This window comes from Brachypodium distachyon, chromosome 1, assembly GCF_000005505.3.
Source record: "Brachypodium distachyon strain Bd21 chromosome 1, Brachypodium_distachyon_v3.0, whole genome shotgun sequence".
Lineage (NCBI taxonomy): Eukaryota > Viridiplantae > Streptophyta > Magnoliopsida > Poales > Poaceae > Brachypodium > Brachypodium distachyon.
Genome location: NC_016131.3, coordinates 9,139,444 through 9,277,759, shown reverse-complemented (window position 1 = coordinate 9,277,759; position 138,316 = coordinate 9,139,444). Strand labels below are relative to the sequence as shown.

The 138,316-nt window shown below is 43.4% G+C and overlaps 15 protein-coding genes, 2 non-coding genes and 2 pseudogenes across 29 annotated transcripts; 10 read left to right on the top strand and 9 right to left on the bottom strand.

Annotated features, from left to right (window-relative positions):
• Positions 1–2,350, top strand: part of LOC100826595 — a 3,235-nt pseudogene extending 885 nt beyond the window's left edge.
• A 6,159-nt stretch (positions 2,351–8,509) lies between these two features.
• Positions 8,510–10,444, top strand: LOC100835290 (agmatine hydroxycinnamoyltransferase 1). Its single transcript, XM_014903399.2, has one exon. The coding sequence runs from the start codon at positions 8,728–8,730 to the stop codon at positions 10,117–10,119; it is 1,392 nt and encodes a 463-aa protein (XP_014758885.1). The 5' UTR covers positions 8,510–8,727; the 3' UTR covers positions 10,120–10,444.
• Positions 10,445–12,888: 2,444 nt separating this feature from the next.
• Positions 12,889–13,781, bottom strand: LOC100845654 (pathogenesis-related protein 1). The gene has a single exon (XM_003561201.4). The coding sequence runs from the start codon at positions 13,657–13,659 to the stop codon at positions 13,144–13,146; it is 516 nt and encodes a 171-aa protein (XP_003561249.1). The 5' UTR covers positions 13,660–13,781; the 3' UTR covers positions 12,889–13,143.
• Positions 13,782–19,452: 5,671 nt separating this feature from the next.
• LOC100830073 (GDSL esterase/lipase At5g03810) lies at positions 19,453–22,772 on the top strand. The gene is made up of 5 exons (XM_003561164.4): positions 19,453–19,989; positions 20,091–20,227; positions 20,326–20,559; positions 21,889–22,147; positions 22,277–22,772. Exons 1-5 carry the CDS (start codon positions 19,728–19,730, stop codon positions 22,468–22,470), a joined length of 1,086 nt encoding a protein of 361 aa, XP_003561212.2. The 5' UTR covers positions 19,453–19,727; the 3' UTR covers positions 22,471–22,772.
• Positions 22,773–22,994: 222 nt separating this feature from the next.
• Positions 22,995–34,430, bottom strand: LOC100826283 (E3 ubiquitin-protein ligase UPL7). Of its 2 annotated transcripts, XM_010233209.3 has the most exons (14): positions 34,240–34,428; positions 34,050–34,172; positions 32,905–33,148; positions 31,410–31,993; positions 29,799–30,779; positions 29,378–29,709; positions 28,092–28,370; positions 27,743–27,995; positions 26,296–26,466; positions 26,123–26,215; positions 24,549–24,656; positions 23,647–23,763; positions 23,451–23,540; positions 22,995–23,310 (listed from the first exon to the last, which is right to left on the bottom strand). In XM_010233209.3, exons 1-14 carry the CDS (start codon positions 34,267–34,269, stop codon positions 23,227–23,229), a joined length of 3,489 nt encoding a protein of 1,162 aa, XP_010231511.1. In that variant the 5' UTR covers positions 34,270–34,428; the 3' UTR covers positions 22,995–23,226. The 2 variants fall into 2 exon arrangements, 1 of the variants encoding a protein (XP_010231511.1); XR_002962483.1 differs by lacking the exon at positions 22,995–23,310 and having other exon boundaries at positions 24,549–24,646; positions 34,240–34,430.
• Positions 34,431–36,335: 1,905 nt separating this feature from the next.
• On the bottom strand, positions 36,336–41,207 carry LOC100825657 (GATA transcription factor 18). 3 transcript variants are annotated; one of them, XM_010233206.3, is made up of 8 exons: positions 40,836–41,201; positions 39,746–39,832; positions 39,527–39,663; positions 37,928–38,047; positions 37,729–37,834; positions 36,989–37,048; positions 36,791–36,885; positions 36,336–36,717 (listed from the first exon to the last, which is right to left on the bottom strand). In XM_010233206.3, the coding sequence occupies exons 1-8, from the start codon at positions 41,079–41,081 to the stop codon at positions 36,651–36,653; spliced, it is 918 nt and encodes a 305-aa protein (XP_010231508.1). In that variant the 5' UTR covers positions 41,082–41,201; the 3' UTR covers positions 36,336–36,650. The 3 variants fall into 3 exon arrangements, with proteins under 3 accessions (XP_010231508.1, XP_003559571.1, XP_024313633.1); XM_003559523.4 differs by having other exon boundaries at positions 36,791–36,858; positions 40,836–41,194; XM_024457865.1 differs by lacking the exon at positions 37,928–38,047 and having other exon boundaries at positions 40,836–41,207.
• A 3,667-nt stretch (positions 41,208–44,874) lies between these two features.
• Positions 44,875–51,768, top strand: LOC100825350. Its single transcript, XM_003559522.3, has 11 exons — positions 44,875–45,332; positions 45,870–45,964; positions 46,073–46,304; positions 47,197–47,262; positions 47,353–47,492; positions 48,417–48,543; positions 49,332–49,477; positions 50,372–50,507; positions 50,602–50,686; positions 50,800–51,062; positions 51,222–51,768. The coding sequence occupies exons 1-11, from the start codon at positions 44,979–44,981 to the stop codon at positions 51,357–51,359; spliced, it is 1,782 nt and encodes a 593-aa protein (XP_003559570.1). The 5' UTR covers positions 44,875–44,978; the 3' UTR covers positions 51,360–51,768.
• A 6,522-nt stretch (positions 51,769–58,290) lies between these two features.
• LOC100821367 lies at positions 58,291–60,986 on the top strand. Its single transcript, XM_003561207.4, has 4 exons — positions 58,291–58,519; positions 58,614–58,734; positions 59,251–59,318; positions 60,508–60,986. Exons 1-4 carry the CDS (start codon positions 58,361–58,363, stop codon positions 60,616–60,618), a joined length of 459 nt encoding a protein of 152 aa, XP_003561255.1. The 5' UTR covers positions 58,291–58,360; the 3' UTR covers positions 60,619–60,986.
• Positions 60,987–66,887: 5,901 nt separating this feature from the next.
• On the bottom strand, positions 66,888–68,438 carry LOC100825046 (annotated as a pseudogene).
• Positions 68,439–69,368: 930 nt separating this feature from the next.
• Positions 69,369–76,380, top strand: LOC100829156 (magnesium transporter MRS2-A, chloroplastic). Of its 2 annotated transcripts, XM_003561162.4 has the most exons (13): positions 69,375–69,849; positions 70,387–70,459; positions 70,716–70,786; positions 71,556–71,641; positions 71,741–71,831; positions 72,420–72,488; positions 73,366–73,446; positions 73,527–73,692; positions 74,068–74,113; positions 74,198–74,278; positions 75,525–75,607; positions 75,871–75,914; positions 76,006–76,371. In XM_003561162.4, the coding sequence occupies exons 1-13, from the start codon at positions 69,499–69,501 to the stop codon at positions 76,099–76,101; spliced, it is 1,338 nt and encodes a 445-aa protein (XP_003561210.1). In that variant the 5' UTR covers positions 69,375–69,498; the 3' UTR covers positions 76,102–76,371. The 2 variants fall into 2 exon arrangements, with proteins under 2 accessions (XP_024313632.1, XP_003561210.1); XM_024457864.1 differs by lacking the exon at positions 75,525–75,607 and having other exon boundaries at positions 69,369–69,849; positions 76,006–76,380.
• A 1,793-nt stretch (positions 76,381–78,173) lies between these two features.
• On the top strand, positions 78,174–81,399 carry LOC100824741 (glycosyltransferase family protein 64 protein C5). Of its 2 annotated transcripts, none has more exons than XM_024457863.1 (4): positions 78,174–78,591; positions 78,676–78,798; positions 79,214–79,429; positions 79,522–81,399. In XM_024457863.1, the coding sequence occupies exons 1-4, from the start codon at positions 78,349–78,351 to the stop codon at positions 81,193–81,195; spliced, it is 2,256 nt and encodes a 751-aa protein (XP_024313631.1). In that variant the 5' UTR covers positions 78,174–78,348; the 3' UTR covers positions 81,196–81,399. The 2 variants fall into 2 exon arrangements, with proteins under 2 accessions (XP_024313631.1, XP_010231494.1); XM_010233192.3 differs by having other exon boundaries at positions 78,176–78,591; positions 79,262–79,429.
• A 152-nt stretch (positions 81,400–81,551) lies between these two features.
• LOC104582693 lies at positions 81,552–83,815 on the bottom strand. Its single transcript, XM_010233184.3, has 5 exons — positions 83,411–83,815; positions 83,014–83,147; positions 82,233–82,380; positions 81,978–82,084; positions 81,552–81,886 (listed from the first exon to the last, which is right to left on the bottom strand). Exons 1-5 carry the CDS (start codon positions 83,712–83,714, stop codon positions 81,845–81,847), a joined length of 735 nt encoding a protein of 244 aa, XP_010231486.1. The 5' UTR covers positions 83,715–83,815; the 3' UTR covers positions 81,552–81,844.
• Positions 83,816–86,448: 2,633 nt separating this feature from the next.
• Positions 86,449–88,896, bottom strand: LOC100824438 (protein ALP1-like). The gene is made up of 2 exons (XM_003559519.4): positions 88,485–88,896; positions 86,449–87,956 (listed from the first exon to the last, which is right to left on the bottom strand). The coding sequence occupies exon 2, from the start codon at positions 87,947–87,949 to the stop codon at positions 86,669–86,671; it is 1,281 nt and encodes a 426-aa protein (XP_003559567.1). The 5' UTR covers positions 87,950–87,956; positions 88,485–88,896; the 3' UTR covers positions 86,449–86,668.
• Positions 88,897–89,642: 746 nt separating this feature from the next.
• LOC100843226 (ferredoxin, chloroplastic) lies at positions 89,643–94,170 on the top strand. The gene is made up of 8 exons (XM_003561195.4): positions 89,643–91,897; positions 92,000–92,255; positions 92,347–92,410; positions 92,596–92,684; positions 93,233–93,301; positions 93,430–93,474; positions 93,654–93,712; positions 93,814–94,170. Exons 1-7 carry the CDS (start codon positions 91,872–91,874, stop codon positions 93,696–93,698), a joined length of 594 nt encoding a protein of 197 aa, XP_003561243.1. The 5' UTR covers positions 89,643–91,871; the 3' UTR covers positions 93,699–93,712; positions 93,814–94,170.
• A 672-nt stretch (positions 94,171–94,842) lies between these two features.
• LOC100826405 (uncharacterized tRNA/rRNA methyltransferase YsgA) lies at positions 94,843–102,459 on the top strand. 8 transcript variants are annotated; one of them, XM_024457856.1, is made up of 5 exons: positions 94,843–95,196; positions 95,310–95,589; positions 95,776–95,826; positions 96,272–96,593; positions 98,493–99,054. In XM_024457856.1, the coding sequence occupies exons 1-5, from the start codon at positions 94,913–94,915 to the stop codon at positions 98,666–98,668; spliced, it is 1,113 nt and encodes a 370-aa protein (XP_024313624.1). In that variant the 5' UTR covers positions 94,843–94,912; the 3' UTR covers positions 98,669–99,054. The 8 variants fall into 8 exon arrangements, with proteins under 8 accessions (XP_024313624.1, XP_024313625.1, XP_024313628.1 ...); XM_024457857.1 differs by lacking the exon at positions 98,493–99,054 and adding an exon at positions 101,392–101,510 and having other exon boundaries at positions 94,845–95,196; XM_024457860.1 differs by lacking the exon at positions 98,493–99,054 and adding an exon at positions 102,416–102,459 and having other exon boundaries at positions 94,846–95,196.
• A 14,382-nt stretch (positions 102,460–116,841) lies between these two features.
• On the top strand, positions 116,842–120,414 carry LOC100824869 (gamma-glutamyl peptidase 3). Its single transcript, XM_003561150.4, has 4 exons — positions 116,842–117,359; positions 119,557–119,712; positions 119,800–119,967; positions 120,099–120,414. The coding sequence occupies exons 1-4, from the start codon at positions 116,970–116,972 to the stop codon at positions 120,231–120,233; spliced, it is 849 nt and encodes a 282-aa protein (XP_003561198.1). The 5' UTR covers positions 116,842–116,969; the 3' UTR covers positions 120,234–120,414.
• An 8,027-nt stretch (positions 120,415–128,441) lies between these two features.
• Positions 128,442–132,169, bottom strand: LOC100823022 (uncharacterized protein C6C3.02c). Its single transcript, XM_003561144.4, has 5 exons — positions 132,013–132,169; positions 129,957–130,016; positions 129,630–129,710; positions 129,374–129,546; positions 128,442–128,798 (listed from the first exon to the last, which is right to left on the bottom strand). Exons 1-5 carry the CDS (start codon positions 132,029–132,031, stop codon positions 128,703–128,705), a joined length of 429 nt encoding a protein of 142 aa, XP_003561192.1. The 5' UTR covers positions 132,032–132,169; the 3' UTR covers positions 128,442–128,702.
• Positions 130,788–130,901, bottom strand: LOC112270301. The gene has a single exon (XR_002962696.1). It is a non-coding gene; the product is annotated as a small nucleolar RNA U19 (small nucleolar RNA).
• Positions 131,312–131,453, bottom strand: LOC112270328. The gene has a single exon (XR_002962720.1). It is a non-coding gene; the product is annotated as a small nucleolar RNA snoR138 (small nucleolar RNA).
• Positions 132,170–138,316: the final 6,147 nt, after the last annotated feature.

The following is a 138,316-nucleotide window of genomic DNA, read 5'->3' as shown; positions in this document are numbered from 1 at the left end:
CCGCTTTCTACAACGTCCGGGCCGCTGAGGCGGCGATGGCGCCGCTGCCGCCTGCTGGCACCGGTAACACTAGCGATAACTCCGGCCCAGCAAGCACCGGTGAGTCATGGTCTTCGTTCTGGGTCAACTTTGTTTTGTTTATCACGTTAACAATTGACATGTCTCGACTCCAGTCCCCATCCTGAACAGTTTTTCTTCATTATTCTTTTTGACCTCTTCATTCAATCTACTCTCTTAAAGCATCGTTGTTGAAAGTTCAGGCAACAACTGAAGAGGAACAGGAAACTATTCTTAATGAGACTATTCTTACTTTCTGAGAAATAACGAACGTTTACCGTCCGTCCGTGCAGGAAGAGGTGGCACAGTCAAAACAGCTCTCGCCGTCTCAATTCCTGTTGCTGCTGTGCTGTTGGTGCTGCTGGTCATTGCGTTCTGCGTCCTCTCTAAGAGGAACAGGAAACCCCACAGGCATGTGCAGATTGCAAGCGCAGGTAAATTCATGTTTTTATTGTTGCTTCATGAGAGCAACTCCTGCATCTTTCGTAACATCGACCGGCCTCGCCGCATCATTTTGGATGTCATTCGCTTAGGGGTGGCCAGGTGGAAAGACGTGGGCTTTCTGCGAGATTAGTGTGTCTGTTGTAAGCGTGTTGTGGATTTGATTGTATTTTGTTGACGGTTTCTTCGGTTCTCCTCTTAATGAAAATAGGCGTGCAATCTCGCACGATTCCTAAAAAAATGTGTCCGACAAAAAGCGGTTAGGATATACATTAACTTCCATCTCTGAATTTTATTGTGAATAGATAATGGAAATGGAGACGAAATGATGAGTTCAGAATCTCTCCTGTATGATTTGAGTACTCTACAAGCTGCCACGGACAATTTCTCGGAAGACAATAAGCTTGGAGAAGGCGGATTTGGACCGGTGTACAAAGTAACTGAAAATTATTTTGAGAACTCTGCATTCTGAAAGAAAATTACTCGACGAAATTGCATGGCTAACCATCCGTGTATCAATTCGTTTGTTCTTCAGGGCATACTGCACGATGGGCAGGAGATTGCGGTGAAGAGGTTGTCGACAACCTCACAGCAAGGACATCTGGAGATGAAGAACGAGGTTGTCTTTCTCGCAAAGCTTCAGCACAAGAATCTAGTGCGCTTGTTAGGTTGCTGCATCGACGGGGATGAGAAGCTCCTTGTTTATGAGTTCCTCAGCAACAAAAGCCTAGACAAGATTCTATTCGGTACGTATAATGTAGCTAACTACTCAATTCATAAAATGGTAGCGGTACGTAGTATCGAACCACCATCATTCAATCTCATGTCATCACTTATATATCTTGCAGACCCTGGAAGGCAGCAAGAGCTCAGCTGGGGTAACAGACACAAAATCATCCAAGGGATCTGTCGTGGTCTTCTTTATCTTCATGAAGACTCGAGGTTGACCATCATTCATCGGGACCTCAAGGCGAGCAACATCTTGTTAGACCCCGACATGAACCCCAAGATCTCCGATTTCGGCCTCGCGAAGCTTTTTACAGTGGATGCAAGTGTCGGAAACACAAGCCGCATCGCCGGAACGTAGTGAGTTTTGCCGTCTCCGACCCCGAGTTCCGCCAGCAACATTAATTAGTGTCCACTTGAACTTTAATTTCTCATATATATCTCTGAATCCAGTGGATACATGGCGCCGGAATACGCACTACACGGCATCTTCTCGGCCAAGTCAGACGTGTTCAGCTACGGCGTCCTGGTTCTAGAGGTCGTGACAGGCCGCCGAAATGCTTACGGCCAAGATTACGAAGACCTTGTATCCTCTGTAAGCTCACAATTATTTCCATACCACTTCAATTCAGAAGCTTACGAATGACTCATCCTTGTCATGAAGGACAAGCAATTCAGTAACTCTGCACACGCATGGAATGGACAGGTGTGGAGGCACTGGAGCCGTGGGAACGTGTCGCGGTTGCTGGAGAGCTGCTCCGCCGATGGGCTTCGTCCGCAGGAGATGCTGCGGTGCATCCACGTAGCGCTGCTCTGCGTGCAGGAGGACGCGCACCTTCGGCCTGGCATGGCGGCCGTCGTCGTCATGCTGAACAGCCGTTCGATAACGCTACCGGCGCCGACAGCGCCTGCCTTCATTGTGCCGAGCCGTGTGGCGGCTAGAACCAAAGTTGTTCGTGCGCCATCAATAAATGATGCTTCTGTTTCTGATTTGGAGCCCCGGTGATGGCTTAGAATTGCAGCACTTCCCTACTCTTGCTCTACTGTGTTTGCTGATACGAATAGGATAACGGCTGTACGCAGATGCTGAATTATCCTCCGTTCCGAAAGGAAAAAATTCTCATGATGGCTGCCATTTGTTCATTTCCATCGCACCTGGCAAGTTGTAGTTGGCAATACTCCACTTCTCTCTGCGTTAGGATTCGTCTTTTTAAAGAATTGGACATACAGTTGTCTATTTTTTAAAACTTCAAGCAAGCAAGCTAGCATGCTCTATTTTATTGTAACTTCGGATAATCTATATGTAATTATCTTTTGTGTGTTACTATTTTTATGTACTCCGTATAACATTTTTCCTTGTGGGAATAAGAAATAAGAAGAAGAAAAATGTGCGTGTGCTATATTTTCATTGTGCCGAACCGTGAGGTTGGTGCGAGTGTGACTGCGGTGGCGAGGAGCACGACACACGAGGCTCCAACCGGAGTTGTTCGTGTGCCGTCGATCAATGATGCTTCCGTTTCTGATTTTGAGCCACGGTGATGGATTATCGATCACAGTAGTACTTCGTTACTCTGATGTGCGGGGGTTGCTGACTATTTACTGGTTGTCCATACATACAGTAGCAACTTAGCCCTACAATTAACGTTATTGTTTTTTTAGATCACATTATTGTGATTTATACTACTCACTCCGTTCTAGAATAAGTGACATAAAATTATATAGATTCTTATACAAATCCACGTCACTTATTTTGGGACGGAGGAAGTAGTTAAGTGCCTTGCGTTCCAATGGAGAGATAAACATGCTTTGTTTAACAAAAAGAATAATGAAAGGGTAACTTGTAGTCGCTATGGAAAAACAAAATTGACATTTACAAAATCTAATCTACTTCTTATCGCATCATGGAAATTGCGGAGTGATTTTCGTTCATTTTCTCCATTTTGGCAGCCATTATGTTCATTGCACCGTGCGCGGCCCAACGTGAACACCTCTAGGATCACAACCAATGCAACTTGCAGCCGACGGGTTGCTTAAATGACATACGGCTGATGGACTTAGTTGAAGAGATCATATATAGCTTCATTCATTTTTGTTTATTGCCAAGCCAGCTTTTGTCTAGGCTGGAGCTGAACACGAGTTAGCTGGAGTTGGAAGGCTAGAGGTGCAACCTGATTTGGTGTATGTTTAGGAAATAGTGAAATTGTGGATGCAACTAGAATGTGTGAACGGGAAAAGGCAGCGAAGGCGGGGAACGAGGGCGGAGGTGGGTCTCGGGATGGTGGTTGTGCCGTTGCGGTGATGGATCTCGGCAGTGGTCTCGACGGTGGAGTCGAGCAACGGGAAGAGACGCACATTCATGGTTCGAGTTCGAGCCGGCCTGTCCGGGCCGATGCGGTGCCAAACTCTATCTCCTCGCGTGGTTGGAGTTTTTGTCACGCAAGATATTTTTAGAATCTGTTTTGGACGCGTGCCAAATTTTGTGGAGTCGCCCCCATCCCTTGAAACGTACCAGAAAAAATCGAGCTACTGTTTTGTCTGCATCTCGATTTTGTGATGACATCGCCGTCTACTCCACCTCAAGCGCCCGCGTGCACCAGCGAACTGGAGAGCAGGTCACCGGAACCTTTCGTCTTTGCGATTATGTATGAGAGAGGGCGAATAAGGTTTCAAGAAGCGCTCTGTGTGACTGCTCGCTTCCCTATCACCACGGGTCATCTACCTCCTTGAGTGGGCAGCCGTGTGACTCGCCATCATCTTCAACATCAGCAGCTTCGTCAACATCAAGCAAACGTAGCGGCCACGACTTCTTCTTCGAAACAACAATACATCAACTTTGATCTAATGTGCTGTTTAATCATGATCTGCGGGTTCGTGTTGTTGTTTGTCATGTTAATTGTTAAGAGGCCTAATTCAATACGCCCCCCACCCCTTCCCAAACTTAGAAGGGTAGGATGACTTTTCAGTCGCCTGCTCTTTTCTTCATCCTGCCTCCTTTCTCTCTTGCAAGGTACCCACTGTCTCAAAAATTGTTTCGACGATCCCTTCGGTGAGATTGTTCAGAATTGTGTCTTCTATGATGGTGTGAAATTTCATCACGATACAACAGTGAAATCTCCGGCCAACACCAAAATACCGAGTGTTGTTCGGATTTCTTGCGGCCGTGCGTGATAGCACGATGTTCACATGTTTCCCGCAGATTCGAGCAATGTTTCAACGATCCCATTGGTGGAATTGTGCGGAAGTTTGTTTACTACCACAATGTAAAATTTCATTGCGATCCAACGGTCAAATCTCCGGAAAACTTCAAAAGATCGAGTGTTCTTTGATTTCTCGCGACCATGCGGGACAGCACGAACGACCGATTTGTTCGCTTTTTTCCCAATGCCTCAAGAAAGGTTTTGCTGATCCCTTCGGTGGGATTGTGCGGAATTGTGTCTATTAATAAAATGTAAAATTTAATCACGGTCCAACGGTGAAATCTCCGGAAAACTTGAAAATACAAGTGTTGCGTGTCCGTGTGGGGCAGCACGAACATTCGACTTGTTCGCCTATTTTCCGCCGTATCGAGAAATTTTTCATTGATCCCTTCGGTTGGATTGTGTAGAATTGTGAGTACTACTATATCGTGAAATTTAGTGATAATCCAACTGTGTAATCTTCAGCAAAATCAAAACACCGAGTGCTGTCCGGAGCCATGCGGGAAGGAGAAAAACTGTTTAATGCCCATTGTGCCCTTTTTTATGAAGAGATACAGAGTGATCTGAACCGTCCTTGTGTTTTTCGTAAGAGAAGGAGGGTGTATTGAATCAGAAGTCAATTGTTAAATACTTCTGATATATCTAAAATGCATATGTTAGTTGTTATTGTAAAATTTATATTGTCCAAATTGCTTAATATTCCAATAGTTTAATTTCCATCCTTCAGTATATCGACCTATCGACCATGCCAGCTGCTTCAATGTTCGACGTCTTGCTCTGTATTGACTGCATAAATGACTACTGTGACCGGTTACGGCTGTTCTCTGCTTTTACGGATTCCATGCTCTAGCTAAATTTCTGCGGCTTTTTGGAACATCATATCGGCATTCCAAGGGATCGACTTCATCGGTGGCTGGCAATTGTCATGCATGCGTTATCGCTGCTGACTTTTGCCTACCCATCAACTCTCTGTTTCGAGGAATTGCACTCTACGTGGCCAGACTAGAATGGACTGTTGCTGACTTTTGCCTAGCTAGCCTTCACTTCTCTGTTCGACGAATTGCACTCGGAAACAATGGTGGACCCAACTTTGTAATATTCGGTGGGATAAATACTCTATTTTTAATATTGGGTGGTGCTAATACACCGCAGCTCTATTTTTTTTATTTTCTCGAAGCGGCCCCCACCGCTGGGTCCACCCCTGCTCGGAAGTGTGCAAATCACAACTAGAATGGATTACTCCCTCCGTTCCTTAAAGAATGACATATTAGTTTTCATTAAGACAAGACTTTGATCACAAATTACTATGTTAAAAAGTGGTTTATATGACATGAAATCACAAGTATCATGAAGTATTTTTATAACGAATTTAGCGATACTAATTTCATGTCATATAAACCACACCTTGTCTTAATGAAAACTAATATGCCATTTTTTAAAGAACAGAGGGAGTATTTTATACTGACATAATTTGCTAGGGTTGCGGTGCAAACTAGGATAGCACGGTTCAGAACTCAGAAATCAATCAGTTGACTCTAAAAGTGGTTTTGTGTTAGCCAAATATCAAACTCTTTTCTATTGACAAACTTAATTAGTAGGCTTTATTTTTGCTCTAGTACCATTTTCAGGTTTATAGCAAGTTCTGGGGTCACTGCATGCCAAACATGCACCGTTGGATTTCAGAACTGACGAAAAAAAAGTAGGGATGTGTGCAATTAAAACATTTTTTTAATACACCCAAGGCTATACAGGAGCAATTTCAATGAACAAGTGTGCCGAGTTTTTCGATCAAAACCAACGAATGGATTATAAGAGTTTGGTCAGCTCATGGGGCAGTGTAGCATTGACTAGAACACTACGGCCTCATCGTTCCAGAACGTGTGAAATTAATAAGCATAAAAAAGTACTTACCCGTGGTTAGGAAGATCCTCCCGCACGCCTGATTTTGCATGACGCAAATCTCAACGAGATAAATGACGGGAAGAGGAAGTAGAGGGTAGAGCCGCCTCAGGGCCATAGTCTTCTCGTCTGTCCTCGATGCAATTCAAACTCCGAAGACTGCCACCGCTCGTTTTTCCGCTGCTCGTTTTTTCTTTAAGAAACGCAGTACAAATCAAACGCTCACAAACACGCGTGAATACTCACCTCTATAAATGCACACACGTACATACTATTCCTATGACCATCTTCAAGAGACTGAGTTGGCTTAGCGGGTCTTAAAAAATTGACGAAATCACCACAAACCAGTGCCTCGTTGTTAACGGTTACGTCACCTACCATTGAAAGCAAAGCGCCAGTTAATGGTGTATTTGGTTTGTGCCCCATTTAGCCCTACCAAATGAGTGCAAGAGTTGGCTTACCAATTATTTGGCCAATGATTCTTCGACTCTTATTTCGCCAAGTATTTAGCAAAAAATGTGTGAGATAGATGGTATAGTTCATGTTGGCAAACAAAATTTTGGCAACAAAACAAACAAGGACCAAAGAAATTTTGGTTGCCAATTATTTGGCTTGGCTTGCCTTGGCTCCCAACCAAATAGCCCCTAAATCCTAGATAAAATCTTGGTAATATGAGTATCCATGCCAAGTCTAGGACTTGAATCTGGGTGGATTGGTTCAACCATAAGGAACCAAAACACCTAAGCTAAGCTCGGTTCACACTGCTCGTTTAGTTCTGCGGTGCGGTCCAAGCTTAATTGGGGTAGCCATGGTGTGTTCTACCGCCGCTCCCAACAACCGATCGCGGATTGTACGGTCTGGATTGCTATGTACTCCCTCAGTTCTTAAATATAAGATGCCATAGATTTGTCATGAGTCAAAGTCATGAAAGTTGGACCAAGTTTATGGACAAATGTACTAACATTCACAATATCAAATAATTTTGCTATGAAAATATATATCATCACGGATTTAAGAAAACTAATTTAGACTCGTAGATGTTGGTAAATTTTTGTATAAATTTGACCTTTTTAAAAAGATTTATGATAAATAGAACATCTTATATTTAAGAATGAATGTACAATATAGTTTATGTGCAGAGAGAAACACACAAATTTATAGCCTGAAAAATAAAACTCGTAACGGAGTATGTACAAGATACATGGTACTTTCTCATTTTTTTTATGTATACGAATTGGGTGTTCTAAATATTGAATTGGACGTGCTAGCCATCTCAACCAAAAAGCCCAAACTAATGAAAAAAGACTAGGCAAAGTCCGAACTAATGGAAAGAGGCTCGGGAAAGTCCGAACTAATGAAATGAGGCTGCCAATTTATTTCAACACTCACCTCACGCCTTTGCCCTATGACGTTCTTTGGGGAGCCGCAATTATTTTTCTAAAAACAGCGTTGGAAGGATTTGAATTCAAGATCTCCTGCTCCGACACCATATTGAATTGCATGTGATGACCATCTCAATCAAAGGCGAACTAATGAAAAAAGGATAGACAATTTATTTAAACACTAAATAGTGTTAGCTTTGACCTAATTTGTAGGGAAAAGGTCAAAAGCTAACGCACGCAACTAAACAAGCACAATATGAAAATACATCCGATAGTAGTCACACCTATACTAATTTGGTTTTGAATCTGTTGATGTCTTTTTTTTTCTACAAACCCAGACAGAGTTAATAGAGTTTGATTTAAAACAACATTTCTTGCTATTTCTAAGACAACTGAGAAATAACTATTTATATAAGTCGATGCTAACAACATTCTGATTGAATCATTTTGATTCGTGCAAGATTCATCAAACTACAAAAGAGAAGAAAATATTGATTGGATGGCTATGATTGTCGACGGAGAAGTAACCACTCTAAGTCAACCGAGAAATAGACACTCTCTTAAAACAAATTCATTTCAGATATTTCAAAATAGAGCGGGTTGAATTAATTAACTAACCAAATCGCGGAAAACATCGCGACCAGTTCAAGTCATCAAAAGGAATCTCCCTATTGGATAGTTCAGTTTCATGGTAAATTAGCCAGCTTCTTCCAGAGTCGCATGGATATTGTTGAACACTACATAAATGCAGGTGTGCAGAGGCCGGGGATGTCCTCTTTTTCGAAAAAGAAAATATAAATGCAGGTGTAGCGTGTTTGCTCCAGCATCCAGGCATCAAAGGCACGAGATACCAAATACAGTAACGTATCTGCTTCTTTCTCTCGCTTACAAGTACTCGTAGCTAGTAGCTAGCTAGTGACACTCAAAACACCTCAGAGTACGTGGAAGCACATAGAGACAGAGTCGAGATCTAGAGAGATCGACTGAGAGAGCCGATAACACAAAATAGCATATACTTACGCACTATGAAGGTTAAGATCGAGAGCTCCAAGATCGTGAAGCCGCTGTACGACGACGGCACGGCGGCGCCGCCGCCCGGCGCCGGCGGCGAGTGGTCGCCGCTTTCGGTGTTCGACAAGGTGACGTACACGGAGCACGTGGCGCTCATCTACGCGTTCAGGCCGCCAAGCCCGCCCAACAGCGACCTCGAGCTGGGCCTCGCCAAGGCGCTGGCCGTGTACCGGGAGATGGCGGGCCGGCTCGGCGACGGGCCCGACGGGCTGGGCCGGTCCGTGCACCTAAACGACGCCGGGGCCCGGTTCGTGGAGGCCTCCGTGGACGGCCCGCTGGCCGCGTCGTTGCCGCTGTTGGTGAGGCCGTCGCCGGTGCTGAAGCGGCTGCACCCGAGCAGCATCGACGACGACGACGGGCGCCCCGCGGAGGAGCTGGTGCTGGTGCAGCTCACGCGCTTCTCCTGCGGGTCGCTGGTGCTGGGCTTCGCGGGCCACCACCAGATCGCCGACGGCCAGTCCGCGGGCAACTTCCTCGTGGCCTGGGGCCTCGCCACGCGCCGGATATCGCCCGTGGCGCCGGCCCCCGTGTGCGACCGGGCGACCCGGTTCGCGCCCCGCGACCCGCCGCTCGTGGCGTTCCCGCACCGCGAGACAGAGTACAAGCTGCCGCCCCTGCAAGCCAAGAAGAAGCACGAGACGGACGAGGATGATGATGAGGAGGAGTTTGCGGAGACAGCGGCGCACGAGAAGGTGAAGGTGCACAAGATGCACCTGAGCAAGGAGTTCGTGGCGCGGCTCAAGGCGCGGGCGGCAGCGGCATCATCCTCGCGGGGGTACACGACGTTCCAGAGCGTCGTGGCGCACCTCTGGCGCGCGATCACCGCGGCGCGCGGGCTGGGCGCCGGCGTGGGCACGAAGGTCCGGATCTCCGTGAGCGGCAGGACGCGCATGCGCCCGCCCGTCCCGCGGGACGGCTACTTCGGGAACCTCGTGCTCTGGGCGTTCCCTCGCGCGGACGCGGGCGACCTCGTGGCGCGTCCTCTGGGCCACGCCGCGGAGCTCGTCCGCGCTGCCGTGGCCGCCGTGGACGACGCCTACTTCCGCTCCTTCGTGGACTTCGCGTCCTCGGGCGTCGTGGAGGCCGAGGGGCTCGTGCCCACGGCGGACAGCGACCAGACGGCGCTCTGCCCGAACCTCGAGCTGGACACGTGGCTAGGGATCAACTTCTGCGACCTGGACTTCGGCGGCGGCTGCCCGTTCTACTTCATGCCGACGTACTTCCCCATGGAGGGAAGCCTGTTCCTGGCGCCTTCCTTCCTTGGCGATGGCGGCATGGAGGCCTACGTATCGCTCTTCGACAACCACCTCGAGGAGTTCAAAAAGATATGCTACAAGATCGCTTGATTATCTTGAAAGCTAGCTGCAGGTGTGGTTATTTTTATGACAAGCTGATTAATCGATCCTCGTGTTAGTCGTACCTAGCTACATGCATGTTATCCGTGCACCAGTGCATGCATGAGAGTGTACTAATCGAGAGATCGGCAGGGTCGAGTATTTGCATAGATAGGCACACTACGTGTCCTTCGTGACATGTGGTTTGCACGTGTACCCAGTACTGTACACTTTTTTCCAAATTTTAATAAGGGTCCAAATTACATGGTCAGTCTTTGGACGCATGTGGCACCTAATTTCGCTGCAGTTATACACTAGTAAAGGTGCCAATTGAGTATGCATGCATGTCGGTCCTTCGATCTGCAAATCAGTACTACTATCATCCAAACATAACTTGCAGTGAGCGACACTCGCTGCATGCATGCGCGTACGTAGATGCACAAACATGGGCATATGCATATGCATGTCCAGTATACTTAATTGGCCGGTACCTGCATGCGCCATCAGTATGGGACGAATAATATAATGTGCCTCGGGGCGCCAAATTCTGTGCGACGGCATGGACGTGCATGCGTACGTGCACGAGGGATGTGAGCCGGCCGGCCAGCCGGGGAGCTCTTTTCCGCCACGTTACCGTGCTGCTAAGCTGCCAGGTCGCAACCACGCCACGCGGCTTCTTCGTTGGACCCCGCGTGCGCGCGCCGTATTTAACTACTCATATTTGACGCCGCTAGACGCCAGAGCGATCTCCACGCGCCGGACGGACGAGCAGTACGTGAGGTTCTGCACCTAAGGCATGTAGACCGGAGCTCCGGACTTCTTCATGCCGCCGCGCGCCGGAGCTCAAGATGATCTATCTCGCGGCGGATGACAAGGAAGGCTGCAAACGGCGAGTCCTTAAGGGCATGTTTGCTTGGCTCTGGGCCTCTGGCTCGCACCTGCAATGTAAAAGTAGGCCTGTACATGACCTAGCCAGCCTCGCGATGCCCATCAGCGATATAGGTGATGAGTTGCGGTCAGATTTTTGTTTTGACTCGGTCACGGTCTTGTGTACGTGTGACATTTTTTTTTATTTGGTGGACGTGCATTCTGCTGTGGGCTAGTCTGCAGACGGGGACGATAGAGGCTAAAAGGCCGGTAAAACAGCCCTGGGAGCGATCGACGCACCCACGTGATTTGTCATGGCCCAATCAGTTTGGGTTCTGTCTTCTCGTTCAGACCTTTGCGTTTTGCCGTCGTGAATTTATATTCATCCGTGCGTCGCTTAACCTAACCTGCACGTTTTTTCTTTTTCGAATAAAGAGAAGTGATGCGCAATGACATTTTATTGCAGCGTTCGAAAAATATCCAGATTACAACGCAAAGATCACACAACGTTGATAAAAAATCAGCCAACAGAAAAAGAGGATCATAAAAAAGATAAATATTGCTGATTCTATTAGCGTACCACCATCACGTGTCACTGTCTCCGGTCAGTTCCCCATGTTTTTTTTACGAAATTGTAGGGAAAATCTCTAAAACATATTGTGAGCACCAGTATTTGAATCTTGATGGGTAGAGTCATGCACAACAATTTCACCACCACATCCAGAGGTCTTATCCACGTAAAGCAGGTAAGACCTAAAGCGGATCTAATGCATAGCCTCGTGTGAGTAACCGGCAAGAAATAAACAATTCGGTCTCGTTAAAAAAACAAATATTTCTGCAAAATCAAATATCCCAACATCAAGCTGAAACCCTGAAACGAATTTAAGCTTTTGGTAGTGGTAAATTAGATGTGCCGTGAACGATATACCAAACCAATCGACCAAAGGGACAATACATGAATGATAGAAAAATTGTCTCTTCATGATAGAAAAAACAACATAACTTTGCCAACCCATTTTCGTATAATAAAGGTTATTTTTGGTCAGTAAACCTTCTATTAAGAAAACACAGTAAAACCTGCCCAAGGAAGTGAACCTCAAATCCACCTTCTTGTCTCCTTCAAGCTGTGATTCCACCGTGCTTTGGTGAGTTGCATATCCCACTATGATAATAGTGTAATAAGTTTTAGGTGGCTACAAAAGAACTTGGGTATTCCACTCTGATAATATATAGTGACGTTGAAGTAAAAATCTGGTGTCTATGTGTTGATGTGCTGCTGTAGTCCAAAGACCTTTCTACTGCAGTTTCGAGGATATTATACAAGACCTAAGACATGTCTAAGGTCAGGAGGTCTCGTGCGACATTGTTTTTAGGTGTAGGCAGGGGCAGATTTAGGAATTTTTTTGAGAGAGATTACAACACAACGCCAATGCACCCACCTAAACATGAGCTAAACTATCATAGACTGCACCATATAGTGGGGCAACATAACCAAAGAGCTCACACCAAAGCACGGAAACTAAGCCGGGGAAACCGAAACACCATCATCACGAGGCCGCACCAGATTTAGGATATGATGCTAACTAAGTAACAAATTGTGGTATTTTGGAAGTAAAAGTTGTAAAAATTGCTAAAATCTAAGATCAATTGCCCCTTCCAATCTCTCAATGTTTATTTTTTATTTTTTCCCCTTATAATTAATTCTGTCACCGTCCCTGTAGTTTGAGCCATCTACTCCACATATGTTGCCGAATTGTTACTCCGCGACAAGCAACGACCCATGGATTAGTGTCTGAGTGATGCTGAATTTAACTTTAATTCTGTTGCAATTGTTTGAGTTTACTGTGATATATACTCCGCTAGTTCCCAACATAAATCAGACATGAATAATGGAGAACAACGAAATAGCAACAAAAAAAAGATCAAAAGCACAAATTTTATTGCAAACACACGAAAGGAACAGCAGATTACAGACAATTGCAGAGAGGCGCGGTACATACATCCGCCCCTTGCTATAGACACTCGATCAGACTCTTACAACATTATGCGTGCCTAAATATACTAGGCAGGCATGGGCACTCAAACCTCGAGTAAACACGACGACACGTACGAGATCTTATTCGCTCCATCGCAGCTAGCACGCGAGCAGTACCGGGTAGCTAGCCGTGCTTAAGCAGAACGCGCCGCCAGCCATGGGCGCTGGCCGGGCCAGTTCCCGGGCGGGTAGTAGTTGCAGGTGATGAAGACGCCGAGGCCGTTGTCGCAGTCGACGCGTGCGCAGCCGATGAGCGTGGAGTCGTGCCACATCACCTGCGTGTAGTGGCCGCACCCGAAGGGGCCGGTGCAGGTGTTGCTGTCGTAGTCGTAGAACTCCCTCTCCGCCACCCACGTGTTGACGGCGTCCACGCCCGTCCAGTCCGACCCGGGGCCCCAGTAGAGGTTCTCGCCGTAGCCGGCTCTCTGGTAGTCCGAGTGCTGGAGCGCGCAGTCGCCGCGGCGCTGGTCCGCGTACCACCGCGCGTAGTCCTCCAGGTTCCTGTCCCACCACACCTGGCCCAGGCCCACTTCCTGGCGCGCCGCGGTGTGGGCGTCGACGAAGTCCTGCTCCGAGTTCTGGGCCATGGAGCCGGTGGCCAGGGCCAGGGCCAGCACCAGGCCTGCCAAGGCGCTGCGCGTCGTCGCCATGTCGTACGTACGTGTGCTTGCTACGTACAGCTAGCTCGATCTAGCTTTGTGTTTCCAGTCTTCCAGATCGAGACGGTGTGTCAATTGAGTGTTGGGATTGTGATCGATATATGCGTTGCTTGCGTGGTATTTATAGATGGATCGGTCGAGCTTGCGAGGTCAATTTGCTTCATCTTGTCTTTTTGTTTTTAGCTCCTTGGCGAGTGGATATACGTAACACTACACTGGTCATCAATCGGATATTCCAATCCATGCACGCATGCACGTGTGTTGGTTGGAAAGAAGATCAGATCGACTGGGTATGTAGACTAGTTAAATTAATTGGAATGTGCAATGCATCTGCCCTCTCCAAGCTAGTCTCACTCGCCAATTTGCACAAAATAGCAGGTGAGATTATTTGGGTAGACAAGATATTAGTTTCCAGATCCAGCCCCTAATGAGAGTCTTCCAACCCGTCCGTCCGGCGGCTAGTCGACCGGCGGCACCAACTGGATATAAGTTTGATAGAGACTTACTGCCTGTAAATAACTTTGATTTTCGTGACAAGTTGTCAAGTGGATCAATCATATATACGTGATAGTACACTATTAGGCGATACAAGTTGTATTAACTTATAGTTTCTGAAATGCAACCGTACGCAACGCAGTGGACCCCTATTGAGGTCAACAGAACATCCACGGGATTTGGTCTTGTAAGCATGCATGCAGGCATGCATCGATCATACGGCGGCTCCACGTGCATTTAGCTAGTAAAGAAATGGACGGTGATCACCCGAAGTTGATACAAAGCAATTAGGTGAACCAATGACCACCAACCAAAAAGTGTAAAGATATAAATATATGCGCTCATATTCCAAGATTTAAGTTTGTAATAATCTCACACATAGGTTATATGACACAAAATTTAGACTGTGGTGATAACTTGGTATCATATAACCTCATATTGTTGATTTAATTGCTGGTCAAATTTAATTACATAAGAAAAGATTGAATAATACTATTCGATGCGGAACGGGGTTATATGTAAGGTTAACGTATCTGAAACTGTAGATGATAGAGTACTCGGCAACGATACAAGCGGGTATCTTTTTTTTAATGAGAAAGAACCTTAGGTCAAAAAGCAAAACAGAGCAGCACAGATTTACCCAGGTTCGGTCCCTCGAGCCGAAGAAAGGCCTACTCCTGCTTGGATGAGATTGATCTCGATTCTTGAGAAAAAATACAGCTCAAATAATGTAAACACTCCAAATTATGTGCAACCGCATGGACGTGCATGAGGAATGTGAGCCGGGGAGCTATCCGCCGGTCGCCACGCAAGTGCATGGATAGGTCGCCCATAGCAATCACACCGCACAGCCGATAGTGTGGAGTCGTGCCGAGGATATTATCTGTTTTTAATTTACAGTCTGCCACACAACTTTTATTTTATACATTTTTTGCGGGTAAACTTTTATTTTGTACTAGTTGGACAAAATAATGTGTTTTGATTTTTTTAAACTATTCAATGGAGGTAGTGTATAAAAGAAGTACTACCAAAAATATTATTCCAAAAATTATGAATCAATGTAACAACAAGAATTAGTTTGACTTAATCACATCGATGAAACAATATTCTACATGGTCTTTATAAAAAAAAAGTGCAATCTTTCCTCTCTTTTTTCACCCCTATGAGTTATACTCCATAGATGAAACCATATTCCTGTCGGTTTCTTTTTGAAACGCACAGGAATATTGTCTTCCCTGTCAATTCGTTGCGCGATCGACAGGAATAGGATTTTGAATTTCACGCTCCAACGCAGCCCGCCTCGCACGGGCTCACTTGCTCAGGCCCCGCGCTGCAGAAACTGCATCCCGCTCCGCCCCAAAGAAATTGCGTACCTCCCCCCTCCCCTCTCCTCCGCCGCCACGTCACCGCGTGCCCCCGCCTCCCTTCTTCCCTCTCCTGCGCTGCCACGCGCCCCCGCCTCCCCACTCCTCTGCCGGCTCCACCTCCCTAGATCCGCCTCCAGCCCGCCTCCCCTCTCCGCTGACCGGCCCGCCTCCCGGACCCGCCACTCCCCACTCCTCCACCGCTCCTGCACACGGGTCGCCGCTACCCTCTCCCTACTCTTCCGCCTCTCCATCGCGTCCGCTGTCCACTCCGCCGAGCAGAAGCATGGAGCAGTGGGGCGGTGACTGCGGATCCGGCCAGATGAGCTGAAGATCGTTCTTCTGGCATCCGGCCAGCCCCAAGGAGCTCTTCTTCTTGGTTGTAAGTACTTCTCCTCCACTTTTAAAATTCGTGTTGTTTTGCCACTTCTGTTATGTATGATGTGTTGTGGTTGACAGTAGCAATTAATTGTTTGAATTAATGTTCTAAACACAGCAATTGGTGAACGACGAACCGGGCTTGGATGTATAATGGTTCCTGATAGAATGGATTGCAGAAACTGGCCTATTCTTGGATCATGCTTTCTCTTTGCCCAGTGTAGTTCAAGATGGTAAAATTAAATGCCCCTGCCGCATGTGTAGAAATTACATCAGAGGAACCAGGGACAATATAGAGAGAGACACTTGTTCAAAAATGGATTTAAGGAAAGGTATGAAAGATGGACTGAACATGGGGAGAGGTTTGTTGCTAACAGTAGTGGAGCAGTGCAAATACATGATGCATGTGCTTACATTGACCATATGGATGATGTGGTAGCTGACATAGGTAATACCCATCATCAGCCAACGGAAGAAGAGCCAAACCCCTCAGCTAAGGCATTCTATGAGACAAAAAGGAAGAGGGGACAGGTCTGTAGATCCAAAGGACAAGAAGTTGCTCAGAATCGTGAAGGTTCAATGTCATTTGGTATGGCACAACAACGTATGGTATGCCTTGTGTTGATTTCTTCTCTATCTTCTGAATGTTGGTCACAAAAATGTCTTATATTACGTGTATTGACTTGCAGGCAGATTCTTATGGTCGTGAGAATACTTCGGTGTTGGATACATATGCTGCAATGAAATCTGGATTTAAGAATCTGGATGAACATGGCAAGCCACGCGGAGAAATACCTCCTGTTGCTCAAAAGCGGATTGTATGTATACACTTGTCTAAATTTCGTCATTGAAAGACTTGTCTAAAATACATCATAGCAACACTTGTCTTGATTATTCTATCTTTGTAGGATAATTATGTTCAAACAGCTAAAGAAATCGATCCAGATCTTCCCAATGATTGGCATCCTGAAGAGATTGATGGAGAGGTGTTATATAAGTCAGGTGGTGGCATACCACATGGCCGATTGCCATTAGCAGATGGGGCTTTTGTAAGGATGAAATCATATATTCGGGAAGGCAAGCCAAAAAATCCAAAACATCGCTATGCCATCTCGACAAAGCCTTCAACTCCAACGTGTAATTGAAGAAAATGTGAAGCTAAAGGTTGCCAATGAGGCTCTAGCGCAGAAACAAGAGTTGCAAGAGCAGAAACAAGCATTGCTTGAACGACTCATCTTGGTATGTGTATCTCTATCAGAAATTTCAACTCATTAGTTCTTCTATGAATAACTATCTTGATGCAAATTTTACTTGTGTAGGAACTCTTCAAGGACATGAAAAAAGAACCATCAGCTTGGCTTGGAACCAATTTGCTTCCAACACCACAAGTAAGTTTATTATGTGCTAAAAAGAAAATAACTTTCTACTATATTGTACATGACCGTAATTGTCATACATGTTAGAACGGGAAATCGTCTTGCTGCAATGAGGATGTTGCCTCATGTTGATGTTGTCCAACATATCATGAGTAATTAGATGTCATATTGTTGGTAAGATGATGCAACCAAATTTGTTTTGTGCTCATGTAAATTATTGATTGCATCTCCTTATGTGAGGAACTCCGATCTCATCTCGTGTCGTATCCCAAGGTGACCAGAGCAACGTTGGTGGTTGCTCGGAAGGTTAGAAGTGATGGCTCACAAGGATGGCAGTGCCAACATGGATGATGAGGAAGGCAGCCACGACTTGGTGACTAAGCACACCGATGGCAACAACAGCAACAATAGATCCTGTGGGAGAACTAAAGGCTCTTAACAACCCGGTCATGAGTCTTGACAAGTGAAGGTAGTTGTCGGGCAGTTCTAACTCTTGGTCACATGGAACGTTTGCTGGACGTGTGTGTTTTGTGGTATGTGTAATTGCTATGTTCATGGTTGCGAATCCTGACACGTGGTTTTTCATGCTCCAATTCTTGTAGGACTTGTAGACACTATGTATTGTGATGCTTGGGACTTGTTTGCATATTCGGAACAATATGAACTTGTTTGTGACTTGCTTGTGGGTTATATGTACAGTTGAGATTATATTCAATTGTACTTGTGCTGTACAAATATGAATTGTATTTACGTTGATCATCTACATATTTCATGTCCGTCTTTTTCCATTTTTCCTGTCGGACCATGTCCATTTTCTTGTCAGGCCATGTCTATTTTCCTGTCGGTTGATGTCCATTTTCCTGTCGATTTTTGCACTAGTCTCTATCGTCGGTGATGCCATTCTAGGTATACTCCTGTCGGTTTATAACCCATTTTTTGTCGGGGCAACCGCACTGTACACCTGACGAAGGAAAAGGCAATTGTCATTAATTTATTTCTTGTGCGTCCACCGACAGCAGTGAGCCGACAGAAAAATTCCTTGACCTGACGAGTCTTAAGTGCATATTGATCCTCGGATAGAAATGAGGAGAAAGATACTCCCAACAGCACAAAGCAAATGGGCAGTGGAAAAAAAAGGTGATCTCTAGTCTCGATAGCACGCTGGTGACAGATGATACATTCATAAGATGGCAAGTTAAAGCTCTTCTTCCGAAGCATTTGCTTGGTGTTGAGCCTGTCAACAATTAGTAGCCACCAAAATAATTTGTGTTTGAGTTGCACATATGACTTCCAAAGCCAACCAAATGTAGCAGCAATCTCAGAGTGCTCCACAAGTGAAAGAGACAATTTTGCTCTACTGAAACCATTAGATGAGCATCTGAGTGACAGGAATATATATTGCATGGTTCAGTGTATGATGAAAACTATATTGTACTGTGGATCTTACAAGAAGATGATTCTGATGAAGATACTGAGGAATTTGAATGACAATGATGTTATTTTTGAGACCGAAGATGAGGTTGGATGTTGCTATGGGTAGAGAGAAGTTCGTTTCCCTGGATTTCATCCGTTTGAAGATATCGCCTTCTTGTGGGTATCAAAAGCAAGAGTAGTAGCTTTATCATTTGAGTCGCTCAAAATTTCAAGACTTGGGTAAATTACTCGTACAATGCATTGGACACTCTTATCTATACACACCATGTTGGAAGAGCGCGAGTTATCCGGAAACGATTAATTTTGTAGTCAACATTCCAAGTTTGTTTTAAATGTCATATGATCTGCAACTTACAAACGTGGGTATTGGAAATTCTTTTAGTAGCTGAGTCCATTCTTATTTTTATGTCCTTCTCAGTGTTTCTCTTATCTTTTTTGTTTATTCCGCGAACTTAACAGAAGTTGCACCTACGGCTGAATGAATTTTCTATGCACGCATCCGCCGCATGCACCACCTCCTTTTCTTTTTTAGATGAGGCACCATCCTCCTTGATGCAGCTGGTCCTAATTACTCGTTGTCATGGATGTGAACGGATCGACTGATATGTTGTTTTCATCGACCTAGCAGCATTCATATTAAAATTACTGTAAGGCCAGCAATGGTAATTGTGCGGCAGGTGCTCTCAAGACGGCCCTATTTATCCTCGTTCAATGTTCTGAAGAAAATGGAACCTCGCCGAGAATCTGTCTCATTGAATGTGCCCCTGCTTCCCACCATCCCTCTCAACGGCTAGCAGTAACTCCACGCCACCCTCACTCACTCTTCAAGACCACGCTAGCGTGCGTCCAGCCCGTCTGCCTCCGCCTCTTGAGATCGAACCACCCTCGCTCGCTCATCACAGTAAACAGAGAAAAGCAGAGCACTTGCCTGCCTCCAGTAATTTTCCTCCCAGAAACCAAACCACACGCACGCGAGCTAGTAGTACGTTTCTTGCTCTTCAGTTGGGGGGCAATGCAAATGCAAATGCAGGACATGGCTGCGTCGACGGTGGCTTTGGTGCTGCTGCTGGTGGTGTGGGGGGCGTGGGGGTGCGCGGCGCAGGCGATGGTGCCCGGCGTGATGATCTTCGGGGACTCGGTGGTGGACGCCGGCAACAACAACCGGCTGGCCACGCTGGTGCGCGCCGACTTCCCTCCTTACGGCCGCGACTTCCCGGCCACCCACGCGCCCACCGGACGCTTCTGCAACGGCAAGCTTGCAACCGACTACACCGGTACTAATACCTTCTGAGTTAGCCTTCCAGCCTTCCTTGGAATTCGGAATCCCTTCACTTCCATTCCGTGCTCTTCTTGACAATATGAACTATGTTTGTAGTCGAGAACCTGGGGCTGAGCTCGTACCCGCCGGCGTACCTGGGCGAGGAGGCGCAGAGCAACAACAAGAGCCTCCTCCACGGCGCCAACTTCGCCTCCGGCGCCTCAGGCTACCTCGACGCCACCGCCGCGCTCTACGTACAATGATCCCACTCACTCCTTCATTCAATTAATTCCATCGGTCGAGCATAGTACGAGTAATAAAATGTGCAAATGCACGCGTGCATGCAATGCAGGGCGCGATCTCGCTGGGGCGTCAGCTGGACTACTTCAAGGAGTACCAGTCGAAGGTGGCCGCGGTGGCCGGCGGCGCGCGCGCGGCGAAGCTGACGACCGACTCCATCTACGTCGTCAGCGCCGGGACCAGCGACTACGTCCAGAACTACTACGTCAACCCCGTGCTGGGCGCCACCTACACGCCCGGCCAGTTCGCCGACGCGCTCATGCAGCCCTTCACATCCTTCCTCGAGGTAACCAACTACGGGGTACTTCGTTGATTAATTGGAAACTAGTAAAGGTGAACCTAATTACCCTTCTCAACTGCTTCAAAATTAAGTCCAATTTTCACCACAAAATCACCAGTCTGTTAGAGTGTTGGACTGCTCCGGAAAGGGTTGTTTTTCCTAGTTGAGGGTACATTAGGGATTTCTCAACATTGTGCAAGATGTTCATCTTTGATCAATCAGTGATTAATAGTTTTTCTCTGAAAAAATAATCAGTGATTGTTAGCTACTACTCCATCCATAATTTTGCACATTAAGCGTCCTCGCCCGATTTCCTCTGCTTAAAGTGTCTTTGATTGCACTAAACTCAAGTAGTAGTACTGGCCTGCTGCTAGTTTTAAGCACTCTCGAAATCTATTCCTGCACTGGATTTCCAAAAGGGTACGTAGGATCCTGGTGGACAATGAGTCATCAAGAAACTTCAATCTTGAGCAGACAGGCGATTGAATAACTTGCAGTAGAGTGATGGATCTAAGGCCACAGTAACAGTGTCCACTTTGGGTAGGTCCGTAAGTAAATCAATGGCCTCAGTAACTGCTGCTCAGCTAACATGGGAGTAGTAGGATTTTTACCGTCCATAACATTTCTATATACAGTGTCAAAAAGAAAATCTATGCTAGGCTGATGGAAGAAATTCCCTTTGCTAGCTTAACTGATTTCTAAATACAGTGTCAAAGTAATTCCCTTGTGCTAGCTTATTCCATTGCATTTTGCATGCACATGACAAACACAGAGGCATCAATTCCTGTCCTTCATCTCCCAACACACCTCGCACCAATCCTCGTCAATGCACCATGGGAAACCAAAGAATTCCCATGCTAAGAAAAACCTGCAACATTTCCATCCAAGTCGCCTTCACTGACGAGGAAGACAGACGTTGGCTAGCAAGGCCTAAATCCGGAAACGCTCTTAAATCTCTCTTTACTCGCACTGTGTTGGTGTGGCCCTTGCCATGACTATTCTCACCGGTCAACACCATTTACTACTTCCCCAGTAGCTATAGCGTACCGTGAACCGTCACATGCATGGGGGGAACCTGTTTACCGTACGCTGACACGGTTGCCGTTGTCTTGCAAATGCCACGCAGAGTATGCAGTAAATGCGATTGATGAATTAACACTACGCACACGGCCTTTTTTGGGGGGTCATCTAACACGGTTTGAGCACTGAGATGTTGTTTAACTGAGTTCTTCCAGTAGGATTAACAAAGCATCGACTCTGTTCTTTGAATGGTGAAAATTGCAACAGCTGGTGAGTAGTGACTGATGCGCCGATGATTGGCATACACACATGCAGAGCCTGTACGGGCTGGGGGCGAGGCGGATCGGCGTGACGTCGCTGCCGCCGATGGGCTGCCTCCCGGCGTCCCTTACCCTCTTCGGTGGCGGGGCCGGCGGCGGCTGCGTAGAGCGCCTGAACAACGACTCCCTGGTCTTCAACACGAAGCTGCAGGTGGCCTCGGACGCCGTGAGGAAGCGGCACTCGGACCTCAAGCTCGTCGTCTTCGACATCTACAACCCGCTCCTCAACCTCATCCGCGATCCCACCAGCGCCGGTAAGAAAGACTGAAAGAAACACCATTTGATAACATGCAATGGCTTGAATTTGCATCGTTTGATAAGTGAAACGGGTGGCCGATCGATGATGAGTATGGATGTGGGTTAATTACATATTTACATTGCAGGGTTCTTCGAGGCTAGGAGGGCGTGCTGCGGGACGGGGACGATCGAGACGTCGGTGCTGTGCCACCAGGGGGCGCCGGGGACGTGCGCCAACGCGACAGGGTACGTCTTCTGGGACGGGTTCCACCCCACGGACGCCGCCAACAAGGTGCTCGCCGACGCGCTCCTCCTCCAGGGCCTCCAGCTCATCTCCTGATCCCCATGGATGCATGGCATCGATCGTCTCCTCTCTACCTGTGTTGCTAGCTTGTGATGCGACTTCATCTATCCCTGTTGGCTTGCTTGCTGGACATGCATGATCCTTAGGTTTGGTGTAGCTAGCTTAGCGTACGTTTTGCATTTGCTTCAGAGTGGTGTGTGTGAGTGTGCTGCTATGTAATATTGTCGGTACTGGATGCTTTTGATAATTTTTGTGTAATCCATGTAGGATGGTAATAATAAATTTTGTAAGATAGCCTAAAAATGAGCTAGCAATATCCGTACGTTGACGTTTAATCAGATTACCGTGGTTTTTCCTCTTTGCTGTGCAAGCGGCATTTAGTACTGTAGATAGCTCATCTGCTCATGATGCAAAGCTCGTGCCACCGATCAATGCGCCTGAGCGGACAGGCCCCGCTAGTCAGCAGCCTTCATGTGCCAAGCGCCCAAGCCACTGCACGGCCATCTGAGGCGCTTTCAATGCACTGCCAAGTTTTCAGGATGGAACAAACTTTCCAACAGTTCGCGAGCAGTAACTAAATTATTTATAAAAATGGGCAGATGAATTTACTTCCTTCAAACAAGCTGTCGTTCAGATAGGGCTGCAATAAGCAGCGGAGTTCAATAAGCAGATACATTTACAGCAGTGAACACTAATAGTTACAACAAGTGAATTGTTTGCCGGATCGGTTCACGTTTCTGGTCCAATTTCGCTGTACAAACATGACAGACCTGGTAGAATGTGCGTGTACCTCTATGAGAGTTCAAACCCAGTATTTGAGCTGATTGCGTATAGCAGCTTGCTCCTCAGCGTGCTCGACCGCTTGTACGTTGGAAGCTGCAACACATCCAAAGAAACAAGATAAATTATATGTCAACCAATGCTCACTGGGGAGCTATTCTTAGAATTAGGACGAACAGTTTAAACATATTATGGAATCAGCAGGGAGAGGAGACAAGGATATTATGTGTTTGCACCTTGAGCGTATTGTAGCATGTAGAAGCAGATGGAAGACGATCCACGTCTTGCCCCCCAATTGTAGCCCAAAGTGTTACATCACATGGGACCTAAGTAAACAACGTCCCATGGATAAATCAAGGAGTGAAAAAATACGGAACAGTCAATGGACGACACATGCAGAACTAGATATATCAGTCAAGCTGCTTAATCAACCTTGTGAATTGTGAAAGAAGGCTGCAAGTACTTGAATCCAAGTAATGGAGCCCGTGAACAGCTTGTCACAAACTTTAGTAGCAGGCAACGTTCTGTTGGCTTAAATCCTTTGATAACCTGCATATTCCAATACCCAGCATATATGCTATTATGAACATTTCACTTCAGTCCTCGTGAATAATTCTATGAGAATCACCGCAAGAAATTTTTTTATGCAGTTGGTCAGAGAAAACAGATTTTGTTAGATCAGTTGATTGTGTGCATACCATGCCAACGCACAGCAAAGGACTAAATGGCCATATTCAACAGATAGCATTTCGTACAAAAGAGGCAGGTGACAAAATGCAAGCAGCCTGAACAAGTAGCATGACAGCAATAAACACTAGGAGTCTAAATTGTCAGCATTATAATTCTCGCAGACATCATGGAGTAAGTCTATTCGTCCATCTACTAAAATACCAATTGCAAACAAATATCTGCTAGTCCAGTCCCTACAAATCGGCAGCAAAGCTGGCAGGTAAAAAGAAATATGCATTCACTGTGGCTATCAAGTTCTACACGACGCTGTAAGTATCAAACAGCTTTGTTTGTCTGTCTGTGAGTTTGTGGGTGGGTACAGGTTTCAACTGTGAAGTGTAAACATGCCGAGTTTTCAATTTTTGGAAAATTTGATAAATGATTAGAGCTTAGAGTGCAACATTATCAATGGTTCTCTCACTAACTAAGTCATATACTGAAAGTTATTTGTATGGGCTCCACCCTCTCAATGCCCTGAAATCTGGACCATCAACTGGTCCAAGGGGAGTTTGTATGATTGGCCATAGGCATCAACATATAACTTTATACCCAATGCTGGCCATAGGCATCAAGTTAAATCAGCAAAATAAGACAAATACACATACCTCCCAGAAGAGTTTAATAGTTCGACTTGACTCAGTATAACCACCAGTGTACTTGCTGTTGTTCCGCAGATCATCAACATCAAAATCCTGGGATCCACCTGAAAGTAACTGTTTGTGAAATTAGATATTAGCAGTGCAAACAAATGTGTGGATTATCACAATTTAATTTTTGAAACTTAACTCCAGAGGAATCAAGCACTAAACTGCAAATGCTAGAACAGATACGAAGTACTAGAAATAGGAATTTGGAAGTAGATTTTAAGAAGCCTAGGTCCCCCTTAAGGCTTGAGTACTTGTGCATATCAGATCCCCCAAAAAATTAATAGTAACATGTTAAAATATGTGTACATGCAAAACACTATGCACAAAAACGGTTGTTTGCGCTCTCCAAAAAGTAGGCTTATATTACAAAAGATGAGTACAAGCTCCCTCAATGTTGGTCCATTTGCCGGAAATGTAACAGTAACACGACTGTGTTCCAGGGGTTAACTAAGGACCTCCTTTGTAGGGTGAATGACTTTAAGGCCGAGGCAGGGAGATGGCGGCAGGCTTCCAATAACCGGTTGCATGAACTGCCATGAGAAGCTGTGTGTGTGTGTTGCCTGTTGTGTTTGTGATCTTTTGATCCGGGCACTTCCTGCCCAACTCTTGTTATCTAATTGCTTCTCTTAATGAGAATATGTACAGATGCTTGTTTTGCATGTTGTCTTAAAAACCCTCTTTTTCTTGTGCAGTTTACATATGAACATAAATTTTGCACAAAAGTTTGCATGCCATGTATACATACAGTAACTGGCTGACATGTTATAATGCTACAAATATCCGGGAACTTTTGAAGTGCAAAAGTTAGTATACTACTGAGGGATGCATATGGGCATGGGTTCACATTAAATTTTCACCTATTTATCAGCCATATAGTACTTTTGGCACTCATCATTTATCAATGCATTGATGATATGTTTCTGTCTTTGGCAGCAAAGATTAGTTTTTTTGTGATTGATGTGCCCATTTTGAATTTGAATACTACCTCCGTCCAACAATATTGGACATATTAGCTTTGTTTTGACCAACACTTTGACCAAGAATTACTTCATTAATACACAATTATATGACATAACAATGATATCATTGTATTTGTATAAAAAAGTACTACTTCCCTATAGTTATGATTTTGATTACATTAGTCACACGTAAATGAATTAATCTTTAGTCAAAGGATTGGTCAAAGGAAACCTAATATGCCCACTATAGTTGGATGGAGGTAGTATAAAATATGAAGTACTATATTGGTTCCTACTATTTAAATCAACAGCTTTTGTTTCCAAAACTGCATCGCAACAAAGAAAACACCATACTTCCTTTTTGTAACAGGTTTTGGCTAGCCAAAATGACCTGCCAAAACATCTTATAAAAAGGAACGCAGGGAGTATTGTTTTATCTGAAATAGATGTTTGCATTCAAGTAGAATCATAGAATTTGAATGTATATTATTCCTATTAAGAAATTTTAAATTCATTTTCAGTACCATCCACAAAGGGAACTTTAGTTTCATCCATAAGGGATGAGAGAGTTACCTGGTTAAATTCATTTGCATTGAACAAACTCAGCCAGGATGGTGAGATGAGATCACTGAGTCCTCTATAAAATGCATTTGAAAAAGGAATTATCTGCAGGGATTATGATTTTATTAAAAGGTTGCTCACTGATACAGAACAAAAGCTTTAGAAAAGTTAGCCAAGTAACAAACCTGACGGTTAAGCTTGTAGTCTGCTATCGCGTGAACGTAGTGCAATTTATTTTCATTTGTAACAGAGATGTTTTTACCGCCAGGTCTCAATTCATGCACAATTCTTTTCCCACCGAACTCTTCAGTCAGCGTAAAATCCAAACAAAGGTCCTCAACGTCCCCCTCATAGTGCTGTTTGATGCAAAGGCAACCAAGTATAGTTGTTGTCAGAAAGATGATAACACATCTCCATTAAAGTTTATCAGAAAGATAACATAATTCCAATAATTTTATCAGAAATATATCCAAACAAAATACTGTAGGTAGTCTATAGCTAAATCCACCTTTATCTCAGGACTTAATACAGAATTATTAATCCAAGTACCACAATACACTTTACTCAGGAATGAGGATTAAATAAAGGGTTAATTGGATCTATGCCATTATAATTTTCACCGGTTAGAGATATGCCATTACAAAAACTTGACTTGGAGAAATGCCACTCTACTTTTTTATATCTCTATTCATGCCATTTTGTCCAATACCAGCACGTATACCGTCTAAATACGTAGAGCCATAGCTCTATACGAACAATTTTTTTCCCATCCCAAGTCAAACAGTTTTATTCCTCTTATTCCCCACGCATTCCTCATATCCCGTCCCCAACGGTGGACTCATATTACTGTTTTTTTATTTTCTGTAATTATTATAGATTTCTCTGAGAAGATTGAATTTTGGGCCAAATTTGACTTTTTTTTAACCTTTATGGCGCCTGGAAGACTCGAACGTACTGCTGAACGTTGTAAATAGGGGTATTATGGTAAATACTGTTGTATACGCTGAAATACATGTATTTTATGAACACTTATTGGTCTTAAGTGGACAGAATGGCATTGATAGAGGTATACGAAAGTTAGAGTGGCATTTTTCCAAGTCAAGTTTTTGTAATGGTATATCTCCAACCAGTAGAATAGAGAGTGGCATACATCCAATTAACCTTTAAATAAATGACAAGAACTTTGTTAAAGCTATAATGAATTGTAGTGAATGCATGGTATTGACCAGGATTCAGAAAACAGATGAAAAACATATATCATAGAAGATGGTGCTCCTTGAGAATCCCAAACCTCTATGGTTTGAAAATCCTAATTTAAATTCAACTGTTTTAGTCCGGTTCGTAAATTTGAGTCCCAAATTTGTTTTCGCAGTTTTGGAGCTGTTATCACAAGTAATTATCAAGAAGCAGAACTGGCCATGGAGTTGCTTCTATTCCTAAAATAGATTTTAAATCCCTTGTATTGACTTCTACAGACTACAGGTACCAATAACCACTTATCTTGAACATAATAAATGGAAAGACACTTGAAGACTGGAATAACACAGTAAGTATTTATTTCTGAAATACAACTTCCATCAAGCCAAGATTATAAAGAATAGACATTATAAAAAAGAAACAACAAACAAATACCTTGAGCTGCATTAGACTTCTATAAAGCTCAGAATCAAGTGTTGATAATTCATCCAAAAAACTATAGCGCCCTAGAAGTTTTTGCACAAAGACTTGTGAAAAACAGTACTCCAACAGAATCCCCTCGTAGAGTGCTTTGCCCACGATTCGGCCAAGAAATTCAATCATGTCAATGCCATTGTCCAAAAGCTTAGCAGAATTACTTGGAATTAAGCTACTATCAGATGTTGATGTTTGTGAAAATAGTCCATATCTGCCAAGAGAAGATATAAGAAGATAGCATCGATGAAAAAAAAACTTTTGTATTGGAGAAAAAGATTAAGGGCTAGAAGTTTCTCAAGAGGCATACTCAGGACTGAAGGCAGCCTTAGATACATCAGTTAAGAACTCCTTTGATAGACCCCCATAGTCCAAACCAGCTTCCGGAAGGCCACATTCACTGACAAAGGACACATGAATGCAAGATTTCAACTTTGATCTAAGACAATTCAACTGCCTATATCCATCTTCAACGATGTGACCTCGACGAATAACTATCTCGATGGATCCTGGACCTGGTCCAGAGACTTCACCAGTAACTCTCCGTGACGCTTTGTCTAACTCAATAAATTCTCTAAACATTTGCACTCTGGGTAAAATCCATCAAATGATGTGAAGGGTAGTTAGTGCCAGATGAAATGCTAAAATATTAATAAATAAATGTACACTTCTTGTAAAATAAATTACATATCTAAAACATATGCACTGCTAAGATGTTACATTCAGTATTTGAGTTTCAAGCCTGTGCAGCATTACATCAAGTGCTATAGTGCAATATGAGCGTAAGACAGCCACTAAAAGGCCACACAGTGGAAAGTCTCCTGCCAATGTTTCGCCTAAATTTAAAAAACCTCAGATAAAAATGTTAGGAAACAGTAATGCAACATTGAAACCTTTTTTTTTAGTCATGGTAATGATATTGAGGTTTGGGCCTTTGGTCAAATGAAGCATTGCAAGTGGAAACAACACAGGAAGAGGAGTATGTTAAACTTCTCTCAACCAATAGATACGGCTTTGCCAGGTGAACTTCCAATAACAAAAACAAAAAGTTAATAAAAAAAGCAGTATATCAAGAAACATAAGATTTTAGATGGCAAGAAAAAAGAATCAAGGATGCAGACAATCATGGTATGCAAGTCAATCCCTGTTGGATCTACAAATAGACTATGTAGGTAACAAAATGATAGAATATGTAAATGATACTCCCTCCGTTTGGGTATATAAGGCTCCTATTGAAGTTTGTGCCACACTCTGACCAACAATTATTCAAATTATATTTAGTACATGTATATAAAAGTTATACCATTAGAAAGAGTTTTTCAATACGAATCCAACAAGATATTTTTTTGTGCCGCAATAATCTCATATTACCGATGTAATTTTTGGTCAAAGTTTGACATAAAATTCCGTGTGGGCCTTATAAACCTAAACGGAGGGAGTAGTAAGGTTCAATGTGCTGAACTATTCAAGAGCTAAATACAGTTGAATACCTCTCCTCAAATCGATATACCTATGCAAGTAACAAAATAATAGAATATGCAAATGATTATAAGGTTCAATGTGCCGAACTATTCAAGAGTTAATCCAGTTGAATACCTCTCCTCAAATGGATATACATGTGGTACCGTGGTAAGTACAGAGCTGCGGGTAGCAATGCCTGAAGTAGTTCCTGACAAAGTAGCAAAGGCTGCCTCATGGGCTCTGGCAGCAGCTGCAATCGGAATTCTACCCGTTCTGGCAGGTGCCAACCACAGAGAAATGGGACAAAACCTATGCCTGCTATCCCTTTCATAGAGTAGATTAAGGCATCTCACAGTTACATCTATAAGAGGCCTGTTGTTGCTTCCACTATTCTGGATGAAAGAATTGTATACAAAAGTATTGAGCACTGATGCAATCTTTCGTTGTTGCTCTATAGTGAAAGGAACCTGTGGAATAAGAGAAGAGAAAAGCACATCATCATTACATAGGTGGAGAGAAAAGGGAAATGTGGGGAATACGGGTGAGGCAATGATACCTGTTTCTCATAAAACTCAATATCATCTAGAACTAGTAATAGATGTGTGTATATTGCACAGAATAGATGCAACATGTGTATTAAATCCTTTCCAATACCTTCAGAACCTTGTCTCATAGCTCCAATATCCCACATGATTAATGCATCATCATTAGAATTCTCAGAATTTAAAGGAATGCCACTCAAATTGGTGTCATCGGCATCACTTGATTTTCTTGTAATCTTCTGGAGCACATTTACCCACTTGCCTGCAGTGTCCTTGGCATTCCTTCTTTGCCTTGTGGAGGATATTTGCTCTCCAGAACTACTTGTGGCAAATTGTTTATCATGCTCAGATTCCTGTGATTTGTGGATAGGTTGGCCAAAAATAGATATTTCTAACTCCCCCCACAAATCAACAAGAAATCCTGGGGTGAATGAGAGCATGTTGAGAATAGGCAATGAGGCAATAGATGGGCTCAGCAAAGAGAAAATTCTGAGCATGTAATAGTAAAAGCATATAACATCTGTCAATTTTAGGCTCCGAGAATGAATCTGCTTCAGGGTTGGGTCATGGTTGGTTTCCCTCTTGCGGGAAACATCCTCCTTTGCCAATGCCAATAGCTTTCTTAGGTGCCACTGCTGGTAAACTGGCTTTAGAAGGTCCATAAATAATATTCTCATGCAGCTGTTGTCATCCGTGTCAGTTTCTTCAGTAACTGATGTAGCAGCGTCACTATCACCAACATATTGAAGCATCCCCTTGCTTTCCTCGAAACTTTTCAGTAAGTTTTGGGAAATAAAGTTAATAGCATTAATATATAGGCAACAATCTAGCCCTTGAATGAAGCAACCCGAATTGGATACATCATCCTGCTCTGTGGCCAAATTTACAAGATTCCCAAGAGCCCAACCACAGTAGGGAATGATACTGGCACCAACACTAGAAACCTCTGACTGCTCCAGTTTAGCTATTTCTTCAAATATTTTGTCCTTGGAAGTCTGCTACCACCTGCCATGGCTTGATCAATTCGACATTTACATGCCAATCTTAATAATAAAACATCAAAGACATCGTGAATTTTTTTGTAAACAGAGTGTTGACCCTTAGAAGGATAAGCATTCCAATTGCCAAGGTCTCATAAAAATCTGTTTGAATCAACGATTTATATTGAGATGCCAAAATGATCTGTTGTCACTTCGAATTGCTAAAGCTAAGGACTTGGAGATAGGTGGTACATGATAATGGAATAATTCATGATCTTGCACAAACTCGCGACTAATTCACTTACCACTGAGCCACCCGCATACCAAATTAAGTTTTCTATAGCTAGTATTGCTGTCTTATGATGGTACGTTGTTACACCAGCATATGGACGTGTAGAGCAGTAAATTGACCACCAATAGAGCAAATACTTCTTAGAATAAAGCAATTATAACTAGAAAAATATTACTGTATCAAGTATAACGCACAGCTTTGCAAGCTGCAACTAATTATAATGTCAGCAGTACAAGAATGTATCAGTTTAAGGTCAGACTCCTTGCCTCATTGGAGAGTAAATGCTTCTATTGAAGATTAATGCAACAGTGTGCCAAATACCAAAGTGCAAATGAAAATTTTATGACTCTTACCAGTACAATGCTGAGAGACGGTTGCAGCACAGATATGTGTTTTAGAGCAGGTAACAGAAGAGGCGGCAGGCGTTTGCAAAGATAAGGAATTGTGAGTACAAGTGTGAAGTACTCCTTTGCAACACCAGCTAGATCAACGCCCATGTCTGCTCTTGCAGATTGGAAAGGTCGTAATGCAACAGTGACTGCACTAGCAGTAATCAGGAGCTGATCATCTGGTGCAGTTGCAGGATCTATCTTCCCTGAGTTAACATGAGGACCAAAACTTTTTATATATCTCCTAACACAGCTATATGTACCACTATGGCTTGCACCAATAAATTCAATCAAGGTCTCCACAGAGGCATCAGCAGCTTTAACATTCCCACTTTTCAAGTTTTTCCATGTTTTGCAATCAGTTAGTGAGATGGCCAACCGCATGGCAATAGCAGTAATTTCAACCATGTTTACATCCTTGCAATAAGAATGATCACGCATGGCAAGGATGCAAGAGCACAGCGAAATCAGCTTTTTTGCCTGATAAAGCCAAATAGACCTCTCCTCTGGCAAACCCATAGCAAAGGAACAGAAGTTTTTGCTGGCATCTACATAGAAAAGATACATGTCAGTTGAAAAGTATAGTGCATCTTCTGAAGGTTACCTGCTGAAACAATTTGGTTCTTTGAGGCAAGACTAAATCTAGTTCAGTTCCAACTCTCGGTGCTTAACCTAATTTACCATATAGCAACTCAGTATGATCTTGCTATCATCACAGTCTGGTTCTGTATAATCACATAATAATGTTATATTATCTTCAAATATGCATGCTGGCGAGCTCCTGTCAGTAGTCAGTATGAATCTGGTCTGTCATTAACAAAAGGTTACCATGTAGAAGGCATAAACCTTGGGCCCACTTCACGATTCTTATCTACCCAAGCTTGGTCTACATGTTAAATTAAAATTCAAAGTACTTCATTGGTTTCAAATAATAATCTAGAAGCTACCATCATGGATTATGAATAATGTTTATACCAATGAGGCCATCGATAAAATTGCCATACGATCTATCAATTTTGTTAAAAATACCATAAACCCCAGATATCAAGTTCACAGGCAGTGGCAATTCTAGAAAAGAAGGTGAAAATAAAAAGGTTGCAAAACATCAGTCTGACTTATGAGGCTACGACATCTACATTGCCTTAATTAGATAATTGACTAGAGAATCTCAAGTTGTTTGGGTCGAAGAAAAAACTGGCGTTCTATGCTTGTCATATTGTGTTCTTTCAACTGCCAGTAAATAAAAATATTGCAATACAATGTATGTGCTATATAATACGGAGTAGCTTATTTTGTTAAATTTACAATTGACTACATTTTAAAATAAGGTCATCCTTATACAATGTCTGTGCTCTATTAGCTTCCTATGGAAAAGAGGAATAAATTCCTAAAATGTTCAAGCTGGCCACAAACAGCAAAACTGGTACAAATAAAAAGTTTGATTAGTCACAAGGCATACCCATTGAGTTTATGCTATTCAAGATGATTTTGAAGCATGTTGAGATAGACTTAACAGTCTTGGTTTGCTTCCCCTTGTACCAGCTTGATGGTTGAGTAGTGAAGAAAATAAATGGCCTAAGCATCTTGCTTGAGATCCATTGATTTGTCGGGTTGACGTCAAGCTGGTTGTTTATTAATGCATCCCACTCTTCATGAAGTTGTTCTGAAACCTTTCTTATGACATGGTACCTTCTCCATACTCGCTGGCACAATTTCAAGAACAACAGGATATGGTCCATTAATGGGTATACAACACAAAAATCATTCAAGCAAAGCACAACAAATATCTGGCTCTTCACATTAACAGTTTGAGGCCATGTCCATTGTGCTTTGTTTATTACTCCCTCTGATCCTAAATTCTTGACTCAAATTTGTTCAAATATGGATGTATCCATTCTTAAAAAGTGTCTAGATACATGTAATATTTCGACAACGATTTAGGATCGGAGGGAGTATTAGTTTTTCTCTCAATAGTTAGCAGAAAAAATTACACAAAGGAATCACCAGGAAACATATTAGATTAGGCCTGTAGATCTACAAACTTTAGGTGCCTCGGGAGTGATTAAAAAATATGAACGAAAAAAATAATATATCAAGTTATTTGTCATATTGGGGGCACGAATGGTACTCGTCGGCAAATGGATAGTTTATCCAACATGGAGGTAAAATCGCTGTGTACTTGGAACTTGGTATTTAGGGTTTGTTCACAGTTTTCTGACTTTCCATTCTCAATTCGAGGTTAAAAAACCTGACGTCCTCATTTCATTAGGATGGTCATGCGCAAACCTGAATCCAACTCCCAAATTTGGCAACAGCAACATCTACTTGCATCCAGTGAACAAAAGTTTTAGCGAACTCCGAGAAATATCTTAGCACGGGGCCACGCGTTTCAGGTCAATCAAATCAGTGTTCCTAAAGTATTCATATCAATTGTTTGCCATAGACCAGATCTGCTAAAAAACCGACATAATTTGAGAACACAGCTCCACGGACGAGAGCAGCAATCAGATTTCAGATAGGATTAGGTAGCGTGGGTAGGCTGGTGTTGGTGGGTACGCAATAAGCAGCGCCTAACAGGCGTGGCTTAGGAGAGGCTCGTGGTACCTGGATCGTGATGGCGGCGGCGGCGGCACGACGGAGGTGGCTACGGAGCTGCCGCTCCTCGGAGACCTTCTGCAGCAGCGCGTCGCGAGTGATCTCCCTCGCACTCGACCCCCTCAGGGACACCTGCGAGAAAAAATAGTAAGACAGGGAGGAAATGAACCGAGGAGGCTGACGGGAGAGGGGGAGGAACCTGGCGATGGCCGGAGGGCGGAACCGACATCGCCGCCGGCGAGGAGGTGGAGGGGAGGGGGGCTGCTTTTGCGTCCGTGGCACGGGAGCCGAGAGAGAGTCGTCGTCCGTCGTCCGTCGTCCGACAGATGGACGCGTCCACGAGTGGGTCGTCGTCGCTCGGCCGATACTACCTCCTCCTCCTACGGTCCTTCGACAAAACTGGCCGATTGTCTCCCCCCCTTTGTTTTGTTTTTCTTGAGAAAAAAAATACAATAAAACTGATTTAGAGTAAGAAAGTTCACGTTACCGTAAATCTGTAAACTGTTAAATTGCACGCACGAATGAAATATAAGAAACGTTGTTTTTGGAAGAAAAAAAATGGAAGTTGTTGATTGGTCGTCCATCGTCCGCTCCGGCACACACTTCGAGCGGCTTGTTCCCTGCCTAAGGGCAACTTGAGCGGGGAGACCCATCTAGGCCGAATCGGTCCGTTCGGATCGAAACGTACAAAACGCACCCCCAATGCGGCGACCCATTTCTGTTGGCGTCCGGATTTCGGTCCGCCGCGACCGGACAGCACGTTTGCGCATCGCTTGTCCTCTTTTTGCTTTTTTTTCATATGAGCCGCATGTCTATGAACAATAAAGCAGACCAAATGGGTGGCCTCGTTAGGGGCACTGGTAGACCCAAACGGACAAAGTCCTTTGGTCTGTCCGGACCGCGACCCAAACGGACAAAAACACAACAAAACGGACCGAAAATGGGTCTCCGAGCTGGACTTGCCCTAAGTTCCTGTGCATCTCTGTTTCCTCCTAAGCTTTTTACCCATTTGGTCGTCTACTCCTCACTCTTTCTTTCTTCCAACCTCATTTTGTCTTGACGGCCTCTTTTTGCAGATGCTTCTACTCTTTCTTTCTTCCAACCTCATCTTTTGTATAGTTGATGGCAAAGGTCTCATGTATATGGCGTTCATCATCGCTCAAGACTTCCTAGATGCTTCTATTCTTTCTTTCTTCCAACCTCATCTTTGTATAGTTGAATCAAAAGGCAGCAGCACGAAGAACCAGTCAACTTTAAAAGAAGTTGAAATTGTACCATGGGAAGGAGAAAGAATGTAGGTCAAAATTGTCTAGAGTTGCAGAAATGAACCGTTAGCTGTTTGGGATGTCATATGTTGTACTCTTGCAAGGTACTCTCTCCGTTCCTTTTTACAAGATCTTATAGTCTTGTCCTAACTCCTAAGTTAAACTCCAAGCTTATTGAAAAATATATCAATATCTACAATATAAAACAAATATGGTATGAAGATACATATCATGACTAGTTTAACAAAACTAATTCAGGATTCTAGATGCTGGTAGAAGTTTTTATACATTTGGTTTAATTTTAATTTTATTTTTGACTTGGAACAAAGCTAAACCATCACATTGAGAAAACTATAACAGCGACGATAAAACTGAACCCTCAATCTCTAGTGCAGTGCCGTACTGAGTTATGGCGCTCAAGGTTGTCATCCATGGTTAGTTTGGGTGCAGCACACAACCGGGCAAGCTCTTCAAGACTGAGCCATTTTTAGTGTTTCTTGCGCGTAATCTCTTCAGTTAAATCTTTCGACCATCTCCGATAACACAGCTTGCAATAAAATGGAAAGGAACTGTGGAACTCCAGCTACCCGTTAGGTTGGTAGAACAGGCAACTTTCCGCTTCACATGTTAGCCACGCATGACGGTGGCCAAACATGATTAGCAATGAACACGAGCTCCTTGTGGCTTTCCTTCCGCAGGGGTTTCGTAATCTGCCAGGTACCGTCGCATCATCATTGCATGGATTTGCTTCTTTTGACGTGATGGCAACAGGATTGTCAAAGAACAAGAAAACCATCCACAATTGTTACGGAGTACTATTATTTCCTCCTGCCAATTTGACAAGCTACAATATATTGCTCTCTAGCTGGCTCGGTTGCATCGCCAAGATAGCAGATGGCTAATTTTAGAGGGACACAAACCAGGAACAGAAAAGTGTTGCTGTGATACTTTACTACCAGGGTAGTTAGTTAGAGAAGGGTACACAAAACCGCACAAGCCAAAGTTCAGAATGGGCACAGGAAGCAGAACATTCTAGGCAAGTAAACAAACCTCCCTGCAGAAGCAACTTCAAGGTTCCAATTACATGGTACAACAATAATTGCAATTATCCAGATGTACTGCTCGAAATGGCAGTGAATGCAACACCTCAAATGCCGTCTAAGGCTTTACACAACAGGCATCGAATTAGATGTTTTATGTTAACTACATGTCTAATGCTGGCAAGCAAGAGATGTACAGTTGATGAGAATCAGTAAATATATATTCTTCATTAGCGATTCTATGGTGATGTCTAGCTATAGGCAATAAATTCGGGATCTCTTGACTTTAGTAATGTTAATGTAACTTATTCTGACTGCGCCTTTGGCACTCCTTCTATCACGGCCACGTTTGCATGCGTACTGTCGCCTATGCTGGAGAAGAGGGAACAGTTTCAGTTTGTCAATTGCCTGAATTACTGGAAAGGAGGCAATAGATTGTGCTTACGCTTCGACATTGCCTGGAGCAACATTGTCATTGTTTTGTGACGTCAGTGCTTTGATGTCGATTCCAATCTGACATTGAGAAACAACAGCGTTGCTCTAAGACAGTACGGAAGAAGAAAAAACATGGCTCAGTAATGTATGAAAAACAGCCAAGCAAATTTTCGATTGGCCAACTGCTAATGGCAATGAAGAAAAGAACCTGTTCAATTGCAACCATAGGAGCTTCCCCTTTTGCCTTCAAGCAACTTCTCAGAGTACCCTGCATACACCAAATATAAAGAAATAAACAGCTGCAAGTCCAGAATGGCCAGAACCAACAAAAGCAAATTTGATGTCGAAAGTCCAATTTTGAGATCGAAGATGGTCATTGAGGATCACCACCTCCATTTCTTTATGATTCTTTCCACTCTTGAATAGAGACAATAACAGCACATGAGCAACTTATCTAACACTACTGACACAATGAAAAAGACAAGGTCCATTTACTTTTCATATAGTAGTTTATTTCCTTAGTACCTGCTTATTTATGTTTTCTGATATCTCACGTCCACATAACCCTCATTGTTTTTCTATCGAACTAAGCGTATTCGCATATCATATACCTCATAGCTACAGAACAAGGGAGGAACTGAAAATTCAATATGTGACAACTTCAACAGGCAGCACATTTGAATATAACCATGTCTTCATGACTTGGTTGAAATATGCCATGGGTGACAAAACAGAGTCGCTTCATTAACATTTGCCATGTGACAGCATCACAGCAAGCATGGTGTTGACACCATGTTGTGAGGGGATCATGTTTCAAGTTGCAACCACACAATGCAAAGAAGAATGGCCATGGGAAAGGAAATTCAGATAAAAATGGGCATCATATGTATCAGCAAAGAAGAAGAAAATAACAGTTCAGCATGATAATTGTGAAGTATGAGAGTATACTTTATTAGCCCACATCAGTCCACAAGCATTGCACAAAGTCCTTGGACCAGCTGGACCACGACGCATTGCCGGTGTCATCTTTTCACTAGTGCCACAATTCTGACACCTGTAACAAGTATGATATGGGGAAAAGGGGTCATCCCTTTCCCGTTCAATAGCAGAGAGAAAAAGTGGAGAAAGTAATCAAAGATAAGACAACTTTGATTCTCGAGAAAGGAAATCTTGTCCCGAGCCTTGGGAGGCAGGATCGCAGCCTGGAGATGGGGACTCCCCCTCCAGATTTGCTCTTCCAGCAAATTGCCCCTTACGACGCTGCATCCTGAGAAAGTGGTTAGAAGTATGAGCATTAAATTAAGGGTGTGGCTATATATAAGTTGCCTGATTTTTAAGCAAAAGGCTTAAATCTAAGTTGAACAATCAGAGCCGTTAGATTAGTATCTAGATCTCATTTACCCTCTTTTTTTCATCATATGTTTCAAATCTTAAAGCACAAATCATATCCAACGGCTGAGAAATCAACTTATATCTAACTAAAAATCAGGCAACTTAGATATAGCAAAACCGTTAAATTAATGTTCCTGCTAGTTTACAACTGTTTCTACTGGGATCCATGGTTTGATGAATTGATGTACAGTACTTTATGTGCCTAACTCTCCCACCAACATCATGCGGTATCCAGAGGATCTATATTCTCCTTTTGTAACTCATAGGAATCCCTATCCTCCCCAAACTAGTCCCTACCATGGCTAGCAGCACTTACCCTGATGACCACAGACCAGTATATTCCGCAACAAGCATGCAGAATGCTATCAAACCAACGGCAATTGCCGATGGCTACATCATCGCCAACCAAGGCCTCAGTTTTTCTTTTTGCTGAATATTTGCCGAACACAAAAATTTACCAAGCAACTACAAGTTAGGACAAATTGTTGGTCACAATATATCCCCCGATTACAAGTATAATGCATCTTAAACAACAATTTTTTTCATACGTAACTCTCAAAGTAAATGTAAAATTAACATCTATGTGTACTTCATGCATTTGATATGGCAAGATTACTATGGATAGCACGACCTCATGAAGAGAAACAATTGCGGAGAAAGGGTCGATGGCAGAGAGACAAGATCACTCCTTAGGACAAACAGAAACTCGGCCCTATTAGATCCCATCCATTAGCACATGATCCCATGTAGCTAGACAGTCCACCTATCCCAAGGGGATTTTTTTTCAACAAGAACAGTAAGGTGGACCCTATTGAATATACATATTAAAATAAAGGAGAACAAAAGAACTGTGCAAAATAAAGGTCCAGATAACCAATGGTAGCTTACTAGACACCTTCAGCAAACAAAAATGAGAGATAACACAAACCCTGGTTGCTACCTTTTCAGAAGAAAAACATGTTTATGTGACTAATTGTTTGACACGAGTCCATATCCAATAAAATCATCCATGTTTGCTACCGGGGGAGGATGATTTATTCCAATTTAAAATGCCTAATCCATATGAACCTATTAAAGAACTGGCTCATCTTAGTACCACTTGTCATGAGGCCAATTGGTTATGGATCAGTAATGATATGGATCTGATTAAGCACTAAGCAGAACAATGAAATGGGTCTCATCCATTAGTGAGGTGGTTCATTTATAGATATAGCAGAAAAGATGATGAATCGTCAAAATTTGCAAAATACCGATGCTGCAAATGTATGGTTATTCACAGATTTTCTTGAGGCAATTTTTGAACAACTATACGGTAAAATTGGCTGCCGATAAATCTGGCAGACTAGGTACAAACCTGAGGGCCACTTCTTTGCGTACAGCATAACGTATTTTCTTATCAAAATTTCTCCCCTTGCGTTTTTCGCGGAACCTAATGAGTGAAGCAACTCTTTTTGCAGGAATGTCTGTCCTCTGAAGTAAATCATCATAACCCTGCACACGAATGCAGACATCACATTATAAGGAATAACTTATTGTTTATAGCCATAAATACCACAGAACAATTTTTATGTACCCTATTTTCATGTTGACTACGTAAAACCATGCCAGCTAAATCAGGTGGAATTTCACCAGTTCCCAACAGTAACAGGACAGCTTGAACCTGGAAAACTGACTTCAGCTCAGATAAAACAGAACCTCATCAAGGGAGTTAGAAATTGAAGTCAAAAGATAAACAACAGAATTACATATACCTAGATATAGGTATATCAATTTTGGTATAGAAATAAATCATTATAATTCCCTCTAGAAGAACTAAAAGTTAGCCGTTACAAACCATCATTTTTTTTCCACACGGTCATATGACCAGGTTAACGGAACAATTACAAACCATCATATACTTCGGTTATGGATACTTGCAGCGAGGAACACTACAACTGGACATTTTTTTTGTTTTTGATGAACCTCGTCAAACAGCGGGGTGCAACTGTGCAAAACTAGGCCGAAAACCATACAAGAGTGCGACTGATTGGAGGACAACCGTGCAAAAACCTGACAATTGGAAAACACCTAGATAAACTAGGCCTGAAGCACCACCAGCAAAACCGTACTAGCATGGCCCTTCACTCCGCAACCGCAACCCAGTCAGCCTCCACTCCAAACACGGCCACTGACCCGAGAACGGGACGCTAGCTCTTCAGCGACACCTCCAGGAAGGGAAACTCACTGCCGGCATCGACCCCCACCGACTCAAGCCTTTCGCCCAGATCATCGCACACCACACCTCAAGTGATAAGATGTACTGTACCATAGCATCCATAGCCTAGTTTCCCTAGCAACATCATTACCATCGCATAACTGTATTGGCATTCAAGTCTTACGTGATCAAGATTATTACTTTCAACTCCTAACCAAAACAAATCGCATTATACTGATCGAACCCGCTTATTTTCACCGATGTAATAGTACTCCTCATTGTAAACATATAAAGTGCATAGAAACAGCTGCACTAATCCTGATTACACACCTTCCCAGAATGACAGAAAAAAGTTCCCAGCACGAGTCATATAACCAATTATCGCGCGTGACCAATCGTGTCAAATTTCTAACTCAACCGCGTGAATTTTCGAGTTACACACTTCCATGGGAGTTGAGGGGGAAGATACCTTGTCGGGAGTGACGGATTCGAACACGTAAACCTCTCCCTGAAAAAGCAGGGTTAGCTGGTTTGGGTTCGCCGGCAAGGCCGGGACCAGTGATACCGGCGGCTCCTCAGCCAGCGCCAGTTCCTCCTCCCCCTCCTTATCGCCCTCTTCTTCCTCCCCCGCGTCGTCCTCACTGGGTGCGGGTGCTGCGGCGTCGACGTCGCGCATATCGGCATCGGCCTCCTGGGCGGCGGCCGCGTCGGACATGGCCAGCGGTGGCGGGGAGCACGCAACCCTAGATGGGGAAATGGAAGGTGGTGATGTGGTGCGTGCAGCTGTGTAGTGTAAACGCCCACCCCCCTGGACAAACGTGTGGTGATGCGAAGGAATAGGCTACTGGGATTGAATTGCTCTATTGCAAATTGGGATCCATTACAAATACCTTTTCATACCTTAGTTCTCAAAAGCTTACATTTTTAGTCTCCACTGCTCATCATGATTATTATTTGCACTACCTCCGTCCAGACAGAAATAAGTTACTTGAATTTGTATAAATTGCATGAAAATGTTTTCTCAGAAAATTTTAAAATGATTTTCACAATCAAATCAAGTATTTAACAATATATATATATATATATATTGGTGGTCAAAGATACCAAAACTATGTCCAGAACATGGAAAGAGTATTCTTTAAAGCACTCCCTCCGATCCATAATAAGTGTCTCAGATTTAGTACGACTTTGTATTAAGCTAATGGTTTTAGGGTTTGTGTCGGAGACACTTATTATGAATCGGAGGAAGTACCTTTATGTTTTGTTTGGATTACGGAATTTTGCTGCTCCATCCAATCCAAATTAATTGTTCCAGCTTTGTATGCATGTACCTACGCACTGAAACTTGTTTGGATACATGCATATCTATATAAAATTGTGACAATTAATTTCAGTTATGTGGATTGTGGAAATTAAAATTAAATGACAGTAGAATTAGACATCGCGGGTAAGAAAAAAAGAAAGTCAATTCTAAATTGCTGGCAGAGGAGCAAACTACTACTACCTCTGTTTCTACATGTAAGAAGTCCGAAGTTTGTCCATTTAAATTTCTTAAATTTTGACAAAGTTTATACAAAAAATAACCGACATCTAGAATATAATATAAATAAATTTGTTATAAAATATATATATCATGCTAGACTTAATAAAACTAATTTAGAGTCGTAGATGTCGGTAATCCAAACGTGGCCAAGTGGGTGAAAAACTATTTGTGCTCGTAGTTTTGCTGACTCTTAATATTGAAGTAGTTATTGTGTGAGATAAGTCCATACTACAACCATAAACTAACCATGGAATTTAAATTACCTCGTCATCAACCTACATTTAAAATTTCAGCTCCATTGGGAAATCATCTGTAGAAAAATAACATACTCCCTCGGTCATAAAATAAGTGACTTAGATTTGTATAGATTATTATACAAATCCACGTCACTTATTTCTGGATGGAGGGAGCTTAAATTTTTAATTCAAAAAAAATTAATGTTCACCATTTTTTTTAAATCTACAGGAAATCAAAAATTTAGCACATTTTAACTAAGGATTAAGCAGAAAATATGGCAGTCAACTCAGTCAAAGCCAGCCACATATGTGAAAACCATCTTTTGGCTACGTTAGGAGGGTAATTTAAATGGTATGAGTAGTTGGAGGTTGTGTTCTAACCGGCGTTGGAGTTCAGGACGCTAATTTAAACTCCGTAGTTAGTTCAGAGTTGTAATATGGACTTATCTCTTTTTCCTGGCGTGTAAGTTTCTTTTTTCATGTCTATGATAAAAACAGAGAGTAAGAGTTTTAAATCTGCATAATCTTAATAGCATATCCCTTAACCATACTGTGCATGTTTATGCAGACCGGATAGAACACATACCCCATCCTCACAAACATCTGTTGTAGTCACGCGTTGCATTTGAGATAGACTGGTGTCAAATCCGTGTACCTTACTAATTTCGTAATGAACACACCGTGATGTGTGCAACTAGATCACTGGAATTTGAACCCGACAGATGAGTCGGTCCTACAAACTTCAGCGTCCCGAGGATTGTCGCATCGAACTAAGAGTGTAAAAAAATAACGAAATATTAAATGTTTAAGTTGATTGGATTGAAATCAATAATGATGAATCTATAAATCTGAACCAGATTTAAGTATGAATCTGGCTATTCTCAAATGCATGTACCTTCGTGGTTTCTTTTTTAGGACAGAAAGTGATGTGCATGACACGTGAGTTAATCCATGTATAAACTCGACGATAAGAAATTCCACTTGTCGTCCTCTCTTCTTTTTTTCATGTGATCTGAACTCCAATGGAAACCTCAGATCCAGTTCACCATGGATTGAGCGATGGCAGTGCTCCCGGTAGTCGGCTCTCTCCTGGTCGACGCAAGCCTTGCTCTTTTCTCTGGCATAGCTTGTTGCCAAAGTCGAGGTTGTCCTACTGCTCGCATGAGTTGTTGAGGTGAGGGCTTGTTGGTGTTCGTCGAAGTCGGAGTCGCCAACTCAGGGAATGATGCGTGATGACAGTTACATTTGCGGGTAACCTCGATGCATGTGTTTTCTTCTTGGCAACATGTGTGGAGTGCTCATTGGTAGCCAGATCCGCTAGTGATATCCTGTGTGCGATCATGCTCCATGACTACATTTTGTTAGACATGTTGTATTGCTTTTCATCCAGTTTTTCATGAATTAATTCAGCAACTCTCTCTCTCTCTCTCTCTCTCTAACTGTCTGTCTCTGTTTTCAACCAAACTGTGTGCAATCATGCTCCATGACTACATTTTGTTGGACATGTTGTATTGTCAGAGACCAATCTGGAATAAAAACTGGAAAGCTAATGTCCCGCACAAAGTTCAAATCGTTGCTTGCAAAGCAGCTCGAAATGCGATTTCAACCAAACTGAATCTCAGTCATGGAAACACCAAGACACTCCCTACCTGCCCTATTTGTGGATGCGAGGATGAAAGACTGTTACCAAGCGCTTGTTAGGTGCCCTCATGCCAAAGCACTCTGGAGTGCAATGCGCGAAGACTGGGCAATACCAGACTTGGAGAAAACCGTCCAAAATGAACCTAAATGGCTACTCAACGCCCTTGACAAGATGAACGAAATTCAGAGTATAGTCACGCTGATGACAATCTAGAGAGTCTGGCACGTCCATAACGAGATCACACACGACAAGCCTGGATCTACTAGATCTACTATAGAAGCCTCGAAGAAATCCCTTTCTAATTATGTTTCTACTTTGTTGCTTTGCGAACAACACCGAAATGTGGACTTGACAAAAGGAAAACACGTTGTTGGTCTCAATGGAAAACAACCGAAGAAGACCGGAGCTAGAGACCCACAATCACCATGGTTGCCCCTTGAACTAGGCCAAACTAAATTAAATGTCGATGGTTCCTTTGCCTTGGAAACTGGCACAGCGGATACTGGAATGCTCCTTAGAGATGAAAGAGGCAAACCCATCATAGCGGCGTGCAGAGCACTTAGACATTGCAATGACCCACTAGAGGCGAAGCTGAAAGCCTGCGTGGAGGGTCTGCAACTTGCCATGCAACATACGCAACTCCTGATTTGCCTGGAAACAGATTGCGCTGAGGCTGCGAAGCTCATTGGTGAGAGGACATCTCTGCTCGAGTTATCGGAACCTTGTTCTTGACGATAAAAGATCTGATCAATGGAGACCGGGAAGTGGCCATCTGCAAAATCTCTCACTAGAAAAATGAAGCTTGTGACTTACTCGCAAACTTTGGTAGGACGACGGGCACTACAAATTGATGGCTGGGTGATTATCCAGATGAACGTGAGGAACATTAATAAATTACTCTGTTTTCTTTTGAGCAAAAGCAATTATCTTGTTCTGGATCAATGCCTTCGGGATTCCAGTTTCGGAAAAAAAAAATGCCAGGCCAAATCATAGCCCGGCCCTCTAAGAAGCCCAAACCATCTTTGATAGCCAAAAAGGTTCTGCGGCTGGATGGGGTTTTGGTACTTAACCGGACCTTGCGCTAGGTCGGTCGGCCCCTTTCCGCGTTGCGCCCTCGGAGCCTTGAACGGCCTCCTAACCACCACCTCCCCCGCCTCGCCTCGCCACGCCACCGCCACCGAAGAAGCTGAAATGGCGGCCGGCGATACCCAGGAAGAAGACGCCCCCGCAGAATCCGGAGCGTCCCAGGACGGCGCGCCTGAGCAGCTGCTAGAATCGGAGGCGGCGGGAGAGGAAACCGCCTCCGATCACGCTCCAGTGTCCCCCGACGCTTCCCGAGAAGAAGGCTCCCGCGGGGCAGGCGAAGCGGCGCAGGACGACGCGCCCGAGTCGGAGGAGGAACAGGAGGAGGCAGAAGGAGGTCATGAAGTGGATGGCGACGCCACGGAGGAGGACGAGGAGGAGGAGAGAGGGTACGGGAATGAGGAGGACACCGACGAGGAGGAGGCCCCGTCGCACCTCCCGTTCCCACCCGCAGATGAAGGGGTACGTGCCTTCGCCTCCCTTCTCTTTCTCTGTCTTGCATTCCGCTGCAGGGCGTCGAGGGGTTTTGTGTTGCTTGTGTGGTATTATTTTCCCTCCGTCTCACGAGCATTTCGTCGAGCAGTTGATGCGTGCTTTGAGGGTGACGCCCATGCGATGTTGTTAGAGAAAACCTAAGCGTTCTGTACCTCAGGATGAACAAGGACAGCCGGAACGAACATATTGTGCTCGATGACCATACTAGATGTTGCATTGAATCGTCTTGCCATTTATGGGAATAGCAATTTGCATTTCCTCTACGCTTCTGCAAATTGGCGATGCAATTTGTGTTTACAGTTGAAAACTGCTATTGCTTACGTGCTCAAGTCTGCTGAACATGGAACTTGAATGTAAACAAAGTTTTAACAATTGGAGTTCAGTGCGTGTCTTAAGATTTCCATTTAGCTACCTTAACATAAATATATAAAGAATTGCTGAACATGATGTTATAGTAATATTGTCTCGTCTTAATGTTGAATCTTCTGGTTGTATTATCTGCAGTTACTTGATGACACAACTACAGTTGATCCAAGCTATACTATATCTCTTATAAGGCAGCTAATGCCCAAGGGTTCCAATGTGTTGAAAGAGTTCTGGTGAGTGGTACTTTTAGATATTTTTTTCCCCTTAAAGTTTGTTAAGCGACGAAGGCTGTTGTTTAAATACAACCTGGTTTCCTAATAACTTCTACCTCATGCAAAAAGTGTCAAGGAGAGTTTTCCAGAAGAAATGAGTGCCAATTCTGATGATGGGGAATCAAGACAACCTGATAACAAGGACCCATCCGGAAAAAGTGACAAACCGGGTTTTCCAGATGAACAGAGTGTCAATTCTGATGATGGGGAATCAACAAAACCTGATGAGAAGGATCAGTGGGAAGAGTGTGGGTGCATTTTGTGGGACCTTGCGGCTAGTAAACCTCAAGCAGAACTTATGGTACTTATCATCTATATCAATCTTCTGTATAAGGTTGTGTCTGCTATTTGTTCATCATAACGGTAGACAGATTATTTTGCTATATGAAACTTGTTTATTGCTCCTCAGATGTTTACTGGAGAATATTATCAAGAAGCAGGAAGTCAGAGATTTGTTGTCTTATCTATACTGGCTTTAGACAAGCAAGAAATAGATTTTCATATGATGTAGTTTGAGTTGGAGTGTTAGACTTAGATCAATTAGCTGAATTACATAAGCAAAAAGGGAAGGTGGATAACTGTGGTTATCTCAGACTTCATTTCCCTTATAGTTCTTTTGCACTTTTGACTTACTGCCTTGAAGTAAATAGATAAAGGGGCCATATCTTATCTTTCTGGCCCTGACTTTTAGTTCTGTGTCTGTCGAGTTACTCTATAAAGTTCTTGAGTATATGTTGTGAACCATATAAATTAATGCTGGTGATAACTCCTTTAAATTTGAATGCTTATGTCGTAATGACATGCTAATATCAGCAAAAAATTTAAAAAAGAATGGCTCCGCTGCAAAGGAAACATAAACAGTGTCTTGTCATGAGGGCTAGGCACCATTGATCATAGGTTGACATGTGTTATTATTTGCAGAACATGTGCCATTCTAAAAGAATCTCAATGGCTGGAAAACAAAGATCCTACCCACTAATACAGCTGACTGATTTTCAAATAGTAGTATGTGCTTATTAAGGCATAACAGAAAATTTGGAAGGTTTTTAGTTTGCATGAAGCCGCGGAGTTCCCGATTGAGTTCTAAGATTGACTGAGCTGCCATACATTTCTGTGTTGAATACGTGTATTGTAATGCCGTTAGCAATTGCACATAGTGCTGCTAACAGTGCATGTATCTTTAATTCTTGTAGATCGATAATCATGTACTGGAAGTGCTTTTGGAAAATCTTCGTGTGTCACAATCTTGCCGGGCGAAGGTAAAATGTAATGTTTGCCTACTGCTGCCTCCAAGTTTTGCTTACCATGTCTTGAAGTATCTTGTTTCTTTGAATTTTTTGTCCCTGCAGGAAATTTGTCTTGGAATCATGGGAAACTTAGCTTGCCATGAATTTCTAGTTAATGCAGTCTGCAACGAAAAGGGTTTAATTGTAACTGTTATGGAGCAATTGTTTCTAGATGACATCGGTTGCCTTTCTGAAACATTCAGGTTGGGTACCCTTAACTCCTTAAGATTAAGCCTGCTTTCTTAGTTGCTGGACTAGAACTTACTACTAGTTTCTTTATTGCTTCTATATTGGCTCCTCTGACAAGATGTCTTATATTCTAGCATTTCAAAGTATTTCATCTTATGAAATTAAACTCTTATTATACACCATATTGATTATTTTGTAATGTTGCTGAATTTGTGCATTCTATATTGGTCAGCCAACTCAACCATTCAATTTGACCTCAAACTAGACATGCATACATGCATTTGCACGTACCCAACTAATCACTACTTGCTGAATTGAGTATGAAAATGCTTGAACATACAGCTCTTTTGCATAAACATAGCCATTTTTACTGTGTTAGTAGTTTTGGAATAATAATCATTTCGGGGATAAGAGCTAAGAAAAATTATATTTCTTGAAAACTTAATTTTCTATATATGCTGGTCAAAATTTGGAGAAGCTGTTTTCTAGTTTTCATGTCAATCTAAAAAAGTGAAGAAAATAAACAGAATTGCTGACTATGGGAAGTTCTGTCTATGCTTATCTGGCTTCTGTTCTGTGCCTCCTTTGTTTATGACATCCATAAGCGATGTTATTTTTTTTCTTAAATTCGTCTGGTCGTAAAAACGTTCTTAGAATAAAAAGATAGATAGAATGAGTATCTTCACTCCCATAGGGATGTCGATCAGTCGATCAGAGGCAGTGGTCCGTCCACCATCTTCTCCATTTTTCTTACATGTGAAACCATCTCAGAATTTTGGAAAAACTTTCAAAGGCGTGGCATGCAGCACAATAACAGTGGCTATACATGTTAGGGTACTCTAATTTATAGGTAGCGACACACAGGTATTTAGCTAGTTATTGACTTGTTGTAAAAAAAAATATCAGTCTTGAATCCTCACATAGTCTCTCTTAGACAGGCTGTTGGCCGCCATTCTTCGGAGCAGTGCTTCTATATCTTGGGCCGAAGTTCTTTTACCTGATAAGATTCTTTCACGTATTCTGTCGATACTTGGAAACACAATGAGTTGTACATTACTGGAGAAGGTATTGTACTGAATTCATATACGCAATCTACTTGTGACTAATTTGTCAAATTGATCCAACAAGTTCAGTGACTTTCTGTTCTTTTTAACTTGAATTTTGACAGAGAAGGACTCAATATTTTTCTTTTTGATTTTGTGTAATTCTTTTTGTTTTGATCTTTCTTTTAGCTCATTTTCTTACACATGACGGCCAGGTATGCGTGTTTGCCTTAGTTCTTTCATTCAGTTGACCATATGATGAATAAAAAGGTCTTTATTGAGTGATTTCTATTGAATAACTCAACATCCCCAACAGCTGTCAGTTGTAATGGTCCAGGCTTATTCATTTCTAGGGTTGTCAGTATGATGAATGTATTTGCCTTTTTAATTCCTATTGAATAAATCCAGGTTATCTAAACAATGTTACGGTCTTTTGGTTAGAATGATTCACTGCATTTTTATTCACAGGAATTGCCAAGAACTTGGTTCATATGTGAAAATTCTTATTTTTGCACTCTGAAAATTATGCCGTGGAGAGTCTATAGAAACATGTGATTACGAATTCCAGTTTTTCAAATTTTAGCTGCATACCTCTTGTGGTCATTGGAATAGTATCTGTTTGCTATTTGGTATGGACTATTCGAGAAAGCCTTCATTTTGAAACAATCTTTCAGTAAATTGTTATTACCTCTTATTATAATATGTTTTGGTTGTTATAAGCCCATCTGAACTATCAGATTGTCCTTTCATCATTTCTATCTACATATGTCTATTTGTTTGGTTATTTCTTATGTATATTACTTGGTGCAGGGCATTGACTTTATATCAACTGTCATGGACGCTCAAGATGTGATTGCTATGCTTATTCAGCCTTTGCTTAGAGTGGGTTTAGCTGACCATGCTATTGGCTTGCTAACAACTGAGATTCAAAAATCACCAGATGAGAAGGTAGACAGGTATAGTGAATCGAACTAATTTGGAATTTGGCAAGATGTCTGTTCATAAAAATTATCTATTAATGTACATATTTTGAACTATTCTCACTCAAGATATCCTTAAGCTTTCGTTAGGTATTTGGTAATGTTTCTGTAGTTTAACAAATAAGAAAGGCCCAACTTTCAAATCCAATAAAGCTCATGAACCTCGACACATTTGGCTTTTAAATGTGTTTACACTAGGGCATCTTTGATTCACAGGATTCTTAAGCTGCAGGAATAGGAAAAGGTAGGATTTCAATGTCCTTCCATCTTGAATCACATAGGATTGAATACCACGTGAAGTAATTAAACCATAGCCAATGGAAAATTTTCCTATGGAATCGTGAATTGTTGCTATGGATTGCTCAAATCCTACGGATCAAACAATCCACATAAGAAAACCTCATAAGGATTTGAATACTCCATAGCTCCTTTGAAAATCCTTTTTTTCAATGAGGTTTCAAAATTCACAGACCATATATCATATTCTCTGTCTTCTAATGCACAGTTTAGGTCCTTCAGTGTCTTCTGATATGCATCCATTTGATGTTCCAATAATTTAGTTGGAGTGCTACATACTCCCTCCGATCCATATTAATTGTCGAAATATTACGTGTATCTAGACGCTTTTTAGGCATAGATACATCCATATTTGGGCAAATTTGAGACAATTAATATGGATCAGAGGGAGTAGTTCTTATATACCTGCTTCTTTGTTTCTTTTTGAGGATTCTGCTTCTTAGATTTGTTTGTATCTAATATGAATTTAGCTGCATTTCTCTGTCATTGTTGTAACCTTTCTTAGTTTTGAACATTGAATTAACAACCTGGGACAGGAATGCAGTCACCTTACCTATTCTGAACGCATTTCAGGCCGGGTTGTCTTGATTTGATCCTTCACTTCATGGAAGAATTAACAGCCATACACAGTGTTGCAGAAGTAATGTCGTCCAGTGATCAGTTGATGCAAGTGCTAGTTGGCATGATGAAGTCACCTGATAAACTTGAGGTAAGCACGGTGCTACCATTTCGTATATTTGCCATCAGTCCTTCTCATTCAACAGCAATGAATTCTTATTCACAAATCAGAAACTCTTCATCAGGTTTCAAGCTATTGCGCTTCTGTGGTGATCATAATATCAAATATTTTGACAGATGGAAAGCATCTTGTGCCTATGGTATCCCATGGTAGGCACATTTTTCTTAGCAAATGTATCATATTCGTAAGCAGCTCATTGTATGAATTGAAATCATGTTTCTGGTTGGTGCTATCAAGTGACTTGGTCGCTCAATTGCTCCAGATTTACCCTTCCTGGAGAGCCTATTTGACATTCTTCCAGTGGTCCCTGATGATGACCAAGCTCGATATGCACTTTGGTGTACCTTATCACGTGTCCTGGCACAAGTGCAAGAAACTGAGATAAACTCTTCATCCCTCGACCAGTTTGCAGCTCTCTTCTTAGGCAAGTTCACACTCATCAAAGATGACATTGAGAGCCATGAGGTTGACGAAGAGAACTTATCGGCTGAGGATTCTTATGTGATGGGATGGGCATCCAAATGTGTATCCTTTAAAACAAAACATTATTTGGTATCATAGTGTCTTTCATGGGGTTCTAGATCTTAATTTGCATTTCCAAAATTAACATGCATGAGACATATTTGGAATGGATTGTGGCGGCACCATCATATTGTTTCCTATGCTACAAAACATTTGTAACAGCTCAGAGCAATCTCCTTTGTCATGGAGAGATGGATCACGGAGAAGTCTTCTCAGAGCAAAGAAGACGCTACACCGACTGGAACCTCAATCGACAATGCCCGGGAGCTGCTGAGTTACTGCCAGAAAATGCTCCACTGACTGGAAACTCCTCTGACAAGCTTACTGCAGCTTGTGATCGATGCTGCTGACCTGTGAGATTTTGACTTTTGTGGCTGCTGGATTCTATTACAACCTACTCTCGTTGTAGATAATAGAGATGCCATAAAGATCAGGGAAAGAAAATCAACAAGGGGGATAGGGTTGAGGGAAAGGATATCAACAAGGGGGTATGTGTGGGGATACAAATTGTTTGAAATGTCCGAATGGCCAAATTTGTTAAATTGCAATGGGCTAAAGTTTTCCTTTATCCTAACTGATGCGTAAATCTAGCAGACATATGGATGCAGATATGGTTTAGATCCTTACCCGGCTATCATTGAGTTAGCTCATCATTTTTCTTGACATACTATACCTCTATTCAGCTTATTGTCATGCATGATTTTTTTTAGGGTTACTCTCATGCATGATTACTTGTATGTGCCTGGTTTGATGGTTTATTCTGTTTAATGGCTATGCCTTTGTGTCCCATAAAAATGGGATAAGATAAATGTTAAAGTCTATTTTAAACCCTAAACGTATAGGCAAAATCTAAAAGGAACCTTGACTTGCTAATCCTGAAATTGGCACCCTGACCTTATCCCGTCTGATCTCAACTTTTAGGAGTTATAACTCCTGTTTGGTGGGGTAGATAAGACTCTACATGCTAATTAAGAAGTTTTAGCTCACAACTTAAGTCAAATGGGTAGCAGGTTGTGCATTGGGGAGGAAAACTGTGGCGCGCAAAAGTCCATTGCTTCTATGGTGCAAAGCGTGAGGTCGAGCATGCGGAAGGTAAGTGTGAGCTTGTGCGGTGTGGATGTTGTAGCGTGTGGTGCCGTGGATGATTCCAAGCTTGTCACTCGTGGGTCGTGGCGCCATCTATACTGCAAATGGAAGGGCATGCGTGGTAACGAATCTATGGATATTACTCTTTGTATATTATGCACGCGTGAAGGATAACGCATGAAGGATAACATGAGTGCAACTTTGTGTGATGCATGTTGAAATTTTAAGAAAGTTGGCTTTGCATGATAAAAACTAGCACACCATAAAATGTTTGTTCAATTACATAATTACCCTTTAGTTAGATCCATACATTACTCCCGGAAGTATCATGCCCAATGTCCGTGAGTTGATCAATCGATCTCATATGTGTCTCCACTCTAACCATTCCTTATTTTTTGGTCTTGTATTGTATGTACAAAATGAAATGATTTCGTGAAAAAATGTCAACTAAATTTCATGGGTTTGGCCACAACTTAAACAACTCAGTAGACACCTTGATTTGGATCCCCGAGATCAAGATAATACGGGATTAAATAGGACAAAATATTGATTTCAGGAATTCAGAAGTTTTAGTTTCATTTCAGATTTTGTCTATAAGCTCGGAGTTTAAAATGGACTTTATTCTAAATTTTAACTACTCATCTCTCCATTTTATCCTGTGGTCTTGTCCCAACTATCCAATTTTTGTTCGGTCTCTAAAGAAAATTTCTGAAAAGATTGAGGTCATTGCAAAACATGTATCTATCATGCTCCGATCCAAATTAACAACACAGGGTGTGAAAAATAAAAAAGACAAATCCAGTACTGATAGCAATGATAGGATGAGTTCATAGCCATTTTGGATTAGCACCTATGCGCGACATGCTTTGTCTTCTTTTGTTTCTCGAGGTGTCTTCTGAATTTGGTAATTATATACTCCCTCCGTCCCGAAATATGTTATTTCGGGAGAGAGGGAGTCTCGAAATATGTTTTTTTTTGCTGGAAGGACGACCATTTCATTCATTGGGATTTGTCAAATTTACAGACTCAACGGCGACAATATTGGCAATTGCCGGCGGGACACACCCCAACCAGAAATTGTTCTTGAACATTACGCATAGCTACAGCAGGAAGCTCGTGCGCGGCTTGGTTGCTCTCTCTTCCAATTTTAACAGCCACAAAACGAAGACATCTCGCTTGAATCACATCGATTTCCTCGAAGATATGCCACAGCCTAGACATGCCCTGGTTCTTATTCTTGATTGCGGCGATCACCAAAGCATTATCAGACTCGAGGATAATTGAGGAATTTTCCGCATCATGAATACACTGAAGGCCAAGAAGGCAGGCTCTCGCTTCAGCTTCAACAGGGTCTTGACATTTAATTCCCGCCTGATTGCGTGCCCAAATCACATTCCCTTCATGCGATCGAGCGATGCAGCCGATGGAACAATCACCCAAACAGTCCACAGAAGAGGCATCAACATTTATTTCTATCCAATTCTTTGCAGGAGCAGACCAACCATCCGCCTCATCTGATCTCCGCGGGATTTCGTCAGTGTCATGGCAATAGATGTTGTGGTTGCCCATGCATAAAACAGGATCTTTACCTTTAGATTTGCTTGGGGTCTTGCAGTCAATATTGAGCTCCTTTATATAGCGTTCCAGGAAATGAACCGAGCTTTCAATAGTATTATCCCCCTTTTCATGCACCACATCATTTCTCAAATGCCAAGATCTCCAAAGAACCAACAGAACAAGGCCTCTCCTGTCTTTGCTGATGTTAGCCAGCAAAATAAGGAGCCAGTCTGGCCCTGTATATTTGAACCAGCAAAATAAGGAGCCAGTCTGGCCCTGTATATTTGAACCAGCCCTCATCCGGCAAGTCCCAGATTTTTCTCATTTCACATCTGAGAGCTCTTGCCTTTGTACAAGCAACAGTAGCATGGTAGCTATTTTCAGATTGACAGCCACACACTGGACAGGTACTGTTTGGTTCCAAAGTTCTACGAAATTTGTTCTTTTTAGTTGTCAAGTTGTCGCTAGCCGTCCTCCATCCGAAGATTCTGACTTTGCTTGGCACCGGCGCATTCCATATATTTTTCCAGAGCTTTCTTGAGTTGTCAAGTGCCCAGCTAGTACTCGGTCTGCACTGGACGTTGTTTGCAAGGTTATATGCCAACTTGTACGCGCTTCTGACTGAGAAGATGCCATTGGTTTCATAGTGCCACGCGAGAAAGTCCTTTCTTGTTGAATCTGGAGCTTTCATTTGCGAAATAACATCAGCCTCATGAGGATAGAATATCTTCTGTACCAACGGCTCATTCCATGAACCATTCTCTTTCAACACTAATTGGCTGACTCTTCTATGTCTGTCCCTTGTTCTTCCCTGTTTAGCTTTAAGAGCAAAGTCCCTTGGCAACCAATTGTCGTGCCAGATTCTGATGCTTGCCCCATCACCAATTATCCATATTATACCATGTTTAAGCAGCTCAAGACCATGTTCAATACCATGCCACACAGGGGAGGCATCTACTCTGAAAACAGTATCAATAAGATTATCTCTTGGAAAGTAGATGGCCTTCATAAGTCTTGCTGCCAAACTTTGAGGATTCTGGACTAGTCAGGCGTGCAAGGAGGGCCTGATTGAAAAGTCTCGTGTCTCTGAAGCCCATACCTCCATGTTGCTTAGGTTGGATCAAATTGTCCCACGACGACCAATGCACTTTCCTGTGGTTTTCATCCTCGCCCCACCAAAAATTCCTGATCCACTTCATGTAGTCTTCATGGAATGAAGCTGGGAGCTCGAAAATTCCCATCACATAGGTAGGCAAAGCCTGTGCCACAGATTTTATAAGAACTTCCTTTCCCCCCATAGACAGGTATTTCTCATTCCAATTTGACATGCGTTTAGAAAATCTGTCTTTTATTGGCTGAAACTGCCGAGCTTTCATTCTACCTTCAGGAGTAGGGAGCCCGAGATATTTTTCTTCAAAGGAGCTATGAGACACAGACAAAATACTTTTTATCTCCCTTTGGTCTTGATCTGGGCAAGCATTACTAAATAAAATCGAGCACTTCGATGGGCTTAGAAGCTGACCTGTGCTCTTTTCAAATTTAGCAATACATTGCTTCACCACCATAGCTTGTTGACTTGTTGCCTTGAAGAAGAGTAAACTATCATCCGCAAAAAGGAGGTGAGAAATACCCGGGGCTCCTCTATTGCACTTCAGCTCAAGAAGTTCTTGATTATGCACAGCCCTTTGCAAGATTTTTGATAGCCCTTCTGCAACAAAAAGGAAGAGATAAGGGGACAAGGGGTCACCTTGTCTCAGCCCCCTAGTTGGCTTAAAGTTCTCAGATAGCTCACCGTTGATTTTTACAGCAAAATTAACAGAGGAGACACAAGCCATAACCTGCTTCACCCAGGTTGAGTCGAAGCCGAAACTGAGAAGGATACCCTGAAGATAGACCCAGTCAACTCTGTCATATGCCTTCGCAAGATCCAATTTGTAAGCACAGTAGTTGTCATCAGCCTTTTTATTTTTTTGGATGTGATGGAAGCACTCAAATGCAATTAAGGCATTGTCTGAGATCAGCCGTCCTGGGAGAAAAGCACTCTGATTTTCAGAGATTAGATGTTGCAGCATCGGCCTTAATCTGTTGACAATGCACTTGGCGATCATCTTGTACAGCACGTTACACAGAGAGATGGGTCTGAAATCCTTTAGATCATCAGCATCCTTTGTTTTTGGAATTAAAACGATAATCGTGTTGTTAACTCCATCTGGAATGCTGCCAACTGCAAAGAAATGTTTTACAGCTTTCACGACCTCATCTTTTAAAACGCCCCAATTGCGTTGGAAGAACCTCGCTGGGAATCCGTCCGGACCAGGCGCCTTGAGCGGCCCGATCTGGAACCAGGCGTCTCCAATTTCCTCATCAGTATTATTCTTTGAGAAGTTCCTCGTTCATCTCCTGGGACACCGAGGAATCGATCAAGTTTAGGATGTCCTGAGGCTCAACACTGTCGTCTTTTTTGTACAGCCTTCTGAAAAAATCCAAAGCTGCAACTTTCATCTCGTCGTCAGCATTTTCAGTGTAGGAACCATCCCTTTTCTTCAGTCTCCTAATTTTATTTTTCTTTGCTCTTGCAGAAGCTTTCCTGTGGAAGAAATTTGTATTTCTGTCCCCCTCCCTCAGCCAGCTGATTCTTGATCTTTGAAGCCACATAAGTTCTTCTCTAAGAAGGATCTCATCCAGGCGAGCATATGTGTTTTTAATTTCAGAAGTATCTGCTGGATTATTCTGCTTGAGCAACATTTCTAATTTCCTCCTTAGCATTTTTAGTTCCTTATCAATGTCACCAAATTTTTTCCAACTCCAGCTCTGGAGCGTAGCCATAGTGGCTTCCAGTTTTTTACAAACTCCCTCTAGACCTGACGGCCCGTGGTGATTTTCCCACGTCGTCTTAATTTCTTCTGTTAAAGACTCCTCTCTTTCCCATATAATTTCATACCTTCTATTTTTCTGAGTTGGTTTGTTCTCTTTCCTGTCCAGATGAACCAGAAGGGGCAGTGATCTGATCGTGAGGATATAAGGTGTTCAACACTTGCTTCAGGGAATAACAGAGACCAAGCAGGTTGAGCAACAGCACGGTCCAGCCTCACTCTCACATTGTCTGCACCTTGTTTCTTATTGTTATAAGTCCAAGGTAAACCTCTAAAACCCAGATCATGGAGATCGCAAGCAGCTAAGATGTCTCTGAACTGTTGCATTTGTCTCTCACTTCTTCTAGACAAAGACATGTGTTCTTTTTGCCACAAAGCCTCGTTAAAATCACCGATCATAAACCAAGGCTCACTTGAGTTTGGTTTAATTCTCCTCAATAATTCCCACATGAGGTGCCTATCTTGTGTTCTCGGCTCCCCATAAACAAATGTTGCTCTCCATTTTATTCCATTCAGATCAAGGATGTTTACATCGATATGGTGGGGGGCATAATTTATCAAGTCTACTGAAACATCATTGTTCCAGTACAGAGCAAGCCCGCCCCCTTTGCCCTTGATACTAAAAGGAAGGCAATTCTGGAAACCTAATCGTCTACAAATAGATTCAACATAGCTCTTATTTTGCCTTGTTTCGGAGAGGAACACGATGTTGGGGCAGTGTGTCCGCACAAGGCGGACGAGCTCCTGAACTGTCCGCGACTGCCCCAGGCCGCGACAGTTCCAGGCAAAGACGATCATGGCTCCTGCCGGTAGCCCCATGACCAGCTGCTTCCGTTCCACCTTCTGTTCCCTTGTCAATTCCTTCCTCACAGCGATTCTTTCCTCCCGTGCCGCGGTCAGAGGTGCTCCTCTTTTTTGCATGTTCCATGTTCGCATCTTCAAGTTCCTGTGGTGAGCGAGGACGCACCGTTCCAGCACCCGGCTTGGAGGCGCTGTTCGACAATGCAGAGTTGGCGTTCTGTCCCTTTTCCTCCTCTCGGGCAAAGCGTTTCCAGCCTTTCCCCTTGTGGTCATTGGACTCGGAGGAGGCATCCTTTGGAGGAATTTCCCTCCCTTTGTCTGCAGCGGCAGTAGGATCAACAGCAGGCGTGTCTCCAGTGTCCCCCTCCTCAGTACTTGCCTGCCTCCGAGTCCAATCTCCGATGTCTACGAGATGTCGAGATTGCAGTCCAAGGAGTAGTACGCCGACCGGCCGAGGCTGCCGTCAGCCAGCGTCACTGCTGGCAAACTCGTGCCTGTGCCAAACACTCGACTGCGACTGCCATGCCATGCGAAACTTGTTCTTGCCGAAACTGATTAAACCTCTCGAAGCGAAAAACAAGAACGATGGTGTATTTTTTCTTTTCCTTTCCTGCGTGGCTGCGTACAGGCACGATCGTACATGGAGCCTGGAGCTCGTGACCAACGAGATGATGAAGGCTACGACGAGTTTTACTTTTTACGAAGCTTCAAATTGTACTGCACCGGGAGGAGGCAGTGTGCTTGACGGGCCGGCGGGGGCAGAGCAGAGGCGTGTGTTCGATGAGTATGGGTGATTTAACCAATCTTCACCGGCTCCTCTAACCTCCAATGTTCTACGGTAACAGGCTAAATTAGGGCTCGATCCAAACAGACCCTTGGCCCAGACGGACCACCCTTTAAGCCCGTATCGTCTCTCTGCACAGGCTTGCCAGCCCCGACTTCTATTTCAACTTTTCGAGACTCGCAGCCGCAAGGGAAAAAGAAATGGAAGGACGACCTCGCGGCGGCGCCATGGACTTCACGCTCGCGGCGCTGAAGCTCTTCGGCTCCCAGCTAGCAGGCTCCACCACGGCTCCCTCCTCCGAGGGCTCCTCCCCCGCACAGATGCTCTTCGGCATCCGCTTCCAGCGCGCCTGGCTCCAGGTCCCAACTCCCGACCCCGCCGCCTCTTTCTTCCCCATCCGCCCCCATTCCTCATTCCTTGCTCGGAGCCCTGACGACTTGCAGCGGCCGGCAGGGCGTGATCGTGCACGCGGACTACAGCACAGGCGATGGGACACTTTCTCTGGATGACGGCTCCTGCGTCACCGAGCTCATTCTCCAATCCAAACATGCCGAGGGCCAGTCCTGGCGGCCAGGTTCTCCGGATCAAGGATTCTCTCTTATTCGGTTTTGAGTTCTCCGTTTTGATGTGTATAATTAGCAACTTTGCTTGTGCGAAGTTAATATATTGCATACGAAGTACATGGTTTATACAAAAGAAAAAAAAATGCATATATGGTTTTGCTGCTGTCGAGCAGTAACAGCATTTCCCCTAAACGAAAAATAACAGATGTATCATGTACTGAGTGTTACTCATTAGTAATGTATGAAACTTTATGCAAGTATATCTTGGTTTAACAATCCTAACTACTCCCTCCGATCCTAAATTCTTGTCGTTGTTTTAGTTAGGATCGGAGGGAGTACCATTGAAACCTAAATACTCTGGTAATGTATGCTTTGTGCTGGAGTCTGTTTAAATGGTAAAGCGCTACTTAGTATCTAGTGTTCGCAATGCTTTTACTCTGTTCATGGTCTGCGCGTCCAACCATGTTAGGCTTTTTCCTTATTCCTGATTTCTTTACTCTAGTTGATGTCCCTATTCTATGTTCTAGGGATGTATGTGTTTATAATTGGGGCATATATTGCCCCGGAGTCTTCAGAGAATCTACCAATGATGAAGGTTCCATCTCCCTCTCCCACTCCCTTTGTTGCTTACATGCATATTTCCACCATGCACTCATAATTTGAAAACCTGAACTTGCAAAACATCTGTAGTTTCAGGCTTGCCTGACCTATGGTCATATACGAACAAGATAAGAAAGATAGAATGCATCTGTGGTTTAGACTTTTTAGACATCTTTGTCTATTCTTCCCAACCTCTCTTTTTGTTTCGCTTGAGGCTGTAATCAATTTTTGTCCTATCTAATGTAATACAACGAGACACTAAGCTTTTGCATTTTCTCGAAAAAGACTGAGCTTATTGTAAAAAACAGTAATGCATGCCAGTGATCACGTACAGTTTAGCAGTCTCACCCGTGGGAGTTGTTCTGCCTTTAACTTCAACACACTCCTGATTTGGGGCCTGTTATTCTTCGAAGTGTATTCAGTGATAAGTCTGCCAGCCCTTGATTGGTTGAAGTTTCTGGTTGAATCTGCTTCCAACTTATCATTCGAACTCATCAAGAATAACAGAACGTGTAGTAATAGTAATACATGCTAGCATATCATTCCCCCTTTGTTTATTCAAGATATTTACTGCTTTGAGAAATTAAAGCACGATTTCCCATTGAGATATGTACATAAGGGGGGTCTTTTATTATGCCTTTAAAAGGAAGAGGGGGGATAATACACATTTTAGACTCGTTCACTAGGGTACATTGGGTATATTAGTGGGCCTATTCCTTCTTAGTGTTCGTCCCCTTCAACATTTATACAAGCATTATGTATGGGCAATATTGAAACTGTACTTTCCAGTAGTATTGTTGCTGTTTTTTTTTTTGCATTCTTATCCTCCTGGTACAAGTTAAGAATAGATAACTAATTGATAAGGATTATTCTGACACTTAGTGCATGCTTCTACCAGCATCTGGCAGTCTGGTACATCTTAAAAGGAAAATGGGGAAGCAAGTTTGGTTGTGATCCCATTTGTTTTTGCCTCCCTAGATATTGCAGTTATTATATATTACTCCCTCCAATCCGTGTCGGGGTTTTAGTACAAAGTTAGTTTGATGATATTTCGTCACACTCTGTGCAAATTTAAGCAAGCAATTTTTGTCTTTCAAATGCAAACCTTTAGTTGCGGGTCACTGTTTGTGCTCCAATGCCAAGTATAGCTGAAATTCCAACATCTCTGAACTTGATCGTTACAGGTGCACAAGATAGTTGATCTCTCTGCGCATCCCGACCGTGAAGCAATGTGGTATATGGAAGTAACCGAGGCGTACAACTTCTTCTACTCGCGTGCTGGCTCCCCATCTTGAGCACCGGTGCATGTTTCTATCCTGATGCTTGGTTTCAGTGTAGCCCATGCATCCCCAACGGCAAACGCTCTTACATAGCTGCCACTGCTTCTCTAGTTCCCTCTGTACCTGTGTCATCGCCTGGTTCGCACCCTCGTTTGTTCCTTATGACTCCTGCATTGTTGTGGAGTGGTGCTGGCGAAAAGACCTAAATCTAGCGATTGTTTCTCTGTATCTTACGAGCAGAGAGAGAGAGAGAGAGATCTATCTCTCTAAATATAATCCTAGTTCTCTTGCTCTCTACAACCACAAGAGTTTATTTATCTCAAGAGACACTATATGGATGTCTAAGTACGGAAGGAAAATAAAGAATGAATTGATTGTTCATATGGAGGTGCTTTACTCTGTAGTGAAATTGACCGATGGGAAGCTATTCAAACATTGACCACAAACACTTATAAATGAGAACTGGACAGAGGTAAAGAAAAAATGTGATGTTTATTGCTGAAATTCTTGAGGTCTACTCTGATCACCTCCATCCTGCTAACACAAGGCGCTTAACATCAAAGGACTATAGAGTTCTATGTCGCCAAATGCACCAGCAAACAAGGGTGATGGCTGTGTTTAGGTTCTTCATATCTATCCGGTTGGTTGTCTCCAGACTCGTCCACCACTTGGCAAGTGACAACTGTCCCGTTGGGACCCAATCAGGTTTGCCCCATGGAACAAGGAGGGCCGACCACACTTGCCTGGCCACCACACAACCAACCAAAATAATTTTGGCCTACGTGCATTGTAACCGCTTCGCGGTCTTCTTCTTCAATATATGATACACCGGTTTTGGTGTATTTTAGAAAAAACTCTGATCACCTCAAATTGCCAAAAAAACGGGTTTGTTTGGTTAGAAGTGCAGAAAGTAAAAATAGAGCTCCCACCGCTTACAACAAGGACAATACTAGTACCTAACTTCCTTCCCGAAACTCTTTCTTCACCTTCCACTCAAACATGACGACACACATACGGAGAGTACATTCTTCCTTTGTTCCTACAAGCATGCCCAAAGGAATAAAAATGTGATAGTTAATCAAACGGCATGACAGTTATTATTATGCACAAAAGAAACCTAAATGTTTGTGTACATACCAGTACAGGGGAGAGCAACATGTTAATAAATGGGAGATAAGGCTGCAAGGGCCCTGCTCAGGAGGACCACCTTGTACCACCCAGCTGACCTGGTCGTTCTGCCTAGTGCCATCTAGGCTGCACTTATCCATTGCTTCGGACCATGTGTTCGTGCCGATGTTGTATCGTGCAAAATAGCCCTCCTTGGGACGGAAACAGACAATATTATTAGCCATGACGGTGGGGAATGTCTTGGAAGAAACACACAGATTCCTTTCTCCGGTGAAGATAGCGTTTTCTTCGATGTCTGTTGCGGCCCTCGGGGAACATCATCCAGCGGCGTGGGTGGAAACATGGGTCAACGACGCCGCGGCCACGCGGAGAGACCGCGGCTGATCGCCAGACCTTGCAAACGGCGCGGAAGCGGACGTAGTCGAGGAAATCTCCGGCCAGCAAACGCGAGGCGACCAGACGGATCAGATCCTCTTGGAGCGATTCCCACCTTCCCAGTTGGCGTCCTTCGCCGTGGGGCTCCCGCCGGTTTCCCGCGGGGAAGCTGGTGGATGCATCTTCTTGCAGAGTTGCAGACACGAATAGCATATGTGTTGCATGATACCACCACTTGCGGTTAGCTATCGGCGATCAGATCTGATCTTCCCAGAGGGTATTGATCGTAAATAAAATCGGCCAAGGTGACCACGTACGGAAGCTACACCAGGCAGCTCTGAGTTTAGGGATGCAATGCAAACGCACGCGGCTGTGTACCGATCGACATAACTATATATAGCCAAATTCCAGTTCTAATCGCTATGCTGTTGGATTCAGATACGAATCTGATGTGGGACAGTATGAGAACTCTTGGATCAACATTTGACTCCCGTAGATACCTTGCCACATTTTAGTTACACCTTGTTTGGATGTAGATATTCAGCCTTGGTATTAGACATTGGCATTGTATAAGTATCAAATTCCAAGATTCAAGATGTTTGGCTGGTCTAGACATTCATTCATTCGTGGTATTCGGGCACAATATTGAGAACCCAATCCACACGCCAAATTTAGCTCGCCCCAATTCCGAGCAGCATAGGTCGACATTGCTGGGCATTCGGGTCGTGCACCCCTTCGACCTCACACCCGCTTTCGACCCCGCTCCAAAGCATTTTTATTTTCCCTTTCCTTCTTCTTCAACACCTTCTCCTTCCTCCCGATAGCCCTCCCTCCCGATTGAGGTAGTTATTATGACCTTGTGACACTTTTGTACCTTCCCAAACTAACAAGACTGGTCCAAGTGTCAGGACGATGTGACAGTTGACTTGGTCAAATGATGCCCAAATTTGTTAGCTTGTGTTTTCGATATGGCGCATAAGTGTGGCAAGCCGCAACTGTTCACCAAAAATCATATAACCAGATAAAATTGAAAGCATCTGGTACACCGTACTCCGTACCATTTTCTGTGCTCATAATAATTATACGTCTGAACTGTCAAGTCCTCGTCTTTTACAAAAATCGTTTCATGTAAAACTAATTTGAAGTTGTAGATGTGTTGATATTTTTTTTTCCTAATAAGACTAGACAAATCGTTTCACGTATCACAACTAAAGAGTTCTTTCACAAACTTTAATAAGTTTGATTTAGAACATTCATATTTCGGACGGAAGGAGTAGAATTTACTCAGAAGTAGTACATGCATGGAGAAAATGATATTTGGGGCTGGTGAGCCATGCATTTTGGTTCTAGTTTTGTTTTTGTTCAAATGGTAATGGCACAGAACACATTGAGGATCAGTTCATTAATGTTTCCAAAATATTTGCGAGATAAATGTATAACAATGCTGACAATTTTTTGATTGTTCTTTCATTTCAAGTAATCTTTCCTTGCTATCATGTAAGTCGGACATAGCAATTGACTGCCAAATTCGAATTAAACTGTATATCATTCGTGCTATATTTTGTGAAAAATTGTGAAATCCCAATCAAAAGAAAGCGCTTAGTACCAATTAAGTAATATTTAATATGTTTAACACAATCTAAATAATAGGATTGATTTTTTTTGACCGGAAACTGTAGGGGAGGCCCCGACAGTGAGTCGTTTTCATTAATCAAAAATATGTACAGGGTTAAAATTACAAAGCTAAGGTAAAGACCTCAGCCAAAGGAGAAAAGGGGCTACCCAGGACGGTTTAAATCTATGTTGAAGCAAAGAAATGTTCTCAACAAAATCTCTCCTCCAAGATCTGAAGGAAGGCCTAATACCTCGAAAATACATTATTGCGCTGCTTCCAAATATGCCAACAACACATGGCAAAATGTTGGTCAAAATGTTGGTAGGATTGATTGTTGGTCAAAATGTTTAATTACATAGTCAAACTACTTGCGCCTTACAATTCCAACGAAAAGGAATAATTGTTGTGTGAATTGCAAACAGATCTTTAAGCGTGAAAAAAGGATACATCTCATTTGGGATAAGCATCTTCGTGTTAATTAATTTTTGGGAGCTCCTCCGCTGCACCCTCTATACTCAAAATTAAGGGGTACTTTCATACTTTGGGTTAATTAACAAATACCCCTTTGAGAATGAGGAGAATCACAGTTAGTTTTGAAGGACAGAGAAACTGAAGAAAATATGAGAATGTTACGATATTTATGATCGGTAGAGGTAATTGTAAATATTACTCCAAGACAACGATGAGAATTTTTTAGGCTAAAACTACTAGGTTATTAATTATGGATGATGAAACTAAAACTGATAGAAAAAATCAACCCATTTGGTAAAATTTGGAGACTTACACATGACTAAATGTTTATTATGACAAGAAACGACATTAGAAAGATAATACATTTTTCAAACATCCTCACAGGAACTAAGTGTGTGTTTGGGACAGCTCTAGCTCCACAGAGTTGGTGGGGCGGGTCATTGAAAGCTTCAATTTTATGTGGAGTTAGAGCTGTCATTAAATCAAGAATGAAATAATAAAAGACTACAAAACATCTTCCAACTATTTACAGCTCTAACTCCACGAAAAAGTGGAGTTATGAATGACCAGCTCCACCAAATCTGTGGAGCTGGAGCTGTCCCAGACAGACCTTAAAATTTATAACATCACATTGTTGCAAGAATATCAATACCTAGCACTCTTCTCTTAGTAAACGAATACATAAGCTAATTTAGTCATACAGGGACATAGAGTCTGTTGAACGCTATTTTGCCGCGCTATACACACACACACATACTAGCAGGTGTGCCCGCGAGTTGCTACGGGTCAACAAAATCACAAACTATATATTTTTATTTTCTGTGTAGGCAACTCATGTTGCCGTCGAGGTTGACATGCGGGTGTGGTGGCATCGGTTGTAAGACGGAGTAGGAAAAATCATGAAAAAAATTGGAGGAAAAGAAAATAACAGGCAGTGGCATATTAGTTGTAATTTTAACTAGAGGAAAAGAAAATAAGACCGTAGATTAACTTCGTTAAAATTACAACCAATACACACAAAAGAAATTGCACATGTTTGTATGATATAATACTTGGAGTTGTTCATGAGCAACCCAACACATACATGGCTTGATCTGTGGACTCGGTACCGTATTCGTATACGGATACCACCGCTTGTCCGGCCGGCCGAATACGGCCAGTATACCTACCGGCCACGGACGGTATACCTACCGGCCACGGACGGATGTACGTAAATACAAGTCATCACCGCCATCCGGCTACTCGCATGCATGCATGATGGACTCGATGCATGTCCCGGCCAAGGCAGCTAGCTAGCTAATCGGGCACGAATCGGTGTCTGTTCGGCTTGACCAAGCCGCCGACGGTTGGGATCGCGTCAGACGCGCAAAATCCCGGAAGAGATAAACACGAGAGAAGAGATCGCAAGGAGATAAAAGCGTCCAGCTTAACTTGCGCCCGAAGTCCGGAGCGCATCGCAATCGCCAGGTACGTCTGCTGCCTGCCTATATAAGGCGCCGGACACTGCAGGCACGAGGGAGGATTTTTTTTGGAGAGCAGAGAAGTCGAGGGACGGAGGGAGGCGATGGTAGATCCGATGAACAGAGGAAGACTGCTAACACTCGGCCATCCGGTGACAACACCACGTACGGCTGGACGCCGGCGAGAAGCTGAGACATACAGGTTCATCATGTGTCATCGACATCAGTCCCATAACGACTACGGTGAATATTAATCTACTCTTACCCCTATCCTCGACTCGATCCTCTCCTGCATCTAGCATGGTGATGGTGCTGTGGAGCCCGAGCACCGTCGTCCTGCTCAGCCATCTACGGAGCTTGGTGGCGTGATGTCCTCGATCACTTTTCAAAGTGATCATGACGGCCATCGCGCGCCGCTGTCAATGCCAGGTACAAGAGGATCGCCGCGTTATGGCGCCCGCCCTACGCGGGGCTCCGTCTTCATCGATAACCTGCCGACGTCCGCCCGAGCGCCACTATCCGCGACGGTGCGGACGTGAGCGACGTCCGCACAGTGGCCGCTCCACGTGGAGCACTACCTTGACGAACAGGTCGAGCCGACATACAGGTTGCCGCAGCACGAGGGGCGTTCACTCGAACGCTGTCGTCATCAGCAGCGTGTTCTTCGTGTCGTCGGGAGGCGTCCGCTGGTCTGCAGGTCTTCTCCAATTAATCACTCCCGCGGGATGGATTCACCGCGTCCCCGACGAAGCTGCCGAATCGTCGGAATGTTCGAGCCAAGCGGCATCATACATCTACACCAACTCCACTTTTAGGTCGTCGAGACCGACGAGGCTCGGCGACAGGGTGGGTGTGGCCACGGCTAAGGCCACGCTCAACGGTGTGTGTACCGTCTTGTACACGGGTTCTGCCAGCACCCACACGATCACCACCCATACATGCATAGGTGAAGCGAAGCGAAGACATGAAGACGACCACATCAGCTTAATCGGAGGTTTCTTGCGGGTTTAACCCCGCGGGAGTAATTAAGCGGGAGCGTTCCGAGACGGTGAACCAAGGGATGACCACAATCGCCTTGTCAATCAAGCCGTGCAAGCATGCCACGGAGCGCACGAGGAATTGTATTTTGTAATCTCAAACAGATTAATAAAATATACGATTTCTCCCCTTTTTCTTGTGTACACAGTACACTGGCACGTCCGCAATTTTTCTTAGTTTCCCTGGTGCGACAGGATCTATTTTCCCCTCGCTGGAAAATATTTCTTGAGCCAAACAGAGTCTAGGTTGGACTTAATGTCATTGGCGATGTTCTTGGCATCTATAGTAATACCGGCCATCCCCTCCTCGCCAACCCAGCACAATACAACCCATTTTCACCTTCCAATGATTTGGGAATTCCTTATTTGGCAAGCCATTGTCATTCAACATGCTCTCACCATTCTGCACTCACAAATCACAATACACCTATTAGAACACCGGATGATTGTTGCATGTAGAGGAATTGCACGCAGAGAAATTTTAATATCAATGATGGTACCTTGAGCCACGTGTTCGATGTGCTTTTGTATCCCGTTGCGAACACAATTGCATCGAAGGAGGCTTCATTGCCACCTTGAAATTCAATTGTTTTGCCCTTGATCTTAGTAACCATTCCCTGCACCTACAATGTATTATATGAACAAATTTAAATCTTATTATATATATAGACAATACATTCTCATTATGCGATTTGTACCATGGCCAAAAATATGCTCACTTTGATGGTTCCTTTCTTGATTAGCCCTACTGTGCCAACATCAATCACAGTGGATCAGCCAGTTTCTGACTTAAGGACCAATGGATCTTTTTTGGGTCTCATGATGCCATATTTGGATAGGTCTCCGAATACGAAATCCGCCATCATCATGAGGAGATGATCCACCCACTTTGGTGGAAGATGACGGACTAGTGTCATCCCTAACCGGATTAATTCCTTTGTCATTACATGAATCTGCAAGGAAAGAGGTGAAATTATATGAATCTGCAAGAAAGTCGTATATTTACTTCTATTGCATTTTTTAGTTCTCTTTGATGGGTTGGGGAGGGGGAGGCGAAATAGTTAAATGCACAATACTATGAATTAATTCATTGGTTTAAACTTATCGTACCCATGAAAACTATCTAGTGCTAATAATGGTAAGTCTATATGTCTATCAAATGAGAAGATATAGCATGGTCAAAAAAAGAAGGTACAATAAACATACCGAACTTCGAATAACAAGAAAAGTATTGGCACCATGAGTCACAAGGTCGTAAGCAATCTTTGATGAGTGGATGGACACATTTGGAAAGGTTTGTTGTCCAAGGAACATTGGAATATTTGCGGCACTATTCTCACCACTTGCCACAACAAGAAACCTAGCCATGTAATTGACTACCATGCAGCTTGTCATATCACGCGCCATGATACACCAACATTTTCCATCAATGTCGTATGTGGATGACTCAACGGCAGTTAGGTACTTTGGTTGAATATTGAAATGCTCAATATAATCATCCAAGTACTTGACAAACTGGTTATTTGGTATGTATGTGGGTGCATCTACTGGATATGACATGTGTGGTAGCTCACAAAACTCCTTGGCAAGATGCAGCTTGAAACGATCATATGCACGGTTGCGCCACAGTGACGCACTACAATTCTCACGCTCAACAATGACATAGGGGATGGAGAATTGGCTGAGGCACGCTGTTGTTGCGAGACCTGCTGGCCCTGCACCGACAATCAAAACTACAACCTCTTCCATTGCAACAACAAACGACTTTGAGGTCTGGGATAGTGTACTTTGGTAGGCTAGTAGGAAATATATTTCTTCTTGCTGAATGGAATGATAGGATGATCACTCGCAAACGGGGCATATATATACCCGTAAATTCCATCTGTCCATTCTATCTTGTGATTGTTTCACACTATGAGATGGAAAAAAAGCTTGAGTTTTAGTACACGTATCCTCCACCCTCTCTAAAAATTGAACATTATAAATGACATGTTTGGTGTGAAAGTTTGTCCGAAATAAAAATAGGCAGGAAACTCAATTCCAATTTGTTAAATAACTCAACTTCCTAATGTGATTCAAATATATTTGGCCATGCTTTATTGAGCGCTTCCTATGACGCAAATTCTAGTAGACTATTTTTTTAATGTTTTTCTTTCCATTGTTGTTACATAATTAATCTGATTAGGATATATTCAAACATGCATTTTGTACTATGTTTCTTTCCTTCATTTTCCTATAGTCATTATCGCAAATCTTGACAGATAGGGATACGACTCACAAGGCCGGAGCAAATCATGATGGAGTATTATTATTCTTGTAGCTTTCGGTAGGACCAACGACCGGAAACATCTGTTCTGTTTTCACCGCTGCTGACGAGACACACATCTACAGCCTCCCTGAAGACTCAAGGTGGACGTGCAACGGACGGATCTCTCTGGCAACTCTCCCTCTCGCTGCCCCCGGAGAAGAAAGAGACCAAGCCGAGGAAGATGTGACCGAGTATGGCCACCCCCACCGCCTGTCATCATCACCACCACCACGCACTGAAGGCACGGACAAAGCAGTGAAAGCACCAAACACCGCTCCGAGCACTACGCCGCCGTGTGATCGGATATCGGACGGCCCAGATCGCCCTCCGCGGAAGCACGGACAGCCACCAGCGCAACCTCTGGATAGCATTTGCCCCCTCCCCCTTCCCGCGTCGCTTCTTCTTCTCCCCTTCCCCGCCTCGCCATTGCCGTCGCCCCTCCGAGAACAAGCCAAAAAATAGCTATCGGGTGCGCTTGATGCCCCCGCGGAGCGTGCGCCCATGGCGTCCGTTTCCGTCTCCCCCTGCTCGCCGCAGGCCGGCCTCCTCCTCCCGCTGCTGCTTCAGCTCCAGCCCCGTTGCCGCTTGCGGAGGCTGCCTCTCCTGCCGCTAGGGCTCTCCGTTGGGGCACGGAGGGGCGGTGGGCTCCTGCTCCCGCTCCCTCTCCCGGCGCCGCGGGCCTCGGAGGGGACGGATGAACAGGCGGTGGTCAAGGAGGAGGAGGTGGAGGAGGAAGAGGAAGAGGAGGAGCGGGGAGGAGACGACGGGGCTCGAGAGGCGGGGGCGGCCAGGGGATCCGGGCGGTTCGCCGCGGACTACATCTCGCTCGGCATCAGGGAACCCGTCTATGAGGTAGGTGCCGAGCTAACTCCGGCCGGGTTGGCTGTATTGTTGCAACCTCATACACTGCATGATCATGCATCAGGAATGCTCACTTCTACTCTCAAGCGGAACAATGGCTTTGCTATTGGTGGAGGTCTTATATGAACTTTTAGATGATTTCTATGGGGGAGAAAGGAAATTGAGATGATTATATGAACATTATGCTAAATTGCTTTCACATCTCATGCTGCCCGAAAATTTTCTCGCTCCATTCCCTGCTCTTCGTACAAAATTGTTCATGTAGAGTTTGAAACTGCAACGGCATTGTATAATCCATTCAACAAGCATATGCCTCCATGAGGAAACACGGTAATTTGGTCACTCTGACTACGAACATGAAGAAGCCATGTGTTTTATATAGTTCAAATCAAGAGTTGGCATGCTAGTTTGGGTTATTTTTCCACAAGAGTGGGTGTGCTTTGCGATGATATGCACCTTGCAAGTTTTAGAGCCTACCACCTTGCGCGATGCAAATTAACCTTCGTCTCAATATCAAACTTTACTCAGGTGATCGAAGTGAAATCTAATGGAAGGGTTTCTACCAAAAAAATAAGCCGGCGGAAGCTTTTGAAATCAAGTGGTATGTAAAATCAATGTACTTATCATGCTCTGTACTGTACTGCAACGCATTAACTTATTATGTTCACCTTATACTTGCTCAAACTCTCCTTATGTTGCATCATACTTGTAACAAACTCCCATATACTGCTACTCACAGGCACTTTGGTTTTGTTTGGTTCCTGTAAAATGTTCTCGATATGGAAACTTTACTTTCTTCTTTGTGCTTTTCAAGTGCACATGTGATTTATTTTAATTCTCAACTCGTGTGCTACCAGGCCTCCGTCTGCGAGATACCAGAAGCGTTGACCCATCACTATGGCTAATGAATTCAATGCCTTCCTTGCTGGTAACAGGAAACTTTTCAATGCTTAACTATATAATTTTTTCCTCTGTCAGTTGTGTTCCTGTCTTCTACATCTTTTCAGTTACAAAAACTATGGATGATGTGCCACAGTCCTACTCCTAAGACAGTATATTTCCTGTTTGTCAAAAGTCAAGGCCACCTGGTTCTTATAGTAGACCATGGAGTCCGCAAATACTTGCACTTGAAAAGATTGGAAATAAGAAAATGAAGTTAAGTTCACTACAATATTTATGCTGTGGGTCCATAGATTCAGCTGAAATTTGCTTACATGTGTGTTTCAGGAACCTTCACTATTTTTCTCGAACACACATCTAAATGCGTGTCATTTATTATTAGAAGAACTCCATGCAAGAGAGTGCCATGTTTACAACAACCAGATACAAACTTGGTAAAACAAAAGGAAAAGACAAAACAAGCCCAAAAAGGTTATACACAAAGCAAGACAAGAAAAGTAAACAAAGGCACAAAGAGCCAGGCTAGAAGGCTAATTCTGGGGGCTGCGCATGCAGGAAACCTTCCCTATAAAAGAGTGAAATCTTAAGAAACAGTAACATGAATTGACATCGAGCACATTTTTCTATTTTCCTGCAAATTTATTTGATCTAGCCATCTGTAGTTTTCTTATATTCCATCTCAAAAGGAGAGTGCTACCTAATAATCCATCCACTTTTAAATTTTTGCTTTATATAGCAGATGGTCATATGATAGTTTGGACATAACATGTAAACTCATACTTTGCCATTTACTGTAGGTACGTGAACAAGCCATATTACTCAACCTTGGCTCCTTGCGAGCAATTGCTATGCATGAACGCGTCCTTATATTCAACTATAATAGGTCAGTTTATATGTTTGATTAGAAACACCTATCTGGTATTGGTGAACTTGTCATCGTTTGCACTGAAAACTTATCAATTATTTTCTCTAAATTGAGTAGCCCAGGAGGAAAAGCCTTTTTAGAGTTATTACTACCTCGGTTAAATCCAAGGAACATCAATGGTGGGCCTGCAATGCCTTTCCAACTTGAGGTAATGGACCTATGGATATTGTACCCATCTGTATTTGCAGTCTGTAGACGGTCTTAATATGCCGACTTGTTGCCTTGGCAATATGTTCTCTTCTCCCTATATATCCATGGAAACTTCGAAAGTTATATTTTCGTTGAGATTTACTGATTTTAACTCACCTAGGATTCGAGAGCCTAGCCTTGCTAAATAGCTGCTTATTTCTGTTTGTATCTATATTGTACTTTTGATGATGAAACATGGTGAACAATTATATAATTTTTTATTTAAATTTTACATATATGCATCGTGAACCAGTTGATTGCTCATCCTTTTGATTTTCCAGAGTTCTCTAATCCAGTAAGTCGCATCTCTAGCATCATATCGTCCATTTTCTAAATTCTCCATGATTGTATTATGCACATATATCCTTCTTTCATTCATTTTAATTAATTGGTAATGAAGTGTGGTTTTTTGGCCTTCCAGTTTGAATTTTGTAATATTTCATGGTATGCTTTCACATTCCACGGAATTTGGGAATACCAGTCTGTCAGATTTTGGGGGCTTGGAGCAAGCTGATATAATCTTTCATTGTGTTTTCATTATGTTTAGGTTGTCGAAGCTGCATTGCTTTCGAGAATACAAAGGCTGGAGCGAAGACTAATGCATGTTGAACCTCGCGTGAGTATTTGAAAAGTCATGCTTCCTTAAGGTGTTTATGTGTTTCACTGTTCACACCATAGCTTTGCTTCGATACCTACCTGTGATGAAGTCATTTCTCGTTTCTCTTGATGAATATTCGATTATTCATTTAGGATAACATGTAATATTTTCTTGATAGATAAATTCAGGAACTTGTGGAGTGTTGTTCCCCCGCCCTATTTCTTCAGTTCAGTTTACACAACTTCATACCAAGTACATACATGAAACAATAGTGCTGCCATTTCTTTCCGTTTTTGTGCCTTAACAGAATTACCCAACTCCGGTGCAATTGCTTCTCTCTATAATACCTCTGCCAATTGAACTCATTAGATAATTGCTACTTGCTAGCACCCAATTTCGTCCTAGCTGACTAACCCTAGCGCAAAGGATCTTCTCCAAACCGCCAGCAACAGGAGATGGGACAAGTGCTTTGTTGCTCACTGGAACCCCTTTTCTTTTTTTTAAGCACTGGGAGCTCTTTCCAGAAACTGAAGGATGTATTTATGGTCAGGTTGCTGCATCTGCATTTTATTGTACATGAAAAACAGTAGGGTAGAGCCCTCCGAGCTTACCCTGCAATTTCAATGAAGTTAATGGTGAATTGGGATCTAGGTATGAACTGAAAATAGTGAAAAAATGTAGCATAATATTTCCTTCTGATCAATATGAAATAAAGCTAAGCCACTGTTCCTCTTGTTTTGGTGGTTTAATATGACACTAATGGATCTCATAAAGTAAAAAACCACCGTAGGTGTTTTGTGTTTTTCTTTCAATCAAGCACCTGCATTTTGTGACAAATGCATCCTATTATAAAAATAGTTTAATATTGTCCCGGATATCTGGGCTTTCATCTCAGGTGGCCGCATTGCTTGAAGTTCTACCAACACGGTTGACAGGTGATGTGTTGGAGCAGCTTCGTCTAAGCAAACAATCACTGGTATTAAAGCTTCCTTAGCAATCATTTCCTGGACTCATTTGTCATATTGGCTAATTTTGATTCTATATTCATTTGTCAAGGTCGAGCTGGGTTCACGAGCAGGTGATCTCAAACAAATGCTCATCGATCTCCTAGAAGATCCTCATGAAATTCGTCGAATATGCATTATGGGGAGAAACTGTACACTGGATAGATCGAGTGATGACATGGAATGTTCTGTTCCTTTAGAAAAACATATTGCTGAAGGTACAGCTGAACTTTGTCATTATGACACTACATTTTCTGTTCCTTCAATAATGTCACTCCACCATCTAATTACCAGGCCAATATCTTATGGGACTAACCAAAGCATTGATGGAATATGTTTTGAAGAATATGGATGTAGTTTTGAGTGACAAAGTACACAAGTACAAATGCATTTGTGATATTTCTTATAAAGAACTGAAACAAACTAAAAGGAAGAAGCCGATTCATGAAAAATGAGAGGAAAGAATTTGAAAATGTTCTGCTTATATATATGTCGAGCGGCTGGGAGTTTTGAGGAAAAAAATGAAATACGGAGTAATATCGTTACCCGTCGGTTGTTCAATTGAATATATCTTTAACTTTTGATCTCAACAGAAGAAGAGGAAGAAATTGAAATGCTGTTGGAAAATTATCTTCAAAGGTGAGTCCAACATCAAATTATTATGTTTATTGTTTCTTGCTTGCGGTGTTGCTTTTAGACTAAGTTGTGCATTCTTACTGTCAGATGTGAATCATGCCATGGTCAAGCAGAGAGACTTCTTGATTCTGCACGGGAAATGGAAGATTCAATCGCAGTAAATTTAAGGTCTGTCCATTCTCACCACATGAGCTTAAAAATTATTTCTTCTTTTACTACATACTGTATTTGACGACAGGCACAGTTTGCATACCTTTTTTGTTCCCTGATATAATTACATGACTAAAAATACATATGGTGATAATATTAACAGTGGTAAAATTATTTAATGTAAACAAATAACTCTTTTATGGTACCTTTAAACCAATATAGACCGTGCATCCATTACATCCAAGGAGCCGAATCAGTTGGGATTTAGATGTGCTTCCCCATGGCCACAAGGTAGTACTCCCTCCGTTCCTAATTAATTGGCACCGGCTTTTTTTGCAAAGAAACCCCTGCAGTCCACGTTCTATTGGAACTTTTGCGAAAAAACCCCTGTAAATTTTCGGAATTAACGCGCAGTCCACGTGTAGTTGAAGATGTGAACTGCAGGTTTATTTCGGAAATTTACAGGGGTTTCTTTGCAAAAAGGCCGGCGCCATAATTAGGGACAGAGGGAGTAGAATCCCTATAGGTTCAAATCTGTAATTGCACAAGATTGTTAAGAAGGCCCACCATGGATGTGCCAAAGCCGCATTCATGTCTAGCCTGTGCCATCACTGGACGTGGCAGACACTGGCAACCTTCGACGCAGTTGCCAAGCACCCTGGTGAGGATGGTGAACGCTTGCATGCTAGAAAATAGTATATGTGTGTCTGTTTTGCTGGTAATGTCAGTATATTTCGTTTGTTCAGTCATGAGCTGGCCGGTTGAGGTTCCAGTTCGTTAAGCTGCCACTGCTGATGTACATCATGGGGTTCAATAACGCCATGAAACTACGCATGAACATGTATGTACATACATTTATTATTCATGGATCTGATACACGCATATTGATTCGATCAGATCATGTCTCTCAGCAGACAAGCAGCACACTGACAAGCATCAGCAGGAGCAGGATTCTCTCTGTTGAATTAGGGTTCAGGTCTGAAGTTATGAAAGGAACAGAAAATATTAAATTAGGACTTAGAGTCTATAACGCCCCTTATTAACCAACGGCTAGATTTGTTATATGTACTAGCAACCATCGTAGCTGTAGGTAAACGACCCTGAAATGCCACGTCACAAATAAATTAGGATATTAGTATTACTGGTTCAACCACGGCACATAAATCAAGGGAAGGACCCAATGAGTATATGTAGCTAACTTAATCCTCATCTCTAATTTATCATGAAATGATGTTTGTCTACCGCAACTTTGGCATTCTTACAGTTCTCGGCGACTAGAGGTAAGCAGAGTGGAGCTACTTCTTCAGGTTGGAACATTTTGTGTTGCCGTAGGAGCATTAATTGCAGGTATAAAAATCTATGAGCATTTTCACAACTTCGTGAACTTTCTTACTCACCAAAAGATACTCCCTCCAATCCTAAATTGTTGTCGAAATATTACATGTATCTAGACACTTTTTAAGAATAGATACATCCATATTTGGTCAAATTTGAGTCAAGAATTTAGGATCAGAGGGAGTAGTTATATTCAGAGTCTAGTTGCCACGTGGTATTCCTAAGACGGCGGCCATTGAAACCTTGCTAAACCATTGCACTTTTTTGTCATGTAGGAATATTTGGCATGAACCTCAAATCATACCTGGAGACAAACGCGGTATAATACTGTACTCCTCAGATTCTATTCCGCTTCAGTGGCACCTACCGGCACTAGTTTTTCGTTTGACAGTGAGTTTGTTTTGGAGCAGTGGGCATTTTGGGCGACGACTGGTGGAATAGCAGTCGGAGCAGTAGCTGGATTTTTCCTCATGTACTCGTACCTAAAGGCTAGGAAGATATTGTAACCATGCACCCCATGTTGAACTGTATATAATGCGGTTTTGGTCTCATCTGGAGGTAATTGTTTTGGCGTGGCGATGAATGGCGCGCCAATACTGCATGGGTTGTTGGTAACAACTTGGAGTAGCGTCAACTCAGACGCCACATCAAGGAGCATCAGATCCTATTCTGCTCTCTCCGGGAATGTGATTCAATATTGAGCTGAAAAGTGTAAACCTGGAACTTATAAATGTCGCTGATGACCTTGGAGATCCATGCAGCATGTCCAAATCCAATTTTGCCCAGCCTTGTCATGTTCTTGATTTTTTTCCCCATCCTTATCGTGCTCATTTGTCGTTGTCGTTGGCGCTGCACATATTTCGGTAGTATACTCCGTAAGTCTTTTTCCACTGTTTCATTCAAAGTTCACAAGCAAAGTCGCATTATTCAAAGTGCTCAGGTGATCGGGTCATCGAGAGCAGCTTAGGCTGAGGTTGCCGTTGCCGGCTTGGGCGGCACTTCATCCAAATCATCCTGCGTGCTGGCGGAGGACGTCCATGCGGCGGGCGGCCTCGGAATAGCGGGGAAGGTGGTCCGCTCTTTGGTTTCTCCCTCGTTGAGGAGATGACATTGGTCGTTGTGACTTCGAGCGGTCAAAGATTTTTCTTCTTGACACGGTCGGCGCCGGCGGGACGTCTTCCATGTTGCTCTCTTTGAGCCTGCGGCCTGCTGCCCTTGCCGTGCGGTTCACAGCCGGATCTGGCCTGTGCGGCTGTGCGCAGCGCCGAGGATGTAGGACTACCACGGTGCGGTGACGTGATCGACCATGGACGTATGAGGCTTTTTCTTGTGAGTTTCGCGTTAAATGCACCCGAAAGTCCTAAAAGTATTTGTGAGGTGTTAACTTTGTCTGTCGGGCACTAATAGGGCGCGACGTTCGCGCGCTGGCTCTCTGGCGTACGCATGCAGATGGCAAAAACAATGCATGCGTACAGCACCGGTGACAAAAGCTAAATAGACAAAAGACCGGAAGATTAAAAATGGTTTAACTCTTCAACCATAAACTCGATTTACAATCTATCTTCACGGTTAATTTTGTCTCGACGAGATCTTCGAAACTAGATCCCATGTTGGTATGTTTAGACAAATTTTTTTCTGTCTGAAAAGTTGCCGGCCAATAATTTATGAAATTGCCATCCTAGCTGTAACAAATTTACCACGTGGCAACTTTATACAAAACAGGGTGGCGATTTGTGTATGAAAGGTACCATCCTATAATATGTAAAGTCACCATCCAATAATATGTGAAGTTGACATTCTATTACTAACATATTACTATGTGGCACCTTTATATAAAATACGGTGACGATTTGTGTATCAAAGGTACCATCTGATCGATAATATGTAAAGTCGCTACACAATGATATATGAAGTTGACACTCTATTAGAAACATATTAACATGTGGCAACTTTATATAAAATACGGTGACGATTTGTGTATCAAAAGTTACCATCCGATCGATAATATGTAAAGTCACCACCCAATAATATATGATGTCACCCCATTAGTAATAAATCACCACATCCTAGCTTCATATAAAAGGGTGTAATTTGTGCATCCGAGCTACCATCCGATAATATGTAAAGTTACCACTGAATAATATATGAAATAGTATTGTGTTAGTAATGCATTAGCACATGGTAACTTTTCTTTAAAAAATGTGGTAACTTGTGCATTACCACAAGTAACATAAGCGTCAAAATAATTTTTCGACAAAACATACTCAGAGAGAGATCTATTTTTGAAGCTCTCGTCGATACGAAGTCAGCAGTAAAAACGGATTGTGAATCACACAAACGATTTAAGCTACAAAACTTTTGTCTTCAAAATAACTTTAAAAGAAAGTATATGCAGAGAACACCTGCTATTTCCCGATTAGCAAAAAAAAAGAAAGCATGCATGCATGCAACAGGATAGTAGCACAACAGCAACAGGAGCATGTCGCAGTAGCGCTCGGAAGTATATTTTCCGTTGTCTTAATAGTATGACACCATGAATAAGTTTAGGCCTCGGTGCAGTTAAACTTCTTTTTCTCCCAACCGTCTTTTTTTCTGGGGGGGAAGGGCTCCCAAGTCCCAACCGTCTCGAACGTTTGATGCAGAACGCAAGCGGCCAAGCCCAGATGCCCTCTTCTTTGTGCGACACGTAACATAACGAAGTGAGGAGACAGAGGCCCACCTTGCAGTCTGACACTTCCCATCTCCAACCGCCCATGTCATCGTCCCCGCGGCCGGCGACGCAGCGCCGGCGCGTCCATTCCCCGCCCTCCGCGGTTGCCTACCTCTCCGCTGTGATCACGCTCCTCGTCCTCATCGCCGCGGCCTTCTCCCGCGTCTTCGCCCCACGCTTCCCGCATCGGCCCGCCACCAGCGGCTGCCGCCCCGACGGCGAGGGCTCCTGGTCCATCGGCGTCTACCTCGGCGACTCTCCCTTCAGTCTCAAGCCTATTGAACACGTAACTGAGCCCCTATTCCACCCTTCCCCTCCCCGAGAAAGCGGCGTCCTGGTTGGCGTTAACTTGGCTTCCCGTGGCTTGCAGTGGGGGATCTCGGACGACAGGGGCGCGGCGTGGCCAGTGGCGAACCCGGCGGTGACGTGCGCGGACGTCTCGGAGGCCGGGTTTCCTAGCAGCTTCGTCGCTAACCCCTTCCTCTTCCTCCAGGTTCGAAGTTTTGCTTGCGTTTCGATTTTTCTAATGTCCCCTCGCGTTCCTAGCTCTCTAGTGGCGGTATGTGTATGACGCAGGTAGGGTGTCGGACAAAGCATCGATTATGCCATATTGTGCATAATAATAATAATAATAATAATAATAATAATATCTACAAAGTAGTAACCGGAGCACGGGTGGCACACCAATGGCCCAATTTGGTTACTGAAACTGAATTTGAATATTCCCATCTCAACTAGGAGTATTTATATGATGCTTGACACTCCAAATTAATATGCTGCTCGGAACGTCACCCACTCACCCTTGTATACATTTGGACACTGAGAGGTGTAAATAATTATCACAATCTGTACCTTATTCCACATCTTTCATGCAAACTTTTAAGGTTGCCGTTATCATTGTTGTTCAGTTGTGGCTTGGTCCTTGTCTTGATGGATGTGAAGCTAAATTTCCTCAGGGTGATGCTATTTATATGTTCTTTGAGACGAAGAATCCCATTACATCACAAGGCGACATTGCTGCTGCTGTGAGCAAGGACGCCGGTGTAACATGGCAACAGTTGGGTGTGGTGCTAGATGAAGAGTGGCATCTTTCGTACCCATACGTGTTCAGATACAATAACAAGGTAAGTGTCCCTTTCATAGCTTCTTATTCGTGATCAATGAATTCCTATTGTAATCACCTCACATGTACTTTTTTACTTGCATCACTCCACAGATCTATATGATGCCTGAAAGTAGTAAGAAAGGTGATCTTCGGTTGTATTGTGCATTAGATTTCCCCCTCAAGTGGAAATTGGAAAAAGTCCTTATGGAGAAGCCACTTGTAGATTCAGTCATCATAAATTTCCGGGGTTCCTATTGGCTCCTTGGATCAGATATAAGTTCCTATGGTGCAAAGCAGAATGGAGAGCTTAATATCTGGTATAGCAACTCTCCTCTTGCTCCTTGGAATCCACACAGGCATAATCCAATTCGTAATATGGACAGCAGGTCGAGTTTTAGAAATGGAGGCAGGCCATTCATTTATGATGGCAATCTCTATCGTGTAGGCAAACAGGGTATATCTGGCCATAGTATCAAAGTATTCAAAGTTGAAATCCTGACAGCAAATGAATACAGGGAAGTTGAGGTTCCATTTGTCATTGACAAGCCCCTCAAGGAGCAAAATGCATGGAATGGTGCACGATCCCATCATTTTGATGTTCAACAGCTTCAATCAGGTCAACTCTGGATTGGGGTAATGGATGGGGACAGAGTTCCCTCAAGAGATTCAGTTCACCGTCTGACGGTAGGGTACATGTTTTATGGAGTTACTCTTCTGCTAGTTCTTATTCTTGGTGGGCTTACTGGTGCGGTTAAATGCATGCTACCTCTCAGGTGGTGTCTTCCACAGACTGAGAAACACGGTGACTTATTCCATGCAGAGCAGAAGTTCTTTCTACACTATAAGCTAAGATCGCTGGTCTCCAGTTTGAACAAGTTCGGTTTTCTTCTTGGTGGAAGAATTAACTATAGAACTTGGAAGGGCCAAGTTTATATAGCAGTAGTAATACTAATTTTAATTTTTCTGACTTGTGTTGGAACTCACTACATATATGGTGGCAATGGTGCTGAAGAGCCATATCCAATCAAGGGCAAGTACTCACAGTTCACGTTGTTGACTATGACATATGATGCGCGGCTTTGGAATCTGAAGATGTTTGTTGATCATTACTCCAAATGTGCATCAGTGAGGGAGATTCTAGTTGTCTGGAATAAAGGCCAGCCCCCAGTGCAAAATGAATTGAAGTCATCAGTTCCTATAAGGGTCAGAATTGAAACTAAGAATACTCTGAACAACAGATTCAAAATAGACGAAGAAATTAAGACAAGAGCTGTTATGGAGCTCGATGATGATATCATGATGGCATGTGATGACTTAGAGCGTGGCTTCAAGGTATGGAGGGAGCACCCTGATAGGATTGTTGGCTACTACCCACGCCTTGCCGATACTGCTCCATTGAAATACCGCAATGAGAGGTATGCTCGGCGACAAGGGGGTTATAACATGATACTGACTGGAGCAGCATTTATGGATCATAACTTGGCCTTTAAGAGGTATTGGAGCAACAAGGCTGAGGTAGGAAGGAATATTGTAGACAGTTTCTTCAATTGTGAGGACATACTTCTAAATTTCTTGTTTATGAATGGAAGCTCAACAAGCACGGTGGAGTATGTAAAGCCAGCTTGGGCGATTGATATGTCTAAGTTCTCAGGAGTAGCCATTAGTCGAAATACACAAGCACATTATCATGTTAGGAGCAAATGCGTTGCTAAATTTTCAGAGTTCTATGGTAACTTAACTGCTAAGAGGTTCTTTAGCAGTCGAGGTGATGACTGGGACGTATAGTAAAACAGATAACTGTTTTCTTTTCTCTTGAGACTTAAATAGTCTTATTAGCCAAGTTATAAGTTGGTAAAGCAGGGGAGTAGTAGTTCATAATATATTATCCCCTTTGTGTAAGCTTTCGGTAGAATCTTTTTTTATACTGTGTTTCATCCTATGGTCCCACCTATGTTCCATTACTCAATCCATTCTCAACATTTTCAATTATTGTCAAGAATTGTACTGGATTTGCAAACTGTACTTATTATCAGTGTGCATGCAACTGCAACCATGTTCACTTTTTCAGAATGAATTCATATCACCAGAATCCAGAGGCGATTGGTAATGTTCTATTTTTTATTTGCAATTGCAAAATTATGTTACATGAAGAATAATATTGGTAAAAATAAAGGTAGGAATTATTTGTACAAATAACAAACTACATTCAGATTGGTATATATGTACTTCACATTTGCATGGTCTGCACCATGATCAATAATCAATTATCAAGCAAAATCAGCTTTTATTTTTCTACTATCTATCCTTAGTAAATAAACCAAGGAGACTAAATCTACATATATCGAATCCTTCCGAGTGCTGGCCTATCAATTTGTTGTACGGGTTGGATAATGATCAACCCATTGGTTCAGGTCATAAAATGATACTGCTTGAATCAAAACTTGCAGTTCTTCTTCAGGTAAACCACCACTTCTTGCTGCAGCAAATGCGGTAAAGGGTCAATGTACAATTCTCAATCTAATAACTATTTTATACTTTCAGGAAGGTGAGATGCACAATTAACTTACAATCAAGCAAAGAATGGCGCAGCCTGCAGCTCCGGGGAAAAGTGCATACCAAAATTGCAAGTTGTGAAATTTGGGACCATCAATAAACAAGAGAGGCAAGCTCGCAGCTGCAATCATCAAAAAAAGAGGTTAGCTTAATTGCTTTTATCATCTGAAGCAGAAGAAAAAAAAAACAGAAGAGTTCACTGAAACACGAGCAAATATGCATATATTTGGGTATGGTACCAGATTGAATACGTATGTTTGGGTGTTTACCTGGAGGATGTGAAGAGCCTGTGATTGTCATAAATGCTATGCATGCAGAAAGAGCTGCACCCCTTGCTAACCAGCCAGGCCCAAACAACGAAAGGGCTAGTACACCGATTGCGGCACAGCCAATCTGAGCGACGAACATGTTATATTTCTGCAAGTTTTTCCACCTGAGAGTGTTAGTATTGGTTATCCAAATCTCTTGATTCTCTTTAAGGCACATGAAAAGCTATAACATGGGTTTAAGTTTGCTTGCTTTTTTCTGTTTGCTTTTGTTGTTCTGATTCTAGCTTAGCATAGTTGAGCTTTGCTTTGTTCTTTTCTGTTTGCTCTGTTAGCTCAGAGTTTGGTTTTGCTTTCTTTGGTACTCCTAATACAAAATTACACACATCAAAATGCGTGTTTGAGAAAAAGAAAAACTACAACATGGGATTTTACACACTGATAGTACCAAGAAACATTAAATAAGGGTTTGTTGATGACTTAGGAAAGCAAGCACAACGGTTGACTTTAACTGAGTTCTACAACATTATTACATGATTAGAATCTTCATGAAATTCAAACTGTTATATATACTTGATGCCAACTGGCAACTGCTTATGGATGCAGTGTCTCAGGAGTATTATTTTGCGAAATTCAGAGGGTTAGATCCATTATGCACATATATGATTTATTTAAAGCTAAATAATGAAATGGGTCATTCTAAATCTGCCCTACGCAGCTAGGCTCCTAGCTGTGTTGCAAATATAAAATTGGCCTGACTAATTTTTTGTTGTTGACTACGAACCTTGGCAGCTGGTGAGTCTGGAGCGGTGAAAAGCACAGCGCAGACTGCTCCAAGTGGTGCAATTGTTAACGACACTCCCTTGAATGCCATCAGCTGATCCATTTTACCCAGCACTGCCATTGCCAAGAATGCACCTGCATGATATGATATCAACACGAGAGGAAAACATGTCAAATTCGAGGTTTTATTTTCTGCAAGTTTATTGGTAACAGCCTGAAACTCTATGGCTCTCTGTCAATAAATATGTTTTAAAAAGACTCAAAATAGTTGCCATAGTCTGGCAGGTACAATTGAAAGGAGGAAATCGGACAGCACATCTCTGAAATTAGCGGGAGGAGCACAATGAAGATCCAGAGAAACCAGCGAATGGAAAAGAACATCAACGCTTGAGACTCACCAGCCGAAGGCCAAAGAACATCGCTGACGCTGATGCCCCGAGGCGTGGACGGCGTGACATTTGCCGCGGCGGCGCTCGCTTCAGCGACGATGCACAGGTCTTGCCTTCTGCTCCTCCCGCTTAAGCTTATGGCGTTGATGCCGGTCTTGCGCGAGACCAGATGCGCCTGCCTGCTGCCATTGACATGCAGGAGGACAGGTAAAGAGGGCGCGTGGGACGCTGCTGCCAGACATTGTGATCTTGCTCGTGCCAAGATGTTGCTGCAGCCAATGCCGGGCAGCCTATGGTGCTGCAGCAATGTCATCTTGTCTCTTCCTCTCTCCCTTTCTACTCTTCCTCTCTCCCCAAGAAGTACAAGGTATTTAAATGAGTAAGATAAGGTGCGAGAGGAGGAGATGGATGGGGTCAAGGGAAGAAAGATGGACGGCCTCTTGGCCTCTTGGGTGCGCGAGGAGAGGATGGAAAACGGAGTAGGGAGAGAACAGGGCAGGAACAGAGAGTCCGCTTAGCCCTTCGGTGACGCGGGGAGTCGCTGCGCTGTGCAGGCTAGGATGCCAAATACTGTCAAGCGTGCGCGCGCGACCCTTCCTTATCTTATTCCGAGTTGATCTCAGTTGCCGATTGGATCCGCTGGTACTTGGCTGTTTCTTGCTCATCGGCGTCATCGCTATCTGCCCACGCCAGAGCTACCAATTAATTTGCGATGCTAATGGTCAGTACTCGGTAGTCAGTAACAGTAGTCGGATGTAACAAACTTCCACGTGCAATTCACGTCAACAGATCCAAATCCTACCGATTCTTTTGCTGATGTTAGTTACATGGTTTTACCCGGTTAGTTATATTCTTTTTTTTTAGATGCGGTGAGTTTTTTCTTGAAGGGTCAGGGAACATTCCTGAAGAAAAGAAGGGATTCTGGTTTTTAAGAAATGCTCAACGAGTTTCTTTTCAGGTGTGGATTGTCCAAGTGTTGTTTCTCTTGGTTACTTTCCACCTAGTTGTAGATGTAAAGACTGATGCCGCAAAGTAGTATTCCTCTGTTTCTGAATACATGTATATCTGAGATTGTCCTAAGTTAAGTTTTTTGACCCTTCACATAGATAAAAAAATACTATCATATGTAATACCAAACAAATGCCATATGAAAATATACTTAATAGTAGTGCTAATGATACTAGTTTGGAGTTGCATATGTTTATAGTTTTTCTTCAAGGTCAGTCAAAGTTAACAAATTTTGACCTAAAACAACTCTAAATGTACAGATATTTAGAAACAGAGATTTGTATTATTTTGACACACGCCAAAGCTATGCTAACTGTTCTTCTTCTGCCATCGCATGATTGCATCGCAATAGAAAATACGGTCTTATCATCGATGGTTCATCCATGGTGCCTATCAGCCAAACCTGGAGCTCTGCTTTTTTTTATTGGATTTTCTATATTTAATTTGCTTGGAAGCATTTCTAAGTTGACCAAGTTGGAAATTCATAAAGGTTAGAGCTGCAAAAAAAAATGCAGTAGATAATTAGATATGCGTAGTTGCCTGGTTGCACACAAATCTGTAATTTTACACAATTTCTCAAATGTCCAACTGCTCAATTTGTGTTGGAGAATCAATGCTCAGAGTTGTTGGCATAAAAATTAGAATTTCTGGTGTTTAAGAAAGTGACCCTCCCAATTTTTGAACACGAGAAATTAATATTGTTATAAATGTTAAACTGGCGAAGTGGCGAGTTGTAATTTGTATGTGCAATTTCGTGTACCCAAAGCTTTGTTCTTGCTAGTAGTTTTAACGAACTTAAAAATCAATGCTCAGAGCTTTGTAATTTAACGACTTAACTAAAGCTATAAAGGCTGTAAAAAAAACTAAAGCTATAAAGCAGTTGTGATTCAAACTCGAGGGTCCAAGAGGGAAGCACGAGGGAAAAAGAAAAACAAATTGAACAACAGAACCAGAACAGTGTCAACCCCAAGAAGGCGGCTCTTGGTACCGATCAGAGATCCAGCCACTGTGCCACCCTACGCAATAGGCCTGTAAACAAGTCGTCGACATCCGGTTACATCGTACTAACCCGGTGAGCAACGGCATCAGCAAGGCTGGTTCGCGGTCCCGTTGCTGTCAGAAAAGAAAAAATTGTACGGAGTGCTCCATTCAACGGTGACATGCTAGTACTTTAGTACCTGGCACAGCTTTAGTAGTTCCATCACAGTAAATGGTGTTTACCCGGACCTTATTGGAGCAATTATCAAAAAGTTTTCAAGTCATGATTAGCCTCATAAGGCATGTGCATGTGCCACGTAAAAAATGGTCTTCTTTTCTCGTACACCTCGTCATATAGAAGACTATAAAACATATACTCCCTTTCAAATTAACTAACGTGTATTTGTATAAAAATTTGTACAAATCTTCATCCGTGAATTTGAGACGGAACGAGTACAAGTGTTTTAATTATTTTTTAGTGATATCACTTACAATTAATGTTTAATGTCAATAAGCTTTGTGCGATGGAACACCGCTTCCTTCTTCTTTTTTGCGAGCGGAACACCGCTTCCGTGCACCATACGTTGCACCCGTTCTTGTCTCTTTGGTCTCTATTTTAGTAACCTATGGGCATCTCCAAGGGAAAGCCTCCATTTGTCCTCCCCATTTGTCTATTTGAGGGATGTTTGGACAAAATACAATGTTGTCCAATGGGAGCCCCCATTTATCCTCCCCATTTGCCTATTTTCTGTTTTTTCTTCTATTTTGCACATAAATACATGTTTTGACTCAATAATAATTCAAAGATGAATACTAGACCACACATAATTGAACATCAATTCAAATTTAAATTGAAAAGAAAAACCAGACAAGATTCCTTTGTACGTGGAGAGGCATCAATCAATCCAGTACTCGGGCTTTTCAGAAGAACTACAAGCTTTCGTCAAAAAAAAAGAAGAACTAGAAGCTGGGGAAAGGGAGGCGCCTGAGCAGTGCATGTCTCTCAATGAATTTTGCAATCCAGGACCAACTTTTACAATCCAGGATGAAACATGCAGCCATACAATTAAGAAAATCCATTTATATAACAGGCATCAATACAAGATGAAGCAACAGTAAACATCCAAGGTTTTCTAGTCTGCACAAACAAAACAAAATCTATTCTGTATTTTGCTTCCGTTATAGCTACAAACATCAAGGTACAGATTTTTAAAATCAGTTCATAGACATACCTTTGCTTCCATTATAGCTACAAACATCAAGTAATTCAGTAGCTGCAAACTAATGGTTTCCATGACGATCCCATATGTGCTCAACTAGATCATTAAGTTGTTGATGCATTTCCTTCTCACGGATTGTTCGATGCATTTGAAGAAAATCAACTAGTTGAGCTTCTTGTTGCTCTGGTAGCACGATAAGCTCTCCCATGTAGTCAAAATCAACATCTTCTGCACCTTCACACTCATCCTCCACAATCATGTTGTGCATGATGACACACGCAGTCATGACCTCCCACAGCGTCTCTGGTTGCCACATTCTAGCTGGCCCCCTAACAATAGCCCAACGGGATTGGAGCACTCCAAATGCCCGCTCCACATCCTTCCTTGCACTTTCTTGTTGTTGTGCAAAAAGAGCTCTTTTATTGCCTTGTGGGTTAGAGATTGTCTTCACAAATGTCGCCCACTGGGGATAAATACCGTCGGCAAGGTAGTACCCCATGGTATATGGGTGTCCATTCACATCAAAGTTGCACTCCGGTGCATTTCCTTCAGCAAGCCTTGCAAACAGTGGAGACCTCTGAAGCACATTGATGTCATTATGAGACCCTGGCATGCCAAAGAAAGAATGCCAAATCCACAAATCATATGATGCCACAGCTTCAAGAATGATAGTAGGCTCCCCAACATGACCTTGGTACTGCCCTTGCCAAGCATATGGACAATTCTTCCATTCCCAATGCATGCAATCAATGCATCCAAGCATCCCAGGAAACCCTCTTGCTTCTCCGATTGCCTTAAGCCGTGTCGTGTCCTCAGCATTTGGCTCTCTCAAGTATTCTGAACCAAAGACCTTCACCACCGCAGTGCAAAATCTCAGCATTGCTTCAACGCAAACTGACTCAGACATTCGAAGGTATTCATCAATGGCATTGGCTGGAGCACCATATCCAACCATCCGGATAGCAGCAGTGCACTTCTGGAGGGAAGAAAACCCAAGTGTCCCAGTGCAATCTCTCTTCAGGATGAAGTAGTCATCATAGTTTCTGATACCATTCACAATGCGCATGAACACATGCTTTGCCATTCTGAAGCGACGCCTAAACATCGCCGGACCATACACCGGAGTAGCTGCAAAATAGTCTTTGTAGAGGCGAATATGACCTTGTGCCCTCTCTCGATCAAGTACTCTATGCCCTGTTGTAGCCCCCCTGTACATAGGCTCTGCATCTTCCTCTTCTGCCGCAAGAGCAGCTGCAATCAGATAGTCATCATCGGAATCTTCATCTGAAGAGGAAGATGAGTTTAAATACTCCTTGTAGTAGTACTCATCATCGGTATCCATTTGTTCCCTACAATTTAAACAAAAAGGCATGGTTAGAAGCATGGGAGATATGCTACAGGAGGGCAACAGCTACTTTGAATATTGCTGGCATTAAAATGAACATTGTTCAGTATACATATATGCAAGCAAGCAGGTTCGAGTAATTACTCAAGTGAAATTATCTCTTTAGATGAATGTTTGTGTAGATAACCACTTGTTTGTACAAAAATCTGCACACCGCCGAGGTGAAGTTTGGTAAATTATTCCTCTCCTCTGGTCAGATCTCTTATCTGATTACTAAGGTACTAATTCTCTCTGAATTTCTGATGGAAAACATTATGGTTCTAAATTATTTCTGTGACCATGCGCAAGAGCTTCTTCCAATGCTATTTCCATGGAAATGCATTCTACGGTGACTTGACAAGAACAGACTGAATTTCAGGGAACAATGGCAAAAGAGAAGAGAGGGAACAATCTCACTGACAACACATACGGCAACTCGCCATGCTAATCTGGCAAGCATATGAACCTACGGAACAATTAGAGTGCAACTCACCTTGCTAATTTGGCAAGCAGCACCTCTAGTTGGTCGTCCGACCGAGGGATAGGAGGAGAGATCGAGGGGCCACCTCGTCTTGGGGACGGATGCCACGCGGTGGACAGCGCCGGCGAGCTAGAGAGGCACGGTGGTGGTAATCAGGGAGGGGCAAGCCAGGCCGCGGGGAAGGGATGGTTCCAGACGGGGACGGGAGCAAGCCGGAGAGGGCGTTGGCTGCGAGATCGGGGACGGGGACGGAAGCGGATTCATGGCGGCGGTTAGACGGTGTAGGGCGGCGAGGCGGCTAGCCAGCGCGACGGCGAGGCGCACGGTGGAGGCGGCCAGCGAGCCGGCGGCGGGGCGTAGGAGATCGGGTCGGGCATCGAGAAAAAAGAGAGGTCGGGGAATTCTGTGGGCTCTGACGTGTGGGGCCGTGGACAACAGGAGTCCCTGTTCTTTCCCCCAATTTGGGGAACAAACGGGACGTGGACAGAATTTGGACAAATGAGGTTTTTTATTGGGTTGTTGTTTTCTTAGTTGGACCTTCATATGAATAAGATTGGACAAATGTGGAAGATACGGGGGCTTTTTCCTTAAAGATGCCCTAGTTTTGCTTGGGTCTCGTGAGCCAACTCATTGATAATCCTGCACACGTGGTTTGCAAGCTAATTTTTATTAGAATATATCTAGATGGGTATATCATATATTGAAGAACGAAAGATCTGCGACGCAGTTACAGGGCCTTGAAGGTTTGCAAGCTAATCGTTGCTTGTTTCAGACAGGTCTAGGTCTTTGTAGCATGTTTCTTCTGATTGCAGGCCATGGATTGCTTGGAGCTCTATTGTTAGACATGTATGTATCGTCTTGTAATCTCCATATCGATAATCAAACAAACTAACATCAGATGAATAATTTTAGTCGTTGATGGTAATCTCACAAATGTTATCAAGGAACTTGAGGTTGAGGGCCACCGCAACCATACGCTCCTTTTCGACCATCACGTTCACCTTAAGGTGTGTTTGGTTCCTCACACATGATGAAATCTCGCCAACTTATAATGATTTCAATTCGTGGTGGTGAGTTCACATTATGAGCAGTACCACATGTGGGCCCATTTAAACTACAGTACACAACACACAGAAAGCCTCAAACTCCATTTTCCATCCCGATCACCTCCTGCCACAATCCTCCTCAATCAGCTTGCTGCTGCCTCCTTCGTTCTCCAATCCCCAACGATGGGGCTTCAAATTTCGAACTCATCTTGCTTCAAGTGCTCGGGGCCTCCTCCTCAACCTGAGTACCAACCTAATTTTCGCCGTCGCCGCCACAGTCGCTCCGCCTCGGGCCGTGCTGCTCCGCCTCCTCGATCCCTGCCGCCCCGCTCGCTAGGCGCCGTCAGAGCTGCGTGGAGACTGCAGGGGCGCATCGCAGTGAAGACATTTCTCCTCTACTACGCCTCGCGTCAGGTATTCAGTTCCGGCCGCCGCCTCGCTCTGGCTTCTGCAGTGCTCCGCCGCGGCACTTGCTGGCCATCGTCCGAACTGCGTGGAAACTGCAGGGCCGCATCGTAGTGCCGCTCCGTACTCTGCCCCGACTTGATTGTGCTCCGTCTCCCACCGGGTATCTCAATGCTGTAGACTCGTAAGCATTACTTGCACACAAGTACAGTATGTGATTTAGTGTCAGATTCTCATTAAACAAAGGTTTACATCTCAAACAAACTTGGCCTCCTGGCATAAATTCCCGCAGAGAGCAATATAAGAATCTGATATTTGATGAGGCGGACGTTCTATGATTTTATTTTACATATATCACTTCCCATACAACCGTGTTTCCACAAAAAGGAACTAAACACTTATGCAAAAAGAAGACTCGATGCCTGCTGGTTCTTTTTTGCCTCCCAGAAATTCAGTGTTTTGGTAGTTTAGCTTCAAAGTTGCAATAGGTATACAGATACTCCATTTTTAGATAAATTTGAATCACTTGATATGAGACGGAGGGAGTAATAGGTATGATCATATTGTTTTCATTATTAGTTGGGTCAGTATGGTTAGATGATGGGCGCGCGCTATGACCTGCGGCATTCTTTTACGAGTTCTGCATATTGTTCAATTTTTTTTAACTCATGATCAACTTCATAAAAAGTACTTCCTCTGTCCAACAAAGGATGTCTTAACTTTGACAAAATTTGAATACATCTATACACTAAGTCATGTCTAGATACATCTAAATTTTGACAAACTTGAAACATCTATTGTTGGACGGAGGGAGTAGTTAAAAAAGGTTATCTATACAACTCAAACATAGATCTAGAATATTCACTTGGTTGCGCGGATGTTTTTGTTACAATAGGTCCAAGCAATCTGCTTATGACTGCCAGCAGTAAGATTGACCCTGAAGTTGTTGTGATCCAAAAAATTACAAATATTTTACATATATCTAGCTTACCTAAATGTTGTACTTTTCAGAAGAAATGTATTGTTCTCTTTCGAAAGAGTAGAGTATAGTATAGAGATAGAATCTTGGGAAGAAACATTTTTTAATTAGGGGGATATTTGGTGGTCATCAAAGAAAACCAAAAAAAAAAGTTTGATGCATATGACTTAAGTGTACTACCATTTTATTTTGTTGTTTCGTTGCAACGCACAAGCATCCGGCTAGTGTAATGCAATGGTTCCAAATTTGAACATAAGCATCATCTTTAGTTCTTAGAATATTTTTTTAACAGATCTTTTAGTTCTTAAAATATTTCTTTAATGGATCTTTAGTTCTTAGAATATATGAAACTGAAATGGACCGTTGATTCCTTAAAAGAGAATATTCTCCAAATATTTCTAACCATCTCATTTGCTAAAAAAAAATCCCTCCGTCCCAAAATAACCGTCGTGAATTTGTACACGATCTTATACAAATTCACGACGTTTATTTTGGGACGGAGAGAGTAGAAATTAATTGGTTCCAAATAAAATCAGTGGTAACTACATCCATTCTTTTCTTATACAAATAAAACCGTTCTCCGTGAAAAAACTGAAATAATGATTTGTACTTTTGACTGTATATACGGGACCAACCGACCGGCGCTCCTGCAGCCGCCCTCCGCCGTGGCAAAGAGCCGCATCGGCACAGTAGCACACACGCCGGCTATCCCCGTCCCGGTTTCCCCCAATCCCCCTCGACGGCTCGACCGAACGACCCGCGCGCGCCATAGTCTCTCCGGACTCCACAGCCCCGCGCACGGGCACGGCACGCGCGCACACGGGACACTGCCGCGGCTGGGTTTAACGGCACGGGGCCTCAAATCTCCTCCTTCCCCTTATCCGCTCCAAGCCAGCCAGTCGCCCCCGGTGCCCTCACTCCGGCCGCGCACCTTCCCCTCTCGCCGGCTACGGTCCGACGCAGGCCAGCATGGCGGCGTGCCCCGCCGCAACCACGTACGTGCCTGCCCTCTTACTCCCTTCCCCCTCGCTCCTCTCCTCTCCTGCGATTCCGTCCTGCTCACTCACGCGACCAAAGGCTCTCCTCGCGCTTCGCAGGGCTCGCGTGGGAGCGCACGGAGGGCCGTGCCGCCTCTGGAGGGGAGGCGACAGAAGCCCGAACTTCCTCACGGGCTCCGCGACGTCCTTGCCGCTCTCGGGTCGCCGGCCTGCCCGTGCCACGAGGACGCGCGCCTCGGCCTCGGAGTTGCAGCAAGCGCCCGGCGCGGCCGCTCCCGCTGCCACTATCCCGACCCACAAGGTCACCGTCCACGATCGGGAGCGCGGAGTCGTCCACGAGTTCGTCGTGCCCCAGGTACGTGTGTTTTAGCTCTGGTATTCGTGTTTCAATTCGAGGTGGCTATCTGAAACTCTTAATGCTCTGTCAATGGCGGCGACGGGCACAGGACCAGTACATTCTGCACACCGCGGAGGCGCAGGACATCACGCTGCCGTTCGCGTGCCGCCATGGTAGTATATATATGCTTCCTTTGTGGATTGTCATTTCTGTTGAATCAACACAAGTAGTTGCTGATTTTTTTTCTTATTCTGTTGGTAACAAAACCTTTTAGTTGCACCTCAGACTAGAATATCCTCATCATTTGTTTCCTATGATATAGGAAATTTACTGGATTAGGAAATTTTATGCTAATCAGGTTGCTGTACTAGCTGCGCGGTCCGAATTAAATCCGGGCAAATACGACAACCTGAAGCACTTGGAATATCTGCTGAATTAAGGGAGCAGGTAAATTCCCCTTTTTCTGGTTTGTTGTCACTGGGTTCTTCATGTTCCTTACTGTTAAAAAATGCTATGCAGTGCTGCATTGTTGTCCCATGATCCAATTGAGCTATATCGTTTGTCTATGGGCTGCCACATTATGGTCCCATATTATCCAATTCAGTTTATCCTTTGCACTGAATGGATATATCTGTGATCAGTAGAACTGTTGGATTTAGCTTTCTGTGTCGTAAGGACTTTTTTTTCTGTTACAAAAGTATTGCACTTCTTTAGATTTGAGTAGTTTTGGAGAGGTTGTAGCCTGAGCCTTTAGGAACTAGGAAGAGAATGATATAGAAATGTGTTATTCACTTTTTAGGATGAATCAAGGCCACCTTCAATTTTGGTACTCTAGAATTTGTGGGTGCTTTCAGCTTGTATGCGGAGCAGGTGCTCTAGCAGTGCTCCTATACAGAACATACGTTACATGTTTCATCAGTCGTTACGATTCTGCCATTCTGCAAACTTGAAACTGAAAACCTGTGAATGTTACATTTATATGGCTTCCTTTTCAGGGCTATGCGTTGCTATGTGTTGGCTACCCATCCTCTGATGTTGAAGTTGAAACTCAAGATGAAGACGAGGCAAGCACATTTCATAAGCTACATTGTGAATATTAAGACTCGTCTAGTTCAAATATACAGTAGGAACCAGGAAATATTCTTCTGAATTCTGATGATTGCTCAACTAAGGATTATCTATCTCAATTTAGGTATATTGGCTCCAGTTTGGAAGATATTTTGCACGAGGGCCTGTTGTGAGTACTACCAACTTTCTTATTTACAAACTGCATTTCTATGTTCTGGGACGCCTTGAGCAGAGAAATCTGTGTGGTGCAAGTTGCTATGGTTATCGACCAAATTGTTATTCTTATCCCTCTTAAACATGTGCATCTTTCAAACTTTGCTGAGACCAAATCAACTCGTTTTCTTTCAGGACAGAGACGATTACGCGCTAGAGCTTGCGATGGGAGATGAGTGATGTGTACCTAAGAGGTTTGCTTCCTCTCAAGTTTCAGCCCCTACAACACTGAATCTCTTCGTTTCTGTTTCATTCATCCAGACCTAACCCTCTGTTTTCACTCCTAATATTTCAGGGATACGGTTTTCAAGCGTCGTCTCTGCGGTTTGTGTAGGTTATAGGGCCGCGAATGCTTGATTTTTGCAAGCGTAGGAGAAGAAAAAAATAATGTCGGTGTTTTTATAATTTTCCATGGAGTACGTCCTGCATGTTTGCAATTTTGGCATGTGCAATATATGCTTCTTGCAAAGATGCCATTTTTCTTGTTTTTGGCATCTGGCAGATGAACAAAGCTAAGGAATGTATGTAAAGCTGTGTACTACTTCCAAGGAAAAAAAACTGTGTACTACTGAACACCTCAACACAATCTTCAGTGCAAAATCCAGGAGGCCAACAAAGAGACATTAAAGATCCCTAAGATTAGGAATACTCAGGCTACCAAACTCAATTGTTTTCGGGCTTACATGCAGAGGTGCAACAAGGTGACTCTCAGGGTACCTTTTGACCATTTTTAGTTCAACCAAATGAATTTGTTGAACCAAAGGGGGTCAAAGGATACCCTGAGGTCACAATTTTGCAGCTCTACTTACATGAAAAAATGTTGCAAGTTGTCTTACTTTGTCTTTTTATCGTACTCTCTGTGTCCTTTTTGCAAAGAAATTGGCGCCGGCCTTTTTACAAAGAAACTCTTGTAAATTCTTGAAATAAATCTGCAGTTCACGTTCTATTGGAACTTTTGTGAAAAAAACCCTGTAAATTTTTGAAATTAACGCGCAGTCCACATTTAATTGAAGATGTGGATTGCAGGTTTATTTCAGAAATTAACAGGAGTTTATTTGAAAAAAGGCCGGCGTCAATTAATCAGGGACAGAAGGAGTGCAAGTTTTTGACCGAACAAAACCATTTTTTGTACTGATATATGCATTACAGTGTACAGGAATTTGTTATCTACTCCGTAACTTGTAACCGAACAAACTCAACTGGCAATTCAAATTTCAATTTTGTTAAGTTAAAAGAGCATAACAGAGACGAGTTTCTCGAGAGAAAAATATCAAGAAGTGGAGAATTTCTAGACTTCATCTGACAGCTGATTGGAACGAGTAGATAAGACGGGCGCGAAACTGCGAAACCGTAGTTGCCAAAGGAGCGACCGAACGGGCCATCGCAAATTCGCAATGCTACTGGCGCGCGCCCCGCCGCCGCCACTGCTCTCGCCGTCCAAGTCTCCGGCGCAACGTGTGCGTGCCTTCTGCCGTCGCCGTTTGGCCGCACCCAGCACCGCCGCCCATGCCTCGACGGTCGCGTCGTCGGAGGCATCTTCTTTCCGGGCCGGGCAAAAGCGCAAGCAGGTGGCGAGCGTGGCGAACCCCCTGGTGAAGCACTGCGTCAAGCTCCGGGACTCCGCTGCCTACCGCCGCTCCTGCGGCCGCCTCCTTCTCGTTGGCCTCGTCCCCATCCTGTACCCTTCTCTCCCGCCACTCTGATCCCTGCCTTGTCACCGTGTCCGATTCTCTTCTTAATTTGATCTTCCATTTCCAATTGTATGCTCCTCCTCCATGTCGTTTCCTGTAGAGAGGTTTGGAGGTCTGGGTTCGCCGCCATTGATTGCTTGCTTCTCTTGGACGGTTTAGCTGTCCCGGAGGAATTGCATGAGCTCTGTGGCGATGTTGTGTATGTCAGCGCCACTGTCATGAAGAAGATTTCTGGGATGCAATCAGTTGATTCAACTGAGGCGATTGCTGTCATGCACATGCCTAAGTATTTCTGTGACCTCAACGGTGATGACGGTGGAGCTGCTCTTGATGGGCTGTTACATTCTCCAAGGAGGATTCTAGTCCTTGATGGGATTCAGGTGAACATAAGCGATATCCCACTATTGTCCTGATGCAATTGATATCATTTTGTGTAGAAAACTGCACACAATACAGCGGCTATTTCTTTACTTGAACTTCCCAGTAATCTATTTGTACATCCATAAACACAACTTTGAATCGTGCACGAGGCTTCTGATTCTAACCATGATTCCTTTACTTTTTAGGATCCTGGTAACCTTGGAACACTGATAAGATCAGCTTGTGCTTTTAAATGGGTATGCCATTTTGTCCTTCAACTGCTGTACATGCTTTCTGGAATGGCACGAGTCACATATCACACCATTCTATTATTATGTATGCCGATCATTATGATCTTTCATTTTATTCTTCAGTAATTAATGTTAAATTATCAGCACGGTAAAATGAAGTATGAAAGAACTGAAAGCGTGCAATTATTAGTTTTTTTAGACATTTGAGTTTTGCAGAATAACCCATAGTACCACTACTGCCACTAAGGTTATTGAAGTCAATGCTTAGGCAAACAGGAGGTTGAGTAGGTTGTATTGGGTTAAAAGAATAGAAGCACCATTACACACAGAGTATTTGCAAGGGTGTGTGCCTTTGATTCAGGAACTTGCGACTCCACAAAATGACAAACTATTTTCTGTGTTCTCTTTCCAAACATTGATTCTTTTAACATGTAAGACCAACAATCAACAGGATGGGGTGTTTCTTCTCCCTTCTTGCTGTGATCCTTTCAATGAAAAGGCTCTTCGTGCTGCTCGTGGAGCCTCTCTGCAGCTTCCAATTGTTTCTGGTAACTGGTATGATCTGCGTGCTTTCATGACTGAACGTGGCATGAAGATGTTGGCAGGCCATCCGGAAAGCAACAGTGATGGATCTGATGGAACACAAACTCTGTCCAAAGAACTAGCAGATTCACTGATGAATGAGTCGCTATGCTTAGTGTTAGGAAGTGAGGGCAATGGCCTCTCCGAAGAGACCGTCCAAGCTTGTGAGCTCGTAAGCATTCCTATGGAAGGTATTTTTGAATCTCTTAATGTTTCAGTTGCTGGTGGTATCTTTTTATTTATGTTACGACCTAAACAGCAAATATATAGCAGAACATTAACATCTTGAGTTACCTGTGTCCGATTTTTGTAACTTTTGTGTGTGTTTGTTTTTTACATCTGATTATAAGTGAACATACCATTTAGGGTGATGCAGGACGATTTTAGCTGGCAAATTCCTCCTCTCTCTCCCTGTCATTCCTGGTGCCATGTCCGGCCTACCCTCACTCCTCCGGACCGTGCCCACCATCCACAGATGACACTTGGTCCTCAGACCCTTACCCTTGATAAAACCAATGAAGACAAATGACAAATAGAATGTATTGAAATATACATAACTTGGTAAAAAGATCTCAACCCCAAATTATTATGGTATTGTACTCTTGTCTAGTTGTCTTAGACCCTTCAAGCCCTGTGTTGTTACAGTTAGTAGCTTTAATGAAGGGTTCTGACCAGCTAAAAAAATGAAGGGTTCTGATCCTCACACTGGACAATTGGACAGAAACATTCTCTATGAAGCTGGGTATAAGTATTTTCAATTTATCAGACCAGCTGGGAGCAGCCCAGCAACCAGAAAAGATGATTTCTTACACTTGCCACATGAAACCTTCTACCTGGCCCAAGCATTTTTCCTTACGGAATTGGCCAGACCACAAGGCCTGGTGCAGCAGCCATACAAATCCTCCTATCTGGTACAAGCGTTTGTTCTGTGCAGCTGAAGTAGTACAATCTTTGATCCTTCAGGCCCTCTGTTTTTACAGTTCGTAGCTTTAATCAAGGGTTCTGATCCTCACACTATGGACAGAAACATTCTCTTTGAAGCTGGGGGCTGGGGCAGCCCAGCAACCAGAAAAGATGGTTTCTTACACTTGCCACACGAAACCTTCTACCTGGTCCAAGCATATTTTTTCTTTACTTATGGAATTGGCCAGACCACAAGGCCTGGCGAAGCAGCCATACAAATCCTCCTATCTGATCCAAGTGTTTGTTCTGTGCAGCTGAAGTAGTATAAATTGTATATCAGCTAACAGTTGAATCCATCAGCTAACAGTTGAATCATTTTGCAAATTTGATGTTGGATGTTTTGAATTTTTAGATATGAAATAGACTAAACTAGGGCTGCCTTCACTATTTATGTATAATAGCTATAGAGACTACGAAGAAAACTTGAATAGTTTGTTGAACTAGGATTCAGCAGACATTGTCACATGTTTAAACCAAGACATTGACAATGCTTGGCTGTGTCGTGCGACTCAGTAGGGGCACAACATAGATATGTGCAAGTATTAAGTACTTGAATTGGAATCTAACTATTGATAACTGAGATCAGTAAAACTCCCGGCAAGAATTTGTTGAGTCTTTGAGATGGAATCTAACTGTTGATAGAAGATATGAGCTCATGAGACTCTGTTATGAGGTCTTACATGTGATCCACCATGACTGAATGACATGGTGGTGTCCTCAAGTAAGACATGTTATGGAGTTGCTTTGGCGGCATCTCAACCTGCTTAGGCCTTAATAGTTGGTGTTTGAGGCCTTGGGGGATGGCTTCTGCATCCTGACTCATATGCAAACTTTGTTATTCAATTATTGTCATAGACATATACACGTCTGTCATTCACTAAGATGGTAGTGCACCTTTCCATTCATGTGGATGCGGTCTTTGACACAACAATGCTATTTTCTGGGAGCTCTTGTTTTGCCACTTCACAGAGGATTTTATGAGTACATACAACGTTTCTGCCTTTATGATAATTAATATGATAGCACCTGTGTCCCAGCATATCTTGTAGATTACTAGAAACACAAAGACTATTTTGCTTGTTTTACCCGATCATATCTTCCTGATTTTCTTTGAGTAACGATATCAGTTATGTTGTTTTTATTGAACCAGAATCTTATTTGGCTACTCCCACGCACTCCTGCAATGCTATTTGCTGATAAGTGGATTCCTCTTATGGAATATAGTTGTGATCTAAAACTGCTCGTATTACACTGCATGCCTTCTGGAAAAGTGTATTTGGTTCCGCAAACAGACAGGCAGTAACAAAGTTCTCTAAATATTTCGATCAAATGGTTTATTTCTCCTGAAAGGCAGTACTCACTATAACGTATAGACCGCTGGCTACTCAGTGAATGAGATTTCCGCTGAACCACACATTCTACTGAAGGTAAAGAGGCATGTGGCAGTTCATGGAATGTATGCTGACTTGCTTAGCAGTCATCCACTTGGTGCAGATAAATCAAACATAGTATATTTAAGATGAACCAGTACTTCGGGAATGCATAATCAGCTACGTCATAGTGTAATAACTTTTTTGCCACCAAGGTACTAGTGACTGATGACAAATTTAAGATAGCATAAAATGCTATGGAACATGTGCTGATCCATCAAAACCGACAAACTAAAGGAGTAAAGTTGAAGTTGGTTCACCGATGTGCTGTATGGCACTGTGATCTTGGACAAAGCAATGAAACATTACATGTCTTTAGTATTTAATGTTTCAAGCAGTGCTGCAAATGTGGTTTTCTACTGTTGTACTACCACTCTATTCAGATGTCTTTTGGGGGGGTCTATTAATAAAAAACTTGTTCAGTGTCTTAGCCTCTTAGGTGCTTCAAGTACTGTTTAGAATTTCTGGAACCAATTAAGAGCACAGACCAAGATGCCACGCAAACTTCTAGTTTTAGAGCAAGGTTCATTCAGATAGGTTAAAACAATTCTGCTCATCTTCCAGTACCGTTTTTCTGACTAACATGGTCGTGATTGATATCTTTTGCGAACTGGCATACACATGTGTTTTGTTTATTTGAACAAAATTCTTAACCAGTGGACCTATGTCTATGCTATTACTAGCTTTACAGATCAGTTATGTCTGTGTTGGGGTGGGCGGGGGTGGGTGGGGGGGGGGGGAGTTTTAAGGGATTGTAATTTCCGTTTCTTTTGAGGTAGTAACTTCCCGTTATTAAGCAAATGTTTGAGATGACTATCGGAATTCGGAATCAGTAGAATAAAACAAAACATTATCAGCATGTTCTCAATGTCTCTTTTTCTTTAAAGAAATGCGGAGATTTGATTATGTTGACTTTGCAGCCTTGGAGTCTTTCCAGAACAAACTTGCATAGGTTCTGAAGACATATAATATCCAAGTCTCTATATCCACCATCGAAAGTAATAAAAAAACATTTTTTTATATGAAAAATAGAAAAGCATAATAAATAGGTGTTGGAATTATCAATAAAGTCTGTTGACCTGCAAGTTGCTGGAAGGAAACACAAAACCCGACTTTGTTTTTTTTAGAGACAAAGGAAAAAAAAGGTTTTTGTTAGTCTCAACTATTTGTTCATTTTTTTACCATGTAAGCCATGAGGTACATTTTATGTGATGAAAGAACTATTTAAAACTTGTATTCTTCAAATAGACATTACGATAATCTGGAGCCAGACATGTTACTTATGAATTAAACATTTTGAGAGTTTGTCAGGCGTAGATATTCAGTTTAAGGGGTAAAACATCACTTCTCAGCTTCTATTCCTGCTAATATTTATCAAATGGTCCTTGTCGACTTCCATTCCTCCTAATCTTTGTCAAGTGGTCCTTTCGTCACTGTGCATGATTTTTTTTTCTCAAACTCACTCCTAAGATCATTGTTATTTCTTTTTTGAGGGAAATCATTGTTATTTCCATTAGAAGATCCCACCAAGAAAAGAAAAGAAAAAAAGGAAAAGGAAAGGAAACCAGCAAAGAAAAGAAAAGGAAAGGAAAATAGCAAGGCCTAACCAAACAACAAGTAATAGCAGAAACTATACAGCTAGAGTACCACCGTCCATTCAATGGATTTGCATCACTGCATGATAGCATAGTTAATATTTTTCTGTATTTACCAAAGGGTGTGTTGGGTTTTATACCGAGTTTGACAGGCTAGTTCCATGCAAAAAATATTAAAGCATCATTTGTAAGGAGTATATATGCAGACCTATTATAATTACTGGTCGAAGTTTAACATGAATGATTTTATGGTCTTGTATATTTGGAAGGTGTAAAGTAAATAAATTACAAGCTATGTTGTTTTGGGATCAATTACCATACAAACCATCAGCTGTTGATTTTAGAATTGAATGTGGACACAGTTTCCAAGTCCGTTGCATTTTTACTGGCCAACTCTTGTTCAGTACTGTAAGTATTACACTATGACTTAATCTATTAGTAATACTTTGCCTGACGGCCTGCATATTTCTCTGTGCAACAAACCTGCGCAAGTAATACTAATCAGCTACTACTGCATTTTGCCTGTTGTTTCCTGCTCTTAACCATGCTCGCTACCTGCAATTTTGGCATGTATATATTAAACTGTATTTTGTGCCAAACATTATTGAAATGACCATGTCTGCTAAGGCCTCGTTCGGCAACAGCTCAATCCAGAGGGATTGACGGGGATGAGAACGGATTTAAGGGAAAATGAGATAGAATCCCTGTCAATCCCTGCCATTCCCCTTGGATTAGGACAGGGATGGATTGAAACGAACAGGCCCTAACTGGTATCTCACACGTTGAGAAATACAAACACAAACCAGTTCTGGACCAATGATGTCTAGACAGGCATATGAAATATTTATTTGATGTAGAGACACACGGTGCAGATACACTTGATCAAAAGGTTACACGAAACCTAGATGCTTCCTATCATAGAGTTTCATAATTATGTCCTTCAGTTGTCATCAGATAATATACATTATCAGTATGGCTATATTAGGCAAATTGTTTTCTAGTGGCCAGCACATCAGCATCCACATTTCTCAAATCCTGGTCTCTCGTGTCGATGATAAAGTTCAGAGAAGCGAACAGATACACCTTGCAAGCACTAATCATGTAAGTTGGTGTTGTGTGTGCTAGACTGCTAGTTGCAACACTATGTGCCATTTGGCAGCCTGATATCACCTTACAATCTTTTGCTGTTTTTTTTTCTGTTGATAAACTTTTGCAGTCTTTTGGAAAGACTTGGTTTGGTTGTCTACTTTATCTTGATAGATCTATGAGAACTACTAGCATTAGGAGGTCACTGATTGGTGCATCATTTGCTCAATTCAGCATTGCCAGCTTGGTCTTAGCCTCTTTGCGAGAGAGATCACGTGTAAGTTAAACCTTTCTTTGCATATTTCAGAGTTTGATATGTGCATGTATCTGAGTTGTAACCTTGGCTTGCTATCTCGTTCTTCCTTTTCTGTACACATGATAAGGAACATTTTCCGCTTTACATTTGCTGGGAAGAGCTGCCCATGTGGCTTTTGTGCTTCAGATCTATCATTTGCAGATGCTCCCAAACAACACAATTGTATTTTTGCGAGATAAAAACATATCTAGGTGCAATTATGCAAAATCTCCGTACACGTTATTCAATCAGGGAGAGGGATAGATGGATGGATCATGGATGGATCCAATTTGGATGGAGTTGAGTCATGGCACGACGAAATAATATGAGAATTACCCCCTTGAAACGTTGCAAATATTGTTATGTGAAGGTACCAAATTACAGTTCCAATGGGATGTTCTGGAGGTATTCAGTCATACACTCACCAGTTCGTCCGTTAGTGAAATAAGAAAAGAACACGCTGCCTAGCATTTTGAGCTTATTGATTCTGATGTCAGTGGCAAAATCATATTGAACCAATCAACCAATAGAGTTTGGTCTGCTGGATTCTACAACTATGATTTATGTTATTTTGAACCTTAAGCTAGCTCTTAATGATAGGTTTCTTCATGAGTGACATGTTGACTACTTGAATCTCTGTGCAGAATCGTCCACGTATCCATCAAATACATAGTTGCAAAAGAATCTCGGTGTAGAATCTCAATGCAGAACCATACATGCATCCATCATGAACCACCTCCAAGAACGCGTCAAATATGTTCAAATCACATGGACAAGAATACGAATAGGACAGGGTAAATCAGACAAAATCACCCAAGAATTTGGGAAGATCCTTGATGTGATGTGATGCCAATTTTGCCGACTATGCCTATGTGATTGGACAAGGGAACCAAAGGCGAGAAGCCAAAAATCCTTCCAACTCACCGGCCACCACCACCACCAGGGGTAAAGCCAGAAAACGCATGGTTGCTCTTGCTTCTGCGTGGAGAGCAGGAATCCAAAGTGCTGATGCGGGACCCCTCTTATCTCTAGTCTACATCGGGGTATGTCTAGTCTACGTTGCGTTGGGGTGGTGCACCATTTTTTTCTAGGAATGTTGTAATAATTGTTTTTAGGGGATAAACCTATAACACATCTTATTTTAGACATTACGCTGAAACATTATATTCGGCTTTAAATTAATAAAATCACAAACGACTGGATCATAGAAGGTGACGAGGAAACAACTTACGCTGTTACGCAGGCTGCGAATCGGTTCATCGAAACCTCGCCACCTTTAGGGATTTTAGGCGGTGGTGCTAAGTCCTCTGTCCATTGCTAAAGAGGGCCGCACCCCCCTCGACCGAGATCAAAGGCATCGAAACATCAGACGACAGAAAGCTCGTCCAGCACATAGCGCAAAGGAGAAAGGACGACATCCCTAAAAGAGAGGACACTCTGAGTGCTGCCACCACTTTGATGTGAGCCCATGCTGAGAGCAAACCCGCCGTCGGATTTGAACAACCAACAAAGACAGGCTCCCTGACAACACCTTCCGAGGGGACCCAACCCAAGACCAAACAACTGTGGGGAATTGCATACGTGGTCAAGCAGTCGATAGCCTAAGACATGGCCACCCGCAACTCGAAGATTTGGTGTGGCTCACTAGTGCTTGACAGGAGAAGAACGGCAATGGATGGGCCCGGAGGGAGGACGGGCCGACAGGAGGCTTCGCCGCCACCATAGGCCGTTGGCAGCTACCGCTGGCTATGGCGGCAGAGAGAGGCGTGAGAGGAGGGATGACACCACAATTGCCACAGAAGGGCAAACATGTTTTTTTTTGGGTGCTATATACCCTAGTGCCTATTATTTCTCACCGACCAAGTGGTATAGGAGAGGCAATGAGTTATTTTGTAAATATTCGGAGCATAGTGGCAATGGCAATGCAAGTAAGTTCTTCATCTTCGTGGGTAGAGATGGGGAGGCCGAAAGAATGTTCTATTACCTCCTTTCCATAGTATAAGACATAGGAGTTTTCTTTTAAGTCAAAAGAAATTGAGTTTGGTCTGATTTATAGGAAAATATATCAACATCTACGATGCCAAATCAATACCAATAGATTCACATCAAAATATATTTTCATAATATAATTCGTAATCCCTCCGTCTCATAATTCTTGTCTCAAATTTGTCCAAAAATGGATGTATCTATTTTCTAAAAGCGTCTAGATACATGTAATATTTCGACAAGAATTATGAGATGGAGGGGTAGTTATTATAAATATTGATTTTTTTAATAAAGATGGTCAAAACTTTAAAAGCTTGACTTAGGACAAAGTGACAAACTATATACCCTATATTATAGAAAGATGGAATTAGCTTATAAAACTGAAAGTCAAGACAGAGAAGGCTAGACTTGGACTGAGACATACTCGGGTTGAACCGAAGAATGATTTTGGCAGGTTCAGTGCTTGTCAACCAAGAAAAAAAAATTATATAGTAGTTTTGGTGACTTTGGTCACTCTCAACTGTCTGATTGCTGCTCACAATCGAATGGCTCGAACAATCTATGGGTAGGCGACGACAAGGATTTCCACACGTACGTGAAGTCGTAAACGTGAAATGAAATAAATTAATGTTTGTTCAAGGCTCCTTGAACCTGGACCGGACCCTTGACCCGTATGTCTGCTGTTAAACTTTTTGACACAGTGTATACACATGTCACGCGTTTGTAAAAAGCAGTATGTCAATCTTCAGATACAACAAAACTCAACTATCTACGAGTCCTCCTCACGCCATGATGCCACCTGCTTCACCCGCCGTCCGATCTCACAATTTGAACGTCGCTCACGTCTAGAAACCTTTAACCAACTAGTAATTGTGTACGTACAATGCATGAAAAAAAAACATGAAAAAATGTCAATGAAAGAAATGATACAACTGATTGGAGTAAGTTTAAATTAGTGATATTTATTTGAAGTTAATTAAGGGTTTCTATAGTTGATTGAAGTGCGAATGCTTTTCAAATCAGTCATGATGTGAAGCTAATAATATTGATTTGTGATTAACTAGCTGGGTGTCCCTAAATTGCTGCGTGAATCATTATATTATTTTTATTTTTAATTTAACAAATATTTTTCACATACACAAAATATCATTCTGTTTTTGGATATATTTTTCTCTTTATTGGGCCCTAATTTTCGGAAAATGTAGTTCTAATTGTGTGTGTGCCCGCGCGCGTCTATATATATAAGTAAGGAATATGCTATTTGCAATAGATTCGGGGGCTAATTTCTAGAACTGGCGAGATTAGATTAGATTTGGAAAAATCGAATGTGTTTCAACAAAGGAGATGAAGAAGTCGTCTTCTTGATGAGGTTTTTCTAGAGATCGACCGATCCGTTTAATTTCGGTAAAAAAAAGTTTGCACGGTTCCAGTTTCAACCGAGTTTTGATATATATCTTTTCTAGGACATCACCGTTTTTCCTTTCAGAACATGCAAGCACAAAACTACAGGTCCTTGTAGGATTTATGGTGACATTTTTTTTAGAAAAATGGCAGGAGCTCTGCCTTTCAATTAATTAGAAAAAGAGTACAACTAGCTTTGGTAAAAAAAAAGAGGACAAAGCTAGAAAGAAACACATTTTGGTGTGATGTTGGAGTTGTGGGTGCATGACTCCATCCACCAAGATTCAAATTCTGGTGCTCACAATTATACTTTAAGAGTTTACCCTACAGTTTTTTCCTCAAAAAATAGCCATCCTGAACGGTTGAAATTATTTGTGACAGAAAAACGCAACATATATTGATCTTTTTAGGATTTCAATCCATTAGCTTTTAAAGAGGCCATTTGGACCACGGGATTCTTTCATTTCCAGAGTACATCAAAAACATACTACTCTCTCCGTTTCTAAATAATTGTCGCTGTTTTATTGCAAGTTTACACTAAAACAACGACACTTGCACTAAAACAACGACAATTATTTAGGAACGGAGGGAGTATTTCTTATGCCGCAGCTTTCAGAAAAGTACACTTCTTAGGACTTCTATAAAAAATACATCATATTGACAAAAGGTTTCAACATATATGTGTCAAATAATGATATTGATTTAGAATACATGTTGATTACAAAGTTGAAAAGTTCACAGTCAATAAAAAATATGACTCACAGCTGTATTTTAGAACGGACGGATAGTTGTGAGTTGGCATTGTCCACCACGTGTACGGCACGACCATGCAAAATACCGTACGTCATGAGTGCACTTTTCAGAGTTTACGGCAACAGAGACTGTTGAATTCGGCGAAATCTAGGGACTCAAACGCGCGCCGTGCTTGCTCAAACATAGTTTTTCTTCCTGTGCTTTACCCAAACAATGGTAGCACAGTTAGACTAAGCATATCCCATGCATGCTCCTTTCCTCGAGACCTGAACAACGTACGCTTGATAATTGCAAAAGCAAATGGATACACGTGCTCTTGAAATTCTCTTTTACTTGTTTCTTTCGAGGAACGCACTCATGAATTATTTGATTCGTCAAAACCTGGCGTCTATGACTTACAAGATCAAAGTATACGTACCATAGAGGATTAGCTTGGGCTATATGTGTTTGTTTTTCCTTTCTTACCTTTGCAGGCATTTATGCGGTTTAAAAAGGTACTTGCTTCGTTCCTAAATACTTGTCGTTGTTTTAGTTATTTTACACTAAAATAACTAAAACAACGACAAGTATTTAGGAACGGAGCTGAGGGAGTATATATGTATCTCCAGTATTTGTATTTGGTTGGAAGCAGTGGAATACATTCCAAATTAAGGGCCTATTTGGCCTAGAGTCTTTTTGGAACCACTCCCCCCGCTATTTGCGTGTCATTGTGTGTGCCCGGGTGCAAATGACCTCTACTCCTCTACTCCACGCATCCATTTTAATTACCCTTCGCATATGCATATACGCCGCATATGGCTATTTCTTCGGGTCATAGATCGATCGGCGCCAAACTTTTTGCCATTTCGATCGCCACTCACGTTCAATAATATCTGAAGCCGCAAAGGAAAGATCAGGCACCAATATAATTAATTTCAAACCACAGATCTGGCACGGGACACGAATTGATGTGGTAAATTGACGTGCTAAAATTCAGTGCTTGGTTGGAGCGCACCAGCTGGCTGCTGATATATACGTGTGTGTCAGTGTGTGTGCGTGCGAAACGGTTTGGCATGCAGAATTAGATGTGACGATCGATATCGACGAGCTGCAAACGGGATGGGATAGCTAGCTAGGTGTCAGGGATGTGTGATGTGATGAGATGTGATGAGCGTGCCAACTCATCTCATTGCCGTCGTCTGACAGTGAAGCGTGTCGTGCGCCGGGATCTTTCCTAACCGCATCGTACGTCGACTTATTTCGGTTAAGAGACTAGGGGGAGCTTTATATATACAGGACGACAACGTTTTGATTCCTTATTCGAGCTAATAAGCTGGCACAGTGCACTTCATCGACGTGTTTGTGTAATGTTTACAAGCAATTGTGTCCTGTATGAATCCGAAACTTGAATAAGTACGAAAAAGTAACCATTTTATATCGTGGCTTGATATAGCTGGCCAGTAGTACTTATACTCCCTCCGTCCCAAAATAATTGACGTAAATTTGTATAGATTTTTATACAAATCCACATCAGTTATTTTGTGATGGTTTATACAAATACACGTCAGTTATTTTGGGACGGAGGGAGTACATAACTAGATCCCAACCGCATCAAATTTTGATTTGCATTACCACCGACAAATGCTATATAAACATAGGTGCTATAGTTGTTTATTTATTTAATTTTTTGCCATCAGTTGCTATAGTTAATGAATGAGTACTCTTAATTAAGTGTTTGTGTTGAATATAAAGTTATTTTGGAACGGAGGGAGTACATAACTAGATCCCAACCGCATCAAATTTTGATTTGCATTACCACCGACAAATGCAATATAAACATAGGTGCTATGGTTGTTTATTTATTTAAATTTTTTGCCATCAGTTGCTGTAGTTAATGAATGAGTATTCTTAATTAAGTATCTGTATATTGTCCCGTTTTCCACGTTACCTAGGTGATTCCGCCGGTGCACTTATAAAATCAGAAAAGGAAAGTCTTCGAGACCTGCAAGAGTGTGCATGAGGGCATGTTCAGTGAGGAATAAAAAAAATACAAATCAAAGATTTATTGCGCAATTCACTAAAATAAACTAAATTGCACATCAAAATAGGTGATGTACTCACCTACAAAATACTCAACTGCACGTCAAGATCTTCGATGTGCAACTGATCCCTCCTTCCTAAAAGTATTAAATTGTCCATCAAGAAAACTTATGTGCAACTAACTAAAAAACTCAATTGTTATGAGACATGAGCAACTGAAAAAAAAAACTTAGTAATTAACATGAATAGTCGTCTTGTGCAACAGGCCGTGCGGAAAAATAAAACGATTTTTCCAAACTCTTTCCCAGTCAATTTTTTTTAGCAAAACCGTACAACGTGACAGAAAGGCACGAGTTTACCAATGCAAAGAGACCAACCTTGACATTAATTAGACCCGGCCTCAACGCACCAAGTCACCAAACTAGTCAGAGAATGGCTTCCAAATTAACTTTATCTCTTACTACCAGTATGTACGTAGACGTACGTGCATACGCCCTCCCGTCATCCCGTGTAACCACGAAGTTTCACGATCGACAGTTTCATTGGTCTGGAACTGGAACGGTTAAATTCCATTACGTATACGGTATACTCTAACGATGACCAGGAGCTTGTCTGTGCTCCCGAGACAAATGCTGTTTTAGTTTCTCCTATATACAGTAGTAGACTCTTCGTGCTTGAAATCAGTTGACCAATACTCCGCTCGCGAACGAATGCTGTTTTCGTTAATTTCTCCTATATTAGCAGCAGAGTCTATACACGCAGAAGTAAAAAAATTACTCGATTCTAGACTGAAATTAAAAGCACATATGCAAGCTGGCCCCGCTTGAACCTCGTCCCACGCCGCAGCATACTATTTTTCTACTCTCGTTGTTTTCTACGCACATGTTTCTGAAAAGAGAAAAATACTTTTTTAATCCCTCAACTTGTCGGGAAGTTCGCTTTTCGTCACTCAAAAAATTTTCGTACTTTTTTCGTCTCTCAATTTTCAAAACTGGACACTTTTAGTCCCTCAGTTCATCAAAAGTTGTTTTCCTCGCCACGTGTCTGGTTTTCACATAATTTTTCCACTTATTTTTTTTTTCAATCGAGATATGGATGATGCAGATGAAGGAGAAGTACAAACACTGTCTGGACGAGATCCAGAACACGAGGACGGCCAATTTCAACAGTCTCGGCGGTCACGGAATTAAATGCAAACCGGACACGTGGTTAGACAAACCACTTCGGATAGTCTTAAGGACTAGTGTCCGGTTTTAAAGTTGAGGGATGAAAAAATACAAATTATCTTTTAAGGACGAGAAATGAACTTTCCGACCAGTTTGAGGGACGAAAAATGTAATTTTCTCTTCTGAAAATGACGGGAAGTTTCGTTCGTAACGATGTCCTGCAGAGACCACCGGCCCGGTCCGGGGCAGTAAAAAAAGGGGAGCCGGGTCAGACGAAGAGAATATCGATCCGTATCGCCGGCGTCACATGGCGCCACATGCACGCGGTCCTCCTCCTCTCGCGCGTACGTCTCGGTATGGCCACACGCGGTGCGTGCACATGCACGCTGGTACGATGGCATGCACACACGCCTGCAAGAGGAGATCAAAATTTTAGATTCTCCGGCCGATCGTGCAACAGAGCATCTATTCTCGAAATCGAGCAAAAACAACAGCGTCCTTTGATCAACAGTACTGGTCTACGGGACCTATCACCACTCATCCAAGGCGGCAATGTGCACGGTAGGAGTATCTCGTCGTATATTCTGTGGTACGCACCACCGAGAAGAAATGAACCCGGCCGGCAATGGCGTTATGGGCGTATGACACGCGGCTGGCCCGCGGTACGCGCTAGCTTGCTGCCTGCTGCTGGCATATACGCGCGCGTATGCACAGTCGACACTGGCTAGTGGGATACGATCGAGTCTTTTTCACTGTTAATTTCGATCCAGTCGTATCCAGCATCTCGTTGTGGGAATGTGGGGACGGACGTAGTACGTACGTGGTTTCTCATAAAGAAAGACTAAGCTAACGGTGGCGTCTGAGTAGGATGCATGCATGGGGGCGGCAGAGGTTGCACGGCGGAGGCCGGACATGTACGTGTACACGGAGACGCAAAAGATCGAGTGGCCAATTGGCCGATTGTGTTTATTAGAAAACGGTGTGGAGGAGGAGGAGGAGGAGATATGTTGGCCATGAGTTTGCGGTGACGAATCAATTGAAGTGGTCTTGATTGCCAGCAAGATACCGACGTACGTGCGTCGGTGCGATGCTGTGCTCACAAACTTCAGGTGCGATGCAATATCGGATTGATTAGCCACGATATATAGTGTAGCGTGTTGTACGTACGTACGTACACGTAATGACTGGCTTCACAATCCACTAGCAGAGTGTCCGTTCTTTGCTACGGGAAAAAAAGAATTATCATAAAAGCAATGCCAAATTCAGCTTATGAATTCAACAAATTCAAATTCTTTTTTTTTCTTATCGGTGGGAGTAACTCGTAAAGTCTAACTACTACAATGTACTCATTAACATGTCAGCGTCGGTAAAATCAATTTCTTGAAAGCCCTTGTAACATTGACTGCGTAATGCTACAAATTTGACACAGCCTGCTATTATACACGAGGTCTGAAACTCATTTATCAATGCCGTGTGTGCACGCCTATGCCGGTCTTAATTACTTCACCAAGCCATCTGAGTGGTTACTTACATCCATTAGAAAGAATCCTTACTTTAGAAGTTATTCCCTCCGATCCTAAATTTGAACTAAAACAATAACAAGAATTTAGAATCGGAGGGAATATTAAACTACAAAAACATAAGCTTTCTTTACCTCTATCTCTAACTCTTTTTCTCTGAACCTTAAATTCTCAAAGTTTCACCTGCACTCTCTCCCTCACTGGACAAAATTGATCGACCCTTGCTTTCTCTGTTTGTTGGTCAGCCGATGGTAACACTAAGCATCTGAAGCAATTAGGCAGAAAAGTCTTTTAACAAATCACTTATTTTAAGCAACTGATGGGGATATGTAAATGACATACGGAGTAAAATTTATCATAGATTGTATTGAAATAAGGTACTCACGAAGGCTCAAGATCAAGGTGGATGATAGATTGGAGTTTATGCTCATGTAAGTAACTCATTCCATGACAATCATCATTGGGTTGCTTTGTGTTACCGCAGCCAGAAATTGCACAACATTTGGATGCTGTATTAATTGCAGGACATCAAGCTTGTGTCCGAGTGCTTGCCTGTATGCAAAGATATCCACCCAAACTGTAAGGAAAATACAACTTGAGGAGTAGAGTAACATCCAAGTGAAAGAAAGCTATCATAGATGAAGAGCAAATGTAACTATCAGGTGAAATCAACCCACACTTTGTTCTCGTCATTAAGGACATCATCATCTAGCTTCTTAACAACAACAACAAGAATGACCCTCCATGTTGTTTTCCGAAATGTATCCTGAATGGCAACACAAATCAAATTTTAATTGTTAATAGCATCTGACGAAGAAACTCAATGTATGTAATTTTTGGTACAGAAAGTTGGATTTAATATCAAAATTTCAGTAGAATACAATCAATATAGTGAACCAACTGTGCACAGCAGAGTGGAGGTATCCTGAGCAGTGATTAAGGTAAATATGCGACTGATAGTTTATGCATACCTTAGATAAATCTTTGACATTAGTGAAGTCAAGCTCGTCGGTCAATCTCATGTCCAGGAACATCGTGATCACTGTCAACATGCATAGGAGCAACCTTCAAAGAAGTGAGAGGATGGTCATTATTCAGAACACTTGAACATGACAGTACATCAGGCAGTCAGAACATGCATCATATTGAAAAAGAATTTGGATGCCGTATTAATTGTAGGACATCAAGCTCATCTCTGAATGCTTGCCCATGCGTTGTGATCATAAAAATTGTCAGGAAAACAAAAATGGGAGTAAATAAAATATCTAAGAATGATGAGAAGCGAAATGAGGGAACTTGATTCATATGTAATACTACATAAAAACAAAATTGCTTCTAGCAATTCTTGTTCAATGTGAGTACCAAACTTAAATATTTCTGTTTAAAAACCACACAACAGTAGTTCAGTACCATGGTATCGAACAGTAAAAAAAAAGTAGGAGATTGCATTCACATATTCATCAGTTCTAGCCAAAAGAGCATCGAGATCGAATTCCAACCTTTGATTATAAAATGTATGCATGCCCTCTCAAACCAATGTACTAAGCTTCATCAACATGTCAATTCGTTCAATACCAGACATAAAGAGCTTGAAGTATATCATCCTAGCAGAGATAAAAAAAATTATAGCATCTAATAACAAACAAGTACAAAAGTTAGTGTTTTTCAAGAACCTACGAGATATGGAGAGAGAAAAAAGAATCAGCAATGCCCGAAAACTGATTAGTGGTTGTGCACTTCAAGCGTATCCTAAACTATTGATCTTGGTTGTCTTTTGACGTCTCGTCTTGGCTGTCTTTTAATTGGAGGTACATTCCCCCTCATTTGCTTATTATTCTTTCCCACTCATTCCTTTACATTTTCTTCTCTCTGCTTTGAGATGGAAACCTGCGAAGTCGATTTCTAGAATGCTCATATTATACATTCCTTTGAACCCTGCGAAGTCGATTTATGTTAACACTAATTATTTAATATACTATGTTAGAACATGATACAATATTGTTTATTCTGAATTAAATCCTAACCCAGCATGTCAACTCAGGTGCTCCAGTTGCTCCCTTCTAAATTCTGATTTTATGTTACACATGTTCTGCTAAAGAACTCCCTACATATTTCCTCAAACATTTATTCACGTGCTAGATCTCTATAATTCTGACCATGCTCTCGATCATTTTTTTATAAAACTGTTAAGCCTCCTTCTTGATTTCTACATGATGGCATCTCATCTTAGAATATACGTTCCATGTAAACAAGAAAATTTGATAGGCAAAGAACCCTAAAACCAATTGACGATTAACTTAAACTGAAGCCGCTTATCTCACCAATCAATATCCTATTTTTTTTCTGAACCAAGCATCAACTAACACAATAACAATCAAGCAGTCAAGCTTCTTTCATCAAGTAACACAATAACATCAAGTAGTCAAGCTTCTTTCATTAAAATATCTACTTGAGCTGCCCCTAATAGAAGGTTCTACCTTGATTGATTTGGAGATGTATAAATCTGATTGCTGGAGGTGAATTGTGGTTCTCTGATTAATCCCCCTGCCTCCTTGCTGCCTGGATCCGACGCCTGTAACATCAAATCGCAGACTGTTCTTCTCTTTCCCCGCATCCTTTTCTCCCTACTGCGACACCTGCCAACCTCCTTCCCCGGCTCCCGCTTCCTCTCCTTGTTTAGTGTGTATGGCAGCACGTCGGAGATGGTCTCCTCGAGGAGGTGCTTGGTGGAGTGCGGATCTGAAGAAGCCCACGGGGCCTTGGCCGGAGAGGGCCGCCGCTGTCACTCCTCTTCCTCCGGCCGCCCCACGAACTCGTTCCCCTCCGTCTCTTCCTCGCGATCCTTCAGGAGTTCAGGGGCGATGGCGTCACGTACAGCGTGACGACGACATCTTGGAGCGAGGCGGCGGTGGCATCTTGGAGCGAGGGCTCGTGAGAAAATTCAGGGGCGGGATGGTCTCCGGCGGCCAAACCGCCAAAGGCCTCAGAGGAGAGAATTGGTGGACGACAGGATAGCTGCAACAGCGGGACACTTGCCAAGACGGAGGTTTGGATGACGAGGGCGGTGGCGGCCGCCCCGAGCGCCGGGGACAGGGGGAAGGTCTCGTGGGGAAGGTGAGTTGATTTCGGGGGTGCGTTTCTTTTTTTCTTTTTTTGCGTGCGGAGGCGTTGGTTTTCTTTTCCTGCAGGAGCGATCGCGGAGAGAGGTAGACCGGAGGACGTACGATGGACTAACGTGAGAATTAAGGAATAGTAAAGATATTTGAATGAAGATTTGTTTAATGCGGAGTACACGTGTTTGATTAGTATAAGCATTTTCTGTGATGAAGAATTTCATGTCATATAGTTGCATGTTCGGTTGGAAAATTAAGCAATTTCGAGATTAAAAATTTAATGAATAATTTCGTAATATAGATCATACCGACGGTAGCAACTAACACATGCATCTCAAAAATACTACTTCCTCCGGTCGTAATTACTTGTCAAAATATTACATGTAACTAGACGCTTTTTAAACATAGATACATCTATATTTGGGCAAATTTGAGACAAGTAATATGGGTCGGAGGGAGTAGAAGTATTTAACAGCCCAACGAACAGCAATATAAACTCGCAGATCATAGCTAAACTGTAAATCAGATCACGGATTACGTACTGTTGCGATGAAGAAGAAGAAGAAGCTGTGACGACAATCGAGTTAACTTGACGACATTCCTGACGACGAAGACGGCGGCACGTCACAGCGCCCGACTTAGACGGTAGACGACCCATGGTGAAGGAAGCGATCAGTCGCGCGGAGCGCTTCCCAAAAACCTTATTCGCCCTCTCCCGTGCAGAATCGCAAAGACGAAAGGTTTCAGAGACCTGCTCTTCCGTTCGCTAGTGCACGTCGATGCTCGAGATGGAGTAGACTAGGATGACGGCGCAAAAGCGAGAGACAGGCGAAACCCTAACTCGGTTGTGTTGTGTGTTGATCGAGATACGAGGGCGGCGGTATATATAGTCACGCAGGTATAGGTCGGTTCGGTTTAGGAAACCTGAATCGACTCCACAAAATCTGTACGCATTCGTAACATATTCCAAAAATACCTCGCGCGCGTCACAAAAAGATAGGAACCCCTGCCCCGCACCGACACGGCTTGGCCTCGATCCACAAAACACGATGCGGCTCGTCGTGGCTAGGCGAGCGGAGGAGGAGGAGCTTGCGTGGGGATTTTCCTTGCTCACTTGTTTACTATGTGAGAAGCAACATCTCTTATATATTGGTCTCACTCACTTTAAACTAGCAAAGTGGGACTATTCCCTCCCACTCCCCTCATCGCACTTCATGAATGGACTTTTAAGATTTTCAGAATTATTAATTCTTGGGCCTAGGCTGATCAGGCCACCCAAATATACAAAAATCATGATCCCTTGTTATCTCTAAATCAGTTTGACAAAGATAGAGCATCTTATATTTAGAAATGGGGATAGTATCTCACATATATGTTATAACAGATGGATCGGCCCGTTAAATTTGCAATGTGAAATCTTAAGATGGGGTTCTCTACAAAAATATCGGCACAAGGGGGATAATAGTTATGGTGTGGTTATGTTTCAAACGTGATTATAAAGTAAAAGACTTAACCCTCTCAGTGAAAACACTAGGGTTGTTGAATGAAGATCTGGATGTCATCCCCACTTAACCCTCTCTCACGTGCTACCGCGAGATTGTGATCTGACGGCTAAATGCGTCATTAATCTTTAACTAAAAGCAGACGACTTTCAGGTAGCAAAAATGTAATGGTTAACACCCTTGGTGGAAGAAAGTGTAGAATTTCTCAAGAACTTGGTTGTATTGTCTTGTTTTTGTTAGAGTTCCACTGTAAACTGAAGTTGTTTGAGAAAGACCTTGTTCGTTTGAAAAAACCCCAAAAGTTCAACACTAGCGGCTCGCAAAGAGTATACTCAGTGTAAGATTGTTGTAGAAAATCATTGAAATACAGTCGATTGAATCGAGGAAATCGATGAAACCTCGTCCACTTTATTTGCCATAAGGAGGTGGGTATTCTTTCTCTATTGATCAAGACGTTGTTCTCACGATGGAGACGAATCATACTTCACGATCGAGACGAATCATACTTCACTACTGGCGCCAAAAAAAATCGTGGAACTCGACAGTGAAGGCAGTATATCCCCCATTGAGATCATGGATCAATTCGATGCCTCACATTAAGCGATCGACGTGTTATCCAAAGTATCAGGCTATCAGCACAAATGCAAGGTTCATTGAATCTGGACGAACTTGAACCTAGACCCATTCTACCTCGTCAAAACCACGTCCCTTCTTGGTCCATTCAAAAACCGGAAGAAACGCAGACCCGGTTGCCTTTGAGCCTTTCACACGGTATTTTTCCCTTGAAGATAAGTAAGCAAGCTTAATTTCTGATGGCAGCTGGCCGTTTCGGACACCTCCGGGAGCGTGCATAAGCCGTTGATTCTACTGGCGCAAAGGTTTGAGCAGCGTCCGAGTCAGCAAAGGACAGTGAGAACATGACACTGTAGTGTAAACAAATTCGTTTCGTGGCAGGCAAGTCGGAAATGGCTCCAAGGAACAACTTGCTAAAGGGCAAATCTCAATGTGGCTAAGCTATCACTGTACAGATTGCAGGGTTTTGTCTGGTCTGTGCTAAAATAGAGTACCACAAGTGACCGATCCAAAAAGAATAAACGACACCTTTTGTGTTACCGAATCACAGAAATTAATCAAGAAAATGGAATCAAATTCTCGTCTGCTTGTTTTTGAACGAAATCACAGCAATTGATTTAATTAAGATGCTGCTACATTTAGGACGAGACAATTAAACAGGGGATTACATTGGAAGCAAATTGATTCATTGCCTCGTTTCATCAATCAATGGTCGAAACTAAAGGAGGGAAAACGGGAAGTAAAGATGAATGAGCCCAGACAAGACGGCGAAGACCAGGGAAGAAAAGGGATTGAATCCGATCGATCGGGCCGATATTGAGTCCACGTTACTCCGAGACCGGGCCACCCGCGATGTACGTACTCCGAAACGGCAACAGATTAGCCCGGTCAATCGGATTAACCAACAATTTATTTGCTTCCAGTTTTGGAAAATCCAGATTTATTACTACCCGCTGCAGCCTGCCTTTCGCGTATGAAAAAGGGAGTCGTCGAGCAGCGTATTCCGGGGCCTTTAAATACGGCCCTCTCCCCACGCAGCCATTCCTCGTCTCCTCCCCATTGGCACCCAACCAAAAAAAACGAATTTAGCCAGGAACAAGAACACAATCCCTAGCTCCTCCTCTCCTCCGCGCTCCGCTCCCATTCCCGCCCGATCCCTCTCGCCATGGGAATGGGGCCGCTGGAGAACGCCGCCCCCGCCGCCGCCGACGGCGCCGCGCCGGTGATGGCGGCGCCGGCGGTGGTGGCGAAGGCGGGGTCGTACGCGGTGCTGCAGTGCGGGGAGGACTCGGAGTACGTGCGCAAGGCGTACGGGGGATACTTCGAGGTGTTCCGGGCGCTGCTGGCGGAAGAAGGGGAGCGCTGGCAGGTGTACAAGGCCGTGCGCGGGGAGCTCCCCGGGGAGGCCGAGGCGGCCGGGTTCGACGGGTTCGTCATCTCCGGCAGCTGCAGCGACGCGCACTCAGACGAGCCGTGGATCCTCGCGCTCGTCGACCTCATCCGCCGCCAGCACGCCGCGGGGAAGCGCGTCCTCGGCGTCTGCTTTGGCCACCAGGTGCGTTCTTCTTCGTTTGGCCTCCAATTCGTTCTGTTCTTGGTTGGCTTCCTCTGTTGTTGCCCGGGGGTAGGATGGTAAATTGGAACGGGTCGTTGAGCTGGGGGAGAGGGGGCCTTGTTCTTTCCGTGTGAGATTGAAAGCTGCGTGCGTTCGTGGGTTGGCGTGGTGGGTTCCGATGTTGGTGGAGCAAATCGACATGCCGCGCCAGCTAAAGAGAGAGAGAGAGGAGTGGCGTTCTTCTAGCGTCTTCCCCTTCTCTCCGGCCTCTGCTCTGCTTTTTCTTTACCATGCATGCTGCTTGGTAAAAAAACTCGTTTTTACGGTTGGTTAACTATGAAATACCCCCCCCCCCCACCCCCACCCCCCTCGATGGTTTGAACAGTTGCTCTGTTATTTTCCTGTTAAGCCTGATGCTTTGCTAGAAACCTAAATTTAAATTTGAATGAAACACGGCTGCATTGCAAGAAATTAATTTGTTTATTAATTAAAATTAATTAATCGGAGCATCTCATTTTACTACTCCTTCCGTCTGAAGTAACTGATGACATTGATTTGTATAAAAATAATGTTGCCCTCTGCACGCTAGGAGCTGCCTCTAGTAGAAACAAAAAAAAAGTGATTTTTTAAGTGCCTAATTACGTTTTCTTTCTTTTTTTGAGGGATAGGTTGTGTCTATTTTCCACTAATTAAGAAACTTTTGAATAATAAGCCCATAGGGGTTGTAGTTGCACTACCCAGGCCCACCGTTTGAGAGCCAGAAATTCCGCGGGAGCTCCTGTATGCTTGCACACGCGCGGGTCCCGCCACTCCGTAATAACCATACAATATTCCCAGTTTTCTGACGTGCTCTCCGGTTTAGTGATGTGTTATCACGTGACGTGGCTGCATTAGGAGCCGACAAGCTGGCCCTGTGCCAGCGCCTAATCACGTGATTTGACGTGGCTGCCGGTGCCGTGTCCCCTTCCCTTCTCTCCCATTGCCTAACGCTGGCTGCTTAATCATGTCAGCGGGTAACGCGCCAGTTGCATGCCAAGGTCAATTACTAGTAAGCTGTAGTGCGTAGGTTGCTTGTTTGAAAATTTGAATGTGGTGTGGAGGACACAACCACGCGCGTAGGTTGCTTGTTTGAAAATTTGAATGTGGTGTGGAGGACACAACCACGCCGAGGGCGTGATGCTTCTAATCTGGAGTAGTAACTGAACGGAAACACTATCGCTTTTTGGGTGATGCCACCTTCGTCAGGCGAGCGCCGAAAGGGTGTCTCTCTGCGTTGTCTTCATTCTTTTAGTTGTAGTCTGTAGGTTGTCTGTGACGAGGTAGTTAGTTTCGAAACCGGTAACCAAGTAGCGCTGACGAGGCCGCCGGATCTTGATCATCTGGCTGTCCCTGACTTGATCGAAGAGGCGATATAAATTGATCTTTTGGCGGTAGAAGAGCTCGAGTTTGGCCAGTCCGTGTACGTGCTTGGATATTTATGCACGAGATGTTATGTATACCTGTAATCGATCCATCCCTGTTGTTTAATTAATTAACCATCATCATTAGTATAATCCTACTAGCCCTCACCGTAGACTTGAGATGCAAGCGTGTTGTAGAATATGTACGTTTCGAAAGTCAAACCTCACTGGGGAGCCGTACAAGCCCAGCCGTAGAAGCCTGCATGCTCACGACAGCAACGACTGCGAGACTTGGAATTCTTTTTTTTCCCCTGAAATCAAGAGCAATATTTAAATGAAGTGCGAAATTACGTAGGGTACCCACCCCCATGATTCGTGGTGGCTAGCTGAATATAGCTTGTGTGTGAAGAAAACGACGGTACTTTGGAGTCAGATCGATCTCTCGGTTGTTGTCTGAAATGGGATCACGTCGGTGTCCCTTCACCACATGGCTTCCAGTTGGAACCGAATGAAACGACGACCAACGACGGCTAGCAAATTGTTTTGTTGCCTGAACTGAACGCTTAAAGATGCTTGGTTACGCGTTGATAAATTAGGCGTTATAGCATTTCAGACCGGGCTAATTGTTGACCTGGTCCACCTTTGAGTGCAATGCTAGAGAGCTAATATGTGGTTCTTTATCAGACAATTTTTAATATGTAACCTCAACTTTTGAAAAATAATCTCCCGTTCTTGCAAATGAAACTTAATTGTCAATGCAATCAACTGGCTAACAGAGGTTTTGCTACTGACTGCAGGTCCTGTGCCGTGCACTGGGCGGCAAGACTGGGAGATCCTGCAAGGGCTGGGACATCGGCGTGAGCTGCATGCACCCCACCGCTGCTGCGGCCAGGCTCTTCGCTCCCCTCAAGCTGCCCGTCCACATGCCCATCATCGAGTTCCACCAGGACGAGGTATGCAGCTGCCAATACATGTCACTTGAACTTGGTCAGATTCAGAGTTCAGACTTCAGAGTGTAATTTTGTTGATGTTAAACACAGGTGTGGGAGCTGCCTCCTGGCGCTGAGGTGCTGGCCCGTTCTGACAAGACCAGCGTCGAGATGTTCCGGCTCGGTGACCACGCCATGGGCGTCCAGGGCCACCCTGAGTACAGCAAGGACATCCTCATGAGCATCGCTGACCGCCTCCTCCAGCGGGACCTCATCCTGGTAATTGAACAAGCTCACTGCTCCATCATTCTTTTCGCAGAACTCACTTCACTGAACCTGCAAATGTAGATTTTAAAGCATCGATTTACTGTACATTGTCTGAAACTGTTGTGGCTTTTTGCGTTGGGCAGGACTGTCAGGTGGACGTGGCGAAGGCGAGCTTCGACGTGCGGCAGCCGGACAAGGAGCTGTGGAAGAAGGTGTGCAGGGGCTTCCTCAAGGCGAGGCTCCAGTCGCAGCAGCAGAAGCAACATAAGTTGCTATAGGAGTTTACAGTGAGTGAGCAACTGAGGAAAGAGGAGGAGAAGAGTAGTAGCATTGAGAGAGAGGGAGTTGTGAGCGCTAGGTTAATCCTTATTTTTCTGCTTCGAGCGTTGACCATCTTGTACAGAAACCTATTTATTCGAAGCATTAATAAAAAAAAATTGGGTGCTTTGGCGATCTGAAGTTTCTGTTGGTGGTAACTTCCTTCCTGTTGATTTCTTTCTCGCTGCTGCTGAACTTGAATGCTCGTAGTACTTTGAGACAAACCGACTGGCACACACCAACCTGAGGCGCCTTGAATAGGTTGGTTAGATTGGACAATCCGACGGATCAAGACGTCAGCCGTGTCGAATCGGAAGTCAGGCCTACGGATATCCATGCCAGAATCTACTCCCTCCGTCCCAATACATGAGTCACGCACGCGTCCTAAGATCGTCAATTTAACTATCAAAATATAAATTATATATCGTTAAAAATATAGCATTAGAAAGTTTATTTGACTACGAATCTAATGATATATTTTTTATGAAATACAATTTATATTTTATCAGTTAAATTTGAAATCTTAGAATGCGTGCGTGCCTCATAATGGGACGGAAGTAGTAGTGCCGGAAGAGTTGAACTGTTTCATAGAGTCGATGGTGGATGTCTCGATATCAGATTTATATATATTTTATACAAATCCACGTCAATTAATTCAGAACGGAAGAGTAATACTACTCCTACCAGCGTTCATTATGCACGGTCTTTTCCACGAGCGGCTCGCTGAAATAGGATGCCAGTACTGATACCAAAACTGTTAAATGTCTCCTTCAGAAAACAAAAAAACTGTTAAATGTGCGAACTGCTTGCCAGCCATGGTATTTTGGAAGAAGTTGCGCGTGTCCAGATTCAATGAACCACGGGTTGTACTGCTGTGCTGTACTGTACTGTCGTACCAGTGTCGCCACTGCTCCGGTGATGTGGATAGATTGCCATCCCGCCAACCATGGAGCTGCTCCTCTAGACCTCTAGCTTGCGAGTAGTCGGTGCTGATTTGGGACGACATGCTGCAACAGGACCACACCTCGGATAACAGGGACGACTCGCTGTCGCTAGCCCGCCTCGACGTGGATTTAATGATGTTAAAGATAGATGCCCGTCAGTCATTGGCTTGGACACAGTACAAGCCTGTCCGTGACGCCGTGACCAAAGCACTCGTTTGGAACTTGTTTATCACGGGAAGAAGAAAAAAAAGGAACAGAGAATTGTTTTGGTGGCCCATTTATTTGAACGGATGGAGCAAAGGAAGAAAAAACGAACGAGTAAGAAAGGAAAAATGTACTGTAGGATTTATACGATCTAACTGGAAATCTTTTCGGAATTCCTTTGCACACAAAAACGGGTCATATGTTTAGTGGCATTTATCTAAAAGTAAGTGATGCTTTAATCAGAAGAAAGATAGTAAAAAATAACAATAAAAAGCAAAACATCTGAACATTAAACCGATGTACTACACTCTTTTGATCAAACAAACAGAAACATTGACCATATAATTGTAACGAGGTGACCCATTCCCAAACGACAACCGCATATAGGAGGAGACTAGCCTTGACCGCCAATTTCTTTTTGAGTATCTATTTCTTGATCGATTTAGAAATAATTAAAAGGATTCTCATCCCTTTAAACTTGTATGTATCTAAATGATTAGGTTGGATGCTTCTTAACATTGGCTTACAATTAGTTATTCCTATTTCGTAGTAAAACATTCTTTTGAGGACATGGAGATGAAACCCGACAACCGCTACGTCATCTTCTCGCGACGCGGAGTTAACAGTTGTGGGTTGTTAACGTCGTTCTTTGCGTTAATGATGCAATTTACAGTTGTGGGTTGTTAACGTCGTTCTTTGCGTTAATGATGCAATTTCAAGTTTCCAGCTCACAACTTCACAAGGGTAGTTTTCTCTCTCACACACACACACCCAGATTCTTTTTATGTTCACCGTGATTGTTTTTGCAGATACTCCTGCAAAAAGAATACATGCGCTATATAAATGTGTAACAACTGATAGATATCAGGCAAAAAAACACAAGCGATCTCAGTGGAAACTCTGAAGAAATTCGTCGCTCTCACCTCCCCTGCAATTCCAGTAGCTTCGCAGCACATACACACAGAGACGAGAGACAGTATTTTGCGACGCGTAAAAACTTTGCGTCTTTTCTCCTTTCTCCTTTTTATTCTCTGGTACACGATACATGCATCATGACCTATTCTTGCGCTTCCCCCGATCCACTAAACGTTCGTGCCATCCCACAAACCGGATCAAGCTGCTAACTACTTCTACTGAAAAACAGGAAACTACTGCCTCCGTGTGAACCAGCACACGTCAGGCGCCTTATTAGCTACAAAGCAAGCTGAATAAAACAAACTAATGCACGTGCAACAGATACACCGTGCGGCTAACAAATTTTATCACGAACCAAACGTGACAGGACAGCAAAGCAAAGTTTGAATAAAAGTGCAACAAGGTCAATATTACCAACAATCTCTCCCTTGAACTTGTTGCTCAAGTGCCAGTCTGCATCCCAATTCTCCTTCTCATCTCCTGGAACTTCACTCTCCCAAGAGCTTTGGTCAGGATATCTGCTAGCTGGTCTTCAGATTTCACAAATTCGACAGCTATCTTCCCAGATTCAACACATTCACGCACAAAATGGTAACGGGTATCAATGTGCTTACTTCTGCCATGATGAACTGGATTTTTGCTGAGTGAAATCGCTGACTGGTTATCAACCTTCAGCATGGCCGTGATCGGTTCTTGCCCCAACAGATCGGCCAACAATCTTGACAGCCATACTCCCTGGCATGCGGCCGTGGTGGCAGCTATATATTCAGCTTCGCACGAAGACAATGCCACCACCTGATGTTTCTGTGAGACCCAACTAACCGGGCTCTCCCCAAGGTAGAAGATCACACCAGTCGTACTCTTTTGATCATCGACATCACCGGCCATATCACTATCACTGTAGCCGGTCAGACACATTTGGCAGCCCTTTTTCCTCTATAGCTGCAGCCGAAATTAATTGTGCCTTGTACATATCTCAGTATATGTTTAACAGCAGCCAAATGTTTACTAGTTGGGCTCTCCATGAACCTACTAACTATTCCCACCGCATAGCAGATATCTGGTCTTGTATGAATAAGGTACCTCAAACTTCCTACTATGCTGAGATAATAAGTGGGATCAACAGGAGGAGTCTTGCTTTCTTTACTCAGCTTCTGTCGAGGTTCCATTGGAGTCAGAGTGGGATTGAAGTTGTCCATGCCACATATCTCAAGAATTTTCTTAGCATAAGCTGATTGACATACTGTAATTCCCTCTGTCGATTGCTGCACTTCGATGCCCAAATAGTAACTCAGTTTGCCAAGGTCACTCATACTGAACATCTTCTTCATTTGTGCCTTGAACTCATTGATATCACTCTTGCATTCTCATGTGATAATGAGATCATCCACATAGACACCAACAAGGAGATTTGAACCATTTCCTCTCCTCTTATACATAGCATGTTCAGTAGGACACTTCTGAAAATTCAGTGCCACAAGTGTTCTGTCCAACTTGGCATTCCAAGCCCGAGGAGCTTGCTTCAGCCCATAGAGGGCTTTGTGCAATTTCAGTACTTTGTGCTCCCCTCCCTTCACTTCAAAACCAGGAGGTTGTGAGACATAAACTTCTTCTTCGATTTCACCATTTAGGAATGCAGACTTCACATCCATATGGTGAATTTCCCACCCTGTGCAGCCAATGCAATGAGCAAACGAACAGATTCAATTCGAGCAACTGGGGCAAAGACCTCATCATAATCAATCCCCTGTCGCTGCACATATCCCTTTGCCACAAGCCTAGCTTTATGTTTAACAACTTTTCCTGTTGCATCCTTCTTGAGCTTGTAGACCCATTTGAGGCCAATTGCTTTCTGTCCTCTTGGGAGATCTGTAAGTTTCCACGTCTCATTGCTCTCAATGGACTTCATTTCTTGAGACATTGCTAGCTGCCAGCATTTCTCTTTCTCTGTTGTTGCAAATGAGCTCGGCTCTTCTAGTCCTAGCAAGTAATGTTCAGGTTCTTCAGTTTCTTCAAAAATTTCAGTAAGTGGCCGCTTGCCTTGTGGCCCGACAGGACCACTTTCAGGAGTTACTGGTGTTGCACTAACTGAACTTGGTGTTGCTTCTCTTGATGATGTGACCGTGACCTGATCACTCAATGGAATAGGGCTTGCCGCTGCAGAAATATATCTCTGTTTCACTGCGGCTGCAGAATTCCCTGCATTTTTCTCTGGAGATTCAGGTGTCGCTGGTTCTGAATTCTGTCCGACAATATCATGATCTGCTACAGTACGAGTGAAACTGTCAACTGTGAAATACGGACAGATATCAGTCCCTTCTTTTGCTGCTACCTAACTCCATTGCCATCTTCTCCCCTCATCAAACACAACATCTCGCGACATTACTAATTTTCTTGTCGCTGGATTGAAGAAACGGTAAGCTTTGAATGGCACTTCATATCCAATGAACACCATTTGGTCACTTCGGTCTACAAGTTTAGCTGAATGTGGCACTACTCTTTTCACATGTGCCACACACCCGAAGGTTCTCAGATGATCCACTCTCGGTTTTCTCTTGTACCAGGCCTCGTATGGAGTCGTTCCCTTCATACTTTTGGTTGTGGCACGATTTAACAGATATATAGCTGTCGAAATGGCCTCTCCCCAGAAACGAGCCGGTACTAACATTGATTTCAGTAAGCTGCGAGCCATCCCCACAACCGTTCGATTTCGCCTCTCAACTACTCCCTTTTGCTGTGGCGAATACGGAGCAGTTAAGTGGTGATTAATCCCGAGAGTATCACAATATTGGACAAACTGATTTGAATTAAATTCACCTCCTCTATCAGTTCTCAACACCTTCAGCTTCTGTCCAGATTCTAGCTCAACTGCAGCCTGAAACTTCTTGATTGCACCCAAGGCTTCATCTTTGGTGCGTAGAAGACTGATCCACATAAATCTTGTCATGTCATCTACCAGCAGCAAAAAATATCTTTTGCAGGGGCTCAACAGCTCGGAAGAGAGACTGCACTGGAAAAGGATTATGGCGCTGTTTTCCCAGCATACAACCATCACACACACCTGCTCGACCTGCTCCAACAGAGGCAAGCCTTTCACCATCCCTTCTCTGACCATCTTCCTCAGTGCCCCAAAATTTATATGGCCATACTTGGAATGCCACTTCCAAGCATCTTCCTCTTCGCTTACTTTCAGACACACTGGTTTAGCTTCTTGAATTGGGAGAATATACAACCTGTTCTTCGCCCTATTCACTTTTGCCAGAATTTTGTTCGGGTGGATCTTCCACTGTCACCACTCCGCGATGTATAACAGTTCTGCAATCAAGCTCGTCTAACTGACCAACACTTATGATGTTACTTTGCAGCCTCAGAATGTAATAAACATCCGTAAGCACACGATGCTCTCCATTCTAACATTGCATCAGAATTGTGCAACGCCCGTGGATCTCCACGGCTGAACCATCACCGAGTTTGACAGTGCCTTCAATCTTCCTGTCCAACTCAGCGAATTTACTTACAGAACCTGTCATGTGATTGCTTGCCCCGGTATCCATATACCAGGCCTCATTCTGTGTACCTGACAACTTGGGAATTACCTTCTCCTCATTCAGAAATACCTTCTCTGACTGTGTCTCAACAGAATGTACTAAATCACAGATTTCAGCAACAAGCAAATCCGGTTCATCATCATCCTCAGCTACTACCAGATGAGCCTTTTCTCTCTTTGGCTCATGGCATTCAGAGGCAAAGTGTCCCATAGCTTCACAATTAAAACACTTAATCTTACTCTTATCAAACTTGTGGAATTTCTTTTTGTTACCACCGCTGTTCGACGACTCGCTGCGTTCCTTCTTGCCGCCTGCTCCTTTCTTGCCACCAGCGCCCGCTGATGCACCGCCCGCGCTGGATTTCCCCTTCTGCATGAGCTGCTCCAGGGCGCGCGTGACGAGGATAAGTTGGTCGTCGTTGCCGGTCCCGGCGCCGGTGCCGGCGCGCGCGTCCTGGAAATTCTCTTCTCCCTCCTCGAATGCCCGCAGGCGCCCGACCGCCTCCGCAGTGGACATATTTTTCACATCGCCCCACTATTGGATCGTGTTGATGATGGAGGAGAAGCGGCGCAGCACTGCGGCGAAGAGCCGCTGCACCACCCTGGATTCCGGCAGCTTCTCTCCCAGAGCCCGAATCTCTCCGACCAGTGCATTCAGTCGGCGAGCAAACGCCGTCACTTTCTCCCCATCTTGCATCAGGAGCTGGTCGAACTTCCTCATCGGCGACTGGATACGAGCCTGCACGACTCGATCTTCTCCGATCCGCGCCGTGCGGATCGATTCCCACGCCTCACGCGCGGTCTCACACGCCATGATCGACATCATGACGTCGTCGGGGACAGACTGTGACAGCACCGTCATCGCCCCATGATCCGCCTCCTTGTCGACGGCTCCTGTGCCATCAATCGCATGCCAGACACCGAGGTGGCGCAGCAGGATCTTCATCTTCCCGAACCACGGCTGATAGTTCGATTGTTAGCTGTGGGTACTGGACGGGAACGTTACTGCCCCGCCTCCCACTGCCGCTTGACCCATCACCGTCACCAGGTCGCCTCGCCGGTGGCGTGTACCTCCCCGCCACCGGAGTTGTCAGATCACCGCCTCTTCTCAGAGAAGTCGACATCTCTCCGAGCACCGCCGCCAAATTCTCCGCCGCTGATTCGCCGCCGTGGCTCTGATACCAAATGATAGAAATCAGGCCAAAGAACACAACGCGATCTCAGTGGAAACTTTGAAGAAATTCGTCACTCTCACCTCCCCTGCAACTGCAGTAGCTTCGCAGCACATACACACAGAGACGAGAGACAGTATTTTGCGACGTGTAAAAACTTTGTGTCTTTTCTCCTTTCTCCTTTTTATTCTCTGGTACACGATACATGCATCGTGACCTATTCTTGCGTTTTCCCCGATCCACTAAACGTTCGTGCCATCCCACAAACCGGATCAAGGTGAGCTGCTAACTACTTCTACTGAAAAACAGGAAACTACTACCACCGTGTGAACCAGCACACGTCAGGCGCCTTATTAGCTACAAAGCAAGCTGAATAAAACAAACTAATGCACGTGCAACAGATACACCGTGCGGCTAACAAATTTTATCACGAACCAAACGTGACAGGACAGCAAAGCAAAGTTTGAATAAAAGTGCAACAAGGTCAATATGACCAACAATAACTACCGTTATCCTTTTTGCAGATACAGTTATTACACGTTATTACACATTTTTATGTTCACCCAAATTCTTTTTGTAGGATACATGCGCTATATAAATGTGTAATAACTAACATGATCAGATCGCCCTCCATTTCTAAAAAATGAAGAGATTTTTTATTTTTCAGTCGACTTAGAAATAACTATTTGCCAGCGAGATAATTAGCAGTGCTTAAATAAAGCTGCCCATTATTTCAAAGAAAACATCGAGTGTGTGAGCACGCCGTGCATGTGTGTGAGAATTTCACTTTTACCTTTTTGAGAAAATGTGTGCGGATTTGAGAGAGGAGATAAATAGTTCAGCTTCTCCTGCACAAACATACCCTCAAAGAAAATGTATGTCTACATACATACAAATATGGATAAACGCTGTGTCTTCGGGAAAAGAATGTCGAGGGCTCTTAAAATATAAAATACCTATACTATGAATACCTCATTCATATTAAGAACCGGAGTAAAATATAAGGCAAACCAAAGGGTGAGACCTAACATAGGCCCGCAAAGAAGATGCACCATGCTCGCAAAGGCGCAAAACTACGGGCGACTTCAGGGCTACCGTTTCCAAACTGCTCATCGCCAAGCCTCCACGCCTTCACACTACGACGCGGGGCCACCGATGGAAAAGTCTGTCCACTGTAAGGTGGGCACAGGATTTGCGCACTGCCAGCCGTAGCCGAAAACTGCCACAAATTTACAGCTACTAGACGTTCCCGATTGAAGTAACGGTGCGCGCGCTAAGACGGGCCGAAAGTACGCGGCCCGCTACTTAAACAGCTCAATTAGTCTCCAGCGTTCGATCCGAAATTCAAATTGTCACAACATGAACTGGTTCGATAAAAGCTCACGGTTCACAGAAAAAAATTAGAACTATATTCAATTTCTCAGCTCGAAGACAGCAGGTTCAATCAACATATATAATCCGAGTGCCATGAAGGTAGTTCCAACATTAATAAAAGGAAATACTCTCAAGACAGCATAGTATGCCACGAACAAATAGACATAAGTTGTGACACAAGTTCATCATTTTGCCAATCAATTATTTATGAGATATCACGAGCACGAGTGAAGAAACAAGTTCCGAACGACCCCAATCCAGCATAGAAACAGCTTAAAGAGTTGAACCGGCTCCTCCACGACGGCACTCATTCAGCATGTCCAAGTAGAACTGGCACTTGCTGATGTCGCTCCCGTAGTGGTTTATGCACTGCAATGTCAACAGAACAATGTACATCAAACCAACTGTACTCAGAATAATATACAAACTAGTACTTTCCCCTATACATGAAAAGTGTCGCCCACTTGGTACAAAATTTGTACTTCCTCCGTCCAACAAAAAAAGATGTCTCGAGTTTGTCAAAATCTGGATGTATAGATGCATTCAAATTTCAAAATTTACTCCCCCCTATACATGACTTAGTGTATAGATGCATTCAAATTTACTCAAAGTTGAGACATCCTTTGTTGGACGGATGTAGTAGTACAAAATGAGTACACTTTTTATGGATGGAGGGAGTACTCCGTTTCTAAACATAAGATGTCCTAGTTTTGTCCTCAGTCAAAACTTCTTAAAAGTCTAAACACAAGATGTTCTAGGTTCCATATTCTAATACAAGACAACTTGGTTTAGGGTGCCATTGCATGAACTTTGAGATTATTATGTACTTCAAAATCTAGGGTTGACAAAAGAGACTACAAAAATAAAATTGGATAGGATATTCAACAGCAAAAATAGAAGGCATAATTGCAAAGAGAACAAAGCAACATATGGGATGGACATACATCTTGGAAGGCCTTTGAAGGGTTGTCACATGAACCAGACCCAGCAGTGTTACCCATGGGAGCAGGGGTTGCAACAGCCTCAGAGACCACATTCTCATGCTGAATGGTACGGGGACCCATTACAGCATCAACAGCCCTGTGTGCCACGGCACTACCAGTACCAAAAGCCATGCCTAAAATACGTGCACAAGGAAACATTAGTATCTGCGCTGTGTACAATAACTTTAGTTGCTCTTAGAAGTGCAAAAGAACTCACCCTGAGCAATAGTAGACCCAATTCCGCTGAGGATGCCACCACCACCACTCTGGGTAGGAGCAGGAGGAGGAGCTTGTCGGACTGCGAAGGAAACACATGGAGGATGTCAGCCATGCAATCACACACAGCAGTCAATATGATCAATTTATAACAAGCCATGGTAACAAGCAATTAAAGACGAGATCAACGATATGTGACGATTCTAAGCAATAAAAGGTGCATCATTTTTTTTCAGCACAAAAGAAATACTGCACTTAATAGCTGACCAAATATGCAAAAGAACATTAATAATTTAATCAAGCAGTGAGACGATGAAGTAGGATATACCTGGCTGGGGTGGGTTTCTCACTGGAGCAGCACGTGGAGCAGGGCGGGGTGCAGACCTTCCTGTTAATGCAAAGTGAGTACATCAAGAATATTAAATACCAACCAAAAATGTATTGCCGGATATGAACACTGCATCACTATACATAAAACAGCAGAATTTATTAGAAAAATTGCACATTCAGTTATACTACGGACACTGCATTGGTATAGACAAATCAGCAGAATTTACTAGTAGAAAAAATTGTACATTCAGTTACACTACGGATCAAAGATAATGACATCAATAGAACATAAAATCATTGAATGAAGCCTAGCATTACAACATTTGTATGCAAGCCATAACATTCCCTTTCGTAGGACGTTTTGGCAAGTTAGCTTGGCTTGCCAAGACATCTTATAAAAAGAAAGAGGAAGTAGTTGATCTAATTAACGGCCAAATTAAATCAGACACAATTAAACAGGCTGAAGCCAATTTGGTCACTGCACTTCAGGAAGAAAAAATATCAACTGATCACATAAAACTAATAACCTTAAACTTCCAAAGCAATTAGAATGACGAAAATGTCAAAGACTGTTTGGGCTCACTCCTATTAGAGATATGTGAGGTCCCCGCAATACAGTTCAAGTGGATTCATTGAAAACATCTCTATATGCCCCTTAACTAAACCAAGATAGTATGTATGACCATAATGGCTACTCAAAAAGGCAAATACCATAAGCGTTGTGAAGCAATGATGATAGGTCAGATAATGTGCCTTCGCAGTTCTAAGATGACACACAACAATGATAACATCAAACTGATACAACCTAACTTGGAGGAAAAAAACTATGAAATATCTCAGGCTGCTTGGGGAGCACATCTAGTTAATACAGATGACTGCCCCCCAAAAGGCCTGGATGAGCATGCAATGCTCATTAAGTGTGCGCCTCCTAACTAAGCCAAGACAGCATAAAAGAAGAAACCATAATGGCTACTCAAAAAGGCAATACCATAAGCTTTGTGAAGCTATAAAGACAAACATAGGTCATATCCTTTGTCTTAGCAGTGCAAACATGATACACAGCAATGGCATCATCAATCAGACACGATCTAAATTGGAGATAAAAACTATGAATATCTCGGGCTGCTTGCGGAGCACATCTAGTTAACACAGATGGCTGCTCCCTCAAAAGGCCTGGATGAGCATGGAATGCTCATTTAGTATGCGCCTCCTAACTAAGCCAAAACGGTATAAAAAACCATAATGGCTACTCAAAGAGGCAGAAGTGAATATAATACATCATGACATCAGACAAGATTCACTAGATTACTAACTGAAGCACACAAGAGCAGATGATAACTTCTAACTATGTGGGTCTATATGAATCCATCTGAGCAAGGATGGATATAAATCAGAGCATCCTTATCATAAAAAATGGAAGGATTCAAATTTGTTATATGCCCCTGTCTGAACCGAATGGGAACTGGAATCTGCAATCGGTTATTCGAGAAGCAATCATTTTACTACCGATTAGAAATGTGTGATTCGTTTCTACAATACACCAGAGGCCAAATATAAAGGAGAGACTATATGAAACACATCAAGGAAAGGATCGATTGAAATCAGACCCTTCTCCTAAAACAGGGTTCCAATTTGTTATATGCCCCTGTCTGAACCGCCTGAGAATGGGTAAAATAACTGCAGCCGGTTATTCGAGAAGCACAGGTCTTCGGCGATTATAGAAACGGTTCGTTTTCACGGATCTAGGAAAGCAAGGGTAACCTACGAAAATCTCCTTCAGATCCACAATTTGTGTACCTAGATGAGTTGAACCACCTCAAGTCATTCTATCAAAACTTCTTTCATAGAATACACAAATCATTCTAGATGCGTCGAACCACCGCAATTCATTCTATCAAAACTTCTTTCATAGAATACACAAATCATTCTATCAAAAGTCAGATGCACATAGTTAATCGGTCCGACCTAAGGACCAAACCTACACGCCAACGCCAGATCCAATAGAAGCCGCGTAGAGCTCCTGAAAAGGAAACATGGTCGGTTGGAATGTATACCTGAGCTGCGGCGAGGCATGGCGACGGCTGTAGAGGACAACGGAGGAAACCCTAGGTTGGAGGCGGCGCGGGGAGGGGAGATGGATGAACAGCGTAACAATGGATCAGAACAATGAGAAGGGAAGACACGCCTAGGGTTAAGTTTTATAGACGCGGACCGCTTGAAGGGCCCCAACTGCAGTTTTTTTTTCTCCCACCTTCTTGCAAGACACGCAAACTGACATGTGGGCCACGTATCGTGGTGACCTATTTGGAACCACAAGTGGGGCCATCAGACGCGGGGGAGCCGCAAGGTGAGTGTCCCTTTTTTTCGAGGTTTATCCACGAGGACAGTATTTGTTTTTTTTAGGGGACGAGGACAGTATATGCTTCGAACCCTCTAGATCCCACTGGTTCATTCACGGGTTTGCGGTAGTTGGGCCGCACCAGATTTGCACCGCAGGGCTTCTTTTTTGGGAGACGCTGGGCGTCCTCGCCAGATACTCATACCCGCATACCCGACGGGTATGTACCCGTTTAAGATACGGTTATGGTAGGAAAAAATACCCGGGGTACGTAAATGAAAAAATTATGTACCAGACAGGTATGGCATGTACGGATATGGTATTGTACTACCCGAACCCGTATGCCCGTATATCCGCACTTAGGTTGCTAGGCCAGTTACATAAGCGTATTAAATCTTGCCTAAGGCCCAATCCAATATACTGTATCTTTATTACTACTTAATTTGCAGTTTGGTACGTTGGTAGGTTGGTTCGTCCGACCAACGTCCCTCCCCTCCACGCGATCGCTCTAAATTACGTCCATTGCCACCACCAAGTCGCGAAACACCGCTCGTCATCCGAAAGGACCGAAACGTTCTCTCTGTCTTCTCCGCCCCCAGGTAAACTGGGCTTTCCTTGCACTGCCGCCGACCGGAGCTTCCACCGCCCGTCCCCCATGGCCTGGCGCTCTGCACGTCGACGGCCGCGACGACACATCCTGCAAGTGAGCTCTCCCGCTCCCACCCATGGCGCTCTCTCCCTGATCCGCATCCCAGCCTTGCAAATGGCGGAACCCTAAAAAACCTCTCCCATCCGCATCCTCCAGGTCGCGTCCAAAAGCATCCGCCGGCTCCCGCCACCGCCACAGCAACAGCCGCTGCATATACTCCCGCCTCGTCGCCGTCTCGCGGTGCCCAGACGCCGCTTCCTCTGGGCCGCGCATCTGCCCGCCGGGACCTCAACCACCTAAGATGGTTCGGCCGCCGGTGCACCCATCCGCCTCAGATGAAGTCGCCATCAAACTTCGACAAGGGTGCAGCAGCCGTTGCTCTCGCGACCATCGCTGAGGGAGTGTCCAATGATCCCTGGCACCTCTACAAGCCCACAAACACACCGAGGCAATCCACAAGCCCCACCTTGACAGCCAAGGGCTTGCTTCCTCTCATTACTAATGGCTCTTGATAGAACAAAAATAATTGATTCATATAAGCATTCTTTTTTTTCTGCGGGACATTCGTGCAAGCATTCAATTGGTCAATATTAAGTTACAGAAATCGCAACTACTACCCTTAATGAGTTCCCTTTCATACCTGCAGATTGTTTTGCTTGTTAATGTGATTGATACTTTGTGAAGGAAAAGAAGAACGAATTCACAATCTACTGTATGATGCAGCAGACCTTGTCCTCCAGTAGTCGACAAAAATTAAAGGTCTTAAAAGTGATATCTTAGACATAAGCCCTTTGAGTATGCTTGATTGGGAAATAATATAGTTTTACTCCGATGTCAGTTCACGCAGCATGGCTGTGACTTTCTTGATAATTTATTTCAATGGTCAGAGTGAAGATGAACAAGATGTTGCAGTTACTTCTCTGACCTTCACTGTAAAATGTATGTGACCTGTTCATGTTTACTGTCATATCCTGGCTTGTAAGTTTCAGTCTGAAAGTTGCTCTTGATTTGTTTCAGGATACAAACTCTAGAATGGATTCAACATCCCGGTCAGTGTTTAAAACTCGTAATTTCATATCCATTTTAAATTCTCAGTAGTCAATAGAACTGTTGATTACTACTGTACAATTTTCTGTTTACCAATACCATTACATACATTAGGGCATCCGAACATTTAGCTGATTAATGAGGTTTTGTGAGGTCAGCTAGATGTACAAACTGTTTTGATGCTAAAAGAATCAGGACAGAATTCTTTTGTACGTACTTGCCACTGGCCAACTGCAAAGTTGCCCAAATTTGTATCAGCCAATGACAAAGGGTATAATTCTTTGCTGGCACAGGCCACAGGATAGTGTTGGGTCTTTGTAAGCCTGTGGTGGCACTCGGACAGTAGTCATCTCCAATTGGATAAAACTGGAGATATGAAAATAATTTTGATGCCCCTACTCGCTACAGTATGTAGAAGTTATGATGTTTTGTGATGATCTTCTGGAAAAATTTAACTTCCCAAACTCCTATGTTCGAGATGCATTCTCGAGCTGGATTGGAGCATCAACGCCATTTTCATGTCTGCACTATAGTTATTGCTATTTGATTGCCATCAACGCCATGTATTTCTTATTTGCTTTGCCAAGGCTGTCAAGGTTTGTTATCATTGTCAAAACAATGGCGGTCAAGTCGACACTGAACCGGTTGCGACGGCCAACACCTCCGCCCACCGCTCCCCAAACTTACGCTTGAAGGCCGCCACAAGCCCTTAGATAGGAGGTTCAATTCTTAAATTTGGTGAATCGCTAAATCCTGAGAGCCGGAAATAGATTTCGATTTGGTATGTATCATCAGTGTCCTTATTTTCCTCTTTTCTGAATTTTCTCGCAGAAAAATGGGTGCAATAATGTTGTAGAGACACTAGAGGTTACATTATTATCATCCTAACTGACATTTACTTGCGTCCGCGGTCAACTCCGCGCGCGCCGTCGCCCTCTAGCCGCAGTCTGCCGCCGACCCCGCGCCCTCCATCTACACTCCGTGACGCGATCCCCAGGCGGACTCCATCCCCCGGTTGCCGCGATGCAATCCCCATGCCTAATCGTGTTTCGTTTTATAATCGTTTTGCCTGTTGCTTTATGCCCTTTTGTTTTCAGGGTGCAGTTCAATGATGAATTCATTAGAACTTGTACAAGAAGAAGGTCATCGGTATGAGCCTAATGTGTTGGAGACAAGCATGGTTGGATTCTTCGAGTTGAAGATTGGCTTTTGCTTTGCTTCAGGTAATTGGATGGTCCACCGCCGCCCAGCCGATCTGCCTCTCATCTCTGCGGACCAGCTATGGTTAATTCATTAATTGAACCTATGAAATTAAAAAATTCATGCCACAAGGTGATACCAGTGAATCGTAGAGGTAGAGTTCTTCCATCCAAATCCTTCCGATGACAATTGGATTGATGTCTTATCTCCCGTCAATTTTAGGAAAATGTATATGTATATTAAGTTCAGTTTTGAAACTCTAGATTGTGTGGATTTCCTATGATATCTGGGATATGTGGCTACCCAGAAGGTAGTTTTTTGAGTGAAGTACACCACTATGAAACCAAAAGAAAAAATCTCACTGTGGATTCATCTGAAATCTCATTCTCAAGTTTGCATAATGAAATTATCATGCCGGTGAATGTTTTTGGAAGACAAAAGCAAATTTTAGAAGGTAGAGAATCTTTTTATAATTGCTTGTAGTGAGATCAATTATCTTGGTAGTTTTATACCAAATAATATTTGATATATTTATTTGGAGTGACACAGGATTACGATGCATGCAAGCTTATCCAATATACCATTTGTTGTTTGCCATGGAAGCTTTAATTTGTTTACCAGCCATATATGTTCTCAGAGTATTTGACGGCAGTCTTGATTTGTGTGATTGGAGCTATGATACACCTAGACGTCCTCTGTTTCGGACTCTTACCTTTGTTATGTACATTGTTCCATGTTAGTAGTTCCATGCTAGATTAATTACTAGCATGATATAATGCTAGATAGTGTTTGATTATGTGCAAATATGGAGAAGATTCCCGCAAGTGTTGTTTACACTACAACTTATGACAATATTCCATTACAAAAATTGTGTTTTTGTACTATTTCCATTTGTACTTCTGATGTATTGCTTTGAAGTGGTTGGGATACAGATAAATGACGTGGTAGAGAGAGCTACCACTTCTATATTACCACGGTGAGAACTGAGAGGTTGCTTCCGTGTTGTAGTGTCAGTTATAGGCGCTGCAACAAAAGAAAGATCTGAAGAAATAATGCAAGTATTGAGGAATTCAAAATTAGGATTCAGTATTTTCAAAAAATAAGCTTCAGTTGTTCTAATTGAAAATTTGCACATACGGGCGATTGAAATAGATGGGGATGGGGATGGGTCAGTGAGTGTTAATATGGCATCTAGGTAAACAAATTGAAGTAACTTGTACCGAGATAGTACTGTAATTTTTTAATTTGATATTGTAGACACTATTACAATTTTTACTTCTGTACCTATTAAGGTGTGACTTGTGAGCTTGCAACTTTACTCAATGAGATCAAAGTGTGTAATATTTTATCAAATGCATGGATATGTGTCTTATGAGTGTCACATGATCTGTAGTACTTTGTATCGTAATGTCTGTACATCAATTTTCACAAGTTCCGTCTCATGATCTGTCTAATGATTTCATGAAATCTTTCTTTTTCATCTAAGCTAGGTAACTCGTTTCTTTTTTGAAATTTTGGCCAGATTTTTACCATTCATGTCAGAGTATGTTGTCAGAAGTGAGGTAGACGCAGGGGGAATTGTGCTTCAAGCGAAGTTGATGAACATTATTGATGACGTAGAATGTCGGTGACAAATTTCATTAATATGACTTCATAGTAGGTGTAATGTTCCGTAGCAACGCACGGGCACGTAACTATTTTGGTATATAAACCCGGATGCCCCAACCCCACTGACCTAACCCTAATCCCCAAATTCCGCACCCCTATCCGCCGCCAGGCGCCCGCCCTCCACGGCTCCACTGTGCGGTCGCGTCCGCGCCTGGCCGCCTCTCCTCCATTTCCGCCACTGCCTCGCTTCCTCCCCGAGCCTGCTCGCTCCGCCAGTCCTGCGCCTCCCCACCTCCTCCGCCTAGCTCATTCCCTGTCCCCCCTCCCCCCCCCTCCCGCGCCTCTAATTTCTCCCCAAGTCCGAACCGAAGCCACCCGCAGGCCACAACAACTCCTGTCGCCCCCGCTCCCTCCTCCCGACGCGGCGCAAGGGACCGCCCGACCCGCCGGCCTCGCCTCCCTGGAGGCGGCCGAGCTCCAGGATTCCGCGGGCGACCACCAAAAGGCCCTGGACCTCGTCCTCAAGGCGCTCGGCCCCCTGCAGGAGTCCCACGGCGGCTAGTCACTCCCCGTCGCGCGCGCTCTGCGTCTCCGGCGCCCTGGCCTCCCGCATAGTCCTCCTCAACGACAACCTCGAGTCCCTCGATGCCACCGCTCAAATGCTATTTTTCAGGCCGCTCCAATGCTCTTGTTGAATGCTTCGTTAAACGTTCGCTGTTAGTTAAACGCGTTTGAGTGCTGAAATAACGGTGTTTTAAGGTTTCAGCGGGTCGGGTAAAAATACCCGCGGGTAACCCATACCCGTGGCGGGTGGCGGGTATGGTAAAATTTCGTACCAGACCACGGGTACGGGTAACGGTTGAGGATCGGGTCCTCGGGTACGGGTATGGTAGAGCCGTACCCGAACCCGACGGGTGCCATCCAGAATCCTAGTCCTCAGATTCAGCCCCCCACCCCAAAGTGAACCTGACTCCACGAGTCCCCACCAACAAGCACGAGTCCAGATGGGCCAGCGCATGATCTTCTGCAAATTCGGTGTTCTCCATCTCACTTGGCTCAAAATTCCATTCCCCATCCCATTGTAGCAGGCCGCTGGGCGCGGGTCACAGCAGCGGCACCTCCCCACGCAGGAGCACTGGCCGCTGGTCGTCGCCGCGTCAACAGCGGGTTGCAGCAGGGCCGCACCGCCTCCCTGATGCAGCACTGTCGCTTCTCCCTTGCAGCGCCACCGGCCACAGGTCCGCGCTAAGTCCCCGTTGCAGCAGCGCCCCTTCTCCCTTGCATCGCCGCCGGTCGCCGTAGGGCCGCCCTGCCTCCCCGTTGTAGCATCGCTGCTTCTCCCTTGCCGCGCCGCCGTTCGCGGGTCACAGCACCGCCGCTTCTCCCTTGGAGCGTCGCCCGCCGCGGGTCGCAGCATCGCCTCCCGCCGGTCGCAGCAGGGCCGTGCTGCCACCCCGTTGGAGCACCACCGTCGGCGCGGGTCGCAGCATCGCCGGACGCCTCCAAAGAGAGGGGA

What these genes read in the sequence shown, in the direction of transcription:
- LOC100823022 (XM_003561144.4), bottom strand. An exon ending in GAGAAACCCACCCCAGCCAG is followed by an intron (nt 129,711 to 129,956) that starts GTATATCCTACT and finishes TTTCCTTCGCAG; the next exon opens with TCCGACAAGCTCCTCCTCCT. An exon ending in TGGGTCTACTATTGCTCAGG is followed by an intron (nt 129,547 to 129,629) that starts GTGAGTTCTTTT and finishes CACGTATTTTAG; the next exon opens with GCATGGCTTTTGGTACTGGT.
- LOC100825350 (XM_003559522.3), top strand. Translation starts at nt 44,979, where the DNA reads ATGGCGGCCGGCGATACCCAGGAAGAAGACGCCCCCGCAGAATCCGGA. An exon ending in TCCCACCCGCAGATGAAGGG is followed by an intron (nt 45,333 to 45,869) that starts GTACGTGCCTTC and finishes TATTATCTGCAG; the next exon opens with TTACTTGATGACACAACTAC. An exon ending in TGTGCCTATGGTATCCCATG is followed by an intron (nt 50,687 to 50,799) that starts GTAGGCACATTT and finishes CAATTGCTCCAG; the next exon opens with ATTTACCCTTCCTGGAGAGC.
- LOC100826405 (XM_024457856.1), top strand. Translation starts at nt 94,913, where the DNA reads ATGCTACTGGCGCGCGCCCCGCCGCCGCCACTGCTCTCGCCGTCCAAG. An exon ending in TAGTCCTTGATGGGATTCAG is followed by an intron (nt 95,590 to 95,775) that starts GTGAACATAAGC and finishes TTTACTTTTTAG; the next exon opens with GATCCTGGTAACCTTGGAAC. An exon ending in CGTAAGCATTCCTATGGAAG is followed by an intron (nt 96,594 to 98,492) that starts GTATTTTTGAAT and finishes TAACGATATCAG; the next exon opens with TTATGTTGTTTTTATTGAAC.
- LOC104582693 (XM_010233184.3), bottom strand. Translation starts at nt 83,714, where the DNA reads ATGACATTGCTGCAGCACCATAGGCTGCCCGGCATTGGCTGCAGCAAC. An exon ending in TGTTCTTTGGCCTTCGGCTG is followed by an intron (nt 83,148 to 83,410) that starts GTGAGTCTCAAG and finishes CATATCATGCAG; the next exon opens with GTGCATTCTTGGCAATGGCA. An exon ending in AGGCTCTTCACATCCTCCAG is followed by an intron (nt 82,085 to 82,232) that starts GTAAACACCCAA and finishes TGATGATTGCAG; the next exon opens with CTGCGAGCTTGCCTCTCTTG.
- LOC100825657 (XM_010233206.3), bottom strand. Translation starts at nt 41,081, where the DNA reads ATGTCCGACGCGGCCGCCGCCCAGGAGGCCGATGCCGATATGCGCGAC. An exon ending in GACTGATGTGGGCTAATAAA is followed by an intron (nt 37,049 to 37,728) that starts GTATACTCTCAT and finishes TGGTGTATGCAG; the next exon opens with GGTACTCTGAGAAGTTGCTT. An exon ending in GCTCCAGGCAATGTCGAAGC is followed by an intron (nt 36,718 to 36,790) that starts GTAAGCACAATC and finishes CCTCTTCTCCAG; the next exon opens with CATAGGCGACAGTACGCATG.
- LOC100843226 (XM_003561195.4), top strand. Translation starts at nt 91,872, where the DNA reads ATGGCGGCGTGCCCCGCCGCAACCAC. An exon ending in GCCGTTCGCGTGCCGCCATG is followed by an intron (nt 92,411 to 92,595) that starts GTAGTATATATA and finishes TATGCTAATCAG; the next exon opens with GTTGCTGTACTAGCTGCGCG. An exon ending in ATTTTGCACGAGGGCCTGTT is followed by an intron (nt 93,475 to 93,653) that starts GTGAGTACTACC and finishes GTTTTCTTTCAG; the next exon opens with GACAGAGACGATTACGCGCT.
- LOC100824741 (XM_024457863.1), top strand. Translation starts at nt 78,349, where the DNA reads ATGTCATCGTCCCCGCGGCCGGCGACGCAGCGCCGGCGCGTCCATTCC. An exon ending in GTCTCAAGCCTATTGAACAC is followed by an intron (nt 78,592 to 78,675) that starts GTAACTGAGCCC and finishes CGTGGCTTGCAG; the next exon opens with TGGGGGATCTCGGACGACAG. An exon ending in TGTTCAGATACAATAACAAG is followed by an intron (nt 79,430 to 79,521) that starts GTAAGTGTCCCT and finishes ATCACTCCACAG; the next exon opens with ATCTATATGATGCCTGAAAG.
- LOC100829156 (XM_003561162.4), top strand. Translation starts at nt 69,499, where the DNA reads ATGGCGTCCGTTTCCGTCTCCCCCTGCTCGCCGCAGGCCGGCCTCCTC. An exon ending in TTGGAAAATTATCTTCAAAG is followed by an intron (nt 74,114 to 74,197) that starts GTGAGTCCAACA and finishes TCTTACTGTCAG; the next exon opens with ATGTGAATCATGCCATGGTC. An exon ending in TCAATCGCAGTAAATTTAAG is followed by an intron (nt 74,279 to 75,524) that starts GTCTGTCCATTC and finishes GCATTCTTACAG; the next exon opens with TTCTCGGCGACTAGAGGTAA.
- LOC100821367 (XM_003561207.4), top strand. Translation starts at nt 58,361, where the DNA reads ATGGAAGGACGACCTCGCGGCGGCGCCATGGACTTCACGCTCGCGGCG. An exon ending in GGGCCAGTCCTGGCGGCCAG is followed by an intron (nt 58,735 to 59,250) that starts GTTCTCCGGATC and finishes TCTATGTTCTAG; the next exon opens with GGATGTATGTGTTTATAATT. An exon ending in AGAATCTACCAATGATGAAG is followed by an intron (nt 59,319 to 60,507) that starts GTTCCATCTCCC and finishes TGATCGTTACAG; the next exon opens with GTGCACAAGATAGTTGATCT.
- LOC100826283 (XM_010233209.3), bottom strand. Translation starts at nt 34,269, where the DNA reads ATGTCGGTTCCGCCCTCCGGCCATCGCCAG. An exon ending in CGTCTCTCAGCATTGTACTG is followed by an intron (nt 30,780 to 31,409) that starts GTAAGAGTCATA and finishes AGGTGGTAGCAG; the next exon opens with ACTTCCAAGGACAAAATATT. An exon ending in ACTACAAGCTTAACCGTCAG is followed by an intron (nt 26,216 to 26,295) that starts GTTTGTTACTTG and finishes TAATCCCTGCAG; the next exon opens with ATAATTCCTTTTTCAAATGC.
- LOC100830073 (XM_003561164.4), top strand. Translation starts at nt 19,728, where the DNA reads ATGCAAATGCAAATGCAGGACATGGCTGCGTCGACGGTGGCTTTGGTG. An exon ending in GCTTGCAACCGACTACACCG is followed by an intron (nt 19,990 to 20,090) that starts GTACTAATACCT and finishes CTATGTTTGTAG; the next exon opens with TCGAGAACCTGGGGCTGAGC. An exon ending in CCTTCACATCCTTCCTCGAG is followed by an intron (nt 20,560 to 21,888) that starts GTAACCAACTAC and finishes ACACACATGCAG; the next exon opens with AGCCTGTACGGGCTGGGGGC.
- LOC100835290 (XM_014903399.2), top strand. Translation starts at nt 8,728, where the DNA reads ATGAAGGTTAAGATCGAGAGCTCCAAGATCGTGAAGCCGCTGTACGAC.
- LOC100824869 (XM_003561150.4), top strand. Translation starts at nt 116,970, where the DNA reads ATGGGAATGGGGCCGCTGGAGAACGCCGCCCCCGCCGCCGCCGACGGC. An exon ending in GCGTCTGCTTTGGCCACCAG is followed by an intron (nt 117,360 to 119,556) that starts GTGCGTTCTTCT and finishes TACTGACTGCAG; the next exon opens with GTCCTGTGCCGTGCACTGGG. An exon ending in TCCAGCGGGACCTCATCCTG is followed by an intron (nt 119,968 to 120,098) that starts GTAATTGAACAA and finishes TGCGTTGGGCAG; the next exon opens with GACTGTCAGGTGGACGTGGC.
- LOC100824438 (XM_003559519.4), bottom strand. Translation starts at nt 87,949, where the DNA reads ATGGATACCGATGATGAGTACTACTACAAGGAGTATTTAAACTCATCT.
- LOC100845654 (XM_003561201.4), bottom strand. Translation starts at nt 13,659, where the DNA reads ATGGCGACGACGCGCAGCGCCTTGGCAGGCCTGGTGCTGGCCCTGGCC.